Source organism: Hibiscus syriacus, unplaced genomic scaffold (assembly GCF_006381635.1).
Source record: "Hibiscus syriacus cultivar Baekdansim isolate YM2019G1 unplaced genomic scaffold, ASM638163v2 tig00110813_pilon, whole genome shotgun sequence".
NCBI classification, from domain to species: Eukaryota; Viridiplantae; Streptophyta; class Magnoliopsida; order Malvales; family Malvaceae; genus Hibiscus; species Hibiscus syriacus.
In genome coordinates this window covers 9,918-144,221 of record NW_024062871.1, presented here as the reverse complement: position 1 = coordinate 144,221, position 134,304 = coordinate 9,918, and the positions used below count along the sequence as shown (strand labels likewise).

The 134,304-nt window shown below is 35.1% G+C and overlaps 5 protein-coding genes and 2 pseudogenes across 6 annotated transcripts in view; 4 read left to right on the top strand and 3 right to left on the bottom strand.

Annotated features, from left to right (window-relative positions):
• The first annotated feature begins 30,936 nt into the window (after nt 1–30,936).
• LOC120141785 lies at nt 30,937–36,017 on the top strand (annotated as a pseudogene).
• A 12,633-nt stretch (nt 36,018–48,650) lies between these two features.
• On the top strand, nt 48,651–50,753 carry LOC120141684. The gene is made up of 2 exons (XM_039156480.1): nt 48,651–48,730; nt 49,964–50,753. The coding sequence occupies exon 2, from the start codon at nt 49,968–49,970 to the stop codon at nt 50,457–50,459; it is 492 nt and encodes a 163-aa protein (XP_039012411.1). The 5' UTR covers nt 48,651–48,730; nt 49,964–49,967; the 3' UTR covers nt 50,460–50,753.
• Nucleotides 50,754–91,181: 40,428 nt separating this feature from the next.
• Nucleotides 91,182–92,856, top strand: LOC120141696 (annotated as a pseudogene).
• Nucleotides 92,857–118,924: 26,068 nt separating this feature from the next.
• LOC120141707 (AAA-ATPase At5g17760-like) lies at nt 118,925–121,438 on the bottom strand. Its single transcript, XM_039156504.1, is given in 3 exon segments — nt 118,925–119,539; nt 120,374–120,699; nt 120,702–121,438. Coding segments are annotated over 3 exon segments (1,506 nt in total). The 5' UTR covers nt 121,399–121,438; the 3' UTR covers nt 118,925–119,056.
• Nucleotides 121,439–123,578: 2,140 nt separating this feature from the next.
• On the bottom strand, nt 123,579–126,244 carry LOC120141708 (transcription factor bHLH110-like). The gene is made up of 7 exons (XM_039156505.1): nt 125,783–126,244; nt 124,835–125,468; nt 124,537–124,665; nt 124,379–124,444; nt 124,150–124,215; nt 123,960–124,019; nt 123,579–123,852 (listed from the first exon to the last, which is right to left on the bottom strand). The coding sequence occupies exons 1-7, from the start codon at nt 125,905–125,907 to the stop codon at nt 123,742–123,744; spliced, it is 1,191 nt and encodes a 396-aa protein (XP_039012436.1). The 5' UTR covers nt 125,908–126,244; the 3' UTR covers nt 123,579–123,741.
• A 4,180-nt stretch (nt 126,245–130,424) lies between these two features.
• On the top strand, nt 130,425–133,268 carry LOC120141709 (mitogen-activated protein kinase 7-like). 2 transcript variants are annotated; one of them, XM_039156507.1, is made up of 3 exons: nt 130,425–130,993; nt 131,092–131,523; nt 132,357–133,268. In XM_039156507.1, exons 2-3 carry the CDS (start codon nt 131,101–131,103, stop codon nt 133,038–133,040), a joined length of 1,107 nt encoding a protein of 368 aa, XP_039012438.1. In that variant the 5' UTR covers nt 130,425–130,993; nt 131,092–131,100; the 3' UTR covers nt 133,041–133,268. The 2 variants fall into 2 exon arrangements, with proteins under 2 accessions (XP_039012438.1, XP_039012437.1); XM_039156506.1 differs by having other exon boundaries at nt 131,080–131,523.
• Nucleotides 133,269–133,412: 144 nt separating this feature from the next.
• LOC120141706 (pentatricopeptide repeat-containing protein At5g44230-like) overlaps nt 133,413–134,304 on the bottom strand; it is a 2,190-nt gene continuing 1,298 nt past the window's right edge. The window contains 1 exon segment of the mRNA XM_039156503.1: nt 133,413–134,304. This exon segment is cut by the window's right edge and continues 813 nt beyond it. Within this exon segment, the coding sequence (XP_039012434.1) occupies nt 133,535–134,304 (770 nt within the window). The 3' untranslated portion in view covers nt 133,413–133,534.

Here is a 134,304-nt window from a genome sequence, read left to right as displayed (position 1 = left end):
CATAATATATAGTGTGTTATTGATTATTTGACTATTAGAAATAGTGAGTGGGAAACACGAGGGCCACTTTTGGCTTCTTTTATGGTATTGGTAATTGGTTATGAGGTAAAGAAAGGACCCAACTTTGAGTTTTTTTTAATTTAGCTTTTTTTTATTCAATATTTTTCTAGTCCCAAATTAAATTATTTTTTATACAGATAGAGCCGCTACTTTTATTAAGAAGAGAAAATGTTTAAAATTAAAATGAAGTTTGAAAACTAAACACATTTAATTTATATTAATTATAAATATTTATATTATCCGAAAAAAAGTTTAGGCACATAAATGAGAGAAGATGTATAGTTTTATCATTTTTATATTAAACCTTAAAAATAATAGGGTAAAGTGCACAAATGGTCCATTGACTATATGTTGTTATTTTGTTGAGTCTCATGACTATTAAAAGTTATAAAATGGTCTTTCAACTATAGAATGCTACTTTGTTGAGTCTTCCGACTATTAAAAGTTACAAAATGGTCATATGACTATTCACGTGTTCCAATCTCGTCATTTTTCGTTAAAAAATTGGCGGTCGTCTGAGATGGGTATTAACCTGTTGACCAAGATATGATAAAATATGATCCTAGAATCATTTTATTATATTTTACAGATTGAATCTTTGTTTACATTATATCGTCGAGCCGATGCTTGAAACATTATGCTTTTCGAGTCCGGGCTTGAAAGCAACAACAATGCCAATAGACATCATGAAGAATATGATTTTATTATATCTTAGTCAGTATGTTAACATCAAGCTCAGACATGCGTCAAATTTTTAACCAAAAATAATGATTTTGGAACATAATAATCAGTTGATCATTTTATAATTTTTAATAGTCGCGAGACTCAATAAAATAACGTCTTATAATAGTGAGATTATTTTGTAACTTTCAATAATCAAGGGACTCAAGAAAACAATGCTCTATAGTCGGGGACCATTTGTATACTTTACCCAAAATAATATTATATGTTTAAATTGATTTAGCTATTAAAATGGACTAAATTGTTAAGTTTATGGATAAAAATTAAATTAACCATTTAAGAAAATTGTATTTCACTATTTTTTTGAATAATTTAATGTAACACCCCCAACACGTACCCGACCAGGATACGAGTCCGATATGTCACATTAACTTTTAAAACAATATTCTTACAAAATAATAGAACATTTGGACTTATATTAAGAAAATACGATAATATATTTTTGAATTATGTTTCGTTATAACAAATTTAAAACAAAAGATGTTTTATGAATAGTATTGCACTATATGAATAGTACCAATACTGTTTAAATAGTACCGTGAAAAATGTACTGATACACTACTACAGTACCGTGAACAGTGTACCTATGCACAAAAACATCGAATTTAAAATATGTATCGATGCACTGCTACAGTGTACCGATGCACTACTACAGTACTTTCAGCAAAACATATATAAAACTCATAAAAACTTAACATTTCATTAATATAAAGTTACCATTTACATAAATACGTTTAAAACATTACAAAACTTAATCAGATGATTTTACAAAAATGATTCAAATATTTAGATTCAAATATTTATGTACATGCCAACCACAATCAATATTACAAAATACATACTATTCAATTCTTTTCTGATCTGATCTTTGGAAAAGAGAAACTGATATGTCTTGTATAACTTTTATCAATCTTCATCTTCTCGGAACCTACGTGTGAAACAATCACACGCTAAGTCGTTGACTTAGTGAGGCATATAAACCATATAATAGAACATTTCACATAATAGAATGCATACATAACATCATATAATTCATGTAACACATTTCATATCACCAAAAGCATATACATCACATATATTGTATTTGTTATTATCTCTTTATTAACTCATGTACACATGTGATTCAGTGTAAACAATAATAACAGGATATTACATAATAATGCAAACACTTTTGATATCTTTTATAAGCCCATGTACATTACTGAGAACTCAAGGTATGCGAGTACATTGAGGTTGTGCACATATGCTATCACCACAGCTCGTATAAATGCACCGAAGTGCCACTTAGAATTACACCGAAGTGCCGCGTAGAATTGCACTGTAGTGCCATATAAAATTGTCCATAAGGACCACATAGAAATTCCTTAAGAATCATATACATATACCAAAGATCAAGTAGGTGTCTCAAAAGACCTCATACATGTTCCAAAGAATACATATATGTCCCGAAGGACCACGTAGAATTGTTCCAAAGGACCGTGTAGACCCTTTACTCTTGGCATGCCAACTATATCTCTAGATCTCATGACACATAACATGGGCATTATCTTTCATATTTATCACATATTCACATCACTTGTATCATATAAATATGTATCTCATAACTCGTTTTCATGTAGTTTGTATATCATTCTTATCATATAACTCATATCACATAGATTCATATCATGTTACATATATCACATGTGCATTCACATAGATCATATCGTATAACTTATATCATATCTCATTGTGTTCATGTAAACACACATGTCATATCTTGTTCACATATGTTCATATATACATCATATAACACATAGAATAACATATAAACTTATACATGTGCTCATGTACATACTTTTATATAGTTCGTTTAAGCCCATAACTCTTCCTCATATAGCTTATCTTACATGATCGTATAATCACTTCTGTCAATGTCTCCTAACTTATATATTATTCTCATATTGTCCTATAGGTCAATGTTATTTAACTTATCTCACTTTTCATTTAATCTCAAAAGTTGATTATATCAGTTCTCATATATCTAACTTATATAATTTATATCTTCAACTAGACTTATATACATGTCGTTTATCTTATCATTTATATCTATACCACCTAGTTTATATCACCTTCTCTTGTTATCACATAAGTCCTTGCTATTTTACATAGTTCATGATCCTATAGTCACTTATGTCAATACCACATAGCATGTATTGTATTTTCATATCTTCATATAGTTCAGTATCACATATCGTATATACATGTAATCATGTAGATCATGTCACATATAGTAACATATGACACATATACCTATTTTCATGTACTCATGCACACAGAAGAATCACATTAGTCACAACTCAAATAACATTTTAGGAGTCACTTCTTACCATAGTAACTCCATTATTGGCTCATCACAAGCCAATGTTTGTTCTATAACATAGTACAAATTAAATTGCACTCACCTATGTCTCCTTGCCTTTCCCTCGATCAATCTTACTTGTCACTTGTTCCAAAACTCGTTTAGGCTATGTATCTACATAAATATAATTTTCGAGATAATTATCAGAAGCCTAAACCTTATAACTTGACATTAATAACTTAAGCTAATTTAATGAACCAAACTTTAACTTTTCCTTTAGGAGTGTACTGATACACTCCTGGTGTATTGGTACTCGAATTCAATTCGAAATTCCCATGCATCGATACACCCCTTAATGTATCGATACACCTTTAAAATTGATCTTAGTGTATCGGTACCCATTCATAGTGTACCGATACAATCTGCCCAGAACATACTTTTTTACCCGAAAATTCATTAACTCTTCACTAAATTTCCTCATATAAAACTTCTTTCATGTTCCTAACTCACATACATATTCTTAAACCAATTTATACTCATTTATGACATCATTAACCTCATAATCCCATCTTTCATATGGAAATCAATAATCATACCAAATTTCCAACATGTTCTAAATTCAATTCTATCACTTCATATCTCTTAATTAAGTTGATGACAAGTCAAATTCCATCTCAAAATTCCTTTATTAACTCTTTTCCAGAAATTCACTTAAAAAATCATTATCTTTAATCTTTTATAACTTCTTCATCTTTTGATTTTAAGACGACTTAAGCTTTCCTTAAGCTTAAGCATCAACTAAGGATCAAAACCCATAATTAAAATCAACAAATAAGAAAACTTACCTTTGTTTGGCTCTCTCTCTCTTTCTCGTATAAAGAAGAAGAAGTTCTGGAGAAAATATCTCCTTATCCTTATACTTATCCCCCACATACATATATATCCTTATCATATCATATTTTTAATTCATTTCAGGTCAAATGTGTATTTTACCCTTTAATTCTTTTAATAATTACCAACAACCATTCAGGAAATATTTTCAAATAAGTCATTGAACTATTCAACTTTTCTACTTTAATCACCAAATTCTAAAGTTTTACAATTTAGTCACTAATCCTCTTTTTGGGATGCTACATTTAAGTGGTTACAAAGTAGTATTTATTCAAAAATTTCTTAGTATATTAGTAAAGGACGCTTGGGACCTACGTTATTATGATATTCTGGATAAAATTGTTGAGGTTGGGTCTAAACTTAGTTCTTGGCAAAAGGTTCGTTTGGCTACCTCTCGTGGCAGAATTCAAGCTATTCGGAATAAAATTAATTCTTCTTTCAGCCATCATGCATCAAAAATAGAATTGTAAAATCTCAAAAGAGATAAAGAGAAATTGCATATTCAGTTTAATAAGGAGGAGGTATATTGGATGCAACGGTCTCGAGTTCAATGGTTGGCTAATGGAGATTGAAATACTTCTTATTTCTATGCTCGTTCTAATGGTTGTTGTAAGAAAAATTATGTTTAGGGTTTATTGGATAAAAATGGCATCTGGAATGAAGGTAAGCAGGATATTATGGATATTGCGGTAAACTATTTTCAAGATTTATTTGCTTCTGCGAGTACTGTCTCTGATGATTCTGTTATTGATGTTATTGATCAGGTTATTACTGATGAAATAAATTGTGTGCTTTGTGCGGAATTTACTACTGATGAAATCATTGCAGCTTTTAGTGATATTCATCCGCGGAAGGCACCTGGTGTTGATAGTCTTCCCATGAGTTTCTATTGATTGCATTGAGATATTGTTGGGGCTGATGTGGTCCATTTGTGCTTATAATTGTTATCTGGTTCGTTAGACATGAGTTTGGTTAATTTGACAATGATTGTTCTTATTCCAAAAATATATGATCCTCAATAGATGAAGCATCTTCGCCCAATCAGTCTTTGTACTGTTGTTTATAAAATTGTTTCCAAGGTTCTGGTTCGACGGTTTAAGGGGCTTATGGCGAGTTGCATTCATGAAACACAAGCTGTATTTCTTCCTGGACGCCAAATCTATGATAACATATTGGTGGCACATAAGCTTATTCATTATTTGAACTCTTTAAAAAATGGTTCGAATAAGGGTGTTGCTATTAAATTGGATATGGAGAAAGTGTACGATAGAGTGGAATGGCATTTTCTGAGAAACGTTATGTTAAAGCTAGGTTTTTGTGCTGATTGGGTTAATCTTATTATGAGATGTGTAGAAACCGTCTCTTTCTCTGTTCGTATCAATGGTAGTCTCACTAAGGAGTTTAGGCCAAATCGAGGGTTAAGACGAGGCGATCCTTTATCTCTATTTTTATTTCTTTTCTGCACACAGGGGTTATCCGCTCTACTTAACCGTTTGCAGGCTCAAAGGAAGATTCGTGGAATGGGGCAAGTCAGAATAGGCCTAAGATAACTCATTTATTTTTTGCTGATGATACTCTTATCTTCATTAAGAACTCTTTGCAGGAGGCTTCTATTATCTGTGATGCTCTTGGTGCTTATGAAGCTACTTCTGGTCAAAAGGTGAATCTTGAGAAATCGACATTATATTTTAGTCCAAGTACGAGCCAAAAATGTCAGTATCAGATTTTGAGTATCTTGGGTATTGGCGAAGTGTCTGATATGGGACACTAACTTGGTATGCCTCTTCACTTTGGAAAGAATAAGACAAATACATTTGGTTATTTGAAAGAAAAGGTTTCTAAGAGAATTGACGGGTGGACGAAATATTTATTTTCATTTGGAGGTCATGAGGTATTTCTTAAAGTTATAGCCCAAGCTCTTCCACAATATATTATGTCTTGTTATCGGCTTTGTGATTGTTTAATTCAGGATTTGATGAGTAATATGAGGTGCTAATGGTGGTCAGGTGATGCTAATAGGCGTGGTTGGCCAATGGTTGCTTGGAAAACAATGTGTAAACCCAAAAGAGAATGTGTGGGATGAGATTTCGAGACTTGCATAGTTTTAATTTAGCTTTATTAGGCAAACAATTATGGCGCTTTATTAAAGATCCAGAGAGATTGGTGGCTCGAGTATTTCGTGCTAAATATTTTCCCCACAATGATCTACTTAATGCTACTCTAAAGGATAGAAGTTTTTATGCTTGGAAATGTTTATACCATACATTGCAAGAGATGTGGGGGGTTTGGCGTATTGGTATACGAAGTAATAAACGAGTTCACCATGATATCTGGGGTGGTTCGAAAGATGTTTCTCTCATAGGGAGTTATTCTAACTCTGATCTTAATCCTTTTTATTGTTCTGATCTTAATCCTCTTTATTGTTCTGATCTTATGATTGATGGCTCTAATGTTTGGAATGCATTTTTGATTTATAGGTTGTTTTCTAAGAAATATGCTATGAAGATTCTTTCGGTTCCTATTGCACCTTGTGCTGAAGATGTTATTGTTTGGGTTAATCATGATTCGAGTATCTACTCAGTTAGATCTGGTTATTGGTGTTTACAGAAACGACATCATGATAATGAGAGGAAGTATAAACTGTGTTCAATTATGGTTAAATTGAAAATTCTTCCTAAAATACGTGTATTTGCTTGGCGGGTTGCCTAAAATGCATTACCAGTGGGTATGTTGAGTTAATCGATTGACGGAATCGGCCAAGAGGGGGTGAATTGGCAATTAAAATTTTTGTGGAAGCTTTTGCAGAAAATTGAAAGTAATTGCACATCGATTTAAAGTGGTTCGACTTTCTCAAATAAAGTCTACGTCCACTACCTTAGCTATCCACACTAAGGATTTTCCAACAAATTCACTAATTTGTTCTTTCTTTTGAGGCCAAAGAGATAACCTTACAATTTCCTCAAGAGTATACCCCAACTCTTGAGAACACTCTTTTTCCCAAAGAGAAGATTACAAATTTGAAAACTTACAAGAAAACCTCACAAGGTAAGATGTTTGCACAATTCTAGAACAAGAAAAGAACACTCAAAGAAAAATACAAATGAGCACAATAAGTGTTCTTTGAAAGCAAAATGAATATTGAATGAAAATTGGCTTGAATTGCACAAACTTTGTGTTTGATGCTTTCTCTCTTGTTTCTCTATGATTTCTTGCTGATCAAGGGCTTCAGAACTTGTTTAAATACACATTGAATCACTTCTGAACGTTGGGGATAATTAATGAAGATAATATAGCCGTTTTAGTGTGAAAACAATTAATAAAACGCTTGAGCGTGGGGGGAATCGGTTCCTCCTTATAGGAATCGGTTCCTAAGTGTAAAATTCAAATATTTCGACCGTTGAACAGGGGGAATCGGTACCCCCTATGGGGGAATCGGTTCCCTCCGAGCATTCTGGAAATCTCGGAGTCAAACCATCCAGGGGGAATCGGTACCCCCTATGGGAGGGAATCGGTTCCCTCTGAGCAATCTGGAAATTTTGGGTTTGAAATGGTTCGAAATACTTTGAAAGATTATTTTGAATTGTTTTAAGATTAAAACTTAATTTACACTTAAGTAAGGATTAAAAATGATTTTTGAAATATTTGGAGTAATGTTTTTATATTCGAATAAATTTATCGAACATACTTTAGAAAATCATTTTGGAAAATCTTAAAATTCATTTAACTTAATTTGTTATATCGAAATATCAAAATGTTTTCAACAATCTCCCCCTTTTTGATATAACAAAACATTTAGTAATTTTAAGATTTTGAAATCAAGTTTTGAAATTACTCCCCCTTACTTTAACACTTCTCCCATTTATCATTTTAAAAACACACACTTAAACACACTTCTTCTCCCCCTTTTTGTTAAATCAAAAGATTCAAATAAACGTGAAAAATATTAAGCCATTTGATTAGGTATATGTATACATAAGCTGCTAAGATCACAATTAGAGAAACGTTAGCCATTAGTTCCGTAATCAATATTCATAAATAATGTGATATGGCAAAATTGGTCATATTGCTAATAATGATGTAAATGATGCAATAACGAATAAAACACACCAAACATATAAGTTCACACTATCCATAAATCCAAAATCCAACAATCCACAAAATCAAACAATTCAAAATGTTGAAACAATATTCATTTTGTTCAAAGTTGTAAAGCTAAACACAAAATCAAGCATCCGGATCGGTAGGAGGAAAACGGGCTCGCATAGCAGCCATTTCATGAGTTAGTTCATTAATACGAGCATTGGTTGCTTCATTGTTTGCACGCATCTCCTGAAGAATCTCTAATTGTTGAGCTCCCATTGTGGATAAATGAGACTCTATAGAGGAAAAGCGCGAATCCATTGTCGCATAACGGAAATCAAATGTCTCCATAAAGGATTGAAAATATGGAGGCATTTGAGTCGATTGTTGTGCGTGCTCCTCGGGTTGTTCAGGTTCTTCTTCAGCTTCATCTATATCCCTCATTAATTGTTCAAACTCGGGATCTTCGTCAGCTTCGGGTGGAGCTTGTGAAGAACTAGCTCCCGGAGTAGAAGATCGAACCCATGCACCGGTTTCCTTATTTTTGACCCATCCCGCTCTTGTTAAAGAAAGAAGATTGATTTGTTTCTTAAGAGGAAATGAGGCATCTAGACCAACTCAGTGTTCGGCTTTAGAAAAGAGATTACTAAGGATACAACCGTAAACTAGTGAAGAACAAAGTTTCTTATTTGGCACTAAGTTAACGGTTTCAACGATCTCAGCAAAGATAATCTCGGAAAGGTTTATTTTTATATTGTTTTCAAAACAATGCAACCACCAAAGGTCTAAAGCTCTAAGAGTAGAATAACGACCCCCGGATGGTCGAAACCACCGAGTGATCATAAGATGAAGAAAACGCTCATGGAGATCTAAAACACTTGCACTATCATTCCGTTTATATCAAACGAAAAACTTGTTTTTCGTTTGATAAACCTTCATTATCCAAGCCTAAGGCATTGGCTATGTAATCAGGATCAAGATGGAAATATTGACCTAGGAGGTAGGAACGCACTCCTATGGTTTTGGTTTTGTCACGATTTTTGATACAAACGGCATTACAGTAGAAGATACGAACAAGTTGATGATAGACAATGGGTTCAAGTTCGAAAAGTTTATCAAATTTCCATTCGTGCAAGATAGGGAAATATTTAAAGTTAATATCAACCATAGTTTGAAGAGATGAGATACGTTCTTGCCTAATCTTATATGAGTCAAAATATTGGTAAAACCAATAACGATAATCTTTAGGACCCGGTTGATTGAAACAAGAATTTTGGATAGTCAAGTTAGGATCAAGATTTGGAATAGGATTTTGAGGAATAGGAGGAGGATTTGTTTGACGACTAGAACGACTAGATGAAGACCTAGCACGTTTAGGATTGGACATGGTTTAGGAAATCGGAATAGAATTGATAACCTGCAATTTTAAAAACAAATGTATGCAATTCAATTAATCCCAAAACTCAAATGAGTCCTCAATATTTCAAGGTTCTCTAAATCAATCCTAATGGGCAAAGTTTTTGAAAAACTTTTGAAAAATATGGTTTTGAGAAACAATATATGTATAGTTTTTATAACAACAACATAATTTAATCAAAACACAATAATTTGAAAATTAACATTTTTTTATTTCGAAAAATAAAAAATTTTTGGAAAATTCTTGTGTTTTTGATGAAATTAGTTGTAACATCTAGTTTCTAATCAGTAAATAATCAATGCCCGATCACTATTTCAACCTAGAACTAATTAAAACTAATCCTATGTTCAAAATCAATGAAATAGAGAGTTTAGAAAAATTTACCTTGAAAGATGAAGATTAAGGGGATTTAGATGTTGTTTGCATGATTTTAATGATGATTGCAAGTTTAGGAGATGATATTTGAAGTGATTTCCGATTAAAATCAATGATTTGAGGCAAGAATGGAGATTTGAGTGCTTAGAGGGTGAGCGGAAGAAGAAGAAAAATGAGGGTTTTGGGGTTTTTGGGGTGTTCTGCCCGATTTAACAGAACCCCAGGGGGGTATCGATTCCCCTGTGGGGGGAATCGGTTCCCCTTCAAAGGGGGAATCGGTTCCCTCATGGGGGGATCGATTCCCTCTGCACAAAAATGCTAAAATCCGACTTTTAAGCACATAAAATGCTAAATTAATCTTCTCTAGTGGTATAGGCAACTCATATATTGAAAAATAATTATGTTCAAACAATTAAATTAATCTTTAAACATTATTTGAACATAAAATTAATTTTCATTAAGAATCATAAACTCCCCCTAACTAATAGCAAGAATGCAATCAAAAATTATTATTATAAGCATTTTCAGTATTTATTAAAAGTGCTAAATTATTTTAAACACTAAGTAAAGATAGGTTAGTTAAACCTAATTCTCTTCTAAGTGTCCAAAACCTTTCCTTGTCTAAGGGTTTTGTAAAGATATCTGCTAATTGATGCAAAGTATCAACATATTCTAAAACTATATCTTCCTTAGTGACATGGTCTCTAATGAAGTGATGTCTTATTTCAATGTGCTTAGTTCTAGAGTGTTGGATGGGATTTTTAGTGAGACAAATAGCACTAGTATTGTCACACTTGATAGGAATGGTACCTACTTCAATTCCATAATCAAAAAGTTGTTGTTTCATCCATAAAACTTGTGCACAACAACTACCAGCTGAAATGTATTCCGCTTCAGTGGTAGATAATGCAACACAATTTTGTTTCTTTGAAAACCAAGAAATTAGCATATTTCCAAGGAATTGGCAAGTACTGGAGGTTCTTTTCCTATCTAATTTGCATCCTCCATAATCCGCATCAGAAAAGGCATGCAAGCTAAAGCTAGAGTCTCTAGGATACCAAAGTCATAAACTAGGAGTGTCCTTAAGGTATCTAGAGATTCTCTTAACAGCTAGTAAATGTGATTCTTTAGGACATGATTGAAACCTAGCACACAAGCAAACACTAAACATAATATCCGGTCTACTTGCGGTTAGATAAAGAAATGAGCCAATCATGGATCTATATAATTTAACATCCACACATTTACCTCCTTCATCTATGTCAAGCTTTGTTGAAGAGCTCATTGGAGTGTTATGAGGTTTCCCATTTTCCAGTCCAAACTTCTTGAGCATATCTTTGACATACTTAGCTTGATTAATGAAGATGCCATCTTTTCTTTGCTTGATTTGGAGTCCCAAGAAAAATGAGAGCTCCCCCATCATGCTCATCTCAAACTCACTTTGCATTAGCTTAGAAAATTCTTGGCAAAGAACATCATTAGTAGAACCAAATATTATATCATCAACATAAATTTGAACTACTAATAAATCTTTACATTTTCTCTTTAAAAACAATGTAGTGTCAACCTTTCCTTTTAAAAAACCTTTTTCAATTAAAAAATTTGACAATCTTTCATACCAAGCTCTAGGAGCTTGTTTTAAACCATAAAGAGCTTTTGTCAATTTTAAAACATGATCCGGAAAATTTGAATCTTCAAAACCTGGAGGTTGTTCCACGTACACTTCTTCTTTTATAAAACCATTTAAAAATGCACTTTTAACATCCATTTGATATAATTTAAATTCATTGAAACAAATGCTAATAACATTCTAATTGCTTCCATCCTAGCTACGGGAGCGTATGTTTCATCATAGTCTATGCCTTCTTGAGTATAGCCTTGAGCAACAAGTCTAGCCTTGTTCCTCACTATAATACCACTTTCATCAAGTTTATTTCTAAAAACCCATCTAGTACCTACAGTAGATTTATTACTAGGCCTTTCAACTAATGTCCATACTTTACTTCTCTCAAATTGATTTAATTCTTCTTGTATAGCCATAATCCAATGTTCATCTTTTAATGCTTCTTTGATGTTCTTAGGCTCTATGCATGAAATAAATGCAACATAATTACAGATATTTCTAAGAGAAGATCGAGTAGTTACCCCTTTTGATGGATCACCTATAATTTCACCATCCTTGACATAGTTGTACTCTCTTGGAAAAGATACTTCCCTTTCTTCAATGGTTGGATTCTCGAGGGGATCATGAGTTTCCTCATCTTTTGTTTCTTCCTTTGATGATGATTCTCCAACGTCATGTCTAACGTCATTTGCTTGTACAATACCTACATCATCATTAACAGAAGAATCCTTCCTCGGAAGGGGATTATCATCGAAAACAACATGTATAGACTCTTCTACAACTAAAGTTCTTTTATTAAATACATGATAAGCTTTAGAATTTAAGGAATAACCCAGAAAAATTCCTTCATCACTTTTAGCATCAAATTTGCCAAGATTTTCTTTACCGTTGTTTAAAACAAAACATTTACATCCAAAAGGATGAAAATAGCTAATGTTAGGCTTTTTATTTTTTAGAATTTCATATGGAGTTTTCTTTTAAATTGGCCTAATCATTACTCGATTTACAACATAACAAGCGGTATTTGTGGCTTCCGCCCAAAATATTTTGGCAAATTATTTTCACAAAGCATGGTTCTAGCCATTTCTTCTAAAGTTCGATTTTTCCTCTCAACAACTCCATTTTGTTGAGGGGTTCTAGGTGCTGAAAAATTATGGCTAATACCATTAGAATTACAAAACTCAATGAATCCAAGATTTTCAAATTCAGTTCCATGATCACTTCTAACACTAGTGATAGAGTAACCTTTTTCATTTTGGATTATTTTTGAAAATGTGATGAAATTTTCTAATGCTTCATCTTTAGTACTTAAGAATAGAACCCAAGTGTATAGAATAGTCATCTACCAAGACAAAAGCATATTGTTTTCCTCCCAAGCTAGTAGTTCTAGTTGGCCCAAAAAGATCTAAATGGATCAATTGTAATACTCTACTAGTTGATACATCATTAATAGATTTAAAAAAACTCGTTTTTGTTTTCCTTTAGCACAAGCATCACAGATTTTATCATTATCAAATTTAAGCTTAGGCAACCCTCTTACTAAGTCTCCTTGAATTAACCATTGCAAAACACTCATACTAGCATGACCTAGTCTCCTATGCCATAACCAACTATCATGCTCATCCTTAGCAACTAGGCATAAATTAGTCATATCAATAGAATCTAAATGCACCATGTAAATGTTTTATTCTATGACCAATAAGCATAATCCGATTAGATGCAATGTCAATAACTTTACAACCATTAATTTCAAATAAGACATTGAATCCTTTATCTCATAATTGACTAATACTCAAAAGATTATGCTTTAATCCATTCACATATAAAACATTCTTAATTTGTATGGAAGAGGTATTACCTATTGTACCAATACCTTCAATGTGACCTTTTGAATTGTCTCCAAAAGTCACTTCTCCTCCATTTTTGGCGTTAAGCTCAATGAACCGGCTTTTGTCTCCGGTCATATGTCTTGAGCATCCACTATCAAGGTACCATGAGTTTGAATTTGTTTCCCGTGCCTTGTAGCAATGCTCCTTTCCCTACAAACATAGATTAATTTTTGATTTTTGGTACCCAAATTCTTTTGGGTCCATATTCATTAGTTTCCAAAATCCTAGTCCCCTTAGGTATCCATTTGTGTAGGATATTTTATCTTTAGTAGTAATGAGTTCTTTAGGAACCCACATACTTCTAATGATTTTTCCATTAGAGGTTCTTTGGGGACCTCTATGATTGTAGTTTCTAAAACTTTTTCTAACAAAGTTGGATTTTGAATTTCCACCTCTTTCAAAATGTTTTGTTCTAACTTTATCAAAAGAAGTTTTAAGATCATCAATTTTCTTTTGATGATCATCATTGATCTTTGAAAGTAAATTTTGCAAATCTAAAATTTTCTTTTCAAACTTTTCTAGTTTGATTTGCAAATCTTTGATTTTACTTTCAAGATCGTTGTTGGTTTTGGATATGAGTTTGTTTTCATTTTTCAATTTTGAAACATCATTTTTATATTTTAAAAACAATTTCTCATAATCCGAAGCCAACCCATTGTACTCCTCAAATAACTCATCATAAGATAAATCATCAAAATCGGATGAGTTAGAGGTTACCTTAGAATCTTCCCCGAATGCCATCAAGCACAAGTTTGCTACTTCTTGTTCCTCTTCATCGGAACTTTCTTCATCGCTCCATGTAGCCACATGAGCCTTGTGCTTATTCTTTGATTGACCCTTTTTCTTCAATTGTGGGCAATCATATTTGACATGCCCCAGCTTTTTGCATTCATAGCAAATGATTGGGCCCTTCTCTTTTGGTTCATTTTTGAGGCCTTCGTTTCGTTTGAATTTTCTTCCTTGGTAAGGTCTCATCATTTTTCTGAACCGTTTGGCAAACAATGCCATTTCCTCGTCATCATCATCATTATTAGAATCACTCTCATCTTTTGTGGATTTGAGAGCAACTCCAATATTTTTCTTTTTCTCATTTTCCTTTGGTGTCTCTTCAACTTTATCAAGGTCCACCTCATCTTCAAGCATCATCTCATAAGTGAGGAGTGAACCGATAAGTTCTTCAAGAGTTAAGGACGATAGGTCATTAGACTCGATGATTGCCGTCTTCTTTGATTGCCATGATTTTGGGAGGGAGTAGACTAACTTCCTCACAAGCTTTTCATTTGAGATGATCTCTCCATATGATTTGAGACCATTGACAATCGTTGAAAATCTATCCGTCATAGCTTTGATGTCTTCATTTGGTTTCATCCTGAAATTTTCATAGCTATGCGTTAGAATACTAATTTTTGATTTCTTTACCTCATCTGTACCTTCATGTGTGACTTGAAGTTTGTCCCATATTTCTTTGGCGGTTGTACACGATGAAACTCTTCCGTATTCATCTGGTCCAAGAGCACAAAAAATAATATGGATGGCTTTGGAGTTGAGCTGGAACATTCTTGTCTCTCCTTCACTCCACAACCTTGGATGAGTGAGAGGTTTGATGTATCCTTCTTCTACAGCATTCCATGCTCCCATGTCACTTGTTTGAATGAAGTACATCATTCTATTCTTCCAATAGGCATAGTTAGCTCCATTGAAGAAAGGAGGCTTGTTGACGGGCATCGAATCGAGACCGGAGTCGAAGTTTGAAGCGGAGGCCATTGATGACTTTAATAATCGATATAACTCTTCCCGAATCGACTCAAGAGGCGATAAAACCTTCAAATGAGTTAGGCTCTGATACCAATTGTTGAGTTAATCGATTGACGGAATCGGCCAAGAGGGGGGTGAATTGGCAATTAAAATTTTTGTGGAAGCTTTTGCAGAAAATTGAAAGTAATTGCACAGCGATTTACAGTGGTTCGACTTTCTCAAATAAAGTCTACGTCCACTACCTTAGCTATCCACACTAAGGATTTTCCAACAAATTCACTAATTTGTTCTTTCTTTTGAGGCCAAAGAGATAACCTTACAATTCCCTCAAGAGTATACCCCAACTCTTGAGAACACTCTTTTTCCCAAAGAGAAGATTACAAATTTGCAAACTTACAAGAAAACCTCACAAGGTAAGATGTTTGCACAATTCTAGAACAAGAAAAGAACACTCAAAGAAAATTACAAATGAGCACAATAAGTGTTCTTTGAAAGCAAAATGAATATTGAATGAAAATTGGCTTGAATTGCACAAACTTTGTGTTTGATGCTTTCTCTCTTGTTTCTCTATGATTTCTTGCTGATCAAGGGCTTCAGAACTTGTTTAAATACACATTGAATCACTTCTGAACGTTGGGGATAATTAATGAAGATAATATAGCCGTTTTAGTGTGAAAACAATTAATAAAACAGCTTGGAGGGTGGGGGGAATCGGTTCCTCCTTATAGGGAATCGGTTCCCTAAGTGTAAAATTCAAATATTTCGACCGTTGAACAGGGGGGAATCGGTACCCCCTATGGGGGAATCGGTTCCCTCCGAGCATTCTGGAAATCTCGGAGTCAAACCATCCAGGGGGAATCGGTACCCCCTATGGGAGGGAATCGGTTCCCTCTGAGCAATCTGGAAATTTTGGGTTTGAAATGGTTCGAAATACTTTGAAAGATTATTTTGAAATTGTTTTAAGATTAAAACTTAATTTTACACTTAAGTAAGGATTAAAAATGATTTTTGAAATATTTGGAGTAATGTTTTTATATTCGAATAAATTTATCGAACATACTTTAGAAAATCATTTTGGAAAATCTTAAAATTCATTTAACTTAATTTGTTATATCGAAATATCAAAATGTTTTCAACAGGGTAGTCAGCTTAAAAGTGTTAGTTTTGTTGATGGAATTTGTCCTATGTGTTTTAATGGGGAGGAGACGATTATACATGCCATGAAAGACTGTCATGTAACTTTGGAGGCTTTACGTCTAGCAGATCTGTCTCCTTCTATATTTTTTAGTACTATAGATAATCCTTTATTATGGATGGAGGAAGTATTCTCCATTCTAGGAAATGATGTTTTTGTAGTTTTTTTTGTAGCACCCCAACCCGTACCTGACCTGGATACGAGTCCGAGATGTCACATTGACATTTCAAAACCTTTATTCTTGTAAAATAACTGAACATTTGAACTTATATTAAGAAAATACGATCATATATTGTTCAATTGTGTTTGGTATAAAATTTTGAGATAAAAACATATTTATGAACAGTGAAATATAGTATGAACAGTACCATGAACAGTAATGAACAATACCATGAACAGTGCTACAGTGCATCGATGCATTAATACAGTGCATCGATACACCAAAATTTCGAAGCAAAATTGTGCATCGATGCACTGCTACAGTGACTTTCGTAAAACGTTCATAAAACTCGTAAAAATTTAACTGTCATTACTATACAATTGTCATTTACATAAAAACGTTTAAAACATTACAAAACTCAATCGTATGACTTTTCAAAATCGATTAGAATATATCAATTTAATCCTTTATTTACATGCCAACCACTTTCCTCATTACAAAATACATATATATTTCTTTTCTGATATGATCTTTGGAAAGGAGAACTGACCTGTCTTGCATAACTCTTATCAATCTTCCTCTTCTCAGAACCTACGCGTGAAACAATCACACGCTAAGTCTACGACTTAGTGAGGCATATAAAACATATAATATACTATATAACATTTCGTATAAACAAAAGGTATACATCTGCAAATACTATCATTAATCATTTTTACTTACCATATATTCATCATATAACACATATATCACTATACTAAGGAATAACATATCATCATGTAATTTCTATAACATATTTTATATTACTAAATATACATATCACATATATCATTTCAAAACAGAACACACATCGTATCATATCAATTGATTTATTTACTCTCTTTAAAGTCTATGTATTAGCCCATGTATACTTTTGAGAATTTAAGGTATGTGAGTACATTGAAGTTGTGCACCACTATGCTATCACCAGAGCTCATATAAATGTCCCGAAGGACCTATCCAGAGGTCATACAGAACCTCGACAACTGTCCATAAGTCCCGAATAACCTAGGTAAACTGTCCATATGTTCCTTAGAACATAGGTAATCCTGTCCATATGTCCTGAAAGACATAGGTAAACCCTCGACTCTTGGCATGCCAACTATACCTATAACTCTCGTATCATATACTATGGGCATTTATTTTTATGTTTCATATGATCATGTACTCATGTAATTTCTCTTGTGATCACATATACTTTTCTTATGTCACATACCACATGTATGTGTAAACATCTATGTCATTTTATTTAACATATAATACATATTGCATATTCATGTAAGCATGTAGATCATGTAACATTTTCATATAGTCACATAGCTTATCTCATTTCACATTAGTAATGTCTCATAGCATATATCACATATGCATATAATCATGTATACCATATCATATATTTTATATCATATGACTTTCTCGTATATTCTCATATTTCATTATCATGTATTCATTTCATTCTCTATGTCCTTATCACATAGCTTATTTCTCATTCATATGTCACATAGCTCGTATCACTTTGTATGGTTTCACATAAACATATATATCATATTTTGTTCACATATATTTCCCATATATACATCACATAGCACATATATCTCATAGTTCTTTCACATAGCTTACTATCATATTTTCATATCATATGTCTTATATCATCACTTGTTTCCTTTCTACCTATTCACAATCACACTAACATGTACTCACACCAATCATTTAACATATACACTCATATAATCAAGCATACATACATTTCATGTCATTCATATTACATAATGTAGTCATGTAAATCATGTCACATACAATAACATTTTAAGAGTTACTTCTTACCATAGTAACTCATCACTGGCTCATCGCAAGCCAATGTTCTTCTATAACATAAGCACAAATTAAATTGCACTCACCTTAGCCTTACTTGCTTTGATTCAATCCTAACTCTTCGATTGTTCCGTAACTCGTTTAGGCTCGATATCTACATAAATATAATTTCTGAGATGATTATCAAAAGCCTAAACCTTATAACTTGATGTTAATAACTCATGCTAGTTTAATAAACCAAATTTTAACTTTTCCTTTAGGAGTGTATCGATGCACTATAGGTGCATCGGTACACAAAATAGCTTCGAACCCATGCATCGATGCACCCTTTAATGCATCAATGCACATTCAAAAATTATCTTAGTGCATCGGTACATACTATTAATATATCGATACACCTGTCCAAAATAGCCCGAAATTCATCAATACTTTACCCAATTTTCATGTATAAAATCCTTATCATGCTACTAAACTCATCTATAATAACTTTAACTAATTTCTATCATTCCAACACTTTATAATCTCCCATATTTCATCCAAATTCTTAAGGCTAAGAATCATACCAAATTTTCCATGTTATCCAAACTTAATTCTAACACTTCTAACTTCTTATTCTCATAGATGACAAGTCAAATTCATCCTCCAAATTCATTTAAACCTTCTTATTCAAAATTACACCTAAAAACCCATTTTCTTTAATCTTTCGTAACTTCTTCATCTTTTGAATTTAAGATAACTTAAGCTTTCCTTAAGCTTAGTTATCATCTAATGATCAAAACCCACTCTTAAAATTAACAAATAATCAACAAAATATAAAACTCACCTTTGTTGTAGCTTGGGCATGTTGGAGAAGAGAAGAAGATGAAGAATATAAGTTTGGAAACTTATCTTTTCACACATGCATCATATTGGTATTATAATACCCACTAAATTTTATTTAATTATTTTCTTGTTCAATGACCTATTTGCCCTTTGACTCTTTCAATAATTACTAACAACCCTTCAGGAAATACTTTCAAATAAATCATTGAACTTTTCAACTTTTCCACTTTAATCACAAATTCTGAAATTTTACAATTTGATCACTAACCCGTAGTTTGGGATGTTACATTTTTTATAATTCTGTGGAATGTCTGGAATAATCAAAACTCCTTTGTTCATTCTGACAGGTTGCAACCGACGTGGCTCTTGGTGACTAATGCAAAGATACTACATCAAGACTATTTAAGGTCTATTAGTGTGGGGATGAATACACAACGTTCTGTAAATTATGCTATACGATGGACTCCACCTTTGGATGGGATTATCAAAGTGAATGTTGATGGTGCCTTTGTTGCGAAGCGCCGACTGTCTGCAATTGGAGTTGTTACTCCTGATAAGTGTGGACATGTTTATGGTGGTTTGGCCCAGTCTTCTGTTGGATGTTTTGAGGCGGGTTTTGTGGAACTATCTGCTTTACTCGCTGGTCTTAGAATGGCTTGTGATATGAGATGGTCTAATGTTCAGTTTGAAACTGATTCCTTGATGCTCGTCCATAAGATTACACAAACTTCTACAGATATTTCCATCCTCGTGGTGTATGTTCAAGAGGCTCATACTATTTTTCAGGATCATCCTCATTTTTGTTTTTGTATACTCCTAGAGAATGTAATCAGGTTGCTCACGCATTAGCAAGTTGGGCTTTAAATTCAGGTGGTTCTTTGTTTTTTGAGTCGGTTTGTCCCGACATCATTGCTCAGAATGTTAAAAACGATGTCATTGATCTTTGATTAATATATTTTGGGCACTCTTTTCCCTTTACTAGGTTTAGTAGGGGTTTTTAATGAGGCCCATGAGTTTTCATTTAAAAAAAAAATATGCAATTTCAAATATAAGTTTTTATTTGGGTAGGTTATGAAAGATTGAATGATGAGTTTAAAATGCTAGATTTTTATATAAATATTTTTCTAATTTTAAAATATTTTTAAACTTTTTGTTTTTTATTTAAAAATGAAATAAATCTTTAATCTTTCTATTAAAATCAATTATATTTTTGAATATGATGAAAAAAATTAATTACACCTTCAAAGTTAGTTAAAAAATCAATTCAATTTCTTTATTCCACCATCATTCATACATGAATTATCTCATCAACATAATAGATCACTATATCAATATCATTAATTTTCATGTCAGTACAATAATAATTAACGTCAATTAAAGAATAAAATTGATTACAAAGATAACTTTGATATAATTTTAAAAAAATAAAGATAAAATTATGAAGTTTATATTACTTACAAAATAGTCCCCGATTATAAGATATTATTTTGTTGAGTCTCCCGACTATTAAAAATTATAAATTGGCCACTCTACTATACATATGTTCCAAACTCATCCTTTTTCTCTAAAAAATGACGACAGTTTGATATGGATGTTAATCTGCTGACTGAGATATGATAAAATATGATATCACAATCTCAAACGACTATCATATCTCATTCAACATGTTAACGTCCAACTTAGATGATCGTTAATTTTTTAACTGAATAAGAAAAGTTTGGAACATAATGAATAGTCGAGTGATCCTTTTGTAACTTTTAATAGTCGATTGACTCAACAAAGCAACGCCGTATAGTCGAAGGATCATTTTGTAACTTTTAATATTCGGTAGACTTAATAAATTAATATCATATAGTTCGGGGATCATTTATGTACTTTATCTTACAATTTAATAAATAGTTTAAAATTAAATTAAATGAGGAACCAAAACTGTAATTTAACTGATGCACTTCACATATTTCGCTGTTTTGAGTAGGGGTGTGTAAATTCGAATATCATATGCTTAAAATAATGATTCATATTTGATCTGAAAAAATTGGATATTCAAATTTTCGAATCGAATATCTAGATTTGAATATAAAATTTAATTTGACAAAAACATAATTTTATATTTTGTGACTTAATGTAACTTTTTTTTATACCTCTACTATATTATATATATATATATATGTGTGTGTGTGTGTGTTTTAATTACTCACATACAATAAATGATTAAATATCATAATTTTTATTGGGTAAAGTTTTAATGTGTTAGTGAGTTACTCATTTATTAGGTTAAAGAGTATCTAAAATCTAAAAACCCAATTTTATTTTCTTAATTTTAGAATAATTCAAAATTGAAATTTATCTTATTCGTAACCGATCCGATTATCCAAATTTTTTAGATATCCAATTTGAATTATCCAAAAATAAAAAAAGTAAATTGAATATCTGAATTTTCTAATCGAATCAATGAATCGGATGGATAAAATCTTTTTGCACACCTCTGGTTGCCAGGCCACACGAGGGACAAAAATATGAATACAAAGATATCAAAATTAAAGCTGAAGCTAATGGAATAATCAGGGTGGCCCAATCCGGAGTGCATCCAGAGGCAGGGGGTCAAAAATCAAGTAGCGAGTCAACTCAGCCAAAGTTGAAACCACTTGGCTGCAACCACAGCCGAACCACTTGAGCTTAGTTTTCCACCACTCTGATCATTATGCCCTTCCAATGTGCAAAATCACCAGTCGCTATCGGAGACCCTCACCGTTATCAAATAGAAAAGAAGAATGTGATTTGCATGTTCATCTTAGTCTTTCAAATTTAATGCTCCCCCATACCTAAATACTTTTAATTTCTTTCCTACTTTGGGTCCAATCATTAGCTCTCTGCCTCTATTTTATTCTCCCCTGCCGTTCTTCATCTTCACTCATCTGTTTCCCCTTAAACATATTTGGTATATTATTTAATTTTAAGGACATTCAAATCTATATATTATATGTAGTCATAGTTCAAAATGTTGAAACCATGAATAATGATAATTGTTAGTGGCAAAAGGGAGCTGTAACAAGGATTCAACGATTAAGAGCTTAAAGACAGCTGGAAGCTTTGAAATTATCAACCATTAACATTATTCTATATTTCTGGAAACAAACATAATTCTGTCCGAATATTAACTATCAAGTCTGCACTCCACTCTTCATTGTTACCACTAAACTACCTTTCATTTGAAGTACTAATTATATTAAAATTATAATTTATTTTTATATTTTTAAACTTAGTTTTTAATATTTTATTTTTTGAGGTGATCCATAATCTAAAATAAATAATGTCTAAATTTATTATATTGTTTTTATGTATATTAAATATGAAACGTTTGACATCGTTTTCAAAATTAATTCGGATCACATCAGTTTCGTTCATCTTCTTGGATGATCTAAATTAAAATTATTATATCTTTGATTTTAAGGCTCAACTGTCAGCCACCTAAAAATAATAAATAGAAATGTATTAAATTTCATGGGAAACCCAAAGATGCCCATACGTAATACATAATTTTAAGGAAGAAAAAAAAGACAAGAAAATACAAATTCAAGATACAATGACAAAAAAACAGCAAAATTACAAAACATATATATATATATATATACAGAGAAAAAGACAATTTAAAAGGTTGCAAAGTAACAACAATGATTTATCTAATTTCATGTCTAAAGATGTAAAATAATGAAAATATAATTAATACTAAAATTAATGTAAACACAGTATAAATATGTAAATATACTAATAATTTTATAATCTAAATTATTTTTATCAAATAATTTAATTTTTTAGTGTATTGAAATTTATATAAATATATAATTTTTTAAATAGGATTATATTACAAAAGTTATGTAACATCAAAAGATGGTTAACATTCCACTTATAAAACAAATCAAATATCGATACATAAACCATCTAATCAATAAAAAAAACTTAAAGATGTTTTAATAATAAAATTTAAATTATTATAATTTAAAAAAATTAAGAAACAACACTAAATAAAGAGTTTAAAGTATTATTGTAAAGTACAAATAATATTACAAAATGCGAAACAATCAAATATAAACCACACATTTTATTAGGCGTTTTTATCGAAAAATCACCGGTGACCGGTATATAAGGACGGATGCACTAAGCCCTCTAGGGGTCAAGTGCATCCCCATTATTTAGGAAAAAAATGAAATTTAGTATAATATATTAAAGAAAAATGAAAAAAATAAAATTTTTGCACCCCATTATTTTTAAGAAAAGAAAATTAAAATTTTGGACCCCCGTTTATAAATTTCTGGATCCGCCACTGTCGGTATATTTACCGATCTAACACCAGTCAGATTATATTTCCCGATCTAACACCCGTAGTAGTAAAGCGTGCTTCTTGCCCCGCGCTCCCTGCTGATTTGGCGCCACGTGGGGTATAGTGCGCCCTCTGTACCGCGCTATACGCTGACATGGCTTACACGTGGGTATAGCGCACCCCCTGTTCTGCGCTATATCTGTTTATCTGACACGTGGGGTATAGCGCAGTACAGGGGGAACGATATACCTTTAATTACCCCCTACCGTCCCTATAAATACCCTCGTCCATTACTTTCATCATACCATATTCTCTCAAATTCTCTCAAATACTCTCTCTGTTTAAGGTATATTTTATAATATGTTTAATAATATGTATTTAATTTATTTAAGTATTTTACTTTATTTATTATTTTACTAATATAATTTTTTTACATATATATAATGGAAGGTGGTCTACTTTACTCAGATAAAAATCATATATCTCAACACTTTGTTGATACGGTAACATTTTAAGAATTATTTGTAATAATTTGTTTAATGCATGATTATTAGATTAAGAATTAATTTGTAATAATTTATTGATTTATTTAATGCATGATTATTAGATTAAGAATTAATTTGTGTAATTATTATTTTTTAGGAGAAGGACCGTGTATTAGATCATTTTATTAGGAATCTTAAGTTAGTGATCCAAGTCGTGTCTTACCGTATTTAGTAGCTGTTGGATTTGGTTACATAGGTAGATATCAGGGTCATTGTAAGATAGAACCAGACCTTATTTCTACCTTAGTAGAGCAGTGGAGACCCACACATTCCATCTTCCGTGCGGAGAGTGTACGATTACACTTGAGGATGTTGCTATGCACCTAGGGCTTCCAGTGGATGGAGATGTGATATCAGGGATCTCGTAGGGTTCCTGGACTACTTTGTGCCGGGATAATCTAGGACGTGTCCCGAAAAGTTTTATCGGAGGTAGGATACCGTTAAATTGGTTAGATGCTAATTTTCGAGAGTTGAGCGCAGACGCCTCTGAGGATGAAGTTAAGATGTATGCACGGGCATGCATACTGCAGTTGATAGGAGGGTTGTTGATGCCAGACAAATCGCGCAACCTAGTTCACTGCATGTGGTTGCGACATCTTAACGACTTTCTTCTAGCCGGATCATTCAGTTGGGGCTCGGCAGTTTTGGCTTTGCTGTACAGGGAGATGTGTAGAGCCACTGACTATAGGCGTAATGCTATCAGCGGATGTCTCCTGCTGCTGCAGTCTTGGGCATGTTATCGATTGCCTTTTTTATGTCCCGTTGTGAAGAACCTATTCGTATTTCCACTACTTCTGAGGTAATTATAAAACTGATTTTGTATATTTGTATATTAATAATTTTATACAGAGTATAATATTTTTTCCCTTGAATAGGTGGTCTATTGATAGGAAAAATCATCATGAGCTACCTGATGATTTAGAAAAAATTAGGGTGCTCATCGATTAGCAGGTTGGCACACAGGTATGAATTTTAATGTTTAAAAATTGATTTTAGATTATAGTTATATAATTAAATTATTATTTTGATAAAAAATTATATATATTTATTTTAGTTTGAATAGGTGCCATATTCTACTGATGATGTGAGGGCGGTGATCCCACCTGAATTGAGGGGCCCATCAGATGTTTGGATGACGATGGTCCCTCTAATTTGTTATGCGACCGTCGAGTGACACTCTACTGATTGTGTGCTCTGGCAGTTTGGTTGTTTTCAACCAATTCCGGAAGCACCTCGCAATATGGACGAGTTACATAGCTTAGATAAACGGGGCAAGACAGATACAGATTGGCTGGTGAGGCATCATGAATGGGTCGTGTTGTGGGAGGATCGACATCGGCGCCTTCCCCGTAGAGAGCCCATTTTACTTGACCTCTTGAGTGTTGCTGAAGGTTATTATGAGTGGTTCAACAGTAAAGGGAAACCGTTTCTGCTTCCCGAGGATGAACGATGGCAGACCTTTCCACGACATCGACAGAGACGTTCACTGACACAGCACCATCGTCCCCCGACTCGTGGACGGAGAGTAGGTGCTTCCAGTTCATCCTCAACTGCACCAGCAGGACCTTCACAGCAGCCACCACAACCATTTATGATGCCGTAGCCATATATGATGTTGCAGCCTTTCCATTACCAGATGCCGCCGCCGCCGCCATCACCTGGTTTTATGACCCCCCGCTGCCGCCACCGTCATAGATGACCCCTCATGGAGGCTATTATGGGTCTATGTTTACAGATCTGACTTGGGGTTCATATGCTGGATATTTGGCGGGTTCAACCTCATCACCCGTGGCCGCAGCACAGACACCTCCTGTACAGTTTTTACACTCAGCGATGTCTGGGTTTTATGAGTTTTCCCAGTTTTCACAGGCCGGTGGGATAGTCAGTCATACACCTCTAGGGTCCTTATTCTATGGAGGTACTTCATCCTCTTCAACTCCTCATCAACCTAATGTACCTGCTCAGGACGACGACAGCGAGGAGTCAGAACCAATGATACAAAAAAAATCCAGCCATCGCCCTGCGGAACACATTCGCGACACATGCATCGATATATATTTTTATTATATTTGTATTTACTTTATTTTGTTAAATTGTAATTTTTTATTATTTCTCATTTAATACTTACTTTATTTTGTTAAATTTGTTGGACTTTTTTTAATGTATTTCAGTTAATTTTGTTTATTACCATTTAATATTAGTTATTGTAATTTGGTTATCATTTACCATTTAATTCTTATTGTAAGTTTGTTGTATTTAAATACCAAATTGTTATTAGTTTGATAAAATTTAATGATTGTGTTCATTTTTTTAATCTTCATCAACGATTATCGAATGACATTAACTTGAAGTAAATGCAAATTAAAGTACAAGAATTATTATTTGATAAACAAATACATCATTTCCTCATCAATTGTTATTTGATGACAACAGAAGTGAACATGTTTTTCTAGTGTGTCATGGGTTTCTACAATGGCCACATTTTCTGTCTTGTCTAGATCTTTCTCGAATATCCATATCGCAATGAATTCGATTGGATTTTGGACGACCACGCTCCCTCAATAAATTCGGATTTGGTACAATCGGAAGCCAATCTTGAACCTCATCAGGGTCTCTTTGTCATTACCTATAGGGGGAAACTTAAATTCGTATACCTTAAAAACTTCAGATAATAGGTATATGAGATCCACAAAATGGTTATAGTCTTGGCATGCATGCGAGCAAGCTGCTATCACATGAGAGCATGGATACTTCAGAGCTTGAAAAAACCTGCAGTCGCACGTTCTGTCCCTTAGATTTACTCTTAACGACACAACTTCAATCCCTTGAAGAGGTCACAACAACTCTGTGACATGAAACATTTCATGCCTTCTAGAGAAGCTTGTTACAGACATTCCATTTGATGCAACAATTTTTTTCCTGTATATCTGCAACTAATCTAGGGTGATAGACATGACCGCCTTGCATCCAGGTTTGAGCTTGTTCCCCGAGCTTCGCAAAAAGCACTCCCAAACGAAAATATATAGTTTTTACCAAAGCCGCTATAGGTAAGTGACGTGCACCCTTTAAGGTTGAATTGATTGCCTCAGCCAAGTTGGTCGTCATGTGTCCATATCGATATCCACCATCATATGCGTTCGTCCATATTTCTTTATCGATGAGGCTGATGTAATCGTATCCTTCCTTGTTCTTCACCCGTAAATCTTGAAGCATTGATTCAAACATTCAAGGAAGTAGTTCGTAACCTGATCAAAAAATGTATAACTTACTAACTTGCTTTCTTTGCAAAATTAAAACGATTGAAAGAAAACAAACTACATCAGTTTCACTTACCCATGCGCACAATTAATTGACGCTCATCATTCTTCTTGTACTTTCCATGATAGTTCGCAGCAATGTGTCAGAGACAATACCTATGTTGGACAAAGGATTGTTGCCACATTGGACCCAAAGACTCCATTATTGCTTTGATCCCAGCTCCACGATCTGAAATGACACAGATGTTTTCTCTCGTGATAACATGTGCACGTAAATTTCGGAGGAAAAAAGCCCAAGAATCTGTATCTTCTCCTTCGACAAGAGCAAAAGCAACTGGAAGAATGTTGCGATTGCCATCTTGGACAACTGCCAATAATACAACTTGCTTGTATTTTCCATACAAGAAAGTCTCGTCGATCTGGACCACAGGCTTGCAGTATTTGGCAGCATTAACGTAATGTGGGTAACTCCAAAAAACCTGGTAGAATTGGCTTCGATCGCGAAGAACTCGATCATTATGGTATACATAGGAGCTTTCAAAGTCCACAATTATCTCAGGATTCAACGTCCGCACCAGCTTAAACCAACCTGGAAGTTCGTTGTAAGATGCATCCCATTCGCTATGAAGTTTGACAATGGCATTTTGTTTTGCCAACCAAGCTTTTTATAGGAGACAGTGTACCCATACTGCGATTGTATAGCTGAAATCAACACAACAACAGTATGAGAGCTTGTTTTTACCATGAGCATGATGGCTTGGCATATCATTTCAGAGTCCAAGTTGGGATGATCTTGGTTGACCCCTCCAGCACAATATGTGTGAGGACCGTTGTATACTGTTAGTTCCCATATGTTGTTTTGCCTCTTCATTTTCGATACGCGAACCATCCAATTGTATCCGTTTTCGCGTCGGGCACAATAACATACATATTTTTCGGTCGTCGATCGATTGACTCTGGACTGAACAAAATTACGGATATTGTAATTTTTATAGCCATCACCGCTTTTTCTTTGCTTGAAAACTCCATGCCTAACTATAACTCACCATTATTTATTGATGAGTAATATCCATAGTCACCGAGATGAGGCATATCCGTAAATTCTGACCCGTACATTGCACCATAATCAGCTTTATACATGTGTGCAGGAGGGTAGTTTGTGCCACATTTCCTTGAACTTCATCATCATCGGAGTTGAATTGTGGTGATTTTGGGTGAATGAATAGTCTAGTTTCAGTACCATCCGCACCAGGCTCACGAAGCGGTTCTTCTGGTAGAGATGATGGTTTCTCCATGCTCTCCATATTTAAGTCGAAGAACTTACTACTTGCACACATTCCCCTTGAACTGGAAGGCATATCGACATTGACGTCGAAAAAGCTCGCAGTCGAATGCCTCCCCCTAGAGCTTGAAGTCATCGTGTCAAATGGAAACTGCACAGATGGTTGAGTCGATGACATCTCCATATGGTCAAAGAAATTTGCAGATGAATGTCTTTCCCTTGAACTGAACGCAGTGTTGCCATACGGATTGTTCATGGACCCACCTCGGTACATATCATAAGGAGTTGCTGATGAATGTCTCCCCATTATGGCATTAAAATCATTACACATTACTGTAGTCGGGCTGTCAACTTGTTCAGCCAGCCCATAGTGGGAGCTTAATGATTGACCCCGAACAGCACGCACTTGAACAAAATGTGCATACATCTCAATAGCGGCGTCTGAATAATTACTTTGAGCTTCAACCATCATTTGAACATCATCATCGTTCGAAAGTTCGAACGCTGTATAAGTTAATGACAACAATGATGTTGGAAATCTGTATTGCAACGACGACATTCTTCTACTACTTCCAACATGAATCTTCCTCGAAATCTTCGTTATCAGCTCCTCAAGAGTTATGTTTCTCTTGAATGATATTTTAACACGCTCATTTGATACGAAAACAACGCCGGTTTCATCTTCTCAAATTTCACCATCATAATAAACAATAGCTGAAAGTCGCGTCATTCTTTGAGTTTAAAAGTGCGGCAATATATATCTGCAAAAAATAACTGAAACAAACCTTATTAAATAAATTATATATGAACGAAAATATAACACAATAAATTTTTTACACATCAACGTAAATAATTTAAATAATAAAATTTTATATTATTACCTGCACTGCAAAACTATTTTGACGTATACTCCTGCTTTTCAAAAATTAATTGAAAATAATTAGTATAATATTTTTTCAAATAATCATAATAAACAATAAGTATAATAAAAAAATTATAACAAAATTTATAACAAAAAATCGCAGGAACTTCTAAATTAAATATGAGAAAATTACCAGAATTATTACTCGTTGACGGAATTGTTGTATTAATTTATAAGTTTAGAGGAGAGATGTGAGGAGATGTGAGAAACTTAAGCGGGAGGGAAGGGTATTATAACCCTATAAGGCGCGGTACCTGCACCGCGCTATATAATTATTCAATAAAAAGTATAGCGCGGACTATAATTCTTATAAGGTATAACGCTGAGCAGGGGCGACGCTATACCCCTACGTGGCGTATAGCGCGGAACAGGGGCGCGCTATACCCACGTGTAAGCCATGTCAGCGTATAGCGCGGTACAGGGGGCGCGCTATACCCCACGTGACGCCAAATCAGCATATAGCGCGGGCAGAGAGCACGCTTTACTGCTACGGGTGTTAGATCGAAAAATATAATATGACCGGTGTTAGATCGATAAATATACCTGTCAACGGTGATTTTTCGGGAAAAATATCATTTTATTATTGATTTATTATTGCTAATTTAAAAATTGTTACGGAAAAATAAACAATTTTAAAATGGTACTATAGTAAATCAAAAGTAAATTCCATGTCCTTTTGGTAATTTCGCGCTCTTTTCTATAATTTATTTTTAATACTTATTTATTTTCGTCCTCCTTTGGCTCTATGTTTTCGGTATGCAGAGGCTCCTGTAAACGCTGAAGAAAACACAAACCATAATATAAATAATATATTTTCAAAAAAGGCAAAAGAGAGTTCTCGGTTGAGAATTCTTGTAGCTTCATTTTCAGGAAAATTTCTCACATTCTAGGAAACCAAGCAGGGGCTCTTCAAGCTACTGCTACACTCAACAAGCGAACGACAGCTAGCAATGGCGCTACCAACCTCTCAGGCAAAACCATTTACGACGACGTTTTCGGTGGAATGCCGAGGTCCGGTGCCGGTGGTGGCCCGACTTTGTCTCCGAGGCCGGAGGACTACACCGAAATTTCGGCGGATTTCACGCCTCCCGAGGAGCGTCGATTCCGGTGCTGGATCTGCCCTTGCTAGACAACAGCGACGGGGCAATGTTTAATGTACGGAATCCGAGGTTCAACTACGCCGAAGTTTTCGGGGATTTGACGGTTCGGACTTTGTTGCTTCATACGAAGAGCTGATCTTTGGATAATCTAAGAGGCCCTATGGCAAGAACTGTATCTTTTCGCTTGACTTTCATATTTTGGTATACTTGTTAGTTCTTATAAGGGCGATAATACCTGTTCTTGGCTTCTAGATCTTGGCTTCTTCATTGAAGTGGAAACTGATAGAAGAATCTCTTATTTACTTATACTTTTGGTGTTGAGTTGACATTATTTTGAAGAACAAATGCATATTAACACTATGGGTTTTTGTAAAACTTCAATATGTTATATTTCGAGGTGCCCCGCTGTCTGGGTTATTTCTAGTGTTTGAATGCTGAGGGGTATGATTTTGGTGACGGTATTATTTGTGTCCTCTCATAGGATGCAGGAAGATACTGAGACTCTTTCAGAAGGGTCGGATCATTCTGGAGATTCTCGGTACTTTTCAAACGGAGACGGAGATTATTATGAGCAATCGAAAGCAATATGGAGTTCAATATATCGTATCATAAAGCTAATCCTAGAAGCAACAGAGATATGTCAAATGGGGTTACACATGTTACTGAGCTGCAGGCTGATTCTGAATATGCTTATATAATTGAGACTCCCTTGGAAAAGACGGAAAACAAGAATCCACTGTTGCGTATGACGGATGATATTGAGCTTGAGTTCACTGGAGGAGTTGCAAAGAGAAACATCTTCGGAAAACCGTATCCCATCCTTCTAACTGCACTGCTGATGAACAAACATTTGCAAATGATTCTGCTCAAAGACGATGCCAGAGAAGCTTGTGTTCAAATGAGATGTTTGTAACAATATCCGAAATCAACCTAAGGACTCTGCCATCCGATGTCCTGCCTCCCACTAGACCTCCACCACCTGCTGATGTCAAAAACCAAAACTGCCGAAGTGTTCAACATGCTGCTTCTAGAGGGAGAACGGGTGATAGCTTGCCTCCTTTCTTTGATGTTGAAATAGATGCAAGCTCATGCTATGGCCTCTGCTTCTGCTATGAGAGAAGCAATGGACAAAGCTCAAGCAAAGCTGAAAAGTGCAAAAGATCTACTCGAGAGGAAGAGGGAGGGCATTGAAACTCTACAAAACTTGTTTCAAAGTCTGATGGAAGGTAAGAAGGAAGGACGAGCAAGGCTATTGATGGGTCCAGTGATATAAAAGATGATAAAGTTCAGGGCATGAAGGTAAAAGAAGACAGTGGAATGAAAAATATCTGTTAGAGCGGAGAGGCAAAAGGCTGTGAAAACCCCAGCACCTGAATCACAGGAAGGTGAAAAGTTTTTTATTGTACCCAACGTTTTGTAGTTGAAAAGCATGGGAAGGAACGCCAACAGATTCAAGAATTCAAGAAATCGATGGGCTGATAACTGGCAGGAAGAAACTCAGTTTTTGAATTGGTTAGAACAGATAAATCAAGAATGGGTTTTGAGCAGACAAACAATAAGGAAGTTTTGTCCAGAACATGAGATTTCCTGAGCTTCACCATAAATCTGAAAAGGCAAGCATTGGAACAGTGGAGCCACTAGAAAGTGAGAAGAAAGTTGAAGCTGCTAGGGAAGACCATGAACTGGAGAAAGTGAAAGAGACATGAAAGCGGCAAAGAAGCTAAAGAGGCCCGTAGGCGTTACAGGGCATGAGAAAAAGGTAAAGTCATCTCAAGAGGAGAATGGGCAATCTAGCAGCACAGAAACCTTTGGAAAATGGTAAGAAAACCAACTGGAATTGTTGAACTAGGGAAATGTGAGATTCCTGTGAATGCTCAAGAAAAAGAATATAAAGTTGAAATTTGGCACGCTATGGAACATAAGAGACATGGCAGCAGGAGAAAGAAACTAGTAAAAGTATTGAAAATCCTAAGAGAATCAAGGGGTGTCAAGAAAGGGTAGATGACAAGAAAACCTGGAAGAAAGTTTCTAAGCAGGAAAAATGAGATAAAACTTGAACATGGTTCTTGTACAAGCAGAGAATGAGATGATGCTGACTGAGGCTGCTGAACAGGAAGAGAAAGAGAAGAGATTGAAGAAACTCCTGAACGAGAGAATGAGAAGAAGAGAAGGAAGCTTGTGAACGAGAAGAAAGAACGAGAAGAGATGAAGGAAGCTCGTGAACGTGAAGAGAATGAGAAGAGATTGAAGGAAGCTTGTGAGCGAGAAGAGAATGAAAGAGATTGAAGGAAGCTCGTGAGCGAGAAGAGAATGAGAAGAAAGTGAAGGAAAGCTCGAGAACGAGAAGAAAGTGAGAGATATGGAAATGGCTCTTGAACAGATAGAGAATGAAAAAGACTAAAACAAGCACATCTGCAGGAAGAAAATAAGAGGAGACAGAGGAAGGCTCTTGAACTGGAAGAGATGGAGAGGAAACAAAGAGAGGCATGCGAGAAAGATGAAAACAAGAGAAGACCAAAGCAGGTTAGAGAGCAAGGAAAGATGAGAGGCAACAAAAGGAGGTTATTGAAAGAGAGGAAAACTGAGAATAAACTAAAAGAGGCTTGTGAAAAGAAGCAATTGACAAGGGCTTGAGGAAGTTTTGAAAAAATAGAGATTGCAAGAGACTTGAAGAAGCATGTGAAAAAGAAAACATTGATAGAATGTTTGAGGAGGCAGTTGAACGAAATGATTACAGCAAAGTAGTGAAATGGTCCAAGACAGAAGATGAAGTCAATCAAGAAGTAGCTGGGCAGGAAGAAACTGAAAAATTGCTGGGAGTAAACTGTGCCTACCAGCAAACTGCAAGAGTTGAAAACGAGAAGAAACAGAAAACTGCCGGAGAAACTCATCTGCATGGAGAGGGAGAAGATCCTGTGGTATCTGATGAGGCAAATAAAATGGATTATATCAAGAAATGTCAAGAAAATCATTTGGTTGGAAATAATGATCGAAACTGTGATGCGCTGGAAGAAACTGAAGAATCCATAGAAAGTGAAAAGACGGGGGCTGAATTAACCGACAGTGGAAGGAAATTGGAAGCAATGGGTCAAGGTGGTGTTGATGGAAAGTTGAATGTATCTGGAACGACCCATGTGTCTTAGAAGATAATTTGACCAGTTTAGAAAGGATGATGTCTCAGTCTCATGTCATCAAAATGATGGTGCAAAGAAAGCTGATGAATCTGTAATTGCAACCAGTAAGAAATGCTGAGAACATTAACAGTGTTCCGGAAATGGACTCTAATAATGACATGCAAGGGTTGAAATTTGATTATGGGTGGAGGGAAAGAGCAAGGAATATCAAGGACGCCCAGGTTTCCTCTCTAGAAGAAAACAGGGATAAGTATATGTCAGCTCAAGGGTGAAAGAGTCTGTTGAAACTCAAAGGAAGCCGGAGGCTACAAGGCATCTGTAATGAAGGGAAAGGAAGCACTAAGAGAACAGTTCACCAGGTTAAGATAAGTCAGAGTATGGAGAGGAAAGACGAGAATATTAATGAAAGCCTTACACCAGAAGAAAAGGAGGCTGAAAGGCTGAAAAGAGAGAGAGAACTGGAAAGTGAACGGCTTAGAAAGATGGAAGAAGATAGAGAGAGGGAGAGAGAAAGGGAAAAAGATAGGATGGCCGTTGACAGCAAAGTTCTTGAAGCTCGTGAATGGGAATATGCTGAAGCTCAGGAGAGGGCAGGGAAGGCCGAAAGAGCAACTGCTGAAGCTCGTCAAAGAGCAATGGCAGAGGCACGTGACAGGTTAGAGAAGGCATGTGCAGAAGCTAGGGAAAAGTCTTCTATGGAAGCTAGGCTTAGAGCAGAGCGTGCTGCTGTGGAGAGAGCAACTGCAGAGGCTCGAGAGCGCGCTGTGGAGAAGATAATGGCTGAAAGGGCTGCTTTTGAGGCAAGAGAGCGGTCTATGTCAGATAATTTTCGGCTTCTTCTAGAAACAGTGGGATGAGAACAAGCACTTCATCTTCTGTAAGTTCCCTTAATTTTAGTGTTTTATGAAATCTGTAGTTTTAGACATCATGTTAATGGATCTTAATTTGTCAGGATTTAAAGGATCAGCATTTCAGAGAACAGTTCTTTGGTGGCTTAAGATATCCATATGCCTCTACTTAATGGTAGGTTATTTTGTGAAGTACCTGTACTGTATCTTTTAATACTCGCTTTTTAAGATTACCCGTAGAGAATAAACAAAAAGAATTGTGGTTTGCTTTCTGCTACTGAACAAAGTTCCTTTATGTACATGAAGGTGAATCAGCTCAGAGTTAAGCCGGAGAGATATCAACGAACAGCTGAACGTGCGGTATGATTTCTTCTTCTTCCTACCAAAACTGGATTTTTTTTATGCATATCATAATAACATCTAGCTTTTGATTTTTGCAGGCAAAAGCTCTTGAAGAAAAGAACATGCGTAATCTTCTTGCTCAAAGAGAGCAAGCGGAAAGAAATGTATTCTTTGGTGTTCTCACCTGTGATAATACATGATTACAACGTCTTTTGCATTCCTCACTGACTATTTTGTTTTTCATTTTCTATTTGCAGAGATTAGCAGAAACTCTTGATGCTGATGTCAAGAGGTGGTCGAGTGGGAAAGAAGGAAACCTGCGTGCATTGCTTTCAACTTTGCAATATGTATGTTACAGTATCCTGAATTTGTTCACTCAAGCTTTTATGATAATTTTCTTTGTTTACTAGATCATTTAGTAGCCTTAATGCTTAGGCTAGCATCGTTCAAAGCCATTGGAGTTGTTGATCTATCTAATTTTCTTATTGCTAAGCTACTTTGATACCCTGAATTTTGAGTATGATACCCATTAAATGTACGATTTATTACAAGTTAAAACCCAGCTTTCTTCGTTTGATAGATCCTTGGGCCTGACAGTGGTTGGCAGCCAATTCCACTGACTGAAGTTATAACTTCAGCTGCCGTAAAGAAAGCTTACCGAAAAGCCACTCTTTGTGTTCATCCTGACAAGTTACAGCAACGGGGTGCAAGTATTCATCAGAAATACATTTGCGAAAAGGTCTTCGATCTTCTAAAGGTCAGTTACTGACTACCAGTCCGTCACTTCCCTTTGGAAACTTGGTTCAGGCCATGAATGATGAGTCCTTTAACATTTGTAGTCGATAAGGGTGATTTATTCAATTGACATTTTTAATTTTGTTGTATAACACTCACTTCTTGTTGGTCCTACATCTCAGGAAGCTTGGAACAAATTCAATTCAGAAGAGCGGTAATGCAGTCTCATTTAAGTATGGATTCCAATTGATCCATTACAGTTAAAACATTTTGTTGTAAACTTTACCTTGTTAGCTTGTAATATATTGTATTTTTCTATATTTCTACAGCATGTAATTCGTATGCAAGTGTAATTCAACCATTTAAGCCCAAGGAAGCAGGTGCAAATAGTGGTGTGAATTTGATCTGATCGAGTTAAAGTCAAAAAATTCATTTCGAAAATAATTAATATTTCGATTATTTGGATTAATATAAAATTTTTAAAGTAGATTCGAGTTAAAGTGTTTCGATTATTTGGTTGTATTTCAGATTCTATTTTGTGTAGATTATGAAGTCAAATGTGGAATAAATTTAAATGTTAATTATTTATTGGACTTTAAAACTTTTAGGCTTAAATATAAATAAATATAATATTTTAGATAAATATAATAAAAATATTTAATTGATTAAAAATTTACATTTATTATCTTATTAAAAAATTATAACTACATAAAATAATTTTAGGTGATGTTTGGTCCGCTGAAATCCCTTGGAATTAGGGAAAATTGAAATTCAATTCTATCACTTTCCCATGTTTGGTTCAAATTTTCAAAGGGAGAATTGAAATCCAATTCCATCAAATGAGGGAAAGTAAATTCCATGCATAACATGATGAAATTGAAATCTTTTGGAGGAGGGAATGTGAAATTTGACCATACTACCCTCATCAATCTTTTGGTATCCGGGTTGGAATTTTTTTTTTTAAATTTCGGGATCGGGTCGAGTTTTTTAAGTGTAATATTCGGGTTGGGTTCGGATTTAGGAATAATTACAATAATATCTCTCAATATATAATTTTTTTCTTCAATTAAGTCACTGTTTTTATTGAATAAAAATAATTTTTTTATTATTTCGTGTCGGGTCGGGTCGGATGAAACTTTATTTTGGTCGGGTCGGGTCTCGGGTGGAAGTTCCCTTGTTCTCAGGTCGGGTCGGGTGGACCAAAAACCCGACCCGACCCAACCCATGGCCATCCCTAATTACGATGATTTTAACTTATGATGTTTATTAGCATGATTTTTATAATTTATTGAAATGAATAATCAATCAATAAAATGAAAATTTAATATTTTTAAAATTTTTATAATGTATTGCTACATGTAAGTTATAAAAACTAAAATAAAGCAAAAAAATAAGAAGGGCAATTTTGTCATTTTACATTACTGAAATCAAATTCATCTGACATGTTTGTGAACCAAACAGAATATAGAATTGAATTCCAATTCAATTTCCTACCAACCAAACAAGTTTCAGATTCAGATTCCATTTCCTGACATATTCCAATTTTTTCACAGATTCCAATTCCCTCAGAAACATTCTAGCGAACCAAACGCCACTGTAGACACCCATTTTCGTCATTTTTTTTATTTATTTTTATATATACATATATATAATATATATTTTTGAAGACATATTGAAACATTTATATTATATAGTTTTTAAAATACTTTGAAAATAAATATAATATATAGTTTTTAAACGTTTTTGAAAATATATTATATGGTTTTCAAAACAATTTGAAAATAAATATAATTTTAAAAAGAAGCATTTTGAAAACATATATATTATTAGTTTTGAAATCATTTTGAAAACTTAATATATAATTTTAAAAAACATTTTGAAAACTATATAATTTTGAAAACGTTTTTAAAAAAATATATATATATACTTTTAAAATACTTTTGAAAATATATATATAGTTTTTAGAAAATATTTTATATTATTATTATTATCATTTTTTTTATTTATTTTTATTAATTTATTTTCATTTTAATTGTCTAGGTCCATTTTGGGGTCCAAGTGAGCCAAGTTGGGCCTGACCCAGCCCAGAGCTTAGATTAGGGTTCCAACGTATGTTCAACAGGCGCCGCGTAAGCCAAGGAGGTCAAGGGTCAGTCACACCGGCCACCGAGATTTCCGGCCGAGATCGGACTGACCCATCCCGAAATCCCCGGCCAACTAACCCGAGCACGTTACCGTTATCATCGGAGCAGACCCCCGGTGGGGTGGGTATAAATATCCCACCACGGTGAAACAGGGGGAGGGATCACAGTAAGTCGAGGGCTCAAAGCCAACGTACCATCAACCACAGAACAGAGATAACCCATCGAGAACACCACACACAGAGCCATCACAAACCAACCATCAAGAATCACAGAACCGAGAGAACATCGGCCACGAGAAACCAAGAACCCATAACATCACAAAGACCATCAACACAAAAACCACCAAAATACCAACAATCGAGAACCCACAAAAACAGTAAACAAATCGACCAACAACAAAGGTCGAACACAACCAAATACACAAAACCGAAGTACCAACCAAAGGCCTCGGAGAAGCTATCGGAAAACCAAAGGGCATCGGTTTTAAGGTAAAAGACCCGAACTTTAGGCGTAGATCTACGCCGTTTGGGGTCCCTTTAGGGGAAACGGGCTTCGGATCGGGGTTTAGAGTGACAAGGCGAGTGTTTCGGGCTAAGTGGTTTTTCCGGCCACCGCCGGCGGTAGCCGGCATGGTGGCCGGCGCGACGGTTGACCATCGGTGGTGGCGACCGAATCTTGGCCGGATTAGAGAGAGGCGAGAGAACAGATGGTTCTCTCGTTGAGGAGAGAAAGAGCAAAGTGAGAAATGGCCAAGGGTCATTTGGCCTTGGAAACGGGCATATATAACGATAGCAAAACTACGTCGTTTTGCAAGGAGGGACTCGGTGTAATTTCGTGAGGGGTAAACTCGGTCCTCGGCCATCATTTTATCATATTTGTACTTTGGTCACTGAATTTCATTTTTAGTATTTTAATTTGGAATTCTAATTTATTATGCTTATATTTTAGTCCCCAAGTTATATTTTGAATTTGGCCAAGATTTTATACAGGTTTTATTTTGGTCACTAATTAACATCCATTTTTATTATTATTTCTTAAAACCTTTTTATATTCAATTTCGTTTTTTTTATTTCTTATTCTTCTATTGTTTTTATTTATTCATTTATCTATTTGATATTTAATTATTATTTTACCCCCTAACATTTTTTGACATTTTCATTGGTAATTTTAATCGATCAAAGGTAAGCAATTTGAATCGGGTAATTTTAATTTTAATTTAAATTTCAAATTTTCGCAACTAAAGACAACCGCTAAATTAATTGGTATCGAAAGGGCGGTTCAAGGGTGCTAATCCTTCATTGACCGTAACCGACTCCCGAACCCGACACATTTTTAGTACAACACAGATCCGGTAAGATGGTGTCCGACCCACCTAAATTCGTTTTAAACTGGTCGGTGGCGACTCTAACCCAATTATTCAAGTCGAAGCCCAATTCCGGGGCCCAAACCGAAAGACGGCTATGACAGCTTGGCGACTCTGCTGGGGACAGGTAAGTGAGTCAGGCCGAAATTAATTTTCGGTTGTCTTTTTATGCGAAAATGGTAAATTTAAATTTATTTATTCGATTCCAGTTATTTACCTTTGATTATTTTTCAAATAAATAGTTGTACTAACATTTTTTAATGATTTCAGATTTTTCAAAAGTTTTCATCCCAGGCTCTATACCCGAGCTCCAAACCCTATTTAAGTGGGGGTGAAAGCGACGCATTCGTGTGAATTTATTCACCGCATATGCCTAGCAAGTAGCTTTCGGGATTCATATACCTTATGTCTTCGTGTGAATTTATTCTCCGCATAGACATAAGGGAATGTGTCCCCTCGAATTTAACTTAGTCCATGCAAGCTTGTAATGGGCTTAGGACTAAGGGTCTGGCAAGCCCAAGGGGGCACTGGCAAGGAGAACTCGAGTATCGTTTTTTAGAACCTAAACCGGGAGAGTGCAGGGAATTAGAGCCCACCCCAAAACCTCATTCCAAACCCTAGGCTGTTTCGTTTCCTGCATTATTTTATGTTCAAAGCATGCGAACTAGACAAATATGCGGTTAGGATTTATTTGAAATTAGCATACGGGATAGAAATCATGTCCGAGTAGGAATATTAAGCATGTTCGGGTAGATATCATGTGGGGTAGGACTTTTATTTTTCATGATTATATTTACCTCACTAACTTTTTTTTCCTCTTTCACTTTATTTTCATCCCTTGCATCATTTAAAAGAGGTGTTGATCCAGCAAAAACGTGTTTGCTAAACATGAATAATCTGCATTAATGGACAAAGGGGTTGTAATACAAGAGATGAAAATGCAGAGGACAGTCTACAAGGAGACTATGTGTCACATTTAATCCAGAAGACGTGGTGCCCGCGATTGAAGAGTATATCACTATACTGCATTATAAATGACTCAATGAACCGGGTCTACATCAAGCACAATGAAAGTCTATCTTTGAAGAACTGACTGGCAGAAGTTGCAGGGGAAAGATAAAGACCACTGATCTTAGGAGTCACTTCAAAGACGACAATGGCAAAATGATAACTGAAATGGGAGACCATTACTGACGAATTCAAGAAACAGACAAATGGACTTAACATAGTTCCTATCAATTAAGGGCTCTAATGACGTATTTGTTGGGAACAGGCTCAACGAAAGATAAATGCCGGAGGTGCAGTCCTTTAAGACTTTTTTTTAGGGAAAACAACTCGTCATTTGCACTGTTCATCCAGAGAAGCCAGAGCGATTCGACAGGTTATTCAACTGATGACGGATGAAGGCAGAAGACTAGTCGACATGTTAGAAGCTGTCAGAATATTTTTTGTCTCTTAAAAGATAAAACACTTTTGTCCCCAATAAGGATTATTTCTAGTAACAGACACATTTTTTGGATCAATGCCTCGAACATTGCATGCATTATGCATCTAGACATATGTTGCATTTGTCATTTTTCTTTGCATTCACATTAACTAACATATACATGTTCATCAAAAGGAGCAAATACTGGATACACCGCCTCAAGTGTTGGACACACCCCATCCGCATAACACTCGTTTGAAGAAGAAGATGATGGAAGCCATAATTACACAAATCGAGGAGAACATGTTGAAGCTCCAGAGAGAGTTAGAAGAAAAGATAAATCAGAATAGCCAGAGTACCCTAGATGCAATCACGAAAGGCCAAGAATCCTTGATCGATCAGATCGTTGCCAAGTTAGTTGGGTTACGTCATACAAGTGTGCCTGGGGCAGGCTCATCGGAAGGGGTAACCATGCCACTTACCCCGCAAGTGGTTGTCTCGCCCAGAATCTTACCAGGACTTCAAGATAATTCGGATAGTTATCGCATTCTGAAATTTGAAGAAGAGGTCAAAACAACGAGGGTAGAAATTACCATTAACCCAGGAGGTAGAACGGGTGGAAAGCCTCCCCCGAAGAAGAAAGAAAGAGAGATCATCAACATTTCAAAGTCGTTTCCAGTTGCACCCTTTTGTAGGCAAAAACAAAGGAAAGAAAAAGAGCATTTTGATCACATTCCCATGACATACAAGGAGCTCTACCAACAACTGTTTGACGCACATGTGGTGTCACCCTATCCCGAGACACCTCTAAAGCCCCCATACCCCAGGTGGTATGACAAAAATGCGCATTGTGAATATCATGGCAGTGTTCCGGGGCATGCTATCGAAAATTGCCTCCCCTTTAAGAGGGTTATCCAAAGGATGCGCAACAGGGGTTGGATTCATTTTAATAATTTAGAATCACCCCACGTTGCACAAAACCCCCAACCAAATCATGAAGAGAATAAGGAAAGTGCCGTCACCGAGGAAAAGGGTAAAAAGGCCAAAACCAGAGTTTCCGAATTGAAGGCACCTCTTGCTTGGGTATGGAGGCAAATGATAAATGCGGGGTTTCTTGCACCACATCTTAGCACATCAGATTCCAAAAGTGACAGTTATTGTTGTTATCACAATGAAGATGGACATGATGTACAAGAATGTGCCGAATTTAGAGCCTTGATCCAACTAATGATGGACAGGAAAGAGCTGGAATTTTACGATGAAAGCAATGACACTCCTAAAGCAGAAAGAATCATGGCAAGTGGGGCATCCTGATGAGGCCTTATTCAATTTTGAGACATCTTGTTTGAATTTGTTTTTTTTTTTGGACTTGTTTATGAACTTTCTTGGATATTGAATAAATTTATGCTACTTTAAAGATTGTAAGCAATGAATCACATTTGCAAACTCGCAATTCTTTGAATATCATCTGAATTAAGAAACTCTGTAAATGGTTCAAAGTTACAGATCTTTGACGAAGTAACATGTTTTAAAAACAAGGACTTTGACCTTACCCAGAATATACACTCAAACACCATACCCTACTCTTGCAATTAACCAATATAACCTTTTCCTTTCATAAGGTGCGGAAAACATGGGGCATCATTGGCATATGACAATTACTATGTTTTTTTATTTAAGACGTTCAATGACGATGATCTTTACAAATGAAAGAGTCGAGTAGGTGAATCCAGTTTAGGTTAGTTGCTTGAAAATTGAACTCTAAAGATGAGATTCCTTGACTTTCAAAAACACCTAGACTATGACAGGTTCTTCTTGACAATCTTAAGAAATTAAATCCGTAAAAACTGAGCTATTCCGCTAAGGTAATTGGTTATAGAGGAAACTTGAAAGCCCTGGCCTTATGAGTAGATTACGTTCAAACCATGACATTGCTCGGACACTTGGCAATTCGGTGTTTGCTCCACTGCTTTTGTCAGGCTGAAGACTCTATGATGAGATGAACCCTTCAGTTAACTTGATAAGAGTGATTATAATATTAAGTTGTCCATCTAAAGCAATTGGTTAAACGCCCCGGCTTTATGGATTCAGCTAGCCAGACAATGGTAAATTAAATCAAATTTATCTGTGCAAGAAATTTTCGGTAATGTTGGACTAAGGGAGTTAAGGAACACCTGTTATAGTCAACTACACACGAGCACTTAAGAATTTCATTTTTAGACCGATATTTTTTGCACTGCCTTTGTTAGAGGAGCCTACAAAGCTTGAACAAATAGAATATTTCAGAGGACCGAAATAAAATGTCTAGTAATTGGTCATTCTAGTTGCGTCATTTTGTCCGCACCCAAATGAAATGCCAAAGCATGGTTTGATATTTCAAAAAATGACATTTTGGGTTACCAAAACCTTAGAAAGGAGGCCAACCTAAAGCCAACTCATCCATTTGAACATTTTTCAAAGAATTGTAACTCTGAAACATTAAAAGGGCTCTTGATTCCTTTGATAGTCTTTGAACTCACGTTTACAATTTGATTCAATTGCGAACAATATTTTACAGCATTTTTATCATTTTCTCTCCTAAAACAAGAAAAAGAGAAAAACATTTTCAAACAGGACAGTCTCATATTTGAAAGGTCTGTAAAGCCAAAAGCTCGAAAAGAGGATGGGGGCACGATCGATTCCATGGACCAGATTGGCAGACAAAACATGAGACTTCAGTCCAAGAAATAAAGCATAATTCATCCATATTCCATGCATCTTAGACATACCTAGATGCATCACATTCATCATTTTAACATATAAGATTTTTACAGCTTTTCAAGTCAAGTTTCGACTTCAGGATGAAGGATACTCGATTCAAAAGTGCCTTTAAAGAATGATGGTGGTTGCTTAACTCAGCAGTGAGAAGCTACACCTCACCCGACTTGACATCTCAAGACCAATTTCAGATAGGTTCGAGAACCAATTCAGATCAAATCCAGTTCGACTCAAACTCACCATGAGCAACACTTTCAAGCCAGATTTCAATTCCACGACGGAAGATATCCGGCTGCCAGAATTTATCAGTAGGTTTTCCTAGACTAGCTCAGGCTTAGCTCAAGGCCAGAAGGGCTACCTGCCACAAAGACCTTTGAGTTCGACTACGCTCAGCTCCAAGGCACATCATTTGCAGCATAGCTTAAGTCGAGAAGGGCTATCTGCCAAAGACCCCCGAGTTCGATTACACTCAGCTTCGAGGGCACATCATTTGCAGTATAACTTAAGTCGAGAAGGGTTATCTGTCAACCAAAGACCTTTGAGTTCGACTACGCTCAGCTCCAAGGCACATCATTTGCAGCATAGCTTAGGTCGAGAAGGGTTATCTGCCAACCAAAGACCTTTGAGTTCGACTACGCTCAACTCCAAGGCACATCATTTGCAGCATAGCTTAAGTCGAGAAGGGCTATCTGCCAAAGACCCCCGAGTTCGATTACACTCAGCTTCGAGGGCACATCATTTGCAATATAAATTAAGTCGAGAAGGGTTATCTGCCAACCAAAGAACTTTGAGTTCGACTACGCTCAGCTCCAAGGCACATCATTTGCAGCATAGCTTAAGTCGAGAAGGGCTATCTGCCAAAGACCCCCGAGTTCGATTACACTCAGCTTCGAGGGCACATCATTTGCAGTATAACTTAAGTCGAGAAGGGTTATCTGCCAACCAAAGACCTTTGAGTTCGACTACACTCAGCTCAACAGCACATCATTTGTAGTATAGCTTAAGTCGAGAAGGGCTATCTGCCAAAGATCCCCGAGTTCGATTACACTCAGCTTCGAGGGCACATCATTTGCAGCATAACTTAAGTCGAGAAGGGTTATATGTCAACCAAAGACCTTCGAGTTCGACTACGCTCAGCTCCAAGGCATATCATTTGCAGCACAACTTAAGTCTACAAGGGTTGTCTGCCAACAAAAGACCTTCGAGTTCGACTACGCTCAGCTCCAAGGCATATCATTTGCAGCACAACTTAAGTCTACAAGGGTTGTCTGCCAACAAAAGACCTTTGAGTTCGACTACGCTCAGCTCAACGGCACATCATTTGTAGCATAGCTTAGGTCGAGAAGGGCTATCTGCCAAAGACCCCCGAGTTCGATTACACTCAGCTTCGAGGGCATATCATTTGCAGCACAACTTAAGTCTAGAAGGGTTGTCTGCCAACAAAAGACCTTTGAGTTCAATTTCACTTAGCTCCAAGGCCCATCATTTGCAGCATAGCTTAAGGCAAGAAGGGCTATCTGTCAATAAAATTGTCGAGTTCGATTCTATTCAGCTTGATAACACCTCAATCACACTACTGTTCGGCTGCAATCTAGGTTTTCAAGTTAAGGAGAAGACCTGGGTTAATTGCGCCTTGGTGACAAAAAAACTGTTTTCCGGCAGCTTAGCTTAAGTCAAGAGAAGCTATCTGTCAACGAAGACCTTGTGAGTTAGGTTTCATTCAGCTCGAGGGCCTATCAACCACATGGTGGAGTCAAAGAATTATTTTTTTCTGTCGAATTTTTGAACCAAGATCTTTAAATCGAGAAGAAGACCGAAGTTGACTACAATTGGGCAACAAGAAGCCGCATCCGGATTCAAATTTTAAACTACGTTTCAATTCCATATCATTTCGAGATGGACTCGACTTCGCTACGAATGAGCCATTCATAACCCCATTCGACAGGGAGTTATTCTATTCAATCTTCAACTCCACCGGACAAAAATTTGTGTTTTTTTTCTTCTTTGTCCTATTTTTCGTTCCACGAATTCGTTCCACGAAAAAGGACAAAGAGGGGCAGCTGTAGACACCCATTTCGTCTCATTTTTTTATTTATTTTTTATATATATACATATATATAATATATATAGTTTTGAAGACATATTTGAAACATTTATATATTATATAGTTTTTAAAACACTTTGAAAATAAATATAATATATAGTTTTTAAAACGTTTTTGAAAATATATATTATATGGTTTTCAAAACATTTTGAAAATAAATATAATTTTTAAAAAGAAACATTTTGAAAACATATATATATTATATAGTTTTGAAATCATTTTGAAAACTTATAATATATAATTTTAAAAAAACATTTTTGAAAACTATATAATTTTGAAAACGATTTTAAAAAAATATATAAAATATATACTTTTAAAATACTTTTGAAAATATATATTATATAGTTTTTAGAAAATATTTTATATTATTATTATTATCATTTTTATTTATTTATTTTTATTAATTTTATTTTCATTTTAATTGTCTAGGTCCATTTTGGGGTCCAAGTGAGCCAAGTTGGGCCTGACCCAACCCAGAGCTCAGATTAGGGTTCCAACGTATGTTCAACAGGCGCCGCGTAAGCCAAGGAGGTCAAGGGTCAGTCACACCGGCCACCGAGATTTCCGGCCGAGAAGATCGGGACTGACCCATCCATAAATCCCCGGCCAACTAACCACGAGCACGTTACTGTTATCATCGGAGCAGACCCCCGGTGGGGTGGGTATAAATATCCCACCACGGTGAAACAGGGGGAGGGATCACAGTAAGTCGAGGGCTCAAAGCCACCGTACCATCAACCACAGAACAGAGATAACCCATCGAGAACACCACACACAGAGCCATCACAAACCAACCATCAAGAATCACAGAACCGAGAGAACATCGGCCACGGGAAACCAAGAACCCATAACATCACAAAGACCATCAACACAAAAACCACCAAAATACCAACAATCGAGAACCCACAAAAACAGTAAACAAATCGACCAACAACAAAGGTCGAACAAAACCAAATACACAAAACCGAAGTACCAACCAAAGGCCTCGGAGAAGCTATTGGAAAACCAAAGGGCATCGGTTTTAAGGTAAAAGACCCGAACTTTAGGCGTAGATCTATGCCGTTTGGGGTCCCTTTAGGGGAAACGGGCTTCGGATCGGGGTTTAGAGTGACAAGGCGAGTGTTTCGGGCTAAGTGGTTTTTCCAGCCACCGCCAGCGGTAGCCGGTATGGTGGCCGGCGCGGCGGTTTACCATCGGTGGTGGCGGCCGAATCTTGGCCGGGTTAGAGAGAGGCGAGAGAACATATGGTTCTGTCGTTGAGGAGAGAAAGAGCAAAGTGAGAAATGGCCAAGGGTCATTTTGGCCTTGGAAACGGGCATATATAACGATAGCAAAACTACGTCGTTTTGCAAGGAGGGACTCCGGTGTAATTTCGTGAGGGGTAAACTCTGTCCTCGGCCATCATATTTTATCATATTTGTACTTTGGTCACTGAATTTCATTTTTTAGTATTTTAATTTGGAATTCTAATTTATTATGCTTATATTTTAGTCCCCAAGTTATATATTTTTGAATTTGGCCCAAGATTTTATACAGGTTTTATTTTGGTCACTAATTAACATCCATTTTTTATTATTATTTCTTAAAACCTTTTTATATTCAATTTCGTTTTTTTTTATTTCTTATTCTTCTATTGTTTTGTTTTTTTATTCATTTATCTATTTGATATTTAATTATTATTTTACCCCCTAACATTTTTTTGACATTTTCAGTGGTAATTTTAATCGATCAAAGGTAAGCAATTTGAATCTGGTAGTTTAAATTTTAATTTAAATTTTAAATTTTCGCAACTAAAGACAACCGCTAAATTAATTGGTACCGAAAGGGCGGTTCAAGGGTGCTAATCCTTCCTTGACCGTAACCGACTCCCGAACCCGACACATTTTTAGTACAACGCAGATCCGGTAAGATGGTGTCCGACCCACCTAAATTCGTTTTAAACTGGTCGGTGGCGACTCTAACCCAATTATTCAAGTCGAAGCCCAATTCCGGGGCCCAAACCAAAAGACGGCTACGACAGCCACCTTAAATTAAGTGTAAAATGATTTTTTCTCATAAAATAAATTTAATTACAATTTATTAATACATATAAATCAATATAATTAAATATTATTATTTCCTACATTGACGGTGACAAAATATTTTTTAATTGAGTTTCAATCACGTCATGTGACCTATTAATATCTAGCGTTATATATTTTAATTTTTTTTATAAAAAAATTAATGTTTAAGTCTTATATCTTCTTTTACACTGTCAACATAAAATAATTATCTTTTTGTTAAAATATTATTATATTGTTTATAATTTATATTGATACTGAATTTATATATATATATATATATATATATATATATATATATTGTCTAACATGTAAGTTGCGTAAATTTTAGTCTACATAAGTCTATTTATTTTAGAGTATAAGAGTCTAATTAAGGTTTATAATTTAGATTAAAGTTGTTATTTAGAATTTAAGGTTTAAAGTTTAAAATATTAAGTAAAGAATATTATATTTTAAGTTTTGGAGTAAAATATAACTGTGTGTAAAAAAAGTACATAGTCTGCATATGAAATAATAACTTATATATAAAAAAAATTATTTAATACATAAATTTTATGCAAGTCTATATATTTTAATGACACATATATGATTTAAGATTTAGTATCATATGACATAAATTTATTATTTAAATTTAAATTTAAAAAAATTTAAAACTAATATTCTAAATTTTAGTATTTAAAATTAAAATAAACATAAAATAACTTAATTTACATAACTTACATATAAAGTAATAACACATTTATACACTCACAAAGTACCTAATTTAATTGGAAACCAAATATTTATTATACAAGAAATTTGCTTTAACGTCTGCTTAATTTTGCGGCTTGCTCCTAAACGACATCATATTATTTCACAAAACGGCAAGTTGACATTCCTCTATCTTCCGAACAGTTTGGAGCGGTAAGAATTCGTACAGACATATATACCAAATCCCGAAACTGTCCCTTCCCCTTTGATCCTCAATTTCACCTACAATCAAGGTTACATTCGGCACTTTAGTAATTCGCAGCTAGAGCACAGACATAGCAAACGTTTCGAATATTTGCGGAAGTGAAGGTGATCTTTAATCTTCATTTTCTTATTCCAATTCTCTATCGGTGCGCCGCCGTCGACACCTTCTCGACCACTATCACCGCCGCTCACGCTAGGCGTTACTTGTAGAAGGATTTTCTCTTTATTAGTATTTAAGGTAATGAATTTCCTTTCTTTTTTTTTCCCTTTTTTGGTATCTATGGAAGCCATTCTTATTGATGTTTAGGTTTTTCGTAATTTTGAAATGTTTTCTCAAGTTTTTGAATTAGCTGATCTTAATAGCTCTGTATTGTTATCGATGCGTTGTTTTTATCATCTTCTAAACGAAGCTTTGAAAAGAAATATGTAGTTCCGAATTGTTCAAGGCTTTTATTTATTGCAAAAATTCGTTGTTAAGTAAGATAGGAAATTAAATAATTTTTTCCTTCTTTAGTATCGGCTTGGTGCCCGTGTTATTTCTCAGTTTGTAATTTTTTAAAAAGTTTTTCATTTAATTATGAACTAGTTAACATAGAAAGTAGATTGCATGTTAAAGAAAAACAACCCCTCCCCCCTTCTCCCTTCAATTTTCGTTCTGTTTGAATTAGTTAACACATAATCATACTGCATTTTCAGAAATTCTTGAGTTTCGGTTCTGTACATCTGATATTAAAATCAAGATGAATTCTCGTGAGTTCAGTTTAGCTCTATATAACATCATTATTTTTGGGTTCACTTTTTCAGTGTCTATTTGTACATAGGATTTATTTAGCTATATAATTTCTGATTCAAAATGAGCAAAACTGTTTCCCAGTACTGATGCTTGAATTTTAGATTATCCTTTATTTTCCTTATTATCATACAAAAGTTGTGGCTTAGTTGTTACAACTAAAAGTTTGTTACTTTAAGCTTAATTGATTGAATTTTATCAAGTTCATTAAAGTAAAACATTCCCAGTGTAGCAATGATGAGATTTTGTTTTCTGTTTGAAATTTAGATTTTCCATTATTTTCCTTGTTATCTTACAAATTTTGTGCCTTGTGGCTTATTTGTTACAGCTAAAAGTTAACAACTTTATGCTTAATTGATTGAATTTTCTCAGGTTCATCAAAGTAAATTGTTTTCAGATGTCACAACAATGAGAGTTGCTTCGTTGCCTTTGCAAGTATTTACAAGCATTAATGTGCAGATAATATTCTTTGTTATTGTAGAAAAGTGTGGTTAATTAGTTGTTACAACTAAAAGTTGACAACTTTAAGCATAATTGGTTGAATGTCTCAAATCAATGAAAAGTATAATGTTTTCAAATGTAGCAACACTTGGATTCTCTTTGTTGCCTTTCCTTGAGGTTCTTCTCCTAAGAAAATGATGTGTAGTTTAGTGACTTCAGCTTTGTTGTTTGATCATGCAGCGCCATGGCAACATTTACTGCTATAGCTTTGGGTAGGTTGTTAGAACCTGGAGCCTCCAGGTTTGTTGAGGACTCGGGTCCTAATTTAAAACCACCAATCCCCAAGCCCAAGCCTATTACTAACTCAAAGATGGATAGGAGCAGCAATACATCGGCAACAAGGAAGTTTATTCTCCCCCAAATATCACCTTCCCTCTATGCTACTCCTGAGGCAACCCCACTACCCGATTCACCAACTTCTTTTTCTCCTCCTTACATCATCAATCACAAGTGTCGTGCGCCTCACCTTTCGAAGAGCTTTTCCGAGGACAATGTGTCACCTCGGGAAAAAACCCTTGAAGACGATGAGATTAATGGAGAAGGAAAATTGGCAGAGAGCAAATCTGTTGATCGACTGAAGGATGGTTTTGTTTTCTTTAGCATTCCTAAACCTAATGAAGAGGAACATGAGAATGGTGCCGCCCATAGTTGTCCTATCATCATAGAGCTATCATAGAGCTTGAAAACACTTTCCATGGTGGTTCCATTCAGGAGCACATGAATGATTTCCATGATGGTGAATTTGGGAGCTATAATTGTGAAGTTGAAAGCAGCCAAATAAATAATGGTTTACCTATGGATGCTTCTGTGCTGAAGATTGGACCATTGAACTTGGATAGATGTGACAGTGAAGATTTCTTTGATCCGGATGAATCAATAAGTCTAGCAAGTAATACCGAGGGAGGAGATGATATTGGGGCTGAAAGTGCTGCAAGGTTTGCTACACCAGGAGTATAGTTTTTTGATGCATGGCATGTTATTTTCACCCGTATGTGACATTCATATGTAGATGCACACGCACATATATTATTGTTTTTAAAACCTGATAGGCTGACAGTGTCACACCCCAATCTTGGGCTAGAATTTGTTTAAGTAATTTAGAGACTTAAATGGTAAAGTTTGGAAATAAAATAAATAAAATATATGAGGTTTAAAAGCTTTGAACCCGTGTACTATTGAAAGTAAAGAGGTGCCATGCCTTAGCCATTTAGGCTAGGGCACTATTCAATATTTTATTTAAAATTTTTAATCTTAAAATATTCCTTAAGACCCCAAAAAAAACCATTCATTTTTCCAGTAGAAATCATCCCCAATGTTTACAAGCTTCACAAATTCGTCCCTCTAAAACCCCCCGTCACTGTCGAAGCTCTAATGAACCACATCCGCCCGACAGTGGAGTGCATCATCATCGTCGTCAGCGTCAACCGCCAATCCAACCCCAACCCACAATTCACCGATTCGCCCACCATTTGCCGCAATTTGGAAGGAAATTGTTTGGTTCTCCTCGCCTCGTGTCATCGCCATCGTTGATCGGTATTCATCATGACCACCCCCATCAGGCACGCCAGGCCACCATGAACCAACCCCTGCCAGCTACTCTCCACCAATCGCCGCCGTTCATCAGGGAGAGACGTTTGAAAGCTTCACCGAAAACTCATTTTTATCCCCTCGATTTCTCGTAGTTTCCGGTCGTTCCAGCCATAGGTTAACCACATAGACACCTCATCTAGACTCCCCATCGCCGTCCTCTCAAAACCCAACCAGTGGGTCTAGTCGTCGCCGCTGGTTTCCTCGTCGTCGGCGTGGGTAAGCTCGGGTTTATATTTCAGTTAATTTTCTCTCGGTTTTGCTTGGTTTTGGTTGATTTTTTGGTTAAATCTTGGTTGATATGGTGTTTGGATGCTCCCGGATTTAAAGGTTAAATGTCGGGAATACTTGGTTAATAAATTACAAAATAGCTCTATGAAGTTAAATTACAAAAATGCCCTTACACTATAAGAAGACCAAGATTTCCCATGAAGGTGAAAAATAAACCAAAAAAGATTTACTTGACCAAATTACTAGAAAAAATAAATATGTTTGGATTGAAAGAAATTACTGAAATGACATCGAGCTGCGAAATAACTAAAATAACCTCTGATATTTAAATTTTTGAAATACCCCTGAACCCTAAAAGGATTAGAATACCTTGAACTCTAAGATGACCAAAGTAACCTCGAGTGTTGAAGTGACCTAAATATCCTAACGACTTAGAATAAGTGAATGTCTTTGGATAAATTCTAGAAACACCAATAGCTTAAATGTTGTATCATTCCTAAAGGTTATGGAGCATAACTCAAGCTGAGTATTCTTGATACTGATACATCACAGAAATATATAATACCATCGAATAGCTGATTGTCTCCTCAAGTTCTGTTCAGTGGTGATTCTGAACGTGACCAGTTCAACCAGTGTAGTCAATATTAAGACGTGATTATTCGTGTATCAGTCCGGATTATTGACAAGTTTTACAGGGTGGAGATCGGTTAGTACGATTTGACTCGAAATCATGATAATTCGATATAAATTCAGAATAATGCAAACTGCCGTTTTAACCTTATTGGATTATGTTACTAAGAATCCACCATAAATTAAAATGTCTGAAATACCTCTATTTGCATGAATAATGGAAACACTCATGTTATATTTTGATCTTCAATAATTCTGATGTAAAAGTTCATGAGTACCTTTTTAATACACTCGAATATTAAATGATTTTTTTAAAACATCAATTTTTGAATGTTGATTAGATCTGTTAATGAACGAACCCTTTTTATAGGGACCTCGATTCTAAATTCCGTCAAATCTATAGAAGTTATACGTTTTTCCTTCTTGATAACAATCAATTGCCTCCGAAAAATAACTGAATCTTCTGGTGTGTTCCCTACATGCTACCTGATCGTTTTATTTGTATTGAAATTATAAATTGATATATGGTTGATTTACGATTATTTTTACTGATTGATATAATGATTTATTGGTTACTTGTTTTACTGGAAAAATGAAATGTACCTAAAGTATGGATCATAGAACTACTGGTTACTACTTGAATTGTTTTATTGTGACACTATCTAGGTAGGCCGGAGTATGGAAGTCCAGCTCTAATCAAGCTGGTAAATCCTTACGAACCTAAGGTGACCTTTGGGTAGGCTCTGAGGTCCCAAGGTATTACTTGGGTAGGCTCTAAGGCCCCAAGGAACTCCCTTAGTATGGGGACTGTATTTTGGTGTACGGGTAGATGGTATTTATGTTATTTAAATAACTACATTGTCATTTTTACAACATTCTACTGGATCATGATTTTGATATTAAAGTTATTGCTCAATCTGAATTCTACTGGATACTATATAGGTAGGAGTCTGGAGTACGGAGGTTCAGCTCTGATCATACTGGTAAATCCTCACGGACCTAAGGAGACCCTTGGGTAGGCCCATAGACTCCAAGGTACTCACTTAGGGTAGCTCCTTTGTTGTGTGCTTAGGGTAAGTCCTTATGGATGTAGTTCTAGAAGACTGCATATGGAGTGTTCGGGTGGAGGGTATTACAATGATTTTAAAAATTTGTTTTACTGAAATAAAATAATGTTGTTTTTAATCTATGATTTCATTTATTATGGTTTTGTGGGAACACACTAGACATTCTATTTTGATCTCCTGAATCTGTTCCTATGAACTGTAAGCTTTATACTAATTACCTAAAGAAATATCAGTGGAACCTCCATTCATTACTAATACCTGTAGATGCTTGAATAACTAAGGAAAATTTATGCTTTACTATTTATATGCTTGTCCATTAGCATCATCTGGTAGTTATGTATTACTGACCTTCCCAAAGCTCACTCCTTACTAACCATTTTAGGTTATAATAATCGATCCACTGCCGCTAACAACTTCAGTATTGGGAGTTCCTTCAGTTTTGCTTGCAAAGTACGGTACAATGTGTAGTTAGGGGGCATGTAGGTCACATTTGATTTTTTTATATAATAAGTCTTGAACTTGTATGATTTGAATTATATTTGTAATATATGAATGGTTTTCTAAATTTGAATTTTATTTATAATTTTTTTATGATTTTACACGTTTTAACAAAAATTTCCTGGATTTTTACTGTGGGTCGCTCCAGTGGCCCTAATGTGACACTTCAGATTGGATCGGATCGGGTCACCCGCATCGGTCTGAGAGTGTTACAGATAGGTATTTACTTGAAGCATGGAACAAATATTTTTTTTGCTACCTCTTTATTTAATTGTTCACTATTAGCAGCCTTTAATTTGGCGCCAAAAAAGTTGTCACAATAAATAATGAGATTTAGATTTATTGTGATAAATTTTGTTTGTGATTATATATTTTAATTATAGTGACAGAATGTATAGTCACAAATGATTATCTCTAATTTGTGGTACAAAAAAAATCATATAGTGTCATGATTTGTAACTATAAGCTATAATTATTGTTACAAAAAAAGTTGTCACAACAAATAATGAGATTCAAGTTTTTAGTAAAAAAACAATGTTTGTCGTTATATATTTTAATTATAGTAACAAAATATTTTGTCACAAAGATTTCCCTCCATATTTTTTTTGCGCCAAAAAAGTCATATAGTGACAAATTTTGTAACTATAAGTGTTAATAATTATTTCAAAAAACATTGTCACAAAAATATTGATATTCACGTTTTTGTGACAAATTATATTTGTAGTTATAAATTTTAACTATAGTGATAGCATATATTGTCATAACTATTTTTCTCCACTTTTTTGTTTCAAAAGTTATATTGTCAATTTTTTTAATTATAATTTATAGTTATTGTTATAGAAAAATTATCACATCAAATAAGAAAAGTTAAGTTTTTTGTAATTAATTATTTTTACTTGTATATTTAATTATTATGAAAAATTATACTATCAGAACAATTTCTCCATATTTTTTAGTGTAAAAAATGTTATATAGTAACAAAATATATTATCATTAAGATTTTCCTCCATATTTTTTATGCCAAAAAAATCATATAGTAATATAGTAACAATTTTTGTAACTATAAGTGTTTATAATTATTGCAAAAAATATTTTCACAAAAAATAATGGTATTCATATTTTTGTGACAATTTGTACTTGTAGTTATAAATTTTAATTACAATGATAACATATATTGTGATAAATATTTTGCTCCACTTTTTTGTTTCAAAAAGTTATATTGATAGTGGAACTAAATGTTAATTTCATAATTTACTACATTTTGTTTTTATCTATTTTATGATAATTTTGATATAATTATTAATATTTAATTTTTTAATTTAAATCAAATATTACATAATTAATTATCTTCATTTATCTTAATTTGATGGACTTGAGTTCTTGCAATCGAGAAACCTAAACCTAACCCAAAAAGAAAGCCCACTTAGCATTAAAAAAATCCTAGTCACGAATCAATATTTTGTTGAGTAACGTAGTAAGGTTAGAGGCAGAACTAGAAGAGTTGACCCTATTTTTTTCTTTTTTCTCAATTCGATTGCAGGTAGAGTCCCCCTAACTTGAATCGTGGAAGGTTCATAAGCAGTTAATTAGCTGTATATCCAGTGGAAAATTTATAGGAATTTATTTCGTCTTGGAGGCTGAGATTTAGGGTATTTATCAGGGATTGTAATGTGCGTAAGAGCTGGGATTTAAGCAGGTTCTTGTGGAAGTTGACAGTAAGGAAGTAATCAATGAAGTTACAGGATCAAAGGTGTAATATCTTGAAATCAGGGTTAGTGACAAAAATAGGAATTTTTAAAATTTGGGGATCAATTTAGGAAAAATTGAAAGTTCAAGAATTTTAATAGGAATATTTCATTATTGGATGAAAGGGTAAATATGAAAGGATTATAAAGGCATTATGGTAATGTTAGCTTAAAAGATATTTTCTCCCTTTTATAAGAATGAAACACGTGGGTTTGGAGAGTTATCTGGAACTTTTCTTTTTCTTCTTTTTTTCTTCTTCCCGTGTGTTCATGCTTAAGCCTCAAAGGTGAGTTTTAATTTTGATGGTTAATTCTTGAATATTTGAGTTGTGTTTTATTCTTTGAGTGTTATATAAGCTTAAAGAAAGCTTATATAAGCTTAAAACACCAAGAGGAAAGAATTAGAAAGGAATTTCTATTAAGAGTTAAAAAATGAACTTTTGTTATAAAAAGGTTTTTGAAGTTCCAAGAATGAATTTGACTTGTCAAAGGGTTAATTAAGAAGTTAGAGGTGATAGAATTGAATTTAGAACACATGGAAAATTTAATGAAATTCTTTGATTCAAGAATTATGGTGGATTATGGGAGATGGTAAAGTGTTATAGTGTTATAAGAAGGTTTAAATATGTATAGATAAGTTTTAAGGTACAATGAGGGATTAATAAGTAGAATTTGGGGTCAAAACAAGACATTTTCGTGCTCAAGATGTAATTTCTAGGCTGTGTGCATCGATGCACATTTAATGTGTACCGATACACTCTCAAATAAATAAACACCGAATGCCATTAGTGCATCGATGCATAAGGAGTGCATCAATGCACCCCCTTAAAAATGAAAACATCGAAGGTGATTGGTGTACCGATGCATGGGTAGTGCATCAATGCACATGTTAAGAGATGCATCGATGCATGGTATAATGTACTGATGCACTTCAATAGGAAATGAAATAAATCTTTCTTTCAGTCTAAGAAATTATAGATTATAGTATATCAATGGAATACTGATAGTATAAATATATGATTGTGTAGACATCTATCGAAAGCAAAGTTCAGATAGGTCTACAGAGTAAGATACGCAAAGAAAACAAGAGCTTAAGAGTGTTCATTGAGACCAGGTGAGTACATGATAGTAAGTGTACGTTATGCTAAGGAATTAAGACTTGTAATGAGTCCAATTTCGATATTATATGATATAAGTACTAAAACATAAACATGTAGTGATATGGTGTTAGATGTATGGTATATGAGTAAATGCACATGTTTAATTGTTGAATGCATTTTTATGTGTGAACTATGTAAATGCCTGTATTATGATAATAGGTCATATGATCATGAGATATATGATAAATATATATGAAAATAATATGACTCATATGTGCTTCTATTAGAATGCTATATGATATGTTATATATATGAAATGAATGACATGAATACATGTTAGTATAATAAGATAGATTAGATGTTATAATTGAATGAAGGGATTGTATGAGAACATGTATATGCGAACATGTGTTGTATAATAGTGATCTATGAGATATTGATAATAAGACATAAGATTACATGCATATGTAATAAAATTTAAAAGATAATAAATAATATGTTATATGCATATGAGAAAAAGGTATATGTGATGTGACCATGTGTGAAAAGGATGAATAATGTGAATTTCATGGAAAGTGCTACGTGAAAGTAAACTACGTGACTATGTGATCATATGAAATGTGATAAAGAGCTATGTGAAAAAGCTATATGAAAGAACTATGTGATATAAATATGTGAATGTGTAATGAGGTAAAAGATAATGCCCATGTCACGTGTTATGAGAGCTATAAGTATAGTTGGCATGCCAAGAGTCGAGGGTCTACGCGGTCCTTCGGGACATAGTGGTCCTTCGGGACATATGTGTTATATGTGGTCATTCGGGACATCTACGTTGTCCTTCGGGACAAATTCTACGCGCCCCTAGTGGGATTTATACGAGTTGTGGTGACAACATAGTGCACAACCTCTATGTACTCACATACCTTAAGTTCTCAATAGTGTGCATGGGCTTTGAAAAGAAATATAATTTGATATAATGATATGTGTGTTTCTCGTGAAAAGGTATATGTGATATGTGATATGTATAAGTAATAAGTTAGGATCATATGATAGTAATGGTAACAAGTGCATATGTGTAATGGTGATACGAGATGTTATATGGTTATGCATGATATGATCATAGTACTTACTCATGTATTGTTGTGTGTTGAAGTTATATTATATGTTTATGTTCAATATATGCTCATATAATGGAATGGAATTAATGACAAGGAAATAAGTAAGGATAATCATGTTAGTGATGAGTTCAATAGGTGTATAAGTATAATGTGTATTACATAAGATGTTCATACAATTGTTAGTTTACCTTATATATTTACATGTCTCACTAAGTCTATGACTTAGTGTGTAAGTGTCTTACACGTAGGTGTGGATCAATCAGAAGATCAAGCTTGGGATCCATAAAGCAGCATATCTCCGTGCAAAGTTCAGATCAGAAATATTTTTGTAAAGTACGTCGTGTCATATAATTTAGTATGTGGGCATGTAACTAAGTCACTAAATATGTACGCTCTGATGGAGCCTGTTAAGGTTTTTGACACGTTTATGTAAAAGAATTTCTTATAGAATAGAAGTTTAAAATTTTCTATGGTTTCTTTTATAAAAGTATATGCTTTGACTGGTCAATGTGACACCTCGGACTCGTATCCGGGTCGGGTACGGGTTGGGGGTGTTACAAAAGGCGAGTACTAACCGAATTACTATGATGCACCACATTAAGGATTTGTTGCATGGAGAGTGGATTGTACACTTCATTCATTCCCCTCGCAATGGAAATAAAGTGGCTGATTGGATGGCGAATCGGCATACCGAAATTCGCAGGATTGCTGCAAGTTTTGGACTCCACCATTGGAGTGCAAGATCAAATCCATGAGAACTTATCAATGGCCTGAGTTGTAACATCCCAAACACCAGGTTAGTGACCAAATTTTAAAATTTTAGAATTTAGTGACTAAAGTAGATAAATTAAAAAGTTTAGGGACTTATATAGAAAATTTTGTGTAGGACTGAATAGAAAAGAAGGATGATTGAAAGGGAAAAATAGTCATTTGATAAATAAATGAATTAAATATGTATTATGGTTAGGATATATACACGTGGAATTGAAGAAAAAGGGGAAAAGAAAGATTTCTCCAGAAATATCTTCACTCTTCTTCCTATTTCAGCTGCGAGCTACCAAAAGCAAATGTGAGTTTCTTGTTAGTTGATTATTCATTAAATTTAAGATTGGTTTATGTTCTTTGAGTAATACTTAAGCTTAAAGAAAGCTTAAGTTGTCTTAAAACCATAAGATGAATGAGTTAGGAATGATTGAAGATAAGAGGTCTCTAAATGAAATGTTGGGAAAGAGTTAGTAAGTAGAGTTTGAGATTATAATTGACTTGTCATAAGATAAATTAAGAAGTATGAAGTGTTAAAATTGAATTTGGAGTATGTTGGAAAATTTGTAGGATTCTTGGTTCCAAGAATTATGATGAAATATTTAAGATGAGGTTGTGTTATATGAAATAAGATAGGTTAAGTAAGTTAAGTTAAGTTTAGTAGTATGAAAGGAGTTCAAAATGGAAGGTATATATAAGTATGGGTGAATTTTCGAGCTAAAAAGATAAATTCTGGGCATACGATATCGGTACTGTTCATCCAGTACCGATACTTCAAAGAGAAAAGGGTCAAAATTTGAGAGAGGGTATCGATACTATATGAATACATATCGATATCATAAGCCAAAATTGGACAAATTATGCAAGGGGTATCGATATAAAGGGAACTGATAGCATAAGGCATGCATCAATACCATTTTGAAATAAGGATTCCAGAACCGGGAAGGGGTATCGATACCTAGGCTTGGTATCGATACTACAGCTAGGAAAGTATCGGTACCATAATAGGGTACCGATACTACTCAAAGTGAAAAATTGTATCAAGCCTTACTTTTATCTTGGATTATTAAGGATCAAATTATGATACTTAGAATTTTGATATGCATATCAACTGTATGATTGTGTAGATATTGAGCATAATCAAGTTCCAGAACGATCGAAGAGTTAGAAACGAACAAGAGAAAGATTAAGTCATAGAAGTTGATTTGGATCAAGTGAGGCTAAGGTGAGTGCATGCTATAGCATAGATATATTTTATGGAAATAAGACTTGTGATAAGTCTATTTTCTATGTCTAAATTTCATGGTCCAATAGTTATGAACATGTATATATCATGATCATTATAAGCACATGCATAAGTGTTATATGTTTATATGCTTTAATACATGCTATATGATTCATGTGAACATAATAAAATAATATAATCTATATGATATGAGATTGATGATTATATGTACATGTGATATATAGTATGAGATAAGACATATGTGATTATAAGAGAAATGACATGAGTACATGAATATGTGATGAATTAGTGATTATCTGGATATATGGAACATATAAATATTCAAGCCTATATTATGTGATATGAGAGTTGTAGGTATAGTTGGTATGCCAAGAGTCGAGAATTATATGAGGTTTTTCGGGACATATATGAGGTCCTTCAGAACATATACGAGGTCCTTCGGGATATACATGAGGTCCTTCGGGACAAATTTCACATGCCACTAAGTGGAAATTATACGAACTGTAGTGACAGCATATGTGCACAACCTCAAAGTACTCGCATACTTTAAGTTCTCAATAATATACATGGGAACATAAAAAATATAAAAAGAATTTACTTTCTTATAAGATATCATGTTATTTTTTGTTAATAATGAATCATATGTGATATGATTGAATATTGATATGGTAGTTGTGTTGTATATGAAATAATTAGATTGCATATTCATAATATAGGAAATGCATTATTGTATTATATGCCTCACTAAGTCTGTGACTTAGCGTGTGAGTGTTTCACACGTAGGTACTAAGAAGCATGAGGATCAAAACTAGGATTGGTATAGACAACATACTTCTACAAGAAGATCAGATCAGAAGTAATTTACACAGTATGTATTTTGTTGTAATAAGTTTGTTGGCATGTAAACAAAGTTGTGAATTACATATGCTCTGATCGATCTTATAATGTTTTAAACATACTTATGTAACTTAGTTAACTTTATTTTAATGAAAATTTAAAATTTTCATGGTTTTTGTAAGTGTAAAAGTTTTAAAAAGTAAATGTGACACCTCGGGCATATAATTTCAAAACTTTTGAAACACAAAACAGCTCCAGACCCGTCGAAAGATTAAGGTAGTGTTGTCACCTTCTCGCTGGAAGGAAAACTGTCGTCCACCACCGTACTCAGGTGTTCGTTTGACACTGAACTTCAAGGGAAGTTTCGCCTCGACGTCGGGAGCTCGAATACGGCCTTGGTTTTAAGAGAAACGATCTTCAAATCCATGGAATGGCCTATAAACATTTCGGCTTTTCCTCTCCAATTTACTTTCAACCACCGTTAGGTGGACTTCATTTTTAAATATGTGATTCCTCTCACTTTAACGGAGCCTTCTACCGCGATCGTCGGATGGATGTCTCAATCTCCATAAAAATGCATCGGCCGAAGGGAAGAACATCCCACCTCTCATTTTCTTCCCTTTCTTTCAGCATATTTTTAGTGTAATATGATACACATGATCATTTATGATATCCAACAAGGACAAGAAATTATAAATAAGCACTTGTATACTTCAACCTTGGTCAATCTCTTCATTGCTTGGACAACATCTGTACGTTGTTAAAAGAATCCACCACCAACACCACTTGTGATTCCAAACCAAGGCTTTGTGGATCCAAGCTTCAATGCTGATCGGTTATTCTCCCCCTGATTCGAATGTTTTTTTTATCGAGAGTTTCCCCCCTTTCCATTGCCTCTTCATTTTATCATTGAATGCCCTTTTGTCTTTTTCCTTTTTTTTCTTCATTAGTTGCATCATTAGGTAGGAATAATGAGGGTAGGTAATGGATTAGGTATTTTGCTTGAACTTTCGGTAGATTTTGTCTGATGAATTGGTGTTATTTACAGGTGCTGTTTGACGCAAGCCATGATGACATTCGGTGGCTCAGGCGTGCTGGCTTCATGTAGAAGCTGGAACTGGCACGAGTATGGATCTACAACAAATAAAAATAAAGAATATTAATAATATAATAATAATTATTATTATATCCCGGAAAAAATGGGTGTCTACAACTGCCCCTCTTTGCACATTCTTGTGTTAACAAGAATAGGGTAAAGACGAAGAAGACAACCAGTTTTGTCCAGTTCCAACTCCGTGCTTTAAAACTTCTGCTGGGGATATCATACTCGAGAAATCTTCTGAAAATGGGTTCGCTCCCTATTCTTTTCAGGGAGTATAGAACTCGAACAATCCACTGCATAGGGGTTCGCTCCCTATTCCTTTCAGGTAGTATAGAACTCGAACAATCTTCTGCAAACGGTTCGCTCCCTATTCTTTTCAGGGAATATAGAACTCGAACAATCTTCTACAAACAGGTTCGCTCCCTATTCTTTTCAGGGAGTATAGAACTCGAAAAATCTTCTAAAAACAGGTTCGCTCTCTATTCCTTTCAGGGAGTATAGAACTCAAACAATCAACAATCGTGTATGCTCCCTATTTCTTCAGAGAGTATAAGACTCGGACAATCTTCAACAATTATGTATGCTCCCTATTTCTTCAGAGAGTATAAGACTCAGACGATCTTCTACAAATGGGTTCGCTCCCTCTTTCTTTCAGGAATTATAGAACTCGAATAATTTTCTGCAAACGGGTTCGCTCCCTATTTCTTTCAGGAAGTATAAAACTCGAATAATCTTCTTCATACGGGTTCGCTCCCTCTTTCTTCAGGGAGTATAGAACTTGAAAATCTTTAAACGGGCTCGATCCCTCTTTCTTTCAAAAAGTATAGAACTCGAATAATCTTATGAAAACGGGTTCGCTCCCTCTTTCTTTAGGGAGTATAGAACTCGAACAATCTTTATTTTCCTCACTACTTCTTTGTGAAGGCTTCTAGAGGATTTGTTTCACTACTCTTTTGTGAAGACTTAACTTTGATTTGCTTCGAAGGTCGAACCTGAAAATAAAACATTATCAATCATTAATGTATGCTTGAAAATTTGAAAAATATTATACTCAAAAATTTAGAATTTAAAAGAATCTTTTCGAATCATTCCCTCTTCTGAGAGCTTGTCTCGTCGCAATTAAATTCCATTTGAACCTCTCCCTTCCTGGGAATTTGAATTGGTTATTGACTCCTCGCGCGCGTTTTCTTTTGATCAATTGATCAGTTTCTTTGTACTCGAGAACTTTTTCGATTTCCTGATGATATGATGGTTTGCTCTAACACTCTTTCGAGAAGGCTTAAAATGGATTTGCTTCACTACTTTTCAGTGAAGGCTTAAGATGGATTTGCTTCACTACTCTTCAGTGAAGGCTTAGGATAAATCACTTCACTATTCTTCGGTGAAGGCTTAAGATGGATTTGCTTCACTACTCTTCAGTGAAGGCTTAAGATTGACTTTGCCCCAATCTCCTGTGTGCAAGTCCTTCCAATCTATCGATTCACTTCTTTATATACAAAAATCTTTGTTTTTCTTCCATATCTGATGGTCATCACTTCAGAGTAATGCTTCTTTTGTGGATTAGACCTCTCTGTTCTTCAGGGTATGTCTCTCTAAGCGCGATTCCTTGCGTTTGCGGTTTGAAATCTTCCTTTCAATCATCAGGATTTTAACATCTTGTATTTTATCTTCTCACTGGAAGATCTATCAAAATCCTGTGTTTATGCATGAAACACAAATGCAACTCAATGTATCAGTGTAATACATTTTATTTTATGCAAATGATGTTTTCATGAATGCATAAATGTTGATTCCTTTTTTGTTTGACTTCAAAGTGGCGAACTCAGTCTTCTTCTACTTGATCATTCCTTTTCAGAGTTTGCTTTAGATATCCACACAACAACTCATAATTTCCAACTGCCATTTTTGAAGACCCTCTGATCTTCTTCTATCGCCTTTGTCTTCTGTCTTCATTTCAGAGAAAGTGTTTTCTCTCTCAACTTCTCGCTATGGTCATAAACATGATCGTGTTGCCCCATTTTTGGAGACTATGTATATGACTGCGCCAAACTCCATAAAGATCAATGGGATAACATCATCTCTTCTGATTTAACTCTTGCAGCACATCCCAAGGAGGATCTACCCCAATTCTTTATGTTACCAAATCATTTCTCATTTTAACCTTAGGGTTACGTAAGACAACCTTTATATTGGGTAATGGAAATAACACATGATCACATCATTGATTTAGCATCACATTCATTGGTTCGTAAAACATTTAACAACACATTCATCTTTTCACATGGCTTCTAACCATATCTTTCAACCAGGGAAGCTCTTTGCGTAGCACTCAGAGTTTTCTCATGGTATTACAAGGATATCAAAACTCAGTGGAAATTAAAGTGGGATACGGGCTTGCGCACATTAATGCATATGAAATCACAAGAGTAATGCAACTGATGATGGACAAAATGATCATATACAATAAAGTCCATTGTCACTGTTTCACCATTTTCACTCTTCATATATTTCTATCCCATTGAAACTACTTGTTCAATTTAATGATATTTCCACAGGTCATCATAGGCTTCCAAAGATGCCCCACATTAATACATCTAGCTGAAACATGACTTCACTAGTGCCCTAACAACTCAAATTGCAAGGCTCAATCTCAATGCCTTCTTGGTCTGAATCTTGTCATCTTAACACGATGTGGGTTCAGTCGTGCCCCAACATTGTCTTATACTGGTACGGGACTTCAAAATGCCCCATCACCTCAAATTGTAAGGATCATGCCTCCTCGATCTGAATCTTGTCATCTCAACCTGATGTGGGTTCAGTCGTGCCCCAACATATCATAACTTGAATGTTCTCATTCTGGTGTCACTACACAGTAGTGTTGTCAAATAGTTTGAGGGTCTTTCTTTATGCTACTTAAGAAGTGATCAACCCTTCTAACACAATGTCTTGCATTTTCATTCGGGCTGAGATATGTGCCCCTTTCAAATATGGTGAGCATCTAGTTCTTGATGGGTTACCGATGATAGCCTAAGAAAGTGTTCTTCATCTATTTTGATTTCTTAGACCATCTGCTTTACGATCACAGAATGCTTCATGTTCTGGCATCGCTTATTCTTCCTGACGGGTTACTGACAACGTCACAAGGAAATATTATAATTTCTTCCTTCATACATTTTGATCTCTTGGACCGTCTGCTTCAAGGTCGCAGAATGCTTCATATTCTAGCACCGCTTATTCTCTTTCTTCAAATAGAGGCATAATGAGCCTCACCAGCTGCAAGGACTTTTCACGTTTGAAACTTGTCCTGTTTGAAAATGTTTTTATCCCTTCTCTTATTTTTAGGGAATGTGAAAAATTTATGAATAAATTTCAAAAATAATGTCATTTTCTTCAGACTCACAATCAAAACAAATTGTAAAACAAGAGTTCAATGAATATCAAATAAGTCAAATTCTCTTTTAATCATTCAAAAATTATATACATTTGAAAAGAGTAAAGATTAATGCTGACAATAGGCTTAGGCTAACTTGGGAAGGAAATGTGTTTCAGGTTAGCTTCTTGTATCCTTGATTATGGCGTTTTATTGATCTGATGAGGCAACCATTTTGCTTCTCTTCTGGAAATGTTCAGTGGTTCTCAGCCTTCGTGAGCGCCTTTGGACTGTGTGATTCTTTATCAGGAGATGTATCAGATCACCCTTCTGTACAGTAGTTGATAATCTTTGTGTTTGAGTTGCCTTTTTAGATTTTCAACTCGAATTCTCCTTTGGTTTCAAGACGTCATTTAAAATTTTACGTCTTGAACCATCCTTTTATATTTTTTCCTATCATGCATTAAAGATTTTATTTTAAAAAACTATTTACAAATACAATTAAACCTGAGGGGCGAAATGAAATCTGAAGATAATCTCTCCACTTAGAAATCCATGTATGATTATAAGGGACTTTTCAGGCACGTAATGTAGGCCATGGCTCATGGTTATGAAAGAAATGGATAAATAGGCTCAAACAAGTGTTTAAGGGTGATCGAACCAATGATCAATTCGTTTTGCTATCTTCAACCTTGCTCTGCCTGATTTGAATCTGCTCGTGCATCTTCTATTCTTTTTTTTCCTTCAATGTTTCACGATAGACTTGAGATGTTTGAACCGCTCGTCTTGAAGTTTTAGGTGAGTTTTCTTTCCTTCTTTTTTTTTTATTTTCATTTTTCATTTCCAATTTTTTTCTTTTTTTCATATTTTCTTTTTCTTTTTCTCTTTCCACATTTCTCTTCTTTCTCTTCATGATGTCAACTCAATTTGATCTTAGATCACTTTGTATTTGGTCTGCCTCATGGTGTCATGACTTGCTTCTGTAGTGAAATCCGAACTGATAAACTTCACTCGTGTGAGCAGATGTTATTCACCTTTGCCCCTCAGTGTGGAAGGTGATCCTTGGTTTGGGTTGAATCCGAAGAAAAATACTATAGGCTCAAAATGGGACAACAAGGGGTATATATACATATATTTGAAGGGATAAATGAAATAAAGCCGTTCATCATCTCATACATGGAAGTCTTTGTAAAAGAGGTATCCCCAGGGCGACGTATATTCATGATTAACTTTATTTACATGAAAATAATATAATTAATGCATGATAGAATTATTTCAATGATTTTCTTTATTTCTTCTTTTTTGTGGTCCTAGCATGCCCTTGATCTGTTACGCTCCATCTTGTTTTTCTTGCAGGAAAGGTCCTCGTCATGCCCCTAGGATTTATTGAGGCTGGGGAAGTGATGTCAATGTTTAGTCTCGGTGTTATTTTGGGTAAGGAACCCAACAACGGTTCTTTCAGCTTTAGATGAGATATGAAAGGTCTAATCTTACCTCTTGTCAAAAACATATAATTAATGAAGTAGCAAAACAACCTTTAACTCATTTGATATTCAAAGAATTGCAAGATTAAAACTTGATTCATTGCTCATGACCTTTGGAAAATGACATAAGTTCATTTTAAAAATCCTTTCAAAAAGTTGAGAAAAACGATAAAAACATGTTCAAACAAGATGTTGCAAATGACAAAAAGTTTCTTGATGAACAAAATGATTTTTTCATAATTAGGATGTCCCATTATTCTTCTGATGCAACGACGTTTAACTCGATCGGGTGTTATACATTTGGCTCTGGTGCCCCACTTGACCTCGTCATCCATTGTTTCACCAATTCCTGAGTCAATGTCCCCTTTTCCACAAGCATCTCTATCTCCTTTAACAGGGGCCTATAATTTCCCGTAGAATGCCCCAATGTCCCCAAGTGAAAATCACAAACACTAACTTGATAATAGTTGTGAGCAGAAGGGTCTGGTTGCACTTTAACAGGCCTTGGTGTGAGTTATTGACCTTTAACTAAATGGGGATATAAATATGAGATAGAAGTTTGAAACACTTTCAAAGTATTTTTCGATCTCGGGACTTTCTTTGGACGACTCGAGTAACCTATTGCCTCTTCTCTTTTGCGGTTGTAGGAGCTTTGATCCTGACATTTAGTTACAACATCAACTTTTGCCTTTTGATCGGTTGGGCTCTTGATAACATCTTTCAAGTTTCTTTTGATGATTTTATTTTCAATAAATTCCCCATCTGTCACAATGTCTTCGAAGTCCCTTGTTGAATTTTCCAGCATCGACTCAAAGAAAGGGGTCGGGAGATAAATGCGAAACATGTATGATATTTCTTCTTTTAACATAGGAGGCTGAACCTATGCTGTCACCCTCTCTATCTTAAGACATATAAAGAATAGCTCTCAGTGGCTTTCATCTTTATCCTTTGAAGGTTATGACGTTTTGGGGCTAAGTCTTTAACATATCGATATTGCCCCAGAAAAGCATCAGCTAGGTTGACCCATGTCTTGATCTGCTCTTTGTTTAAACAATTGTACCATACTACAGCTGGCCCAACAAGACTGTCATGGAAGAAATGAATTAACAAATTATCATCATTTAAGAACCCTTCCATCTTTATACAAAACATTTTCAGATGAATTAGGGGGCAACTGGTGCCATCATATTTCTCAAAATTAGGCACCCTAAATTCATGTGGGATGACCAAATCATGGACCAAACTGAGTTCTCTAGCTTCTAACTCCTTGTGAGTGGCATTAACAACCTTCATATTTTTAACGGCTTCATTCAACCACTTGAATTCGTTCTCAAACTACCCATAATTGACGAGGCTCTTCCCTTGGTTTGAGTTAGATGCCCCGGGGTAAATTAACACTCTTGATGCATTAGTATGATGACATTCATTTCCTCTCTATCAATGGCTTACGGTGCCAGCACCTGGATCATTTGATTCGATGCGCCTTTTAGAGAACCTGATGCTTGATTCTTCATACCTTGTTGTAACTCGAACAACTGATCTTGTGATTTCTCATTAGATTGCTCCATTGCTTCCATTTGTTTGTTCATGATGATGAGGAACAAAATGAATGAATGAATGAATGGTCTTGTTATTACTGTCACATAACCTTTCATAAGTTATTTTTGTGTTTTCATAATTAAGGCATGTAAAATGCTTAAACAAATACATGCAATGCAAATACAAATGCAAATACAAATGCAAATGCTAAATGCAAATGCAAAAGGTGTTAATTCCAAAAGTGACCACTATAGAACAACATTCATTTAGACAACAAGAATTCATTACACCATGTAGCCAAAATACAATTGTGATTCTTCGTCTCTTCATTTCCTTGAGTCGTACTCTTTATGGAATCTGGTACTGCACCTCCAAAGTTGTCAACGTATCTTATCACCTTTGATGACGTCGGATGTCCTTAAATTGAATCTTGGGATCTTCTTCTTTACTTTCAATGCTAAGTAGTCTTCATGTCTTTGTGAATGGTCTTCTCGTCTTTATGAATGGTCTTCTCGTCTTTATGAATGATCTTCTCGTCCTTGTGAATGGTCTTCTCGTCCTTGGTATGGCTATATATATCTTCTGAGTCAACATCTCGACCTTTGCACCTTTAAAGGTGTTGAAAACATTTTGATATTTTGATATAACAAATTAAGTTAAATGAATTTTAAGATTTTCCAAAAAGATTTTCTAAGTATATTCGATATAATTATTCGAATATCAAAATATTACTCCAAATCTTTCAAATGTCATTTTTAATCCTTACTCAAGTGTAAAATTAAGTTTTAATCTTGAAATAATTTCAAAACGATTTTACAAAATATTTCGAACCATCTCAAAGCCAAAAATTCCAGATTGCTCAGAGGGAACCGATTCCCCCTGAATGGTTTGGCTCCGAGAATTCCAGTATGCTCGAAGGGAACCGATTCCCCCCCGCAGGGGGTACCGATTCCCCCCCGCAGGGGGTACCGATTCCCCCCCACTATTCAACGGTCGAAATATTTGAATTTTACACTTAGGGAACCGATTCTCCCTATGGGGTACCGATTCCCCCCACGCTCCAAGCTGTTTTATTAATTGATTTCACACTAAAACGGTTATATTATCTTCATTAATGACCCCCAATATTCAGAAGTGATTCAAGGTGTATTTAACCAAGCTTAGAAGCCATTGATCAAGAACAAGAAATATCAAGCAACTAGAATCAAGAGAGAATCAAAGAGAAAGCATCAAACCTCAAGTTTGAGCATTTCAAGTCTATTTTTCATTCAATATTCATTTTTCTTTCAAGAACACTTAGTTTGCTCAATTGTATTCATTCTTAAGTGTTCTTTTCTTTGTTCTAGAATTGTGCAAACAATCTACCTTGTGAGGATTTCTTTGTAAATTTGTAAATTTGTATTGTTCTCTTTGGGAGAGAGTGTTCTAAAGAATTTGGGGTATAATTCTTAAGGGTTTGTAAGGTTACTCTTTGTCCTCAAAAGAAAGACAAATTAGTGAATTTGTGGAAAATCCTTAGTGTGGATAGCTAAGGTAGTGAACGTAGACTTTGGTTGAGAAAGTCGAATCACTCTAAATCGTTGTGCAATTTCTTTCAATTTTCTGCAAAAGCTTCCAACAAAATTTTTATTGCCAATTCACCCCCCTCTTGGCCGATTTTGTCAATCGACTAACTCAACAATTGGCATCAGACCCTAACTCATTTGAAGGTTTAATCGCCTCTTGAGTCGATTCGGGAAGAGTTACATCGATAATCAAAGTCATCAATGGCCTCTACTTCAAACTTCGACTCCGATCTCGATTCGATACCCGTCAACAAGCCTCATTTCTTCAATGGGGCTAATTATGCCTATTGGAAAAATAGGATGATGTACTTCATTCAAGCAAGTGACATGGGAGCATGGAATGTTGTAGAAGAAGGATACTTCAAGCCTCTCACTCATCCAAGATTATGGAGTGAAGGAGAGACAAAAATGCTCCAGCTCAACTCCAAAGCCATCTATATCATATTTTTGTGCTCTTGGACCAGATGAATACGGAAGAGTTTCATCTTGTACAACTGCCAAAGAAATATGGGACAAACTTCAAGTCACTCATGAAGGTATCGATGAGGTAAAGAAATCTAAAATTAGTATTCTAACGTATAGCTATGAAAATTTCAAGATGAAACCAAATGAAGATATCAAAGCTATGACGGATAGATTCTCAACGATTGTCAATGGTCTCAAATCATATGGAGAGATCATTTCAAATGAAAAATTTGTGAGGAAGTTAGTCTACTCCCTACCAAAATCGTGGCAATCAAAGAAGACGACAATCATCGAGTCTAAGGATCTAACGTCCTTAACTCTTGAAGAGCTAATCGGTTCACTCCTCACTCATGAAATGATGCTTGAAGATGAGGTGGACCTTAATAAGATTGAAGAGACACCAAAGGAGAAGGAGAAGAAGAAAAACATTGGAGTTGCTCTCAAATCCACAAAAAATGAGAGTGATTCGGATGAAGATGACGATGACGATGACGAGGAAATGACATTGTTTGCCAAACGGTTCAGAAAAATGATGAGACCTTACCGAGGAAGAAAATTCAAACGAAATGAAGGCCTAAAAATGAACCAAAAGAGAAGGACCCGATCATTTGCTATGAATGCAAAAGGCCGGGGCATGTCAAATATGATTGCCCATAATTGAAGAGAAAGGGTTAATCAAAGAATAAGCACAAGGCTCATGTGGCTACATGGAGCGATGAAGAAGGTTCCAATGAAGAGGAACAAGAAGTAGCAAACTTTGTGCTTGATGGCATTCGGGGAAGATTCTAAGGTAACCTCTAACTCATCTGATTTTGATGATTTATCCTATGATGAGTTATTAGAGTAATATAATGGGTTGGCTTCGGATTATGAGAAATTGTTTTTAAAATATAAAAACGATGTTTCAAAATTGAAAAATGAACATAAACTCATATCCAAAACCAACAACGATCTTGAAAGTAAAATCAAAGATTTGTAAATCAAACTATAACAGTTTGAAAAGAAAAAATTAGATTTGCAAAATTTACTTTCAAAGGTCAATGATGATCATCAAAAGAAAATTGATGATCTTAAAACTTCTTTTGATAAAGTTGGAACAAAATGTTTTGAAAATGGAGAAAATTCAAAATCCAACTTTGTTAGAAAGAGTTTTAAAAACTACAATCATAGAGGTCCCCAAAGAACCTCTAATGGAAAAATCATTAGAAGTATATGGGTTCCTAAAGAGCTCATTACTACTAAAGATAAGGATATCATACACAAATGGATACCTAAGGGGACTAGGATTTTGAAAACTAATGAATATGGACCCAAAAGAATTTGGGTACCAAAAAATTAGAAATTAATCTATGTTTGTAGGAAAAGGAGCATTGCTACAAGGCACGGGAAACAAATCCAAATTCATGGTACCTTGATAGTGGATGCTCAAGACACATGACCGGAGACAAAAACCGGTTCATTGAGCTTAACGCCAAAAATGGAGGAGAAGTGACTTTTGGTGATGATTCAAAAGGTCACATTGAAGGTATTGGTACTATTGGTAATACCTCTTCCATACAAATTAAGAATGTTTTATATGTGAATGGATTAAAGCATAATCTATTGAGTATTAGTCAATTTTGTGATAAGGGATTCAATGTCATGTTTGATATTAATGGTTGTAAAGTCATTGACATTGCATCTAATCGGATTATGCTTGTTGGTCATAGAATAGGAAACATATACATGGTGCATTTAGATTCTATTGATATGACTAATTTGTGCCTAGTTGCTAAGGATGAACATGATAGTTGGTTATGGCATAGGAGACTAGAACATGCTAGTATGAGTGTTTTGCAACAGCTAACTCATGGTGATTTAGTTCGAGGGTTGCCTAATCTTAAATTTGATAATGATAAAATCTATGATGCTTGTGCTAAAGGAAAATAAAAAGCGAGTTTCTTTTAAATCCATTAATGACGTATCAACTAGTAGAGTATTACAATTGATCCATATAGATCTTTTTGGGCCAACTAGGACTACTAGCTTGGGTGGAAAACAATATGCATTTGTCTTGGTAGATGACTATTCTAGATATACTTGGGTTCTATTCTTAAGTACTAAAGATGAAGCATTATAAAAATTCATCACGTTTTCAAAAGTAAACCAAAATGATAAAGGTTACTCTATAACTAGTGTTAGGAGTGATCATGGCACTGAATTTGAAAATCTTGGATTTACTGAGTTTTGTAATACTAATGGTATTAGTCACAATTTTTCAGCACCTAGAACCCCTCAACAAAATGGAGTTGTTGAGAGGAAAATCGAACTTTAGAAGAAATGGCTAGAACCATGCTTTGTGAAAATAATTTGCCAAAATATTTTTGGACGGAAGCCATAAATACCGCTTGTTATATTGTAAATCGAGTAATGATTAGGCCTATTTTAAAGAAAACTCCATATGAAATTTTCAAAAATAAAAAGCCTAACATTAGCTATTTTCATCCTTTTGGATGTAAATGTTTTGTTTTAAACAACGGTAAAAAAAACCTTGGCAAATTTGATGCTAAAAGTGATGAAGGAATTTTTCTGGGTTATTCCTTAAGTTCTAAAGCTTATTGAGTATTTAATAAAAGAACTTTAGTTGTAGAAGAGTCTATACATGTTGTTTTCGATGATAATCTCCTTCCGAGAAAGGATTCTTGTGTGAATGATGATGTAGGTATTATAAATACAAATGAAGTTAGACATGACGTTGAAGAATCATCATCAAATGAAGAAACAAAAGATGAGGTAACTCATGATCCTCTTGAGAATCCAACCATTGAAGAAATGGAAGTATCTTATCCAAGAGAGTACAACTATGTCAAGGATGGTGAGATTATAGGTGATCCATCTAAAGGGGTAACAACTCGATCTTCTCTTAGAAATATTTGTAATTATGTTGCATTTATTTCATGCATAGAGCCTAAGAATATTAAAGAAGCATTAAAAGATGAACATTGGATTATGGCTATGCAAGAAGAATTAAATCAATTTGAGAGAAGTAAAGTATGAACATTAGTTGAAAGGCATAGTAATAAATCTACTGTAGGTACTAGATGGGTATTTAGGAATAAGCATGATGAGAGTGGTAATATAGTGAGAAACAAGGCTAGACTTTTTTCTCAAGGGTATACTCAAGAAGAGGGCATAGACTATGATGAAACATATGCTCCCGTAGCTAGGATGGAAGCAATTAGAATGTTATTAGCATTTTCATGTTTTCATGAATTTAAATTATATCAAATGGATGTTAAAAGTGCATTTTAAATGGTTTTATAAAGGAAGAAATGTATGTGGAACAACCTCCAGGTTTTGAAGATTCAAAATTTCCGTATCATGTTCTTAAATTGACAAAAGCGCTTTATGGTTTAAAACAAGCTCCTAGAGCTTGGTATGAAAGATTGTCAAATTTTTTAATTGAAAAAGGTTTTTCAAAAGGGAAGGTTGACACTACATTGTTTTTAAAGCACAAAGGTAAAGATTTATTAGTAGTTCAAATTTATGTTGATGATATAATATTTGGTTCTACTAATGATGTTCTTTGCCAAGAATTTTCTAAGCTAATACAAAGTGAATTCGAAATGAGCATGATGGGGGAGCTCTCATTTTTCTTGGAACTCCAAATCAAGCAAAGAAAATATGGCATCTTCATCAATCAAGCTAAGTACGTCAAAGATATGCTCAAAAAGTTTGGACTGGAAAATGGCAAACCTCACGACACTCCAATGAGCTCTTCAACAAAGCTTGACTTAGATGAAGGAGGTAAATGCGTAGATGTTAAATTATATAGGTCAATGATTGACTCTTTGCTTTATCTAACTGCAAGTAGACCGGACATTATGTTTAGTGTTTGCTTATGTGCTAGATTTCAATCATGTCCTAAGGAATCACATTTACTAGCTATTAAGAGAATCCTTAGATACCTTAAGGACACTTCTAGTTTAGGACTTTGGTATCCTAGAGACTTTAGCTTTAGCTTGCATGCCTTTTCTGATGCGGATTATGGAGGATGCAAATTAGATAGGAAAAGAACCTCTGGTACTTGCCAATTCCTTGAAAATATGCTAATTTCTTGGTTTTCAAAGAAACAAAATTGTGTTGCATTATCTACCACTAAAGCCGAATACATTTCAGCTGGTTGTTGTTGTGCACAAGTTTTATGGATGAAACAACAACTTTTTGATTATGGAATTGAAGTAGGTACTATTCCTATCATGTGTGACAATACTAGTGCTATTTGTCTCACTAAAAATCCCATCCAACACTCTAGAACTAAGCACATCGAAATAAGATATCACTTCATTAGAGACCATGTCACTAAGAAAGATATAGTTCTAGAATTTGTTGATACTTTCCACCAATTAGCTGATATCTTTACAAAACCTTTAGATAAGGAAAGATTTTCGACACTTAGGAGAGAATTAGGTTTGACCAACCTATCTTCACTTAGTGTTTAAAATAAATTTAGCACTTTTAAGACTAAATGAAAAATGCTTAATTTTTGATTGTATTCATTGCTATTAGTTAGGGGGAGTTTATGATTCTTGATGAAAATTAATTTTATATTCAAATATAGTTTAAAGATTAATATGATTGTTTGAACGTGATTAATTTTCAATATATGAGTTGCCAATACCACTAGAGAAAATTAATTTAGCATTTTGTGTGTTTAAAATCGGATTTTAGCATTTTGGTGCAGAGGGAATCGATACCCCCATGAGGGAACCGATTCCCCCTTTGAAGGGGAATCGATGCCCCCCTGGGGTTCTGGTTTTATCGGACAGAACCCTTGGTTTTGGCTCAAAACCTCTCTTCTCTTCCACCGTTGTTCCCCTCTACTCTCTCAAATCTCCATTTTGCCTCAAATCAATGTTTTTAATCGAAATTCACTTCAAATATCATCTTCTAAACATGCTAGCATCATTAAAATTGTGCAAAAAACATCAAAATCCACTCAATCGCATCTTTCAAGGTAAATTTTTCTAAACTCTCTATTTAATTGATTTTGAACATAGAAATAGTTTTAAATAGTTCTAGATAGAAATAGTGATCGGGCTGTAACATCCTCAATACCGGGTTAGTGATCAAATTGTAAAGTTTCATAATTTGATGACTAAAATAGAAGAATGAAATAGTTCTATGATTATTGGATACATATGATGAAGGTTATTTTGTAATTGTTAAAGGAAATAAAGGGTAAAATGGTCATTTGATCATTTAAGGAATTATATACACGTGGGAAATGGGAGAAACATCCAGAGTTCTCTTCTCCTTTCTTCTTCTTCATGCGTGGGAGAGCAAGGCAAAGGTGAGAGTTTTATTAGTTGATTATTATTTGAATTTTAAGCTTGGTTTTGATCTTTAGTGGATGGATAAACATAAGGAAAGCTTGGGTTACAGTAAAAATCAAAGAATGGAGGGGTAAAGAGAGATTAAAGATTTGGAGTTTTTATATGAAACTTTGGAAAAGAATTGATAAGTAGAATTTGAAGTTAAATTTGACTTGTCAATGGTTAAATTAAGAGATTTGGAGTGATAGAATTTGATTTTGAACATATAGAAAATTTGATATGATTCTTGAATTACATATGGAAGATAGGATTTTGAGGTTTAAGATGAAATAAATGAATATAGATTGGTTTAAGTATGTGTACTAGAGTTAAGAATGAAAAGGGGATGATATATGAAGTGTTGGGCTGAAAATGAAGTGATTTTCGAGCTAAAAATATGATTTCTGGGCAAGGGGAATCGGTACCCATTCAAGGGGAACCGATACCCCTTCAAACGACAGAATTCCAGAATGTCTTGAGGGAATCGATACCCCCATAGTAGGGAACCGATTCCCCCTAAAGGAAAATGTGAATATTGGTTTAAATAAGTTCGTTTAAGTTGCTAGTATCCAATTACAAGGTGTAGGTATCTAATGATTGCCTCAAAATGTACATGTATGTAGATTCTACGCATAAAGCAATTCCGGAACGTTTGGCAAGTAAGATCGATCAAGGAAAGATAACAGATCGATATTGACTAGTGAGGCCAGGTGAGTGCGTACTATTAGAATATACGTATTGTGTATGGAAATTTAACTTGCGACAAGTCTGTTTCCAATATGTTGAATATATGAATGTATGATTATGTTTATATTACATGAATATGTTTAGTTGTATTACATGTTAGGTGGGATGAATTTATATGATATGTGTTATATGGCAATGATTTATGTATTATAGGAATTAGATGAGTTATATGAACCTGAGATATAAATTATAGGAGCATGAATTATGTAAAATAGCAATAATTTATATGATAACAAGAGAAAGGATATAAATTACATGAGTTAGATATATATATATATATATATATATATATAGGAATTGTATAACCAACTTATGAGATTAGATGAAAAGTGAGATAAGTTAAATAACATTGATTTATAGGGCAATATAAGAATAAGATATAAATGAGGAGACATTGACAGAAGTGATTATATGAACATGTAAATAAGTTATATGGAGAGGATATATGAGATGAAATGAACATATAATACATGAGTCATATGGTAAAGATTTATGAATCTATAGGAAAATGTTATGGGAACTATGTGATGATAAGTTATGAGAAAATATTTATATAGGTAACAAGCTATGTGAAATTGAATTAAGTAATATATGAAACTAGAATATAATTAATGTGAAATAAGTGATTAGGTAAAACTGTGAGAAGTTATAGGGCATTTTTATTCGAAGTATATGAAAGTATGTATATGGATACCTGTATAAGTTTATAGGTTATACTATGTGCTATGTGATTACATGCAACATATGATATTAGATATATGTTTACACATACATGTGGTATGTGATAGAAGAGAAGGAACATGTGATTATGAGATCAATGATTACACGTACATGTGATACGTGACTGGAAAGAAAAGATATGTGTTTATAAGAGAAAGAATATGAATAAGTAATGTGAACTGTTATAAATGATGATGCCCATGTTATGTGATATGAGAGCTAGGGGTATAGTTGGCATGCCAAGGGTCGAGGGTTTACCTATGTTCTTCGGGACATATGGACTGTTTACCTATGTTCTTCGGGACATATGGACTGTTTACCTATGTTCTTCGGGACATATGGACTGTTTACCTATGTCCTTCGGGACATATGGACTGATTACCTAGGTTCTTCGGAATCTATGGACTGGTCCTTCGGGACATTGATCGAGCTGTGGTGACAACATATGTGTGCACAACCTCAATGTACTCACATACCTTAAGTTCTCACTAGTGTACATGGGCTAATAAAGTGATTAAACAAGCATACTGAATGGGATATGTATACGATGGGTTTATAAGTGGTTTGAAATATGTTACGTGAACCATATGATGTTGTGTGTGTATAGTGTTTGATTGAAAAGGTTAACAATAAAAGTATGTGATTACATGATAAACTGTTAATGATGAATTATGTGTATGTATGTATTTACTGTAATTAATCTGATATGATTTTATATGATACGAAGAATGCATGGAATTGATATAACATGATAGAACAGAACATGCATGTATTGATATATGTTATGAAGTGCATTATAAGTCGTTATGCCTCACTAAGTCTTCGACTTAGCGTGTGATTGTTTCACACGTAGGTTTCGAGAAGAGTAAAGAGTAATGCGGAGCAAGACAGGTCAGTTTTCCTTACCAAATGTCAGATCAGAAAATATATGTACTGTTTATAGAGTGTAGTTGGCATGTAGTCTAAAGATATAAATGGTATGAACTCTGATATCTGTTGTAAACGTTTTGAAATAATTTAAATGTTATCAAAGGTTTTAAATTACTCACTATTTTATACGAATAAATGTTTGAAAGGTCAATGTGACACTTCGGACTCGTATCCGGGTCGGATACGGGTTGGGGGTGTTACACGGGCATTGATTGTTTAGTGATTAGAAACTAGATATTACAACTAATTTCATCAAAAACACAAGAATTTTCCAAAAATTTAGAAATTTTCGAAATAAAAAAATGTTTTTCAAATTATTGTGTTTTAATTGAATTATGTTGTTGTTATGAAAACTATACATATATTGTTTTTCAAAATCTTATTTTTCAATAGTTTTCAAAAACTTTGTCCATTAGGATTGATTTAGTGAACCTTGAAATATTGAGGACTCAATTGAGTTTTGGGATTGATTGAATTGCATACATGTGTTTTCTAAATTGCAGGTTATCCTTTCAATTCTGATTTCCTAAATCATGTCCTAAACGTGCTAGGTCATCATCTAGTCGCTCACACCATCAACCAAATCCACCTCCAAATCCTCCTCCTATTCCTGAAATTCCAATTCCTAATCCTAATCTAGTTGATCCTAATTTAACTATCCAAAATTCATGCTTTAATCATCCTGGTCCCAGAAATTATTCTTGTTTGGTATTATCAATATTTCGACTCTTACAAAATTAGAGAAGAACGTATCCCTTCTCATCAAGATATGTTAGATATTAATTTTAAATATCTTTCTCTTTTACAAGAGTGGAAATTCGATAAACTTTGTGACCTTGAACCTATTGTTTACCATCAACTTGTTCGAATCTTTTATTCTAATGTCGTTTGTGTCAAAACCCGAGCTCAAACTGAGACCATAGAAGTTCGTTCCTACATCCTAGGACAATTCTTACATATTAACTCGGCTTACATAGCCAAGGCATTAGGATTAGATAACGATGGTATTTCAAATGAAAAAAAAAATTTAGGTTCTCGTTATAAAAGAAGGGATAGTGCGAGTGTCTTAGACCTTCATGAACGTTTTCTTCACCTAATGATTTCTTGGTGGTTTCAACCATCCGGAGGTCGTTATTATACTCTTAGAGCCTTGGATCTTTGGTGGTTACATTGTTTCAAAAACAGTATTAAAATAAACCTACTTCATATCATTTTTGCTGAAATTGTTGAAACCGTAAATCTTGTTCCTAACAAGAAACTCTGTTCATCTCTAGTTTACGGTTGCATTTTGAGTAATCTTTTTACTAAAGTCGAGCTTAGAGTTGGTCTAGAAGCCTCCTTTCCTCTAAAGAAACAAATTAATCTTCTTTTCTTAACGAGAGCGGGATGGATAAAGGATAAGGAAACAGGTGAATGGGTTCGATCGTCTGAAAATACTTCGGGAGCTAGTTCTTCACGAGCTCCACCAGAAGGTGACGATGATCCCGAGCTTCAACAATTAATGCGAGGCATCGATGAAGCCGAAGATGAGCCTGAACAGCCCGAGGAGCAGCCCGAGGAGCAAGCACAACAAACGCATCAAATGCCTCCATATTTTTAATCTTTTATGGAGACATTCGATTTCCGATATGCTACCATGGATTCGCGCTTTACTTCTATAGAGTCCCATTTATCCACAATGGGAGCTCAACAATTAGAAATTATCCGAGAGATGCGCACAAACAACTCCTCGATGAATGAACGTATTGATGCACTCTCACATGAGATGGCTGCTATGCGAGCTCGTTTTCCTCCTCCCGATCCGGATGTTTGATTCTGTGTTTAGCTTTAGAACTTTGAACTAAAAGATTATTGTTTCAACATTTTGAATATTTTGGAATGTTTGTTTTTGTGGATTGTTAGACTTTGGATTTGTTTGGATGTTTGAACTTATATATTGTGTGGTTAAATTTATTCATTATTGCATCATTTACATCATGTTAGATATATGACCAATTTTGCCATGTCACATTAATTATGAATATTGATTATGAAACTAATGGCTAACGTTTCTCTAGCTTGTGATCTTAGCAGCTTAAACTATATATAATTGGCTAAATGATTTGAAAACCTTGTTTAAATTCTTTTAAAATGTCTTTTTGTTTTAACAAAAAATGAGAGAAGTGTTAAGTGTTTTAAATGAGAGAAGTGTTAAAGTAAGGGGGGAGGAATTTCAAAACTTGATTTCAAAATCTTAAAATTACTAAAATATTTTGTTATATCAAAAAGGGGGAGATTGTTGAAAACATTTTGATATTTCAATATAACAAATTAAGTTAAATGAATTTTAAGATTTTCCAAAAAGATTTTCTAAGTATATTCGATATAATTATTCGAATATCAAAATATTACTCCAAATCTTTCAAATGTCATTTTTAATCCTTACTCAAGTGTAAAATTAAGTTTTAATCTTAAAATAATTTCAAAACGATTTTACAAAATATTTTGAATCATCTCAAAGCCAAAAAATTCCAGATTGCTCAAAGGGAACCGATTCCCCTCAAGGGGTACCGATTCCCCCTGAATGGTTTGGCTCCGAGAATTCCAGTATGCTCGGAGGGAACCGATTCCACCCCAGGGGGTACCGATTCCCCCCACTATTCAACGGTCGAAATATTTGAATTTTACACTTAGGGAACCGATTCTCCCTATAGGGTATCGATTCCCTCCACGCTCCAAGCTGTTTTATTAATTGATTTCACACTAAAACGGCTATATTATCTTCATTAATGATTCCCAACGTTCAGAAGTGATTCAAGGTGTATTTAAGCAAGCTTAGAAGTCATTGATCAAGAACAAGAAACATCAAGCAACTAGAATCAAGAGAGAATCAAAGAGAAAGCATCAAACCTCAAGTTTGAGCATTTCAAGCATATTTTTCATTCAATATTCATTTTGCTTTCAAGAACACTTATTGTGCTCAATTGTATTCATTCTTGAGTGTTCTTTTCTTTGTTCTAGAATTGTGCAAACAATCTACCTTGTGAGGATTTCCTTGTAAGTTTGCAAATTTGTATTGTTCTCTTTGGGAGAGAGTGTTCTCAAGAATTTGTGGTATAATTCTTGAGGGTTTGTAAGGTTACTCTTTGTCCTCAAAAGAAAGACAAATTAGTGAATTTGTGGAAAATCCTTAGTGTGGATAGCTAAGGTAGTGGACGTAGACTTTGGTTGAGAAAGTTGAACCACTCTAAATAACTGTGCAATTTCTTTCAATTTTCTGCAAAAGCTTTCACCAAAATTTTTATTGCCAATTCATCCCCCTCTTGGCCGATTCCGTCAATCGACTAACTCAACAAAAGGAAATCTCTAATCAGCTTCAGATTCTTCATTCATCGGGTGTCTTTCTTCGTGAATCATTTGAATGACTCTGGATCTCCCGATTTTGACTCCATGGCTAATAATTTATTGCCACATTATGACCAGCCTTCTTATTAGTCAATCACTTGATAATTAACACCTTTGAATGACATGAAGATCCACATGCAATAAATCCACAATAAAAAAGACATAAAACAAAAAATGGGTTAGTACTCATAAGATAAACAACAAAATAGTAAGTATTGTAAATATAAAAAAAAAACCTACCCTCACATGCTGACTACCCAATCATGCTTAGTAGATCCTACCCAACATGATATCTACCCCCATACTTTGTTATTCAAAAAAATCCTAACCGCATGATATCTAATTCGCATGCTTGTTCGAGAAAATAAACCTAACCGCATGATTTCTAGTTCGCATACATTTATTCAAAAAGCGAAAATAAATGACTCAAAAACTTTTCCTTGTGTACCCTCCTCACGGGATTCTTAAGGTTCGGGTTAGGCTCGACCTAAGTTCAGGCTCTACATTCACTATATGCTGGGTTCAATTCTAAAGCAATAGGTTCTCGAATTATTCTTGTCAGTGCCTCCTTGGGCTACCGAACCCTCAATCCTGGCCCATCACAGGCTTTTGGAACCGAGTTCAATTTCGAGGGAACACACCTCCTTATGTCCATGCGGAGGTGAATACCATCATGAGGACCATAAGTCGTGAGCTCCAGGAGCGATCCACTATCCCATGCGGAGGTGAAAACCACACGATGGAGTAGTCTCTCACTCCTACTTAAATAGGACAGAGCGGGGTTTTAGCTCATGTTATGCAAATGTAACTGTGCAGTGTGTGAGGAAAAGCGAAAATAAAACCACACATATTCACAAAATACTCAAAAGATCAATCCTCCTTAAATACATAATTAATCTGAAACCATTAACAAACAGATCAATACAACTATTTATTGGTTAATCAAATTTCGAACAAACAACATTAAAACCAAATAGGGGATCAAAAATCAAATTAAAACGAATTTATAACTTTCAATTGCAAAGACAATCAATTAATCGACTATAGGCCTAACTCTCTAAAAAAAATCCCCAGCAGAGTCGCCAAGCTGTCGAAACTTTTTATTTTTTCTGAGATGAGATTTTGAAAACCACACCAATTTTAATTATTCTCTTTACGATTGAATTTTAATTAAAAACAATGTGATTTTAGAAAATCTCTCGTTTCGAAAATTTAAAAATTCATTCACGAAAAAAATACGGTTCGAAGAGTCGCCACCAATATTTGATTAGGGTGTGATTGGGCACCCAAAAACGTTTTCATTTTAAATAAAAATTAATTTTAATTAAAACAACAAATTTAGGTTTGCGTTACCAGAAAATGAGTTCGGGAGTCGGTTACGCGTGGGGAAGGATTATCACCCCCACAACGCCCTAAATCGATACCTCGTCGATTAATTAATGTTTTTACAATGAAATTTACAAATTCGATTTTAATTTGGTTTATGATCCCCGACAAAACAACACATGAATTTTACAACATTCAAAAGCACCAAAATAGATTAAATTAAAATTACCAGGCCTTTAAAAAGATAAAGAATATTCGATTATTTACAAATATCGAGACCAGATCTTAGATAAGTTCTAACTATCTTTTCTCGATAAATTTAAATAGTTGAATATTTCTTTTTCTTCCGTTCCCAAATTTTAAAAGTGATAAATCAATTTCTTCGGTGTCATTGATGTGATATACTTTTAATTTAAAATCGTTAAAAGCGAATATCTAATCAGTTAAGACAACCCACTTAAAACATTTTAAACTAAAAGGATATTACCCTTAGTCTAATTATGTAATACGGTGAAGTTATGCACGTGAGGTTATCATACAATTTATATAAAAATGTCATGCGACTTGCAAATACTTTATTTTCATATTTTTATACATGGAACCATATTACCATGCAAAATAATGAAGTATAACTAATTAAAGAAAGTCACTATTATAGATTAAATTAAAAAAAATACAATGATTAAATCTACTAGATAAAATAATCTAAATTAGGACTAAAATAATTGAAATCTAAATCTAAGGATTCAATTTAAAATTAAAATTCTAGGACCAAATTTTAACACAATGAAACAGTTCAACGAGTTCTAGCATAGTGACTATATTAAAAATGAAAGGAAATTAAGCATGCAAGATCGAAATTATGACAATGACCTAAATAGAAAAATTATGAACTAATGACCAAAATAAGCAAAAGAAAGAATTAATAACCCAAGCATAAACATCATTTTTTACCAAAGCATTCACTAAGGACAGAAACGAAATTATTCAAAAACAATGAGTCAAAGAAAGTTTCATTCAAAATTATAATAACTAGATGCACAATATTACCAACCATTAAAAAACGCATGTGTTGCATATAATTTCAAAACTTTTGAAACACAAAACAGCTCCAGACCCGTCGAAAGATTAAGGTAGTGTTGTCACCTTCTCGCTGGAAGGAAAACTGTCGTCCACCACCGTACCCGGGTGTTCGTTTGACGCCGAACTTCAAGGGAAGTTTCGCCTCGACGTCGGGAGCTCGAATACGACCTTGGTTTTACAAGAAACGATCTTCAAATCCATGGAATGGCCTATAAACATTTCGGCTTTTCCTCTCCAATTTACTGTCAACCACCGTTAGGTGGACTTCATTTTTAAATATGTGATTCCTCTCACTATAACGGAGCCTTCTACCGCGATCGTCGGATGGATGTCTCAATCTCCATAAAAATGCGTCAGCCGAAGGGAAGAACATCCCTCCTCTCATTTTCTTCCCTTTCTTTCAGCATATTTTTAGTGTAATATGATACACATGAGCATTTAAGATAACCAACAAGGAAAAGAAATTATAAATAAGCACTTGTATACTTCAACCTTGGTCAATCTCTTCATTGCTTGGACAACATCTGTACGTTGTTAAAAGAATCCACCACCAACACCACTTGTGATTCCAAACCAAGGCTTTGTGGATCCAAGCTTCAATGCTGATCGGTTATTCTCCCCCTGATTCGAATGTTTTTTTTTATCGAGAGCTTACCCCCTTTTCCATTGCCTCTTCATTTTAGCATTGAATGCCTTTTTGTCTTTTTCCTTTTTTTCTTCATTAGTTGCATCATTAGGTAGGAATAATGAGGGTAGGTAATGGATTAGGTATTTTGCTTGAACTTTCGGTGGATTTTGTCTGATGAATTGGTGTTATTTACAGGTGTTGTTTGACGTAAGCCATGATGACATTCAGTGGCTCAGGCGTGCTGGCCTCATGTAGGAGCTGGAACTGGCACGAGTATGGGTCTGCAACAAATAAAAATAAACAATATTAATAATATAATATTAATTATTATTATATCCCGGACAAAACGAGTATCTACACCCATCAGAATAAGTAGTTTTTTTATGATGCATTTTATTACAAGATTCAGAATTTATCATCATTTTATACAGAGATGTCAAAGGAAGAAAAGAAGGCAGCAATGGGTATGGGGTTCGATTGCCACTGCAACAACCCTCGGGACAGCAGCCTTGGCATGGTCTTACATCCCAACAGGGAAAGGCTCATCTTCTGTTAGTATTCCTAAGGGTCCAGCTGACAATCCAACCGCTAAGTAATAATTATTAACCACTCAGCACTACAGCTTTTGATAACCTGTCTGACCGTATTGGTCATCGGCAATGGAATAACACCTAAATACATTATTCTTCCTTGTGAATACTAATTATAGCAGTCTCTTATGCTTTCTTAGTTGAGTAGCAATGAGATATCTGATCTGAGGATGTATGGTGCAATCAATATAATATTTAAGTTGTATCATTCCCTGACAATATGGGAAGACGTGTATTTTCAAAAACAATTAATTGGAATCGAATGCATCAGTTGTTAAGAATTTGTCAATCCTATGGTTATGAGTGTCATATTCTTAGAGTCATTATGTAAATATCAATATAATGTAACTTCTAAAGGTTATTTTGCCTGACACGTTTTGCGTGAGATGCTTGAGAAGTAAACTACTCGGCACATCAAAACCCATATAGGATTAGCATGGTCATCAATGTTCGTAACTTCCGTGCACATTTGATACAAGTTATTTTTCTGTATTTGTAAAGATTTGTATGGTTGTATTTTCAAAATGTTATAAAATGTTTAAATTTCTGATATATTTAATTAAAAGGAAAAGGAAATAAAACACACATGTTAAATTATAGGATGTACTTGAAAGAGTGTGAAAGGGCAAAGTTAAAAGTGAAGAAAAGTGGAATAAAGTACAATGCAACGGTGTACTTGTTGGTCAAACTTGCAGGTGCCATAAATGGCAATAGGAGAAATTGGTTGCCAAGCCAACAACCCAATTGACGGTGCATCTTTTGTTGAAAATAAGGAAAGTCAATTAAATGAATTAGATGGTAGAAATAGAATGGGGGACTTCTGCATCTATAAATAGCACACCCCAACAGGTTCTTAAACAATCCAAGCGAGAAACACAAAGAAAAGCGTAGAGAGAAAAGCTTTAGTGAGAAAATTAAGAGCAATGTTCAGGGTGTAATTGGGTTGTGAGTTGTGAGTATTTTTTGTAAACACCTGTAAATTTTCTCCCTTTAGTAAAAGATCTGCAGCAGTCTGGAGACGTATGCATAATTGGCCGAACTCCGTTATCCATTTCATGTGTTATTATTCTGCTTTTATTTCACATTCTCACTAATCTGGTTATAGGGAAATTATTCCTTTAATTTCCTAACAATTGGCATCAGAGCTTTAGGTGGTGAATTTTGTCAGTTTTTCTGTGAGTTTACTATTCACGTGAATAGTGAATTTCGTGAATAGTAAAATTTGGTCAGCGATACGAATTTGTCGACGGAGGTGTTCTAATGCACGGTGGTTCGCAGGAATTGTCAGAAACAATCCAAAAGCATATTCGAGTGGAAGCGATGGATGCAGACGAAGGGAATGTGAAAATTGAGAAGTTCAATGGTGCGAACTTTGGCTTTTGGAAGATGCAGATTGAAGATTTTCTGTACCAGAAAAAGCTATATCAACCTCTCTCAGGAAAGCAACCAGAGGGCATGGAGGATGAAGACTGGGCTCTTCTCTCAAACCCTTGGAGTTATTCAAACGTTATCTCCTTTCAACATAGCAAAGGAAAATACCACGGTGGGTTATCTCCAGTGTATGAGAAGCCATCGGCCTGACTTGATGAGGCAATTATTCAATTTGTGGATGGTGGAAGAGACATCAATGACTCAACACCTAAATGAACTCAACACAATCACAACCCATTTGAGTTCCGTGAAAATTGAATTCGATGATGAAGTTCAAGCTTTAATTCTCTTATCATCTCTACCAGACAGTTGGAATGCTACTGTTACAGCAGTCAGCAGCTCATCGGGAAACAATAAATTGAAATTCGACAATGTTTGGGATTTGATATTGAGTAAAGAAATTCGACGGAGAGAATCGGGTGAAGCATCAAGCTCCTTAGCCTTGCACACAGAGTCTAAAGGGAGAACTTCATAAAGAAATCCAAATCGTGGCAGATCGAAATCTAGAACGGGAAAATCAAGAACGGGAAAGAAAGATTTTAAATGTTATAATTGCGGCAAGAATGGGTTACTTTAAAAGAGATTGTCGAGCACCGAAGAAAGATATCAGCTCACAGGAATTTGCCAACGTGACAAAAGAAATAGGTGATGCCATGATTCTAAGAATCAACAGTCTAGTTGAATCATGAATCTTGGATTCAGGGGCATCTTTCCACGCCACCCCATGCCAAGAAATTATGGAGAACTATGTCAGTGGTGATTTTAGGAAGGTTCATTTAGCTGATGATGAAACCTTGAAGATCATTGGAAAAGGAGACATCCGATTAAAGTTACCAAACCAGACCACCTGGAAGCTGAAAAGAGTGAGACATATTCTTGGCCTAAAAAAAATTTGATTTGTGTATGACAGCTTGATGGAGAAAGATATTGTACAATATTTTCAGGCTGTGAATGAAAGATTACCAAAAGAGCACTCGTCATTGCTCGTGGTAAGAATACTAGTACTCTCTATGTAACCTCAAACTTAGAGAATATCATTGCAATAGCATATGCTGATGGAAAATCAAACCTATGGCACCAAAGGCTTAGCCATATGAGCGAGAAAGTGATGAAGACACTTTTGTCAAAAGGGAAGTTGTCGGGTCTAAATAGTATAGATGTTGGACTATGTGAGGATTGCATCTTTGACAAATAAAAGAAAGTCAGTTTTGCAAAGATTGGCAAAACACCCAAGGCTAAAAAGTTAGAGTTTGTTTATACTGATGTATGGGGACCATCTCCAGTTCCATCTCTTGCAGGCTCACTATATTATGGCACCTTCATCGATGATTCTACAAGGAATGTGTGGGTTTATTTTTTGAAGAAGAAATCAGAAGTCTTTGATATCTTTAGAAAATGGAAAGCCATGGTGGAAAATGAGATTGGTTTGAAAGTTAAGCGGTTGAGGTCTGATAGTGGTGGAGAGTACAGAGATAGTAGATTCAAAGAATTTTGCGCAAAAAATGGGATCAAGATGGAGACAACAGTTCCCATGACACCACAGCAGAATGACGTAGCAGAGCGCATGAACAGAACTCTGAATGAACGTGCCAGAAGCATGAGGATACATGTCGGCTTACCCAAATTGCTATAGGTTGAAGCTATCAACACTGCAGCTTACATGATCAACAGTGGGCCTTCAGTTCCCTTGGATGGTGGAATACCAGAGGAAGTTTGGAGCAGAAAAGAAATAAACCTTTCACACTTAAGAGTGTTTGGTTGTATTTCTTATATATACATAAATTCTACTGAAAGAAGTAAACTTGATACTAAGTCTAACAAATGTGTCTTTGTTGGTTATGGTGGTGATGAGTTTGGTTACCGGTTTTGGGACTATGAAAATCAAAAGATTATCAGAAGTAGAGATGTCATTTTCATTGAGAATGTGATGTACAAAGACAGGTCAACCATAAAATCAAGTAGCTCCAATACCGAAGCTGAAACAAAAGAATTTGCTGAGTTTGAGGAGATTTCTGAAAATGATGTTCATATCAGTCCTGAAGCAGTTCAAGAAGAACTAGGCACACCAGAACTGAGACGCTCCTCCAGAATTCCTAAACCAACCCAGCGTTATTCGCCTTCTTTGCACTACTTGTTACTGACTGACAATGGTGAACTAGAGTGCTATGATGAAGCAATGTAGGTGGAGGATTCAGTCAAGTGAAAGTCTTCCATGAAAGATGATACAAACTCGCTTATATCAAATCAGACGTGGGAATTAGCTGAATTACCACCAGGCAAGAAAGCACTCCATAACAAGTGGGTTTACAAGATCAAAGAAGAGCACGATGGGAGCAAACGCTACAAAGCAAGATTGGTTGTCAAAGGTTTTCAGTAAAAAGAAGATATTGACTACAATGAAATTTTCTCTCCAGTCGTGAAGCTGTCTACGATCATACTGGTGTTGAAAATTGTAACTGTAGAGAATCTACATCTTAAGCAGTTACATGTAAAGACAGCTTTCCTTCATGGTGATTTGGTGGAAGAAATCTATATGAGGCAGTCAGATAGAGGCAGACAAGAAAAATCTGGTATGCAGGTTGAAGAATAGCTTGTATGGTTTAAAACAAGCTCCTAGACAGTGGTACAAGAAGTTCGATAGCTTCATGGGTAGCAGTGGTTTAACCAGATGCCAAGTAGATCATTGTTTCTACATCAAGAAGTTCGACAACAGCTTCATTATTTTACTGTTGTATGTTGATGACATGCTCGTTGCAGGCTCATGCATGCAAGAGATTATAAACTTGAAGAAAAAATTGTCGAAGCAGTTAGGAATGAAAGATCTGGGCGCTGCAAAGCAGATTCTTGGGATGAGGATTAAGAGAGACACAAAGTCAGAGACTTTGATGTTATCACAAGCTGAGTACATCAACAAAGTACTCTCCAAGTTCAACATGCAAGATGCTAAACCAGTAAGTACATCTTTAGGTGTTCATTTTAGACTCTCCAAAGAATAGTCATCAAAGAAGGACGAAAAACGTGCACACATGGTGAAGGTGTTGTATGCCTCAGCAATTGGAAGTGTGATGTATGCCATGGTTTGTACTAGACCAGATATTGCTCAAGCAGCGGGAGCTGTTAGCAGGTACATGAATAATCTGGGCAAGGTACACTAGGAAGCAGTCAAATGGATCCTCAGATATCTACGAGGTACCACAAACAAAGCACTTTGTTTCAAAGGGGGATATACGATACTGACAGGCTATGTAGATGCTGACTTAGCCGGAAATGTTGACATCAGAAGGAGCACTACATGGTATGTCTATACTCTAGGAGGTACCACAGTGAGTCGGGTTTCTCAACTACAGAAGATAGTTACTCTCTCCACAACTGAAGCAGAATATGTCATTGTTACGGAAGCCAGCAAGGAGATGGTTTGGCTCCAAAGTTTCTTGGAAGAGTTAGGCAAGAAACAAGAAAACAATGTCTTGTATTGCCACAGTCAAAGTGTTATCCATCTAGCGAAGAATTCATCTTTTCATTCCAGGACGAAGCACATACAATTGCTATATCATTTTATTTGGTCTCTTCTAGAAGATGGGATTTTGAAACTTGAAAAGATTAGTGGAGCTCAAAATCCGGCAGACATGTTAACAAAGACGATGATTACGGACAAACTGAAGTTGTATTCAGCTTCAGTTGTCATGCTAGAGTAACAAGACCAGAAATCTTATTGCATTGATCGAGGTGTAAAGGCATATTAAAATCAGTCTTCAAGTAGGAGATTGTTGGTCAAACTTGCATGTGCCATAAATGGAAATAAGAGAAATTGGTTGCCAAGCCAACAACCCAATTGACGGTGCATCTTTTGTTGAAAATAAGGAAAGCCAATTAAATGAATTAGTTAGTAGAAATATAATGGGGGCTTTTGCATCTATAAATAGCTCACCCCAACAGGTTCTTAAACAATCCAAGCGAGAAACACAAAGAAAAGCTTAGAGAGAAAAGCTTTAGTGAGAAAATTGAGAGCAATTTTCAGGGTGTAATTGTGTTGTGAGTTGTGAGTTGTGAGTGTTTTTTGTAAACACCTGTAAATTTTCTCCCTTTAGTAAAAGATCTGTAGCAGTCTGGAGACGTAGGCATAATTGGCCAAACTCCGTTATCAATTTCGTGTGTTATTATTCCGCTTTTATTTCGCATTCTCACTAATCTGATTATAAGGAAATTATTCCTTTGATTTCCTAACAGTACTTTTTCTTAAATCTTACCCTTTCTGAGTGAATGGTAAATCTACAGATGGATAATCTTTGGACATTGGCAAATGCTTTACACAAAACTACTAAATATGAATAACATGGAAGTAAAGAAGAGAGAGCTCTAGAGATGCCACAATGGCACAATTCCACAGCACAATTTGCCGCGTGGTGGGACATTTGAATTCAATGAAAAATATTGCTTCTATTCCTTTTGCTTCGATTGAAACTGTCTAATCTTTTTTTGTTTCGCTTCTCTGCAAAGCCAATGGCCAAGAAGGAATCGGTAAGTTTTCCATAGAAGAAAAAGAAAAGAAAAGAAAAATATCATCTCAGCATCTCAAAGGGTCCATGTTCTTTGTTTCATTTGCATTTCTTGCAATTTAAACAATCTAATGTTACTGTTTGCCTTTTTTTTCTAACCCCACTTTTTTCCCATGCGTTTGCATGCAGACAAATGATCAACATGTCAATGATCATCTGCGTAAGGGCCACGTGAAAGACAGCAAAGAAATTAACCTTGCAGTTGTGTAAAAGAGAAACTGTTTTAACATCCTAATCTGCATTTTCTGCAACTTTTAAGCAACACCCTTCATTTTTATTCTGCCATAAGACTCCCTTCTCCACTCAGGAAAAAAATAATACTGAGAAACAAAAATGAAGCATTTAGCTTTGGTTCTTTTTCTTGCCATTTTGTTCAACCAACTCGTTCCCACTGTCCACGTTGAAGCTGCTGTTGATGGTTTTATAAGGACCCGAGGAGTTCATTTCCTTTTGGATGGTAACCCTTACTATGCAAATGGTTTCAATGCCTATTGGCTAATGTATGTCGCTTCAGATCCATCTCAAAGACCTAAGGTGTCAGCCGCATTTCGTGACGCCACAACTCATGGTCACACGGTGGCTAGAACTTGGGCTTTCAGTGATGGTGGTTATAGACCTTTACAGTATGCACCGGGTTCATACAATGAACAAATGTTTAAGGTATCTTTCTATGCAGATTCCTTCTTTTATAGTTTACTTTGTATATCTTTAATGTACTGGTATGACTTGGATCTTCTTCGTTTCGGACTGTTCTTAAAGGGATTGGATTTTGTAATAGCTGAGGCCAGAAAATATAGAATCAAGCTCATCCTGAGCTTAGCTAATAACTATGATAGCTTTGGAGGAAAGAAACAATATGTAAACTGGGCAAGAAGTCAAGGCCAATACCTCACATCTGATGATGATTTCTTCACAAATCTTGTTGTTAAGGGATACTGTAAGAATCACGTAACGGTATGAATCCGTTTTCGTTTTTCTTGCCAGTATTAGATATCGGATTTTCGTTTCTGATACTTTTCCCGAGCTGATAAAGCTGATTTTCATTTGCAGACTGTTCTTAACAGATATAACAGCTTTACTGGAATTCATTACAAAGATGATCAGACAATAATGGCATGGGAGCTTATGAATGAGCCTAGATGCATATCAGATTCTTCAGGAAGGACTATTCAGGTTTATGAACATTAGCAAAATTTTCACTTTTCACTTTTAGCTTTTCACTGTGCAGTTATTCACTGTAACTTTCACTTGTTGATTTGCTTCATTGATAGGATTGGATAATGGAAATGGCTTCTCATGTCAAATCCATTGATAGAAACCACTTGGTGGAAGCTGGTTTAGAAGGATTTTATGGACAATCAACTCCTGAAAAGAAGAAACTTAATCCCAACTTGGATATCGGAACAGATTTCGTTGCAAATAATATGATTCCCGCCGTCGATTTCGCAAGTCCATTCATATCCCGACCAATGGTGACTATATCATACAAACTTAGAAAACAATCTGAGCATTCAGCTCATGAATTTTTTAAGTTCCTCAATGTTATAACATTGACAGGTTATCCAGCTCAAACGATGAATATCAGCTCTCGTTTTTAAACAACTGGCTTGATGCTCATATACAAGACGCACAACCCGTCCTCCGAAAGCCGATACTCTTCACGGAATTCGGAAAATCATGTAAAGACCCCGGTTTCAACCCTTACAAGAGAGACCGATTGTTCAACTTTGTCTACAACAAGATATACTCATCAGCCAAAAGAGGTGGACCAGCTGGTGGTGGCCTGTTTTGGCAACTATTAAGAGAAGGCATGGACTCATTCAGGGATGGATATGAGATTGTTCTAAGTGAGAGCTCTTCAACAGCCAATATCATCGCTCGACAAGCTCACAAGCTCGACGAACTCCGTAGGATCTTTATGAGAAGGCACATTGGAAACTGACAAGACAACACGTTTGCCCGTCTGAAACAGAAAATACATGGCAAGATCTTGCGTTGTTACTTTGTTTTTAGTATTAGGCAAAGTAATGTCCTCGTAATGTTATAGTTACTTTGTTTCATCATATATTATATGTCAAAATCTTGTTACCATAGAATGTTTTGTTTATTTTATAACCATAGTTGGCTTCATTTTGTTTATCTGCAGTGGATTACATTCAATTTTCAATGTCATGAACTTACTTCTGTATTTACTATTTCGTCTAAGTGGAACTGTGGAAATTCTTAATTATTTTTTAATTACTGCATGCTAAAATGCTGATTTTTCCTACTTTAATAATAGAATCAACCTAAAATCATCTTTAGACATCCTAATCCTGCTATTAATATGATATTAATACATCAAACACATAAAAATATACTTGCTTACTGAATTTAATGTTGGGAAATAAACCGAGAACGAGTAATTTTCCTATAAACAAATTAGTGAGAATGCGAAATAAAAACGAAAAATAATACCCGAAAAATTGATAACAGAGTTCAACCAATTGTGCCTACGTCTCCGGACTGCTGCAGATCTTTTACTAAGAGAGAAAATCTACAGGTGTTTACAAAACACTCACTACTAACAAGAAAGCTCTCTAGTATTGGGAGAAAGAAATGGTTTGGGATGATTTTGAAGCTAAATGAGCTAGGGTATTTATAGTTGAAGTTTAGGGACTAATCTTTGAAAATACCCTAAAGTGCAATGACTAAGATGTAATTAATCATTTCTTAAATTCAAAAAAATTGGTTGCCTAACTTTGAAAAATTAGCAGCCCCTAGCAGCCCCATTGAATTTCCTTGCCAGCCGCCCCACGTGACTTTTTTTTACTTTCAACAATCTCCCACTTGAAGACTGATTTAATTGTCTTCACACCTCGATCGATGCAGCAGCATTTCTGGTCTTGTTATTCTAGCATGTCAACTGAAGCTGAACACAACTTCAGTTTGTCCGTAGTCACCGTCTTTGTCAACATGTCTGCCAGATTTTAAGATCTACTAATCTTTTCAAGTTTCAAAATCCCATCTTCCAGAAGAGACCGGATAAAATGATATCGCAATTGTATGTACTTCGTTTTGGAATGAAAAGACGGATTCTTTGCTAGATGGATAGCACTCTGACTGTCGTAATACAAGACATTGTTTTCTTGTTTCTTGCCTAACTCTTCCAAGAAACTTTGGAGCCAAACCATCTCCTTACTGGCTTCCGTAACAGTGACATATTCTTCTTCAGTTGTGGAGAGAACAACTATCTTCTGTAGTTGAGAAACCCAACTCACTGCAGTTCCTCCTAGAGTATAGACATACCCTGTAGTGCTTCTTCTGATGTCGACATTTCCGGCTAAGTCAGCATCCACATAGCCTGTCAGTATCGTATCTCCACCTTTGAAACAAAGTGCTTTGTTTGTAGTACCTCGCAGATATATGAGGATCCATTTAACTGCTTCCCAGTGTACCTTTTCTGGATTATTCATGTACCTACTAACATCTCCCACTGCATGAGCAATATCTGGTCTGGTACAAACCATGGCATACATCAGACTTCCAATTGCTGAGGCATATGGCACCTTCACCATGTGTGCACGTTCTTCCTCCGTCTTTGGTGACTGTTATTTGGAAAGTCTAAAATGAACACCTAATGGTGTACTTACTGGTTTAGCATCTTGCATGTTGAACCTGGAGAGTACTTTGTTGATGTACTCAGCCTGTGATAACACCAAAGTCCTCGACTTTGTGTCTCTCTTAATCCTCATCCCAAGAATCTGCTTCGCAGTGCCCAGATCCTTCATAGCAAACTACTTCGACAATTTTTGCTTCAAGTTTATAATCTCTTGCATGTTTAAGCCTGCAACGATGATAAAATAATGAAGATGTTGTCAAACCTCTTGATGTAGCAACAATGATCTGCTTGACATCTGGTAAAACCACTACTACCCATGAAGCTATCGAACTTCTTGTACCATTATCTAGGAGCTTGTTTTAAACCATACAAGATCTTCTTCAACCTGCATATCAGGTGTCACAACCAGTTTTCGCCCGGGCACGAAATTTTTACTTGGCGGGAAAATTAAAATGAATAAATAAATAATTTTGATTTAAAATAAAATATTTTGGGAGTCGCCATTGACCCTTTGGGTTAGGTAGGTCAAATACTTTAAAAATAACCTTTTAAAATAGTTTTTAAGAAAACATAATTTAAAAGATAAATTGATCTGCGTATAACCAAAAAATTTTAGTAAAGAATGGATTCGTGGTCGATTATGTTTAGGGAAGGATTAGCACCCCTATAACGCCTAAAATTGGTACTCATTAATTATAAATTGTCTCTATTATTTGAAATTTAAAAATATATTTAATTCATAATCCTGTTATTTCAAATTTATTAATATAATTTTAAGAAAATATATTAATATATATTTTTATTTTATAAATAAAATATTTATTTACTTATTTAAAAAATATATATATATATATATATATATATATATATATATATATATTTATATAAAATAATAATTTAAATATATCGAAAGCAAAAAGATAATAAAAAAATAAATTGCAATTAAATAGTGACTAAAATAAATAAAATTAAAAATAACAGAAACAAAATGCAAAATATCCAAATTTAGGGACATAATTCGAATTTATCATAAAATATAAATACTAATAGTGTAATTAACCCTTATTTATTAATAGGTGATTAAAATAAATATTAATTAAATTATGAGGGACTAAAATGGGTATTTACCCTAAATATTTTATAATTACTATTAATGACTAATTTATAAAGTACATAAAATTAAAAGACCGAATTTAAATGATCATAAAATGATTTCAATGACTAAAACGTAAAATTACAAAACACAGAGGGACTGCGCATGTGGTTTGCGCATGTGGGAATTTATACAAATACCCTTCCCCAAAATGACGCCGTTCGGGGAGAGTATTTAAAACCCTTTTAAACCGGCTCTAAGGGCCATTGTTTCATTTCTCTGGTTTTGTTTCTCTCTTTTTATATAGAGAAGCTCTCGTTTGATGGAGATAAACTACCGGCCGGCATCCGTTTGTTGTCGCCAACCACCACTGTCGGCCACTGTCAACGGTGGTCGGAATTCCCAAATTACCCTAGAACATAGGTTTTGACCTCCTAAGGCCGAATACGGCCTATGTTTTCCTTAAATCCCCTTAGATCGAAGTAGATTTAAGGTTATTTACCTTCGATATTTTGGTTTTTCAGCGTTGAATGGAGGCTCCGGTGACTGTGTAGTGTCCTCGGTGGTAAGTCTCATTCTCTCTTCTCCTTTATTTGGTTGTTGTGAGTTTATTTTTCTGTTGTTGGTGGTGTTATTTGGCTTGCTGGGTTTCTGTCGTGGTTGTTTCTCCTCGGGTTCTTGCTTGTTTTTTTTTCTTTTTCTCTGCAGGATCGGTGGCTTTTATAGCCACTACGATACTGCTCTCGGACCGGTCAATAAAGGAAGCTTCGATGAGTCACCAAACTATGGTGGTGACTCACCATATAGCAGAGACGTGGACGGCCGGCGTAGAGCCTCTGGAGACTTCAGTTGAAGCGTCGTGGCAGTGTGGATCGTCAGCAGCGGCTGGACGAGGCACCTGGCAGAGAAAATGTCGGCAGCGACGGCTGGATTTGGAGGCGGCGCCGCGTGGTCCCTAGGGTATCATAACCCTAGGGTTTCGCCTGGAACTATCTAGGCCGTTGGATCAAAGCCAGGTCCAACGGCTGTGATGCTGAGGCGGCTGGCTGAGATAATGGAAATCTTAATCTGGTTTTAGGGTTTAGTTGGGCCTGACAGGGTTGGACTTCTTGTAACTACGTCGGTCCAATTTTGGTTGGGTCTGTTTTTAATAATATTAATAGTAATAATAATATTAATAATAATATAATAATAATATAAAAAATGGATAAAAAATGGATAAAAAATTAGTATCTTCAGCTAATATTAATATATTTTCTTAAAATTATATTAATAAATTTGAAATAACATGATTATGAATTAAATATATTTTTGAATTTTTAAATTTCCAATAATATAGACAATTTATAATTAATGAGTACTAATTTTGGGCGTTATAGGGGTGTTAATCCTTCCCTAAACGTAATCGACCATGAATCCCTTCTTTACTAAAATTTTTTTGTTATACGCAGATCAGTTTATCTTTTAAATTATGTTTTCTTAAAAACTATTTTAAAATGGTATTTTTAAGGTATTTGACCTACCTAACCCAAAGGGTCAATGCGACTCCCAAAATATTTTATTTTAAATCAAAATCATTTATTTATTCATTTTAATTTTCCCGCCAAGTAAAACTTTTGTGCCCGGGCGAAAACCGGTTACGACAGCTTGGCAACTCCGCTGGGGAACAGGTCAAGCTTTAAAATCAATTATAAATTGTCTCTATTAATTAGAAATTAAAAATTCATATATTTAATTTATAATTCTTTTCAAAATGTTTATATATACTTATTATTTCATAATATTTATATGTATATTTTTTTATTAATATTTTTATTTTATTTTCAAGTATTAAATTTCATTATTTATTTTGTTTGTCGGATGTTTGAACATTTCTCCTCACACACAACACATGCATTGCATAATATAAGCTTTATAATCAAGCTTGTCCCTTTTAAGTGGGAGTGAAAGTGACGTCTTCGTGAGAATTTATTCTCCGTGTCAGACCTAGCAAGTAACTTTCGGGGTTCATATGCTCTATATATTCGTGAGAATTTATTCTCCGTGTCAGGCATAGGGAAATGTGTCCCCTCGAATTGAACTCGATCCGCTTAAGTCTATGATGGACTAGGATTGAGGGTTTAGCAGCCCAAGGGGCACCAACAATGACAGTTCGAGTACCTTTACTCCTAGAATTGAAACCCTGCATATAATAAACCCTAGAAATTCACCCAATCTAAGGCAGTACTGAACCTCTGTCCATAGATTTACACAAAGGATAAATAAGCTTTAACTTTTATTTTCTTTTTTCCTAAATAAATGCATGCGAACTAGAAATCATGCAGTTAGGTTAATTTTTCCAAACAAAGCATGAAACTAGAAAGCATGAGGTTAGGATTTATACCATAATAGATAGATTTTTTTTCTTTTCATTAGTTGGTACTAACCATTTTATTTTTTCTTATTTTTTCCATACATGTTATTTTTCTTTAACTTTTGTTATGTATGGCTCATAAAAAGTCTCGTTGTGGGGTTACGAATTATGTGGGTTGGGGGTGTGGGGGCGCAGCCCCCGCGGTACGGTACAGGGTTGATTTTGTAATTATGTACCAGGGTTTTCTATTATAAATAGAGATGTAACCTAGACCTAAAATATCATTTAGTAAAACTTCTAGCGCCGCCTAGGCACCGAGGACGTAAGCACATTGCCGAACCTCGTAAAATTCTCGTGTTCTTTCGTTTTCTTTACCCGTTTTCATCAACAATTGGTATCAGATGTCAGGAGCAAAATTCGAAGTCGCGAAATTCGATGGTCAGGGTAACTTCGGATTATGGCAAACGAGGGTGAAGGATCTATTGGCGCAGCAAGGGATCTTGAAGGCTTTGCGACCTACAAAGCCGGCGTCGATGGATGAGGAAGATTGGGAAGAATTGCAGCAGCGAGCGGCAGGAACCATACGATTATGCTTGGCGGACGAGGTCATGTATCACGTCATGCATCTATCGTCTCCAGACGAAATTTGGAGGAAGTTGGAAAGTCAGTTTATGTCCAAATCCTTAACGACAAAACTGTATCTGAAGCAGCGGCTGTATGGGCTGAAGATGCAGGACGATCACGATTTGGCGCAACACGTGAATGTCTTCAATCAAATCGTTTCTGATCTGGCTCAGCTTGATGTGAAAATTGAGGATGAAGACAGAGCGATGATTCTATTGTGTTCGTTGCCTTCCTCTTACGAACACATGGTGACTACTCTTACATATGGGAAAGAGACTATCAACGTTGAGGAGATTACTGCAGCCTTGTTGGCTCACAACCAGCGGAATCAGAATGCAGGGGAAAGCTCTCAAGCCGATAGCTTATATGTCAAGGGTAATCGAGATCGTGGACGGAAGCCAGAGAAGGCAGGGTCCGAGAAGCGGAATTCCAGATCCAAATCCAGGGATAAGAAGACGATTCACTGTTACAAGTGCAAGGAGGCGGGACATATGAAGCGAGACTGTCCGAAGTTGAAAAAGCAGACCGATGAGAAGCGTGATGGCTCATCCAAGTCTGTGAACGTGGTCGAGGATGATACTTCTGATTGCAGTGAGGGTGATATGCTTTCTATTTCAACGACACAATTGACGGATGCTTGGATTCTTGATTCTGGATGTTCTTATCACATCACGCCAAATAGGGAATGGTTTTCGACATACAGGCCGGTTAATTCTGGTTCGGTTTATTTGGGTGATGATCGATGTTGCAATATTGTTGTATTGGTGATGTCAGAATTAAGATGCACAATGGCTCCGTTCGGACGTTGAGTGGTGTTCGACATATCCCAGACTTGAAGAAGAATTTGATTTCCTTGGGCACTTTGCACAAGAATGGTTTTATCCCTAAGGCTGACGAGGATAGGGAAACCATTCGGATTGTTAAAGGAGCATTGACTGTGATGAAAGGCAAGATGACTGCAGGGAATATCTACAGATTGTTAGGGAGTATCGTTGCAGGTGGAGTTCACTCTGTTGAGTCCTGTGATGATACGACAAAATTGTGGCATATGCGCCTTGCTCATCTTAGTGAACGTGGTATGGCAGAATTACACAAGAGAAACTTGTTGCATGGTGTCAAAAGCTGTAAGCTCGATTTTTGCAAGTATTGTGTTCTTGGTAAACAGACTAAAGTCCGTTTCAAGACTGCGAAGCACACAACTCAAGGGATTCTTGATTATGTGCATTCTGATGTATGGGGGCCTTCCACGACATCGTCTTTGGGTGGATCTAGGTACTATGTTACTTTTATTGATGATTTTTCACGAAAAGTTTGGGTGTATTTTTTGAAACAGAAATCTGAAGTTTTTGAGAAGTTCAAGCTGTGGAAAGCTGAGGTAGAAAACCAAACAGGACGAAAATCAAGTGTTTGCGGTCTGATAATGGTACGGAGTACACAGATTCACAGTTCCTACAATTCTGTAAGGAGCATGGGATTCAGAGGCATTTTACAGTGCGCAAGACACCACAACAGAATGGTGTTGCGGAACGAATGAACAGGTCGTTGAATGAAAGAGCCAGATGTTTGCGGTTGAATGTGGGGCTTCCCAAACACTTCTGGGCTGAGGTTGTTAACATGGCGTGTTACCTTATCAACAGATCGCCAAGGGCATCGCTGGCTGGTAAAGTTGCAGAAGAGGTATGGACTGGTCATGATGTTAGTTTTGATAACTTACGGATTTTTGGTTGTCCTGCTTATGTGCATGTACCTGCTGATGAGAGATCCAAACTTGATGCAAAATCGAAGGAGTGCATTTTTCTGGGTTACAAGAAAGGTGTCAAAGGATTCAAGTTCTGGGATCCAGTTGCGAAGAAAGTTGTTATTAGTAGAGATGTCATTTTTGATGAACAGTCTATATTGCAGCAGAAGCAAGACACGACAGTGGTAGATTTCGAGCAGTTTCCAGTTGAGAAACCAGAAACTTCTCAACCGACTTCTGGTGGTTCCACTACGGATGATTTGCAGGATTATAGTCTCGCCAGAGACAGGGTGAGACGGACGAATATAAAGCCTCCGAACAGATTGGGTTTTGAAGACTTGGTATCTTTTGCACTTACTGTTAGCAGTGATGATCCAGTTACTTTTCATGATGCCGTTACTAGTCAGGAAAACGACAAGTGGATGGCAGCCATGGTTGAGGAGATGGAGTCTTTGAATCACAATCGCACATGGGAGTTAGTTCCCCTTCCTGAGGGTAAGAAGCCGATTGGTTGCAAATGGGTGTATAAGAAGAAACCAGCAGTAACAGAAAAAGAGGGGGAGAAGTTCAAGGCTCGTTTGGTAGCGAAGGGTTTTTCACAGCAGAAAGGAGTTGATTATGATGAAATATTTTCTCCTGTGGTCAGGCACACTTCAATCCGAGCAGTACTTGCGTTGGTGGCTAGTTGGGATTTGCATTTAGAGCAGATGGATGTTAAAACTGCTTTTTTGCATGGTGATTTAGAGTAGCAGATCTACATGCGGCAACCTGAAGGTTTCACTCAACCTGGAAACGAGCATTTAGTTTGCAGATTGAAGAAATCTTTATACGGGTTAAAACAGTCTCCGAGACAGTGGTATAAACGGTTTGACTCCTATATGATCAAGATTGGCTACAACCGATGTGAGTATGATTGTTGTGTCTATGTTAAGAGCCTTGATGATGGTTCTTTTATTTTTCTATTATTGTATGTTGATGATATGTTGATTGCTGCGAAGAACATGGATGATGTTATCGGTTTGAAAACTTTATTGAGTCAGGAATTTGATATGAAAGATTTAGGTGCTGCAAAGAAAATTCTTGGAATGGAAATTTGCAGGGACAGAGACTCAAGGAAACTGCGGCTATCTCAACGGGGTTATGTTGAGAAAATGCTAGAAAGGTTTGTGATGAGTAGCGCGAAACCAGTTAGCACTCCATTGGCGAATCACTTTAAGCTCTCATCAGAACAGTGCCCTAAGACAGATAAGGAAGCTGAAAATATGGCAAAGGTTCCGTATTCTAATGCTGTTGGCTGCTTGATGTATGCGATGGTATGTACTCGTCCTGATTTAGCTCATGTTGTTAGTCAAGTTTGTAAGTACATGTCTAAACCTGGTAAGCAACATTGGGATGCAGTCAAGTGGATCTTTCGGTACTTAAAGGGTACTGTGGGACATGGAATTGTTTTTGGGAGTCAGCGGGATAATCCTTTGGTTGTAGGATATGTGGATTCAGATTATACAAGTGACTTGGATAATAGAAGATCTACGACAGGGTATGTGTTTACTCTTGGTGGAGGGCCTATTTGCTGGAAGTCTACTGTTCAATCTGTCGTGGCACTATCTACAACTGAAGATGAATACATGGCAGCGGCTGAAGCTGCAAAAGAAGCTTTATGGCTTACTGGTTTAGTGAAGGAGTTGGGTGTTCAACAAGGTGGAGTTCAGTTGCTTTGTGATAATCAAAGTGCTATTCACTTGGCTAAGAATCAGGTGTATCGTGCTAGAACTAAACATATTGATGTAAGGTTCCACAAGATCAGAGAGTTGGTTGCATCTGGAGAGGTTTTGTTTCAGAAGGTACATACTGATGAGAATGCCGCTGATATGTTCACCAAGCCAGTTACGACAGACAAGTTCAAGCATTGCTTGGACTTGTTGAATGTTTCGAGTTGTTAAAGAAGCAAGGTAACCCAACCCACATTGAAGTTTCCAAGGGGCAGGATATTCGCCAAGGTGGAGATTTGTTATGTATGGCTCATAAAAAGTCTCGTTGTGGGGCTACGAATTATGTGGGTTGGGGGTGTGGGGGCGCAGCCCCCGCGGTACGGTACAGGGTTGATTTTGTAATTATGTACCAGGGTTTTCTATTATAAATAGAGATGTAACCTAGACCTAAAATATCATTGAATAAAACTTCTAGCGCCGCCTAGGCACCGAGGACGTAAGCACATTGCCGAACCTCGTAAAATTCTCGTGTTCTTTCGTTTTCTTTACCCGTTTTCGTCAACAACTTTTTTATATTGATTTCTTTTGTTTGCATTGCATGATCATGGCATAACCAAAAGGTGTTGACTTGAAAGAATGTTCATCAAATTGGAAAGAATTCATAAATGGACAAAAAGTTTTATGATCAAACAAAATATGACGCAACCAAATAAAGATATCATGAGGAAACACCGAGGATAGAAGCGAGTTATGCACACAAAGATCTTGTTATATTAATACCAAAAGTATTACGCAAAGATCCTACCAGATTGATACCAAAAGCATTCTACGGCAAGAGTATCAGTCAGGGCATTCATAATAAAGGAGGTTTTTATGAAGCTCAAGCATGTTATCTGAAGGATCAAAACAAGAAATTGAGCATAGAAATGGAAACCATGCATGAAGATTTCCAGAAGATCAGTCAAGCCTTTCAAAATGCTGGCATAGGAAATACCCCAGAAGAGTGGATATCAGGGGTCATTAAACTGAAAAAGAACTGGAACGTATATAAAGATCTTGTCCAAGAACTTCTTGAACACAAAGTTTCTCTTACAAGGGAGAATAAGCAACATTGCTTACAACTCCGAAGGTTGACACATAAGATGAAGGAAAAAGAGAATGTCATGGAAGAACTTGCAGTCCAGACAAGCAATATGGCCAATAAGCTGATAGACTTAACTGACTTCACAAGGAAGTGAAGCATACTGATAACTCAACTTTTGAGCATGAATGGAAACTAACTTGGCTTTAGAGAAGTTAGGAGGGAAAGTTATCCCCTATATGTAAAGTTTTGTTGAAGTTAGGACTGAAAGATGTCCCCTACATGTAAAAGTTTTGTTTGATGCACGGAAACTTTTGTGTTCAATGAAATCTGTTTTAAGATGATCACTCTTGAGTAACATCTTTTCATACATGCATTTGCATTTTGCATTTTGCATCTTTGCATTTTCATTTATACTTTTATGTTTGCTTTTGTATTGCACAATTTGCATTCTTATTGTTACATTCACATATTTACATTTGCATTTTGCATTTTTTACGTTTGTATTTACATTTTCATTTTTGCATTTGCATCTTTGCATAATTACATTTTATTTCAAACTATTTTACATGCATTTAATCATGACAACATGGAATAATTCGTGGAGAATTTCATGACAGAATTTTTGAAATCTAAGTGGAGCTAACTTGGTCTTCCTAAAGAGAGATAATAGCCATGAATGAGATTTTATCAAGGGTTGGTAGAGTCGAGAAACTACAAGAGCAACTTATCAAGACTCAACAAGAGATGATTGATCAAGTAAACAATTTCAGGATGATTCAAATGAGCAAATGGATCAAGCAAAAAAATTCCAAGATGATTCAAAAGAGCAAATGACAAAATTAATGGATATGGTGAATAGTGTGATCCATGGAGAGAAACTCTTAGAGGATCCTGTTATGAAAGATTTGAATGGGATTATGAATGACGTAGCTGATGCAATAGAAATAAATGACCAATAACTTGTTAAGAAATGTGGAAATCCAATAAGGCTCTCAGCAAAGGCGACAGAGATCAAGCTGAAGCGAAGTATAGAAGAGGTTCAAAGACCATTGAAGAAAGTTAAGAAAGGAAAAAATAAAGTGATACCTCTCATTTCAATTCCAATCTCATATTCAGACTTGTTACCTTTTCTCTTTGAAAATGGTCTTATAACACCCATTCCTCCTAGAGCTTATTCTTGGCATCCAAGTTGGCAAAATGTCAAAGAATTATGCAATTATCATTCTGGAGATTTCAATCACTCTGCAGAAATTTGTATAACTCTGAAATTAAAGGTCCAAGATCTTATAACAGAAGGATTGCTATGTTTTGAAGATGGGAAAACTAAGCTCCTAAAAAACTCAAAACTGGTCGAAAAAAGAGAAATGTTCGAATTACTGTTTGTCTCATGATGTTGGTCAAGAATCAAACATTCAAAGCAAACATTTTGGTCATCAATCACAATGTCTTCAAGAGAGCAAAGTAAATAATTGTAAGAAGACAGTGATGTCGAGGGAAATTCTACCCAAGTTTTCTTCAATTTCGTACAGCAAGTTATATCCTGAGTTACTCAAAGCCTAACTTATTGTCCCATGTCAGACTAAGCCTTTATTGCCTCCTTACCTGAGATGGTATAATGAGAAAGTCTTTTGTGACTATCATGCTGGAGCACGAGGGTACTCCATTGAGAATTATGGTAACTTTAAACGAAGGGTTCAAGACCTTGTGGTTCAAGGAATCATAGAAGTGGATGTTAGTCAGTCTGTTTTGGTCAAATAATCGGGAATCAAACCCCAAAGTGAAGTTAATAGTATCAAAATAAGTGAAGTACATGTCGTAGAGGAAGAGGAAAACAAAGTATTTGAGCCAAAGATAAAATGTTCAATTTTTAATACCTCTCTGATTATAAATGATAAAGAAGTAAAAGGACAGGTAATTTGAGACTGGCCCACAGGTTTAAGAATGAATGGGAAAGATGCATCTCTGAAGAAACTTTAAACACCTGTATCAGATTTTCTGAGGACCAGTGAAAAGAGTCTGGATACAAAGAGTCTGGTGAATATTACTCCAATTACAGCCGCAATATGTGTTCAGAATCAGGACAAGGCTATCAACCTTAGTAAAAGTTGTTCTGAATCTAAAAATGAGCTTAATTTCCAGCCAGAGAAGAAAAAGATGATGATGGAGACTACTAAGAATGAAGAAGAGTTTTATCTGAAAGTTTGTCCAAAGGACTTGACACAAGAAATGATCAAGAAATAGGGGGCAAATAAAGATGAAAATCTGGGCCAAGTACACACCCAACATTAGAGGAATGATATAGCAAGTTAAACAAAACAAGTGAAAGTTGTTATCTATCATTGTAGTACCTTTCTATTTTCAGCATCCTGTTTAAACTTGTTTTTTATTCCTTTCTCCGCCTTTTGTGCAATAAATAAATTTGTGTTGCTTTTAAGGTTATGAGCATTGAGTCAATTTTGCAATCTTGCAGTTCTTTGATTATCAACTGGATTAAAAAGCTCCTTATGATTAGAGTTATAATCTTTGACAGAATATCAGGATTGAAAACCAGAAAAACAAGGACCCTTGACCTTACCTCAGAAGAAATATACCCAAACATTATCCTATTACAAATATGTGATAGCCTACTCCTATTGAAAGGAATTACAAAAAAGCTTGGTATTTACATATAAAGGTGTACAATGTGGGGCATCTTGTGTAACATTGCAAAAATTGACTAGATTACTTTTCTATTGATGACGTTCGAAGATGAACATAATTTTTACAAATAGATAAATCTAGTTTAAGTTAGTTGCTTGGATATTGAACTCTAACAAAGAGATTTTCTGAATTCCATCAAAACACCTAGACTATAACAGGTTCTTCTTAACAAACATAAGAAATTGGATTTGGATACCCATTTTATATTATTATATATACAATAACGCTTTAGTTATCCCCCTAAAGCAATTGGTTAATCACCCGGGCTTTATGGATAATATTTAGTTAGTCTGTTATGCTCGAGTTGTCCCTCTAAAGCAATTGGTTAATAACCCCGGCTTTATGGATAATACTCCGCTAATCTATTATACTAGTATATGCAATAAATTTGTCCCTCTAGAGCAATTGGTTAATCGCCCCAGCTTTATGGATAAGTTTCAATTATCCTGATAAAGGTGATTATGTTATTATATACAATAAAGCTGAATTCAGCTAGCCAAAATGGAAAATTAGTTAAGAAATGGACTAAGGATGTTAAGAAACACCTGTTATAGTCAACTTCACACGAGCACTAAAAAATTTCATTTTTAGACCAATATTTTCGCACTACTTTGGTTAGATGAGTCTAAATGAAGTATTCTAGAAAGTCTAGTAACCATTATGCTAGATTGTGCATTTTGTACGCATCCGGTTAAAATACCAAGTCCTTAAAGTGAGGCATGTGACAAAGTTCACAAAGAGTGAGAGATGAGTGACATCTTAAATAGATGTAACCATAGAAAATAGGAAAGCCATCCTGAAACCAACTCATAAATCTTGATACTTGTCAAAGAGCTATAATTCTCAAACATTAAAGAGTTGTTAATTCTTTTGATATTCTTTGAATTCAAGCTTATAATTAAATTTTATTGTGAACCTGTGATAGACAACATTTTACAAAATTCTTTTATTCTTCGATAAAGAAAGGAGGAAAAACTTTTTCAAACAGGACAGTCTCAAATGAGAAAGGTTCTCGAAACAAGTTGTTGTATATTCTACCTCTATTGTAGAAAGAATAAGCCAGACCAAAATGATGAAGCATTCTTGAAATCAAGTGGTCTAAGAAGCCAGAAAGTCTGGAGAATTGAACTTGTAACGCTCTCCTGTGACATTATTAGCAATTCATCAAGAAAGATTATTACTTATCTCATGCTGAAGGCGATAAGCATCACCAGGCAAATTATTTTCCCCAGCCATCAATCCATGTTCTTTAGAAGATTACATCACAGAGCTATAAGTCCCATTAAGGTGTATTACGGGAATGAATAATTCCACTACTTGCACTCTGGTTATACTGTAACACTGGCTCAAGTCTTGATACATCATTGGTGCCTCTTCCATGCCGATCATTTTCTTTGTCAGGATTATATCCATTATGTCCTTCAGAAGATTTTTGAACTTAAATTTGACATTGGAACAGATTCTACACTTGTATGCCTTTCATATTGGGTAACATTGGTTACAAGATTCCAAAAGTAAAGATAGTCAGTTTTACTATCAGCCAAACCTTTCCATGGTTCGGGAAGAGTGAGATATAGCAGTGTATATCTTGAAGAAACAGAAAAGAAAGTTGATGTAGCAGCCATTGCAAGAAAATACACCAACAAAAATCTTCTAGTTTATCCCGATGATGTTTATTTCTTCCGGTAAGGTTGTCACACTGGATGCCACCAACAACAAGGTCGAATTTGCCAAATCTACTCATTAATTGCTCCAACTGATCACCATTCAATTCTTGCGCATCTGTTTTTAAAGGTATGCCAAGACAATAGAAGGCAACCTCTGCATCACTGATCCTAGAGAAAAGAGACAAGACATTGATACCACCGGGGAATATGTCTCTAGCAGAACCTCCTCCTCGTGTATGGTTTTTAGGGAAACCTATAAGCATTTTCACCTAATCAGGTTTAAGTGGAACAACTTTATTTCTTCCAACCCATACCAGATTCCATTTTCGGTACTCATCAAGAACGTAGTTCTGGACACTCGAAGGTGGCTCATCGTCATAAGCTTCAAGAGCCTTACAGATCCTTTCTGTCAATTTGGCACTTCTTGTACATGTTTGTAAATAGTTTAACTTTGTTCTTGGATCCCAGGAAGGCCACCAATTTTTTGTCAATGGAAAAGCATCATGTATGGTGCGTGGAGGAAGCGGAATAAGAGGAAATTTGTTCTCAATTGGCAGATTATGAATATAGCCCTTTTTCCGTCCAGCAGTACAAAAATACTTCGAATCTACAAATTCTGGCTCTACATCATATAAGTACTGTGACATTTTGGTCCAAACACCAACTGGAGCAAGTGCCATATTCTCGTAGTAGAAATAAGGAGGCCCAATAACATATTATGAAAGTGTTCTTTGAGTTATCTGATCTGGTTCGGTAAGAACCCCAAAACCAATCATTTGATTTAGAAGATGAATTGCATGATTGTCTTCATTAAGAAGCTTCTTTTCAAGCTTCATATGCTTCTTCCTTTTCTAAAAAATCATAGCTCGAGTTTCGCCTTTTCTTGTAATTGGGGTCATTGTATAATGGCTTCATATCTTCTACCGGAAGAAGTGCGTCAGTAGCCTTAGCCATTTGAGCAGCGCATATAAAATCTGTCAACTCAGCAATTGATGAATCCAGACCACATCTCTCCATGGCTATTGAAGCCTCAGCCTCTGAGTATCCCATTTTCGTCAAGTATAACAGTTTATTCTCCTCATCATAATCATAATTCAGGATTTCCTTGGTATCATAAGAACTATCAATATTTGTGAAATCATCCTGAAAGGTCGCTTCATAATCAGATGAGTAGTTATCAGAATCAACATGTTGTATGATTACAGACTTTTTAAGAGCATGTACCACTGTATATGTAGTCTTGCTATTGCATCAAAATAAGATTAATGTTCACATAAATTGGTTTCTCTCCCATAGAAAAGTATATTCCAGAAATAGCCTTCACTGAAAACAAGGTTCACTGTGTCAACCTAAAATGAATTACCAATTTATACCACTCTGTCCGACTAGATCCCTCCAGATCCAAAAAAATAGGCACCTCATTCAGAAGAGGCACATATCTCAGATATTTCCGTCAGAATGATTGATTACTTCTTAAGTTTATGACATCATTCCTCAAATTACTTGACAACACTGTTGTTTTGTAACACCAGAATGAGACCATTCAAGATTAACAAATTAGGGCACGAATAAAACCACAAGTACCCACAACAGTGCATTATCAAAATTGGACCTTGTGGGGATCATGATATTCAAGTCAAACAGACGTTAAGAATGAACTAGAAGCAAATGTAGGGACATTTTTAAAGGCCCAATTCAGAAAAATCCGTGTGAGGCATCTTGAAAACCCATTTTAACCAGAAATAGAATGTTGGGGCATTTTGAATGCCTAATTAAAACATAAATGATCTATGTGGGGCATTCTGAAGGCACGCGTCAGTATGAATATTTGGGCATTTTGAAAGCTCACACCAATAAGAAGCAAATGATGGAGCATGCTGAAGGCCCATATCATCATGTGTCAAGATCATTGCTTTGAGCAAATATTTCCAATAAGATTGAAAGGAATGAAGAATGAAAATGGTGAAACAGTGACAGTAGAGCTAATTATACATAATTGCTTCGTTCATCAGGCAGTTACATTAGGATCATGTTATTGAACAAATATTTACTCATCAAGTATGATTTCAAATACCCAATGTTCTTAACCATGTGTCATATGGCAGCGTGTTCTTTGTTATGATACATCATGGTTACATGAATAAAGATGGTCCCCATATAGACAATTCTATCCAGGGTTCAATTTCGTAAAATCTCGGCTTTGAATTTTGTATTCTGTATATCGGTGATGATTGGAAATATTTCTTTGAGATTCCTGGCAGTTAGTTTCAATCATGCTGTTGAGGCTACGAAATCGTTTTTCACATCAGTTTTCACTTACTTGATGACATTGAAGAAAGAGGCTCATCTTACGTACATTACCCTTATTTCCATTATTACTGGGGTTATCATTGCCAGTCAGACTGAACTGAGTTTTCATCTATTTGGTTTATCATGTGCGTTTCATCTACAACAGCAAGACTTCCATGAACCTTTTTATGTACATGGCTCCTATAGTTGATGTGTTTCTACTTCCTAAAACATTCATTATGGAAGAAAACGTGATCGATATCACACTTGCCCTTGCTCAAGATGATATCAATATCAGTTGGTATCTCTTATTCATTTCGACACTAGCATATTTTATGAATTTGACCAACTTATTGGTCATGAAACACGCCAATATCTCACTCATATTCCCATTGAGTTTTGTTCTCAAGCGATCTTGTGACATCATACAAAGTTCTGAACACTATGAAAGAGCTTCCCTGACTAGAAATATGTGCAGAAGCCATAGGAAAAGATGAATGTTGTCAAATATTTTACGAACCAGTGATTATGGTGCTGAACCAATGTTGTGATCATATGGTTTTCATTTATTGATGCAAGATAAAGCATGTCTTCTTCAACCCCAAGGTTAGAAGTGAGATATGATGAATATTTCTTTCCACAGATAGAAAGTTGAAACTTTTAACAACAAGAAACTAGTGGAGCCAACTAAGGTTGAACGGCAGGTTGTTTTTAAACATATCGACATGATATGGTCCAAGTTGCCTTGTTCGAGATCTGATTAGATATGGAGACATGAAAGGAATTAGGATAAAATTCTCCTTGTGATATGTTTCAAGAGTCAAATCAGAACAGACTCTACTCTCTTAATTAATCTCTGCTGGGTTTAGCATATCTATATTCTCCAAAGATGATAGATTCCCTCTTCAAAGATGATAGATTCTCTCTTTAAAGATGAGAGATTCTCTTTTCAAATATGAAATCTTTATTGGTTTCTACACAAGTCCAGACTAAGAAAATCGATGTTATCAAAGATAAAATAGGGCATCAAGGTCATAGTTCTGACTACGGTACGAGTTCCATAAATGAAACATTTCTTCTGAGACTTAAATGAAGCAAAGAAGACACAAAGATACCAGTTGATCAAATGGTTATTCATAAATATAGCATAAGTTGCTACACTGATATCCGAAGGTAACCCTGGAAATAAATGATCAAATGAAGGAAGACCAAGTTCACCACTTTGAAGTCAAATGAAGATTGCATCAACATACATGTATTCATAAGAACATCATTTGCACAATAGACAATGCATTACATTGATACATTTCATTGCATTCAAACATGAAGTTTTACAGGTTTTCGTATGAAAAAGAAGATTCATGATGAAAAATACCTTACAAAAAGAAGGTAGAATTCAAAACCTCAAATGTAGAAATCATACAAACATCTAAAGAATAGATGGATGCAATCCACAGAAGAAGTATTATTTTGGGGCATGTTACCAAATCAACAAATTATTTCAATGAGAAAACGATTTCCAAAGTTTCTCATTTAATCTTTTCTAAAAATGAAATTGTTGAATAGTAAGAAAACGATTTCCATAGTTTCTTACTTAGTAAACTATTTCCCACATCTGTAAGCCCTTCAGTGCATGATGTTTTCAAAACCTTCGAGTCATCTGTAAGCCCTTCAGTGCATGATGTTTTCAAAACCTTTGGGTCATCTGTAAGCCCTTTAGTGCATGATGTTTTCAACATTTCCAGGTAGAGTTCATAATGAGAAGAACTCATCTGAAGAGGAAGAAGAAGTTCATCATGAGAATAACTTGTTCAACCTTTTGCTCGAATCCATCACTCGATGGATCAACATTTCCAGAGAAAGTTCATAATGAGAAGAACTCATCTGAAGAGGAAGATGAAGTTCATAATGAGAAGAACTTGTTCAACCTTTTGCATGACTCTATAACAGAAGGCGATAGATCAACACCAACACTTCTAGAGAAAGTTCATAATGAGAAGAACTCATCTGAAGAGGAAGAAGAAGTTCATAATGAGAAGAACTTGTTCAACCTTTTGCTTGATTCTATCACAGAAGGAGATAGATCAGCATCAACATTTCCAGAAGTGTTCATAATGAGAAGAACTCATCTAAAGAAAGAGAAGAACTTGTTCAACCTTGCCTTAATTCATCACATATTGAAGTTGAATTAACAACCCCTCTTTTGAAAATCAGCATTTCCAGAAGGAGTTCATAATGAGAAGAACTCATCTGAAAAAGAAGAATAAGTTGATAATGAGAAGAATTTGTTCAACTTTTTGCTAGATTACATCATAGAATGAGATAAATTGTCATCCCCAGTGGAAAAGTTCATACTAAGAAGAACTAATCCCAAAGAAGAATTTGTTCAACATTGTCATCGTAATCAAGTGAAGTCAAATGGATAAAAAAATTATTATCTTTTCGTCTTTGCCCAGTTCTTGTTAACACAAGAATAAGCAAAGAGGGGCAGCAGAAGATACTAATTTTGTATCCATTTTTTATTATTTTTATATTATTATTATTAATATTATTATTACTATTAATATTATTACAAACATGCCCAACCAAAACTGGATTGGCCCAGTTACAAGAAATCCAACCCTGCCAGGCCCAACTAGAATCGGTCTAATCAAACCTTAAAACCATATTAGGGTTTTCATCATCTCAGCCAGCCGCCTCAGCATCACAGCTGTTGGATCTGGCTTTGATCCAACGACCCAGATAGTTCTAGACGAAACCCTAGGGTTATGATACCCTAGGGACCACGCGGCGCCGCCTCCAAATCCAGCCGCCGCTGCCGACATTTTCTCTGCCAGGTGCCCTGTCCAGCAGCTGTTGACGATCCAAACTGCCACGACGCTTCAACTGAAGTCTCCAGAAGCTCTACGCCGACCGTCCACGTCTCTGCCATATGGTGAGTCACCACCCTAGTTTGGTGACTCACCGAAGCTTCCTTTATTGACCGGTCCGAGAGCAGTATCGTGGTGGCTATAAAAGCCACCGATCCTACAGAGAAAAAGAAAAAAAAAGCAAGAACCCGAGGAGAAACAACCACGACAGAAACCCAACAAGCCAAACAACACCAACAATAACAACAACAAAATAAACTCACAGCAACTAAATAAAAGAGAATAGAGAAGGAGACTTACCACCGATGACACTACACAGTCACCGGAGCCTTCATTCAACGTTAAAAAACCAAAATATCGAAGGTAAATAACCTTATATCTACTATGATCTAAGGGGATTTAAGGAAAACAGAGGCCGTATTCGGCCTTAGGAGGTCAAAACCTATGCTCTAGGGTAATTTGGGAATTTCGGCCACTGTTGACGGTGGTCGACGACGGCAGACAACTGTCGGCCGGTAGTTTATCTCCATCAAACGAGAGCTTCTCTCTCTAAAGAGAGAGAAGCAAAACCAGAGAAATGAAACAATAGCCCTTAGAGCCGGTTTAAAAGGGTTTAAATACCCTCCCCGAACAGCGTCATTTTGGGGAGGGGTATTTGTGTAAATTCATGCATGGCCAAACCACACGCACAGTCCCTCTGTGTTTTGTAATTTAACGTTTTAGTCATTGAAATCATTTTATGATCATTTAAATTCGGTCTTTTAATTTTATGTACTTTATAATTTAGTCATTAACAGTAATTATATAATATTTAGGGTAAATACACATTTTAGTCCCTCATAATTTAATTAATATTTATTTTAATCACCTATTAATAAATAAGGGCTAATTACACTATTAGTATTTATATTTTATGATAAATTCGAATTATGTCCCTAAATTTTGATATTTTGCATTTTATTTATGTTATTTTAAATTTTATTTATTTTAGTCACTATTTAATTGCAATTTATTTTTTTATTATCTTTTTGCTTTCGATATGTTTAAATTATTATTTTAATTATTATTTTATATAAATATATATATTTGTTTAAATAATAATATTTATTATTTTTTTAATATTAAAGAAATGGGTTATCTTAAAGCACCTAGAAGTCCTTTTCTGATATTCTTAAATAAATAAATATCTTATTTTTATAAATTATATATATTAATTTATTTTAATTATTTTTAGAGAAATGTTTTATTAATATTAAGAAATGGGTTGTCTTAAAGCACCTAGAAGTCATTTTCTGATATTTCTAAGTAAATAAATATTTTATTTATAAAAATAAAAATATATATTAATATATTTTCTTAAAATTATATTAATAAATTTGAAATAACATGATTATGAATTAAATATATTTTTGAATTTTTAAATTTCCAATAATAGAGACAATTTATAATTAATGAGTACCAATTAAGGGTGTTAATCTTTCCCTAAACGTAATCGACAACGAATCTCTTCTTTACTAAAAATTTTTGGTTATACGCATATTAGTTTATCTTTTAAATTATGTTTTCTTAAAAACTATTTTAAAAGGTTATTTTTAAGGTATTTGACCTACCTAACCCAAAGGGTCAATAGTGACTCCCAAAATATTTTATTTTAAATCAAAATCATTTATTTATTCATTTTAATTTTCCCGCCAAGTAAAAATTTCGTGCTCGGGCGAAAACCGGTTGCGACACCAGGTTTTTCTTGCCTGCCTCTATGAAGCCTTCTGGCTGCCTCATATAGATTTCTTCTTCCAAATCACCATGAAGGAAAGTTGTCTTTACATCTAACTGCTCAAGATGTAAATTCTCTGCAGCTACAATTTTCAACACCAGTCTGATTGTAGACAGTTTCACGACTGGAGAGAAAATTTCATTGTAGTCAATACCTTCTTTTTGTTGAAAACCTTTAACAACCTTACTTTGTAGCGTTTGCTCCTATCGTGCTCTTCTTTGATCCTGTAAATCCACTTGTTATGGAGCGTTTTCTTGCCTGGTGGTAATTCAGCTAATTCCCACGTCTGATTTGACATAAGCGAGTCCATCTCATCTTTCATGGAAGACTCTCACTTGACTGAATCCTCCACCTGCATTGCTTCATCATAGCACTTTGGTTCACCATTGTCAGTCAGCAACAAGTAGTGCAAAGAAGGCGAATAATGTTGGTTTGGTTTAGGAATTCTGGAAGATCGTCTCAGTTCTGGTGTGTCTGGTTCTTCTTGAACTGCTTCAGGATTGATCTGAACATCATTTCTAGAAATCTCCTCAAACTCAACAAATTCATTTGTTTCAGCTTCGGTATTTGAGCTACTTGATTCTATGGTTGACCTGTCTTTGTACATCACTTTCTCATTGAAAATGACGTCTCTGCTTCTGATGATCTTTCAATTTTCGTAGTCCCAAAATTGATAACCAAACTCATCACCACCATAACCAACAAAGACGCATTTGTTGGACTTGTCATCAAGTTTACTTCTTTCAGCAGAGTTTATGTGTACATAAGAAATACAACCAAACACTCTTAAGTTTGAAAGGTTTTTTTTTCTTGCTCCAAAATTCCTCTGGTATTACAAGGGAACTGAGGGCCCATGGTTGATCAGGTAAGTTGCAGTGTTGATAGCTTCAGCCCATAGCATTTTGGGCAAGCCGGCATGTATCCTCATACTTCTGGCACGTTCATTAAGAGTTCTGTCCATGCGCTTTGCTACGCCATTCTGGTGTGGTGTCATGGGAACTGTTGTCTCTATCTTGATCCTATTTTTGCGCAAAATTCTCTGAATCTTCTATTTTTGTACTCTTCTCCATTGTCAGACCTTAACCGTTTAACTTTCAAACCAGTCTCATTTTCCACCATGGCCTTCCATTTTCTAAAGGTATCAAGGACTTCTGATTTCTTCTTCAGAAAATAAACCCACACCTTCCTTGTAGAATCATCGATGAAGGTGACATAATATAGTGAGCCTGCAAGAGATGGAATTGGAGATGGTCCCCATACATCAGTATGAACCAACTCTAACTTTTCTACCTTGGGTGTCTTGCCAATCTTTGCAAAACTGACTTTCTTTTGTTTGCCAAAGATGCAATCCTCGCATAGTCCGACATCTACACTCTTTAGATCCGGCAGCTTCCCTTTTGATAAAAGTGTCTTCATCCCTCTCTCGCTCATATGGCCAAGCCTTTGGTGCCATAGGTTTAATTTTTCATCAGCATCTGCTACTGTAATGATATTCTCTAAATTTGAGGTTATAGAGAGTCTCATTCTTCTTACCACGAGCAATGATGAGTGCTCCTTTGGTAATCTTCCATTCACAGCCTGAAAAGGTTGTGCTATATCCTTCTCCATCAAGTTGTCCTACAGAAATCAAATTTCTTTTTAGGCCAGGAATATGTATCACTCCTTTCAGCGTCCAGGTGGTCTGGTTTGGTAACTTTAATCGGATGTCTCATTTTCTGACGATCTTCAAGGTTTTATCAACAGCTAGATGAACCCTCCCAAAATCACCACTGACATAGTTCTCCATGATTTCTCGGCATGGGGTGGAGTGGAAAGATGCCCCTGAATCCAATATCCATAATTCAATCAGACTGTTGACGCTTAGAATCATGGCATCACCTGTCTCCTCTATCACATTGACAGAATCTTGTGCGCCGGTATCTTTCTTCAGTGCTCGACAATCTCTTTTAAAGTGACCCTTCTTGCCACAATTATAACATGTAAAATCTTTCTTTCCCGTTCTGGATTTTCCCCGTCTGGATTTCGATCTTCTACGATTTGAATTTCTTTCTAAAGTTCTCCCTCTAGACTTCATGTGCAAGGCTGAGGAGGTTGATGCTTCACCTGATTCTCTTCGTCGAATTTCTTCACTCAATATCAGATCTCGAACATCGTCGAATTTTAATTTGTTGTTTCCCGATGAGCTGCTAACTACTGTAACAGTAGTATTCCAACTGTCTGGTAGAGATGATAAGAGAATTAAAGCTCGAACTTCATCATCGAATTCAATTTCCACTGAACTCAAATGGGTTGTGATTGTATTGAGTTCGTTCAGGTGTTGAGCCACTGATGCCCCTTCTGTCATCCGCAAATTGAATAATCGCCTCATCAAGTGCACTTTGTTTAAGGCCGATGGCTTTTCATACATACTGGAGAGAGCCGCCATAAGACCCGCCGTGGTCTTTTCCTTTGCTATATTGAAAGAAATATTGCGGGATAACGTCAGTCGGATAACTCCGAGGGCTTGTCTGTCGAGAAGAGCCCAGTCTTCATTCTTCATGCCCTCTAGTTGCTTTCCTGAGAGAGATTGATATAGATTTTTCTGATACAGAAAATGCTCAATTTGCATCTTCCAAAAGCCAAAGTCCGCACCATCGAACTTCTCAATTTTCACCTTCTCAATTTTCACTTTCTCAATTTTCACTTTCCCTTCATCTGCAGCCATCGCTCCCACTCGAATCTGGCATCTTTGGATCATTTCTGACAATTCTTGATAACCACCGTGTATTAGAACACCTCCGTCGACAAATTCGTATCGCTGACAAAAAATTTACTATTCACGAAATTCACTATTCATGTGAATAGTAATGAATAGTAACCTCGCAAAAAATTGATAAAATTCACAACCAAAAGCTCTGATTACCAGTTGTTGGGAAATAAACAGAGAACGAGTAATTTCCCTATAACCAGATTAGTGAGAATGCGAAATAAAAACGGAAAATAATACCCAAAAAATTGATAACGGAGTTTAGCCAATTGTGCCTACGTCTCCGGACTGCTGCGGATCTTTTACTAAGAGAGAAAATTTACAGGTGTTTACAAAACACTCACTACTCACAAGAAAGCTCTCTAGTATTGGGAGAAAGAAATGGTTTGGGATGATTTTGAAGTTAAATGAGTTAGGGTATTTATAATTGGACTAATCTTTGAAAATACCCTAAAATGTAATGACTAAAATGTAATTAATCATTTCTTAAATTCAAAAAAATAGGCTGTCTAACTTTGAAAAATTAGCAGCCCATTAAATTTCCTTGCCAGCCGCCCCCACATGATTTTTTTTTACTTTCAACATTTAACAATTAAAAACACTCACGAATCAACAAATTATTAATGTATAATAACATAATTTTTATTAGTTATCGCATTATTTGATTGGGAAGCTTCATGATTTTGTCTCATAAATTTTAAATTTCTACATTTATCGTAGCCCAACATCAACTAAGAGCTTCACATTATTGTTATTTGTTAGAATAAAGGAATGACTTTGAGGAAGAAAAAAAATAACTTTTATATCTTTTTCCTTTTTCATGCCGAAAGTTACAAGCCAAGACCATTTTCTCAGAATTAAATACACTTCATGTGTGTTTTATACGAAAAAGACATTAATAATAGGATAAAAGGGAACCCTTTCAGCTTCAACACTGATCTGTCCTGTTGATGTGGGTTACACTAAATAACCAATTACGTAATTACCATTTCTTTCTCTAGATTAAGTGGGGCTAAATGATTGACCAATATTTGCATTATACATTATTTTTTAGGGTAAGTTATACTGTTATTATCTAAATTATCACTTTTATTTCGTTTTAGTACCTAGACTTTCAATTGTTTTAAAATCATACCAAAGTACCCGCCGTTAAAATTTTGAAAGAATTACTACCGCAGGTGACATTTTTTATGGGTAAATTACATCATTCATCACGTAATTATATCATCAATCTTATTTTGGCACTAACGTTTAAAAAAATCAATTTAACTACTCATTTTTAATCACTCTAATTTATTTTATTAATAATTTTTGTGACATGACATTTTTATTACTATTTTATTAATATATAATTAAAATAAAAAATAAGTTTGATAGTTAGAGAGATTATATTAGGAGTAATTTGAAAGTTAAGTATTAAATTAGAAAAAAGTAAACTTCGGTGACCAAAATATATGTGAGAAGATAGTTGAGTGATGAATAATATAATTTATCCATACAAAAGCGTGATGTTATAATAGTTCCACTAAGTTTTTAACAGCGAGGTACCAAAATAAAATAAAAAGTAAACGTTAAGTATGATTTTAAAACAAATGAAAATTGTTGTACTAAAATGAAACAAAACGGATAGTTTAATTACAAAACTGAAAGTAGTGCACCATTGCATGCTCGAGGCTTAGTCTATTGGTTCATATAGTCTTATAAAATGTAAAGTTTGAATCAAGACATTGACAATCTTAGTATTTTTATTACCGTTAATGTTTGCATGCTAAATTTTTAGGATTATATGATTCTCTTCTAAACTAAAGCAAAACGTGACATTTCATTCAAAGCCTTGAAATCTCACCCCTATTCAGAACACTGAACACTCCCAGAGTGAACTATTAAGTCAAGCAAGCAGCAGGTTCAAGAAAATTATAATAGCTACTGATCATATGGTTCTTCTCCTATTGACCTTTATTCTACTGATTCTAGGAGACTTGCGCTTGATCTCAACTTTCTGTCTCTTAACATCACGGACACCTAACATTTGAGCATCTTTACCGATCGGTTCATCGCCTTCAAGCTTCTTCCTCTTCAGGAGCTTGACGAGTCCACCAAGCGCAATGTCAGCATCTTCACTTTTCATAAGCTCTTCCGCAACTTGTGCAGGAGTGACCTCGATGTTCTTCAGTAAGCCTTCAATCTCACCGAAAAGGTGGTGGTGGCCATGGATTCCCAAGTAATTCGAGGCCAAAAGCTTGAAACCTTGAGGGTTGCAGTAGGACATGTGAACATGCATGTCCATGCGGCCCGGTCGCAATAGAGCAGGATCTAACCTGTCCTTGTGGTTAGTTGTGAATATGATGATTCTCTCATCTCCGCAGCTAGACCATAGTCCATCAATGAAGTTGAGCAGCCCTGATAGTGTCAACTGCATAATTTACAAACATGTACAAAGAACTTAGCTTACACTTTTGGAACTGCAAATGATGGTTCATAAGCAGCTCGTTCTCAAGCTCAAACTAGTTTTATCCATAGATAATAATGATAATAAACATTTGGGTTCTCAATTTGCCCCATAAAACTCAAGGATAGAAGGGAAGGTCCCCCTTAAGGTTCCCAGTTTCCTATTAAATGGTATGCAAATGGGCACACAAATTTGATGGCTACCTTGAAAGTGACATATACGTGATCAGAGACAAACCTAAGATTTTATATTAAGGGACGAACTTATAAAACTTAAAAATATAAATAAAACAAATAAAACATATAATTATTTGAAAATTTTAAGGGCAACTGTCCTGTCGTCCCCGGTCCATCCTTGCACATGATGGATGCACTGAACGATGAACCATGTGGGGTACTAAGGTTCTAAATTTGATAAAACAACAAACAATTGTCGAATGACTTGGAAAGGCTAAAAGCCTGGAAATTGTTCAACGAGCTATAGGACAAGAGAATACATGTCTGAAAAGGACATCACCATTATCATCATCATCATCTAGTCTTTTCCTTGCTCTGCTGTCCAATAAACAATTGCCTAGCAATTTCCCAATTTGAAAAAGTTGGGTTTTTGCAATGAGAGATCAAAAGGAAGCGGTGAGGTGGGGACCAATAAGGATTAAAGAAATACAGGAGAAAGTATAATGAACCATTGAACCCCAATAGTGAAACTCTTGCTTTTATGATTCAAATAATGCTAATTCCTAACTAACATACTTAAAAACTTGTAGTAATTATCTTTTAAATAGTAGAGAAGCCAAACCTGTACATGATGTTCGGGTTGTTTACGTCCATCGACAGTATACCGCCTATCCGGTAGATCGACACTGCAATCAATGTCTTCGATCACTAGTATAGATCGATTCCCTGTCGAAAGCAGCAATCTTCTGAGGTCGGAGTCTCGGATTATATTCGCGAGCTGAAGATCGTACACATCGAACTTTAGATGATTAGCCATGGCAGCAACCAAACTTGATTTCCCAGTTCCGGGCGGTCCATACAACAAGTAACCCCGTTTCCAGGCTTTCCCAACCCTTTTGTAAAACTCTTTCCTCCTAACAAACCTGTTTAAATCCTCCATGACAGCATTTTCAACTCAGGGTCCATCGCCAACGTCTCAAAAGTTGCAGGATGTTCAAGATTAATGGAATCCCACATCATTCCTCCATAATTTTGCGTGTTCAGAGTATACATCTTCAGAACCCTTCGTTCATCTCGAATTCCCTTTGCTCTTTCAAGTATAAAAGGCACATAAGAACCCAAAACCAAGTCTTTGTGCTTCTTATGGAAACTGAGCTCAAACGATCGTTTCTCAGCTCTTACAGGGAAGGGATCGTTTGGGTTATTACGTTTTTCTGCTTCAGCACATACAAATCTCCATTTAAGCTCAACGCCTTCAAAGGAATCAACGATCTTCTCACCTTTCTCTAGCCTTATTGTGAGGTTCTTTTCTTTTGGGGTTTTGCTTATTTTGAGCCTCTCGGTGTTGGGACTGATTTTGGTGCACAAGTAAGTTTCTGATGCATCGTAGACTTGGTTTCTGGCCATACCATTTGATTCTTCGATGACCAGAGTGAGCATTTGCGAACGTGGCTTAAACAAGTAGCTGAGGCTTGAAAAGAGAGAGTTTCGGAGAGGGTAAGGTATCAAATCGTTGGCCATTGATCGAAACAGCATGATGGAAGCAGTCATGGAAGCATAGGCCGAGAACAATGATGATGGAGAAGGCATTTCTTTGGTGGAAAACATGGTGAAAATTGCAGTCTCTCCAAAGCTAGAACAGAACATAAATATTTCGAGGAATTTAGAGAAAAGAAAAGGGCTAAAAACAAGCTTAAAAGTATACTTCTGGTTCAAGAAAACTGTTATATATACCAGCATAAATTATGGGAGAGTAAAAGGAGAAGAAGACAACACGAAATTTTAACTGAACAACCTCGAACGAAAAAAACTTAGGAGTAAAAAATAATTTGTTTATTAATATTAAAAATAATAGAATACGATAAAATCTTATAAATAGTGACGATCTAAAAATATTTTACAAAGTGGACACATTAACGTATTCTCTCAAATTACATTCTCAAGTCCTCACACAACAAAATCCTCGAGGACAACTGATTCTGTTTTCATTCATGGGACCTTTTTGGTAGTCAATGGCGGACCATTGTTTTTTTTACTTAATATTATATTCATCATTTTCAGTTGTTGTAAGATTTATTACATATATAGAAACTTGGAAATTGATAATTAATAAGGCTATACTATTGAAAGTAGTGCTTTATACTGTTGATTACATATATAGAAATTTGGATATTAGTAATTAATAAGGTTATACTATTGATACTACAGAAATTAAAAAATATTGGTAATTTATTAATTCGAGACAAATTATAAGTTTAGAAAAAAAGGTATTTTATTTTTTTTTATTTTGCTTAATATTAAATTGATCATTCTCAGCTGGTGCATGATTCATCACAAAGAAACTTCTGGTAAACTTTAATCTACACATCAGTTATCAAATATTAGGTTTTGAAAGAGCCAATATGCGTATATATTATGATAAAATGAAAAGGGTAAAGTTTAAATAAAAATCTGGTCATTACAAAAGTAGCAAAAAAGAGAGATCCAGTGTTGAAGATTTGATCCGAAAGCCAATGAGTTTAGGAGTGTGTACGCACACCAGAGTTTTCCCTCTGTGCCACGAAACGTCATTTTTATCACCTTAACGAATCATTGCCTGCTTACACAAAAAGGGTAATCTATTAACAAAAATTAAAGGTAAAATTATAAAATTCGAGGGTCAAATCAAATAAAAGTTAAAAGTTCTGTTAAAATTTGAAATTTGTATTTAATAAAAGGCTAGAAAGATTATATTGCATAAATGAGAGGGGTACTAAATGGTCTCTTTCTTTCTTTCATATGCAGGTAACTTGGATTTTGGAGTTTCTGCAATACCATATCTTTGGGATGTTACTACACGCCATTGCCGATGTTTAGAAATGAAAAGTAGTGTATTGATTCCTCTGTTGAAATATATAGCGGTTGCGGTATCGTCCGATATTATTATTGTATGACCGCGATACTTGCAGTCATTACACTCGTAATAAACGAATCGTGACCGTAATCGTAATTTAAATCCTTTATGTAGGGTGTGTATGTGTTATCCATGACTAAAAAAGATTATTAACAAATATTATCTTATAACCACTTCATATTATTTTGGTATATATATATATATATATATATAATAATTATTTGAATATGGTTGTAAACATGAAAAAATAATGCAAACAAAATGTGGACAAGATTATTTTGGCAAGAATTATAAATGCGGGGTGTAATGGTATTTTTTTACCTTCGAATTAAGAAAACCATTTTGATTTTAATTTTACTATAATTTATTAAATTAAATCAAATGATGAGCAGATTTATTTAACTGATCACACTTATTTTATCTTTCTGCTGAAGTTGACTTTAAATTTTATTTTTTATATAAAAATAAAAATGATAACAAATATATATATTAAAATTTATAAAATTATTAAAAATATAAAAAATTGATAAAAAGTAAAATAGATTATATAAATTTAATATGTGTGTTACTTTTTCTATCAATTAATTCTGCAGTAAACCGGGCCGATGCCTTGGAGCAAGAGCTTATAGCAACTAAGAAGTTAAACATTAATCGTTGATCTCCTTAAATGGTTTGGGTTCGAACAACAGTGTTTATAGAGTGTGTGTTGCATTGTCAATAGCTAAAAGAAATGTAAAAAAATGAAAAAAGTAGTTTGCATTCCAGTCTGAGTTTCTGTTTTCGGGTATTTCAGTACTTCTGGTGAAGGAAGACAAAGCTGGATGCTGACAACATAAGCTAACAAGGAGCTAAATAGAAGAGAAGCATACAAATATATACAAGTGGGAAAGTTTTATGACAATATTAATAACATTTCCAAATTGATGATCCCTAACAAATATTTTTTCATGGAGGTTGACAAATATATATGAACCAGCTAAAGCTTTCTGTCTCAATAACCAGACCTTGAGCCTACACCAGTAGTTTTCATAATTCCGAAGGCCAAAATCATTTTTTTTATGTACAACCTCGAGTTTCTCAAAAGGGGACGTCTAAATTCAACTAAAGCAACAATTAATAAAGTACTCGGCGCAAGACTGGGGCACCAGGCATAGTCCTCTACTTGTAAGATCAGGCTTCTGCTCTTCTTTTCCTTCTTCTTTCGAACCCTGCAGATAAGATAAAAAAATTGCAGTTTTAATCTGTCAATAATGGACTCCTAGCATATTTTATGTTTGTGTTTATATCTATTGAGATGGCTTGGGAATTTTCATACCATTTGCATTGTTCTATAAAGCTTGGTTTGTGATGATTTCAAAAATGGCACACTCAATGTCTGCAAAGGAAATGGAAGGGGGAAAAAGCCTATTCAGGGTCCCTAAGCAATTATATTCCTTAAGTCAAAATATTATAAAGTAGTAACAGGAAAGAAAATAACTCAAAGAGAGTAAAAAAGAAGAAAATACCTCAACTTGGTCATGGAGGAACTGGATGTAGCCAATGGCTTCTGTTAACACTGAAGCAATATCTGTCTGGCAAATTGGCAATCACTCCATGCATAAACTTAGATATATAAATATGGCTCAATCGATATTTTAAATTTTTATATATATAATTTTAAAATTAAAAATCTTTCTCATCTCATTCAGTCTTTAGTGGGATGGTAATGAGGCAGTAACATGGAGAGAAATGTACCTTGCCAAATGGTGCCACCAGCTTGTGAAGTGCTGCAACCCTGTCTCCTAGTTTCTCCTTTCTAACCTATGGTTGAAAAACCAAGGTCCAAGCTTGTGAGAAATTGAAGAAAGATAAAAGGAAAATAAAAATGGAAGCATTGGTAACATTAGTACCACCTTTAATGTTGGGCATGGGGATTGTGACATTGAGGACCGCTGCTTCTTAGCATCGGTATGGGAGTCCTTTGACTCGGAAAAGCTACCAGGTCTCTTTGTGCTTGTTGATCCACTAACAAAGGCTGATACCTTTTAGGGTGATAAAAATAAAATGTAAAAAGTAATCAATGGAAATAGTTTGGAAGAATGACCATGTGCAGTGCATTGAACTGCAATAGGAACTCTTTCAGTGTTGATGAACTTTTAAATGCATGAAGAAAAAAACAATGTATATTTATGAATAAGAGAGAAATAATACTTCGGAGCTGGTGGATGGACTAACATTGCTTTCTCTTCTGAGATCATGGCCCATAAGCACATTTCTGCTTAATTTTCCAGGAATTTCGACAAAAGATCGATTGTAACTCCCACCAATATCATATGTAGAGGTCAAAAGATCCAAGGATTTTAAGTTCAAGTCCAAATAGTTTGAAATCAATGTGGAACACATATCTGGGGTAGAAATATTTGCATTTGGAAAGATATGATTGAAATCATATCCGCTAGCTGCTGCGGTTCCCGAACATGGGGACTGACCATTAGCATCAGTGTAAAAGTTTCCAGACGATGACTGCCTCTCAGTCATGTTGTCAGCAACGGAAAAATTTCTGTGCCATAGATTTCCTCCTAGATCTTGATCACTGGACTGTGGATAGTGTTTTCTAGACAGTAAATACGAGTCCTCTGCGCTAGAGTTGCAATACATCGTCTCACTCAGTTTGGGGAAGGAGCCTGACATATCATCTTTGGTATTTGCAAGGAGAAACTCATTTGCGGGTTGTTGGTCGAAGCTATCCTCATTCAATGAAGTCCTTATCAAAGGGGGTGTCCATAGATCCCTTGATTTCGGGATGGTTTCGACCGAATTCCTATTGTGTCTGCTACCAAAACTCCTGCATGAAAGAAATAACAATAACCGCTAGATGTTCAACATGAAAACATTCCTACTTTATCATCATGCTGAAAACATCCCTACTCATCTTTCCATAGGTTGTAGAATCAATCATGTAGCATAGAAATGAAAAAAGTTATCTTGAATTAGAGTAAAGAATATGTCTCAGATTCTAATGTCTTAATCAGTTTTCTTCCCTTTTCCCTTTTAAATCACTAACTTCCACCGGCTTATGGCGCATGAATAGAAACATAAGAAGTTTATAGAACTAAACATGATATATAATCAGAAGTTTCTATGTAGTTTAGTACTTACGGGAAGTGGTCGGGCTTCCTTTCATCTTCGGTTGATATTTGATGGCCGGTTTGAGTTAGCAGAGAAGCATACTTAACATACTGTTCTTCAACCTTGAATTGAGAATGGAGTTTTGAAGAGTCCATGGTGACTTCAAAAAGAAAACAAAAATCAAACAAGAAAGCTTGTCCCTTGATTCAAGTAAACTAGTTTAGCTATCAAACGCTTTGCTTGCTCACTTTATTTCCTCTCCCTGCAACTGCAAAGTCTCATTCACTTCTTTAAACTTTGAGGTTGCCAAGAAACTTTAACCAGCTTCACTTTGCTAGTGAAGTACCCTATAAATTTTGTGTGTATATATATATAGGAATATATTGGAATAAGTTTCTCTTTTTGTATTCTCTATTACTTCCACAAACACATAGATGGATAAGCCATGATTGGAATCCTTATTTCGGAATTGCTGTGAGATACTCAAAGGGAGGTCTGAACATTGAGAGAGGAAACTTCTGTTTGAAAAATGCTCTGTTCTTTTCAATCAAAGACCTATCATGCAATACAATATATATAGGCATATTGTAGGGTTATCATTCGAAAAGTTAAAAATATTATCAGGTTGTTAAATCACAGCCACTATTTCACCAGTACAGGTGGATACTTTTACTGTATATGTGAATATGGTCATTAGTTTATAGCTAGTCTTTGTACTTGGTATCATATCCATTACAAGAGAAATGGTACTTTACTTTGTATGCATGTCTGTCGGCGGACTGCAACACGATGTTACCGTCGTTATGTGTTATTTCAGCGTTTTCCATAGCTGATATTCACTGCAATCGGCCATCATTACTTATGTTAAATGTTAATCCTTCCGACTTCAGTTAAGCAGGCAGTGTTTATGTTACTTGACATTTAGAATGGCTTGATCAGCTTAAGCAGGCATCAATGAAGAGAGTACATTCTAAAAACTAACTAGTTTGAAGGTGCTCATGCCTATATATATATATATATATATATATATATATATATATATATATATATATATATATATATATATATATATATATATATATATAATAACCAAATTATATGAAACCCCAAAAAGGTTAGATCAGAGGAAAAAGGTAGATATGGGCAAGATTGCAAATTTGTTGCTTGCCTTCTCTTCTACTTTCCCACCACTTATTTTCATGCTTATAACCAGTACTTTCTGCATCAAATCAATCTTCATACATGGTTTCAAACATTAGTTGATCTTTTATATATGGCTCAGAATTGTTCAAATATCAGATAATATATATATATATATAGTTTAGTGAGTGCTTAAAACTATACAATTATTAGATGAACATTGGGTGAACATTGGGATACCAAGATGGCATTTTTGTTAATGTTATTGTTAGGAGGATTGGAGTTTGAATATTAAATTCAAAGTGAGAAAGAGCACCTAGACTGTCTAATCCACTTGCATTATATAGCCCGCCCCCAAATGGAATCCAACTATCCAAGTGGGGATGCATTATATTGCTTATGCTAAAAAAAATAATGTCAAGGGCATAAAATACAATAATCTTTCTGCTACTATATATATATATATATATCAGTATACTTTTTCTGTCAATATTGTATGCAGTCTAAAAATGCTTAAAGATTTCTTTAATATTTTAGTTGAATGAACAGGAAAATTCCCACTTCTCTGCAGATCCTACACCACAGAATTTATAACTTGTATTGGTATCTGTCATCAGTTGATGTTCTGCAGAAATACAGGAAGAACAGTGTAGATTTTCGATGAAAGATTTATAGTAATATTTATAATAGGGTCTAGCTTTATACCCATTTTTTGTCTTTTCTCTGATTTGTTGAAATAAGTAATTAATCAGAATTTGTTTAAACATTATGAATTAAAGCATCATGATGAAGGCGAAACTGGAAACGGAAAGGAACATTGGTAAATTAGTGGCGGAGAGTATATAACTATAGTAAGGATCGATTCCCTATATGTTCTGTCCATTATGCTACATCCATCAAATTCAGGGTCTTTTACAACGAAGAATACTATAATCATACTTCACAATTTACACAGTGTGAGTTTTCAATATAGATAAGGAATACGAAAAAGTTAAATTTGAAATCAGAGTAACAAGTGGCTGTAGTTTATTGGTAAGAATTCTACGTTGTGGCCGTGGAGACCTGGGCTCGTATCCCAGCAGCCACACGTTTTACTTTTCCTAGTTTTTCTTTTGGATCCGATAAATCCGTATATGTTGACAGTGCGCATTTTGTTTTGAGATATTCCTTCATTTGTGAAAGGTTACCTACACAACAAATCCTGTTTGAATAATTAACACATGATCCACACCTAAATAATAGATTTTTTTTTTTTTTTAATCTATTATCTATACCTGCAACTGCCACAAAATAGTTGATTTAACCAAAATAAAAAAATTATAATATTAACTTATTAATAAATTAATTTTTTTTATATAAATATATGATATTTTGACATGATTATAATAAATATTTTTAAAAAAATCTATAAATGATGAGGTTTAACGGTATGATCTTTCGAATCATTTATCATTAATAGATTTTCATTAAGATTTATGTCAAATCTTGATTTTATGTAACTAATCCCATCAATAATTATCCATAAGATAATGCAATAAACTTAGGAAAAAAGCGACAAGACATTATAAGATTTGGTTACTTTTAACCTTTTAGTCCTCCTTTTCCTTTCATTGTTGACTTTTATTAAGATATTGAATGATTAATATCATAATTGCTTAATGGAATCTTTAACCTGCCTAAATTTAAAATCTAAACATTTTTTTAGTAAATATATGATTTGAAGTTTAAATATATATAATTACGTGAGATATATATGCAATGAAAAATTTTAATTTCACGATTAAAACTAATAAATTATGTCAACAATCAATTGGTCTAATATGATGATGTATTAGGTTTCTCAAGTAATGTTAAAAATTTAAATTATGATATTGTGAATAGAATAAAATGTGTTACGGGAATTGTTCTGTAATGAACTTTTACGATACTTTATTTGGATTAATCGACTAATAGATTAAAAATCTAATAAATTATGTCACGTTTATAGTTGATATAATCTATAAAAAAATTCAAAATTAAATAAACAAAACAAATGCTTGTCTAGTTTTTAGTCCTTAATGAATTTAGGTTTCAACAGGTCAAAGATGATTATGGTTCTTTTTTTAAAAAAATTAACTTAATTTTATAACATTAAGTTTATATATCATTTTTATTTGATAATGTTTTTATCAATTTCTATTAATTTTTTATAATGTTAACTTGATAGCTATCAAAAGACGAAACAACTTTTTTAATATTTTGTCTATAATTTCTTTTATTAAAACGGCCTTAAAATTGTTTATAATAAATGATTGACAAAAATGATATTGTTGAATAAATATATCTTTATTTATTTTTAAATATTGAAAGTCAATTTAATTAAATTTAGATACGTAGAGAACTTAAAATATTATTTATTTTCTTATATATATATATTAGGATCCACTTACAGAATGTAAAAAAAAATTAGATTGTATACTATTTTTGGATCATTGGATGAGTGAAAATAGACAATTAAGATTATTTCCTTATTTTTTTATAGGAAATATATTCTCATCTTCTACTATTAATCTTGGTTGTCTATTTTTACTCATCTAACGATTTAAAATTAGTGTAAATTTTTTTAACTTTATATTGTGTAATTATATATCAATAACTAATGATAAAATTAAATAAAAATTAGAAGGATGACTAAAATTTTTAAATATAGATAATATAAAAATTAAATTTTACAAATTTAAAATATAAAAATTAAAATTTGAAATAATACTTAAACATTTAAAAAAATTATCTCTGAGTCAAGTGTATGATTAAGAAAAAGAATGCATTTTATTTTCGGCAACAATGAATGAAAGTAAGTTTTATCCGAACATGAATACTGAATCGTAATCATTGGAGATCTGTTCAGAGTTCCGGCAAATGGAAGCAAGCCAGCTGCCGGCCAAGAGCGGTAGTACACGTGTCGCCGCCTTGTTTGTTTGGAGATTGAAGTGGGGGTGAGAAATCGGATATGTCGTTGAATAAGAAGATTGAAGGACAAGCAAAGGCAAGAATGTGTGCAAAACAAACATCTTTTTATCGTTTATTTCATTTAAATATAATTTAAAAAAGTTTAATTTTTTTAATTAAAGATTTGTATTTTTAACTTTTTTCTCAACACAGAGTAACAGGTGAGGGAGGATATAATTTATTAATTAACAGGTCAAGAATTCCACCCATTGTCCTCATCGGAATCAATTGTAAATTTCTAGGGTTAATTATTATTATAATTACCAAATTCTAAGCTTATAAAAGAATAACCACAATTTAGTAATTTTCTTTTTCATTGTAGTATTAGTAAACAAGAAGACAAGGATAATATTTTTTCCATTTATATTATAAAGTTAAATAATTAATTACTAAAGAATGTATATTATATATAAAATAGGATTAACTATTTAATTATAAAAAACTTGTAATACAAACATTTATAAATTTAAATACTTGATTATCAAGAAATCTATTCTATAAAAATTCTCAAATAAATAAATTAAATTATATGTTCAAGTTTGTGTGGGGCAAAAGCTTAAGCAAGCCAAGCTGCAAAATTATATGTTCAAGTTAAAAAAAAGGGTTTTAAGATTGTTTGTGCATGAAGCAAGAGAGCGGGAGAGTTTTCTTAAAACCCCAAAGACCAAAACAGTACGAAGTTGTCGTTTTATAACTCAAGGAAAGTGCCGTGTGAGCGTCACGTCCCAGCTCTTTCCTTTGCATACTCTCATGATATCTTCCCTTTCTCTTTTGTCTCTTTGGTAGCATCGGAAACTTCGAATTAAGGTCAAATCAGTTCTTTCTCTTTGCCCCAAGTCTTGTTTTTGAAATACAAATGAAGGGAATTTTTTTACAGTGGATTGATTTTGAATTTGTGAATTTGGAGTTGGTTTAAAGGTTGAAGAAAAGGGATTGGAAAAAGTCGGGTTTTTTTAAGGATTTTACAGTGGCATGATTTGAAAGTAACTGAATTTGGAGTTTGCTGATAGATTCAAGAAAAGCGTAACTAAAGAAAACTTTGGTTTTTAGGGGGGGGGGGGGGAAGTGAAGAAACTGATTCAAAAGATCAGAGCTAACAAGTAGAAGCGGCAAGTAAGAATTGATTCCAAAAGCCCTTTTTATATCTTTTGCTTTTTCTTTTCCTTATATTTTTCTGGTGATGATTCTCACCTTTGTAGAAGTTTTCACAGAGAGAAAAAATGGCGACTCTTGTGGAGCCACCGAATGGGGTGAAGCCAAGGGGGAAGCATTACTATTCAATGTGGCAAACCCTTTTCGAGATTGATACAAAATATGTTCCAATCAAGCCTATAGGGAGAGGAGCATACGGCATCGTTTGCTCCTCCATCAACAAGGAAACCAACGAGAAAGTAGCCATAAAGAAGATCCACAATGTGTTTGAGAACCGTGTCGATGCTTTGAGAACTTTGAGGGAGCTGAAACTTCTCAGACGTATCCTACACGAGAACGTGATTGCTCTGAAAGATGTAATGGTGCCTACTCATAGAACTGGTTTCAATGATGTTTATTTGGTTTATGAGCTCATGGACACCGATTTGCATCAGATTATCAAATCCCCTCAGCCTCTTTCCAATGATCACTGCAAGTATTTCATTTTCCAGGTACTGACAAATATATTCTCTTTGTTGGTAATTTCGGTGTTATAATCCATTCACCAATTCTGTAAGGTAATTTTGGATTTAGATGCATATTGAGTATCTATGAGTTTCCTTTTACCATTTTGTTGTTTGATATCCCCTTTTTAGGGACTTTACTTTAGACTGTAAATAAATGTTTAGTTAGTGTTAATAGCTTGTCCTTAGATACTTAATTTCTGTGCATCCTTTAGCTTTGGGGCATTGATGACTTTCTTGCTCATCTGGTCCCATTTTGCATTTAGTTTAGCTGGAAAAAAAGGCCATGAGTTGTTACTTGTTAGGCTTATTATAACAACATGTACCGGTGGAAACTTGATACTAAAGTACGGAATGATGACAATGCAGCAACAATTCAATGAATACGGAGGCCTGTGTTACACGAACTCTTCTTTCCCCTAAAGCATCCATGTCCAGTCATTATCTAGACAAGGGTGTGGAAGTATGATTGTCCGAGTATATAGAAAAGCTTTAGATAGAAATTTGAGCATATGCACATATCAGATATATACCCAGTAGCCAACACTCAACCCCAAGTCCGAATGACATAGAAGCTGAATGATTCAGTTCTGGGTTGTTGAGAATCATAAAGGCCATACTAGTATGCAGTGTTACATCCTCTCTTGCAGCTTTTTCCCTGGTTGTCGACATAATTGCTTCATTAAACATAATTATCTTCTTGACTGTCTAGACTGTAATTAATGACTGTAAATATCCACTGATTCTTGTGCTTTAGATGGCTTGGATCCGTATTAATTTAAATACTTTATCTGTTTCTGACCTTTAAGTATATGTTTTAGTTACTACGAGGGCTTAAGTACCTACACTCAGCGAACATTCTTCATCGAGACTTGAAGCCTGGGAACCTCCTTGTCAATGCTAACTGTGACCTGAAGATATGTGATTTCGGGCTGGCACGAACCAGTAGAGGCAATGAACAATTCATGACGGAGTATGTTGTCACTCGCTGGTACCGGGCACCGGAGCTCCTACTCTGTTGTGATAATTACAGCACCTCCATCGATGTTTGGTCAGTCGGGTGCATCTTTGCCGAGATTCTTGGTCGGAAACCCATCTTCCCTGGGACAGAATGCCTCAACCAGCTTAAGCTAATTATCAATGTCCTTGGAAGCCAGCAAGAGGCTGATCTTGCATTTATCGATAACCCCAAAGCCAGAAGGTATATCAAGTCACTTCCCTACTCTAGGGGCACACATTTTTCTCACCTATACCCTCAAGCCGATCCATTAGGCATAGATTTGTTGCAAAGAATGCTCGTTTTCGATCCATCTAAGAGAATTACCGTTACAGAAGCACTCCTACATCCCTATATGTCGGGGTTATATGATCCGAGGTCCAATCCACCTGCACAAGTACCGATCGACCTCGACATAGATGAGAACATAGGAGAACAAATGATTAGAGAGATGGTGTGGATTGAGATGCTTCACTACCACCCTGAGATTGCATCTGCAAATGCTTAGATGTTGATCGTCTTATCTATGATCGTTTCTATCGCTGTGTAATATGCTTTCAGAACCAGTATTATTGTTTGACCTAGAACACTATTGAGAGCTATAATATGCCCTGGGAGTTGGCAACTACCAAAATGTTTTGTTTACCTTTGACACTTGATTTTTTAGTATTGGGTTCTTTGTGGCAGACTCTGGCAGTGTAATTTGTAGATATTTATGGTATTATATTTAATCCAAGTGACTTGGCATAGAAAACAATAAAAATTAAATTGCCTGTTACGTAAAATCTCCTATGCTATTGTAACATAATTACATTTCCTATAGTTGCAATTTTGTTTTTGTATCCCAATATTCCCAATAAATTTTCAAAACAGAATTGGCTTTCACTGTAAAGAACGTGCATCTCAATTGAGAAATTTGCTTATCAAGAAATATTGAAAGAATACAAAAAAAAAAAGTCACTGATTCTTTGTATCTAAGATATATCGACTCATGGTACTAAATCACCAAAAGTTACCACAGGAGCACTTCCCATCATGGAAATGATGGAATCTCAAGTTATCCCTTATAATAATTACCCTCCCTGTTATTTGAGATACACCACACATAAATGAATGGCAATCTTCACATATCCTTATATTCTTCATAATCCAAATGGGGCAATCAGCATTTATACTGAGTAGTCCAAATGCCAGAGCTAGTTTCTCGCTATGAGTGATTAGTATCCGTCTCTTTTCTTCATCATTCACATCATAAGCAACAGAATTCATGTTTGGTTCGTACCCGATAGATTTTAACCCATTTTGAAGATGCTCAAGCACATGCTTCATCTCACCAGACCGTGGATGGGTCATGTCCCCGGCAAAGAACTCCTCAATGACACCCTTCTTCACTTCCATCCAGCTACACCCAGGATTTTTTCTCAGATCTTTCTCTCTCATCAATTTCCTCACTGTTGAAACATCATTCCATCTCCCTGCTGAAGCATATATGTTAGAGAGCAAGATGTAGTTGCCAATTGCATTAGGTTCCAGCTCAAATAAATGGTTTGCAGCAATTTGGGCGATATCGGTATTAGAATAAGTGCGACATGATCCAAGCAATGCCCCCCAAACACCCCCATTAGGCTCAATTGGCATAGTTTCTACAAGTTTAAGTGCGTCTTCCAGGAGTCCAGCTCGACCAAGAAGATCCACCATGCAAGCATAATGATCAACTCCTGGAGAAATCCCAAATTTCTCCTCCATGGATGCAAATATTTGACGACCTTGCT

Bases quoted from the DNA above. Each gene is read 5' to 3' on its own strand.
- LOC120141708 (XM_039156505.1), bottom strand. From the start codon at position 125,907: ATGGACTCTTCAAAACTCCATTCTCAATTCAAGGTTGAAGAACAGTAT. The intron at 125,469-125,782 runs GTAAGTACTAAA...TCTTTCATGCAG, and splicing joins AGGAAGCCCGACCACTTCCC to GAGTTTTGGTAGCAGACACA. The intron at 124,666-124,834 runs GTATTATTTCTC...TCACCCTAAAAG, and splicing joins GTCCATCCACCAGCTCCGAA to GTATCAGCCTTTGTTAGTGG.
- LOC120141684 (XM_039156480.1), top strand. From the start codon at position 49,968: ATGGCAACATTTACTGCTATAGCTTTGGGTAGGTTGTTAGAACCTGGA.
- LOC120141709 (XM_039156507.1), top strand. From the start codon at position 131,101: ATGGCGACTCTTGTGGAGCCACCGAATGGGGTGAAGCCAAGGGGGAAG. The intron at 131,524-132,356 runs GTACTGACAAAT...TATATGTTTTAG, and splicing joins GCAAGTATTTCATTTTCCAG to TTACTACGAGGGCTTAAGTA.